The sequence below is a fragment of the Salarias fasciatus genome, chromosome 3, assembly GCF_902148845.1.
Source record: "Salarias fasciatus chromosome 3, fSalaFa1.1, whole genome shotgun sequence".
NCBI lineage: Eukaryota > Metazoa > Chordata > Actinopteri > Blenniiformes > Blenniidae > Salarias > Salarias fasciatus.
Genome location: NC_043747.1, coordinates 17,888,264 through 18,030,677, shown reverse-complemented (window position 1 = coordinate 18,030,677; position 142,414 = coordinate 17,888,264). Strand labels below are relative to the sequence as shown.

The following is a 142,414-nucleotide window of genomic DNA, read 5'->3' as shown; positions in this document are numbered from 1 at the left end:
TGGGATAATCCTTTCCAGATTATCTCTTGATCTCTTGTGGATGTGGCTTCTGCGTTCGGCCAAAGTAGTGAAATCTTTTTTTAGCTTCAAATTTGAATTTCTACAGTCAGAAACTGTGTTTTCTGGATTGTTTTTGAATTAGTTCTTTTCTGTGAACATCTTTGCTTGTCTGGTCTACAAGTCTGAAGCCTTTCTTGGCTAATTCATTTTTGCATTGACAGTTCAGATTTGGATCTGGATCTATGATCAAACAAGTGAAAAATAAATGAAATATTCCAGATTTCTCAAATATTAAAAAAGAAAGCAAGAAAAGTTTTGTTTTTATGAGTCTGTGGCTTTTTGTGAAAAAAAATCCACCTTGTATTTAGTGATTTTGTTGTTAAATTTGTCTCTTTTTTGTTGCATTATATACAAAATGACAGAGACACAAATAATATGACTTTCCTCTCAGTTGACTGACTTCAGTGGCGTCATGATCATGGCTTTACATGTGTGTCTTTCCAAACGATCACCATCCTTCTCCTGAGTTCAGCCGACTGATGCAGTTAAAATCAGGCTGCAGATATAAAGCCACTCTGCAGATGTGTCTCCAGTGGTTTGAGATCTCACATCTGACCCCCCCACCTCCCTCCCAGGAGAAGCTGGCTGTGAGCTCCCTTTTTGAATCGGTCCCTGGCGGCCGCTGCATCGTGTGCAGGTCATTGCTCACGTGGATCGCCGCGCTGCTGCCAGGACTGACTTTGCCGCGGCAGCAGTCATCAATATTGCATTTGATCAGGAGGGTTAATGCATTGGCGGTAAATCTCCTGTCAGGATCTCGGGACGTGAGGAAGCTTTCAGGAGTCGGTGCTATGAGGCAGACTCACTTTTGCCCATAAAAGAGTTTTTCTCACGCTGTGTTTGTGCAACTTAACCACAAACTACCCTGTGTTGCCGATGAAAGCTGCTTTAACCCTTTAATGTGCTGCTCAACCATTTGGTCTCAAGTATTTTGTGATATTTATGGAATTTTTAAGGAAGTAATTCATTTGAAAGCAATGTTGAGGTTCAGTTTTAAAATTTTCAGTCTAGATCCAGCAGTTTTGTCCTTCTGAAATAATTTTAAGTCTAGATTTAAGAGTCCAGGTGCAGCTTAAATATGAAATAAAACCTATTTTTAATGATCCAGGGCTTATTGAAGGAATATTTATTTGGCAAAACATTAAAGACAGCATGTTTCGATAAGTTTAGGTAAACTGTAAAAGTCTGAGGTGTTTTTGAAGTTTTAGTTTGTGGTTGAAGAGGATTGTTTGAAGGTCAGTGTTGAAGGAGTAGATAGTCTCAGTGTCTCAGTTCGCTGCAGTAGATTCCAATCAAAACGTAAAACTATTCAGCTGCAGTTTGAATCAGGTCTGTAAACATCCAGGAAATGCCAGGCAGGTTTTACCTCTTTGACTGCGTAGTTTCACGTTTCATTTTCAGGGAATAACTGCATAAAAACAAACCAAAAAACAAAAAAAAATCTGAGGGAATTTATGCAAATTATTATCCTGCCTGTTTCTTTTCAGCCCTTTGAAAAAGGAATTCTAGCTGAACAACAGATGAAAATCTCTAACAAAGCAGCATAAAACATTCATCAGACAAGAAAATGTAATAATAACAGCTTCATTAAGTATATATGAATAATTCTCATAAAAAGTTCCGTGCTGTTGCCGAGATGTTTTTTACCGACACGGCTCACATCGGCCTGACCTCTGACCCCTTCTGTCTGACAGGACCCGGTGACAGGCCTCCTCCCGGGCAGCCCGGACCAGCCGGACGCCTGGGTCAGAGACAATGTTTACAGCATCGTGTCGGTGTGGGCCCTCAGCCTGGCCTACAGGAAGAACGCCGACAGGGACGAAGACAAGGCCAAGGCCTACGAGCTGGAGCAGGTCGGCGCGCGCGCCTCTGCACCGTATTCCACACTTTTAGTCCCCGGAATAGCACCCCGCTTCTCTTTTAAACAGTGAAATGAATACACGGAGTGTGTGTGTGTGTTGGGGGGGGGTCTCGTGTTTCTTCCCGAGCAGCGGTGTTGACTTTTAACCTTTTCTCTGGCTTAGAGCGTGGTGAAGCTCATGAGGGGAGTCCTGCAGTGCATCATGAGACAGGTACCGGATTCCTGATTTATCCGTTTTCCATCAGAATGTATCACATCGTCCACATTCTTCATTCCTCCATAAACCCTCAAGTAATAATAGTGCAAAAAAATAAAAATCAGTCTTAATTTTGCTGTCATTCTGGTTTCCTGTGCAAAGAGTTGAACTGTAAATAGATGCTGGAGATCATCACCTCTTGTGATCTGGGTTGTTTTAACTTGCATCAGTGGATTAAGGATCGGTCTTAAAGCCGCGTTTGTACCCCAGCTGGACAAGGTGGAGAAGTTCAAGTACAGCCGCAGCACCTCGGACTCGCTGCACGCCAAGTACAACACCCGGACCTGCGCTCCCGTGGTGGGAGACGACCAGTGGGGTCACCTCCAGGTCGACGCCACCTCGCTCTTCCTCTTCTACCTCGCTCAGATGACCGCGTCAGGTACGGCTCAGCACTTCCTGCTGCCGCAGCCCCAGATCAGTTTTACAGCTGCGTCTGCAGAAAACACAGAGAACAAGGATTCATTGCAGAATAGTTGATTTTTGCTTTGTCGTTTCATATTGAACACCTGGATCATGTCACAGTTGCGTTACTCTTCTTTAAAATAACACAGATTTCCCTCTCTGTGCTCCAGGTCTACATATCATCTACACCCAGGATGAAGTGGATGTAGTTCAGAATCTCATGTTTTACATTGAGGCAGCTTACAAAGTGGCTGTAAGTGCTTGAAAAATTATCCTCAGACTGATGAATTTTAATCAGTAAAATCAATCAATGGGCCTCGATGCGCTGTAGAGAACCTCCCAAACCTTAATCTTACATTTCCGCTCTCCTCTCCTCCTCTCGCCCACAGGATTATGGGATGTGGGAGCGAGGGGACAAAACCAACCAGGGGATCACCGAGATTAATGCCAGCTCCATCGGCATGGCCAAGGTGAGCGCACAAACACACACAAACACACACACACACACCACGGCAGTGTGAGCGCAGCATTCAGAGTGTATCAGCAGAGGAAGAACAGGTGCTCCGGGAAAAATGTCTGGCACGGCGGGAGGTGCTCGTTCACCGCGGCGGCCTTTAAGGTGACCTTTAAATGACCCGGACCCTCTCAGCTGACTCCAGATCAGTGAGGAGGACTTTGTTTTGGTGTCCACAGCAGGTCCATGTGGGTCGATGCGATCAGATGAACTTCTTCACTCCAGGGTTTGGTTTTTTTTTCTTCTAAGATCAATATATCATGGTTGAGTTTTCAGTTAAATGGGTTTTTTTTAAGGATGCAGATTTTCCTTTGGTTGGAGTTTGATGTCAGTGTTTAGAAATATGAAGCAGAAGCTTCAGAATACATGATCAATACCAAATGTTTTCCCGTAGCTGGTTTCTCCCGTGCGTCTGTCCCAGCGCTGTCCTTGAGGGAACAGGGGGTATCGGGTTCTCCGGTCTTCCAAGAATGGCTTCTCACTCAGAAATAACACAGTACTCACAGTGCTCTAACACACACACACACACACACTCACACAGAGTTTAATTTAGGAACTTGGAAGCTGGCACCGCTGCCGGATATTCCTCACTCTAATTACTTGTAGTTATTAGTATTTTTACCACACATAAAGTAGCTGTTTATAAAACCCTGTTCTTCTAGTGAGATTATTTTCAGCACCACACGAAATCGATTCCGTGCGCTCGGTACATTTTATATGGCGAGGAGCAGCCGAGACGGCTCATTCTGAATCGATGATATGAAGCAGCTACTGTCCAATTGGAGGAAGTTTTTCTCTTTTTTTGTAGCTTCTCTATTTATTTAATACCAAATAAAAACACCACAAAGCAACTTCATTACTTTTCTTTTGTTGATTTTGTCAAAACATGCGTAATGCAACGGCTATAGTGGAAGTTTCTTGAACTTTTCTCTGTTTGGCATTATGAAAAAGTGCCTTTATGTTGAGATTGTCGTCATTTTCTGTTGTAATTGTTTGGTTGTATTCACTAGTAACTGAACATCTCTTGCAGCACTCTTCAGTCTTATGCTGTCAGTCCATGAAATCCACTCACTTACTGGAATAACACGACTCATTTCTGCTCCAGGAATCTGGAGAACAGCCACGAACCCAAAATTGACTCACTGCATGACTGAAAATCAAATCAGACTAGTGCAACATCGTAAAGCTATTGTTATTTTCTCCATTCATAAGTAGCAAGTCACATTTCTTCCTGCAGTTCAGTTACGTCAGTGTCCCGGAATGCCTTGCAATGGCGCCACCTGGAGTCAAAGCATTTATAGAAAATGAAAATAGTTCCAGTGTTTATAAATGTCAGGAAATCAGCAGCATTTTGTAGCAGGACGGTGGGGATTATCTACCAGCTAACAGCAGGCATTGCTGTACAGTAGCTGCTCTTTCTCCGTTATGCTCAAACTGTGTCAAACAGTGTTTTCACGGTTCGTGTCCTCCAGGCAGCTCTGGAGGCGCTGGATGAGCTCAACCTGTTCGGAGCCAAAGGAGGGCCGGGCTCCGTGGTCCACGCGCTGGCCGACGACATCCAGCACTGCCAGGTACTCGGTCACGCGACCGCAGACGACAGCCGAACACATCAGTGACCTCTGACCCCTGCGTCTCCCCTCTTTTTGTTTTCCTCTTCAGTCCATCCTGACGTCCATGCTTCCCAGAGCGTCCATCTCCAAGGAGGTGGACGCCGGCGTCCTGTCCATCATCTCGTACCCCGCCTTCGCCGTGGAGGACATGAGCATCGTCAACAGGACCAAGGAGGAGATCATCTCCAAACTGCAGGTGTGCGAGAGGGAAACGGGAAGCAAACAGTGAAACATGAAAATAATACCTGGAGAACAGTTGGATTTTGAAGGAAAGTCCTTGTTGTGATTGTTGAGAGACTGAGACATGCTGGTTTCCTCTCTGCTCAGGGTCGGTACGGATGCATCAGGTTTCTCAGAGATGGACACAAAACACCTAAAGAGGTGAAAGTCATGAGAAAAGAGCAGTTTTATTTTTCTGTTCCCCACATGAATGTTTGAAATCGGAATTTTCTCAGCGACATTTCTTTGTCTGTCTCTTCAAAAAAGGACCCGAACCGACTCTATTACGAGTCTGCAGAGCTGAAGCTGTTTGAGAACATCGAGTGCGAGTGGCCGCTGTTCTGGACCTACCTCATCCTGGACGGCATTTTCATCAACAGCCCCGAGCAGGTAACAAATCCCCCCTGCCTGCCCCTCACTGCCGTCACGTTGTCCTCCGTTGGTGTTCACACAGCGAATGTCTGACGCGTCGCAGGTGCAGGAGTATCAGGAGGCGTTGGAAAGCATCCTGATCAAACAGACGGACGGGATCCGACTGCTGCCGGAGCTCTACAGCGTTCCCCCGGAAAAGGTACGGCGTCGCTCAAACGGCCCGAAGCTGCTCTGAGAAGTGTTTTGAAGCTCTCCCGACACCGCTGTGTGTTCCTGCAGGTGGAGGAGGAGTACGTGAACCCTCACTCTGTGGAGAGGGTTGCTCTGGGCAAGCTGCCGCTGAAATGGGGACAGTCCCTGTACGTCCTGGGGAACCTTCTGGCCGAAGTGAGCCGCTAACTCGCCGTCAAGAACAGTAGAAATTGTTCAAAACACTTTTTACTGTACCTCTTTTGATAATTCTGTAACTTGCACACTGTATTCAGATATCACAAGATCACAATGAGCTTCACGAGAAACAGCAGACATATTCCTTCTACTCATTTTTATTCCTCTGAATCAGGGTGTCAAACACAGTTTAGTTTAGGGGTCACAAATATACACTTTGTGTCACAGAGTATGAATGAAATGAATCCTTTATTTCGTCTTCCTCAGGGGTTTCTGGCCCCCGGAGAGATCGACCCGCTCAACCGCCGTTTCTCCACCATCCCCAAACCGGATGTGGTGGTTCAGGGTGAGACGCTTCCCTCCGTTCAGCTCCTCATCATCCTGCGTCACTTTGCTGTAATGTTCCGTCTCCTCCTTCAGTCTCCATCCTGGCCGAGACGGAGGAGATCAAAGCGCTGCTGCTGAAGAACGGCATCGATGTGGAGACGGTGGCAGACATCCATCCCATCCACGTGCAGCCGTCCAGAGTCCTGAGCCACATCTACGCTCGACTCGGTACAGTCTCCATTTTGAGGATCAAACCAGATTGAGACTAAAAACTTTTGTTATTCTCAAAGCTATGAGCTGAATCCAGATTGACAAAACGCTGGATCCAGTAAGTCTTGTTTCTGCCGCAGGCCGAAACCCCAGACTGGGTCTGACCGGACGACCCTACAGGAGGATCGGCGTGCTGGGAACGGCCAAGTTCTACATCATCAGGAACACCATCTTCTCATTCACACCTCAGGTTGGAAGAAATTACAGCAACTATCTTGTATCATGAGTCAAGTGATCTTGAAGTGAAGTTACTCATGATGTTTTACAAGTACTTAAAAAAAAAAAAGAGTTGAAGTGATATGATATGCTTTAGAGGTAAAACTGAATTTATGAATCAAATGTTCTCACAGTCTGTTTTGCTTTATCTGCCGAAACCGTCCAGTTCATCGACCACCAGCAGTTCTACTTGGCGTTGGACAACAAGATGATCGTGGAGATGCTGAGGACGGAGATCGCCTACCTGGCCTCCAGGTGGAGGATGACCGGACGGCCCACCGTCACGTTCCCCATCTCTCAGACCATGCTGAGTGAGTATGGGTTCACACACACTGCATCTTCATCTTCTTCAGCTTTTACTGGGATTGGAGACGTGTGATCGATTCAGGATTTACTGTTTCATTTCTGTTAATTGTTTTTTTTTTTTTTTCGTGTGCTTTCTGTTTCCAGCTGAAGATCACTCAAACCTGGATCCTGCAGTCGTGGCCACACTGAAGAAGTTACAGGATGGATATTATGGGGGGGCAAGGTGACGTTCTTCCTGTGGCATCTGTCTGCAAAGTTCTGCTTAAAATTTGTAAATGAGTGGGAGTCGTAACTCCGTGTTTCTATTAAAAGATTTTATTTTATTCTTGTGAGCGGCCTTAAAATCCTGATCGCTTCCTCTCCAGGATCCAGACGGGGAAACTGTCAGAGTTCCTGACGACGTCCTGCTGCGCTCACCTCAGCTTCCTGGACGGTAAGGCTTCTGGCAGCATGGGCCGCCGCGACGACAAGTTTGGCTGTGATGATGAGGGTGACGGCGATGGATACGTGCATGAGTTACGGAATGACGATGGTAAGAAAAAAGAACAGACCAGACGGATGACGGAGGGGAATGGTGACACCAGCTGTGAAAACCAGGAGCCTTTTAAATGTTGATGCAGTCTCTGCCACAAGGTGGCGCTTTGGGTTTTCAGAGTTGGTCTGACCATTCCTTTATGTATGTGTTAACTAATACATACATACACAACCTGAAACTGTAGTAGTGCATAGAGGCACACACATTCCACTGTTTCTGCCTTTATGTACTGTTTATTTGTATATTCTATAATGAACATGATAAAATATACATGTTACTGTGTTTGAATTATTCTCTTTTCATGAACCCCTTTCCTACAGGTTTTTATTTTAATGCTAACTAATCAAATCAAAGCGCAAGCAGACTGGCATTATTAAAATCTGTGTGTGTGTGTGTGAGTGTGTGAAATCTGACCTCAGCAGCAGTAACGTATCCTCATTAACCATGTTAAATCTTACTTACACCACCGAGCTTTACAGCAAACGCAGGATCATTTAAAACAAAGTGTTGAATGTGAAGCGCTCGATGATCTGGAGCTCTATTTCAAAATAACAGATTTTAAAAATGTTGAATTTACTAGTTGCGTGCCATGACTGGCTGAATTCAGTGTGCCCGCATGCTTTAAAGCACTTTGTCTGGCAGCTGCCGTCTGTTCTTGAATGCATTTCGTGTTTTTGATCTGAACTCATAAAGCATTGTTATAATGTTGTTAAAATATAGGTGAGTTCTGCATTTCTCAGTATCTGCGCATGCAAACCAATTTGTTTTAGTGTTTACTTAAAATGCATGTCTAAACAAGCAAAAGGTGAGTTGCTTTTTGTGCTTTTTATCATTTTCTTTTCTAACACACTTCTGTTTTTAAGAAGAAAAACAACATAAAAACAGTCGCACTCTCTCCGCGATCCCTCCTCGTCATATTTTCCCGTCCCGTCTCCAGAGGCCGACGACCTCGCAACGTACCTGGACCACCTGTTGGCCCACTCGGCCCCGAAGAAGCCCAAGCCTGCGGTGGGCGGCCTGGGCAGGTTCAAGGCGGTGGCCGCCAAAACCCGGGACATGGTGTCTCTGAAGAACAAGGCCCAGGACCTCAACGTGCACAGTGAGCGCAGCGTTTCTCCTCCGGACTGCAGTGAAAGAGTCCGGAAATGCTGAGTTGCGTTTTTTTCCCTCATCTTTCTGTGCAGATGTCAACATGTACCTGCCGAACAAGCTGTTCCGTTCCCCTCAGCCGTCACTCAACCTCACCGATTCCACCGCGTCGCATGAAGCTCCCGTCAGTTTTGCTCTCTCCTGCATCGCGGAACACGCTTTTATTCCATCTTTTAATTCTCGATCTCGTCACGCTTTCCCCTCAGAGTGTGCCGGTCACCGTGACGACGGAGAGCGTCATCCCCAGAGACGCCAGCGGCGCCATTGACCACGCCGCTCTGGCCCTGCTCCTGAGGGACACGCAGAACCTGCAGGACCAGGCCGACATCCTCTACATCCTGTTCAAAGACAAGTGAGACTCGCGTTTCGTCAGAAACAACTGAACTGTCGTCTAGATTTCAAACAGGCCTGAAGAATGTGAAGTGATTTAGAATCAGTACCAGTAGAAGCTGGGCTAGAAAACGGTCCACAGCGTCCCGAAGCAGCTGTGAGGCGTCTGAAGCTGTGTGTGTGTGTGTGTGTGTGTGTGTGTTGAACAGAGGGATGGACTGGGACACCCGTCTGAACGGTAAAGGCACCACCGTGAGGTCCCTGCTCACCGACCTGTACGAGAAGGCGGGCGAGCTCAAACACTGGAGCCTCATCAGGATGATCTCCGGCATGCTGAAGAAGAAGGTGGAGGAGCTCGACTCGGTACGGCGCAAACTCAGTCTGATGAATAACTCTGTCTCTTCAGCTACGTGGTTTTAATCGTGGACGTAATTAAACATTCATAATGCTAAGAAAACGGCCAGGGAGTCACAGTTTCCAGTCATAAATGTAGTCTTTGAGGCATGGGAGAGCTGACCCCACTTCAGGGTTGAGTATTTGACTCTATTGTTCCAGATGAAACTTGATATGTATCTGTGTATCAGTGTCCCACACTGTAAACTGGGGGGGATCTCCACTGGCAGAGATAAAAATAAATACAACAATCTACTGTCCTCATTCTGCTCCCAAAGGCTCCACCTATTGATATTTTATATGTGTGTTTACTGATATAGTTATGATTGATATCATAGTGTTGTTAAGTCCTTTGGGATGTGTACGTCTTAAATATTTAATATAAGGGGAAGACCAAATAAAGTTGTATTTTGCTGTAATTTCTTGTTTAGATAAATAATAAGTCCTGTGTTTTGTTTGTATTTTTAACATAACCTGACTTTTCCCCTGATGTGTGAAGAGTATTAAACAGCAGTGGGACATTAGAACCAGGCTCCCTGACTGTGATCAGCACGTCGTCTGCGTATAATGATATTTCATATTCATTTTCACCGATTGAAATGCCCTCTCAGGCCGATTCTTGCCTGATTGCTGGTCAGTGGTTCTATAAACAGACGGAATAAGAGAGGATAAGAAAAAACCTGTCTGGTCCTCATCAATTGACTGATATCAGTAAAAAATCCTGTCTAAGTCCTTGTGATCTCCCTGCAGGCCTGCTCTGACCTGCTGGCCCACCAGAAGCACCTGACCGTGGGCCTCCCCTCGGAGCCCAGAGAGAAGACCATCACCGCCCCGATCCCGCCGGACCAGCTGGCCGCTCTGATCGACGAGGCCAGCGACGGCAACATCAGCGTGGCCATCCTCACCCAGGTTCCTCCTGTCCTCCGCCGCCGTCCGCCGAAGCGTCTGCGCCGACCTCCGTTCCATCCATCTCTGTTTTTCTGCCCCCCCCCCCCCCACCAGGAGATCATGGTTTACCTGGCCATGAGCATCCGGACGCAGCCCAGCCTGTTCAGCGAGATGTTCAGGCTGCGGATCGGGCTCATCATCCAGGTGATGGCCACCGAGCTGGCTCAGTCCCTCAACTGCTCAGGTGGGACGAGAGGAAGACGACGCTTCAACGCCAGGAGGAAACACACCAATCGAATTGGTTATTTCTGCGTGTGTGTGTGTGTGTGTGTGTGTGTAGGAGAGGAGGCCACGGAGAGCCTGATGAGTCTGGCTCCGTCTGAGCTGAAGAGTCTGCTCCACCACATCCTCAGTGGGAAGGAGTTCGGAGTGCAGCGCAGCGGTCAGTGGATGAATGTCAAACAGTGTTTTGAGTTCCAGTTCCTTTCTGGGATCGTCTCACTCTTCCTCTTTCTTCCGCAGTGCGAGAGCTGGATGCCGGTGTGAGTCCGGCCATCTCCATCCATCATCTGGGCCACACCGGCGCCACGAAGAGCGAGCGGGCCGGCATCAGCAAACTGAAGAGCGACATGAAGCTGGTAGGATGCGGCGCTGCTTACGTTCTGTACTGTGTTATATTTCTACTTTCAGCTCATCGATCCTCGTTGTTAATAGTATTATTATCGGATCTTGTGTTTCCCTTCTTGGAGAAGTAACTGTTGTCTTCTTACAGCTGGAGCACAGGTTGTCTTTGACGGATCCGAGTAAGGTGAACACGCCGATTTGCAATAGGTGCTAATTCACCAGGCGGGTGGAGTAATTTACGTAGAAATGACGGGATGCGTTGTTCCAAGGAGAGGATAGTGGATAAAGTTTCTGTTCTGGAGTCACAGATGGAGGGAATGAGGTTAATTCGAGCACCGTATTGATGACGTGATGGCACCGCATTCAATCTGTTTTGGTTTTTTTTTTCTTTTTTTTTTTTGCACTGTGAAGTGGACAGTTTTCAGGAATCTAGAAGATTATGAAGGTGTTAATTCACCCTCATCCTCCTTCAGAGTTCTCAGCTGTATCACACAGTCTTCACTGCTTCGGTCCAACCTTCTCTTTTGTGATAGTTTCCTCACCCACAGTGGAGAGTAGTATTGTCATCTCAAATTAAACTCAATTGAAAAATTTGAATGAAGACTGGACTCGTCTCATTTCCTTATTGAGCAAAGCTGAAGTCAACTTCTGTCTCGGCTTTAACAGTAGTGATAATTTTTCATGTGGCCCTTTGGGATCAGTGCTAAATGAATTTTGAAAATGAAGGAACTTTCTTCCTCATTTGATCGATGCTTGACTGAAGTCATGCATTAAACAGGAAGAACATGCAAACTGCGCATCACGCTGCAGTGAAAAGCAGGAAGACGTAAACGTCGTCTGAAGACTGTTGGACACATCTGAAAGCTCCAGAGCAGAGGCGTCAAACACGAGGTTTCTGTAGATTTACATTATTTTGCACCAGAAAGCGTCATTAAAATTGGCTTTATGTTGAGATTGCAGTCATTTCTGGTAATAATTGTTCATATTTGGAATAATATAGACATTTTCATCAGGTATAGTTTGTACCACAACAAAGAAAATGTTCAGTTTAAATGTGAATTATGACATTATTGTATTGATCCAGCTCACTCGGGATGAAATCAGGACGAATGAACAGAAACGTGTTTGACACCTCTGCCGCAGAAGGAGCCGGTCAGCCTCGTTCTGTTCCACTGATCTCTGAATAACGTCAAGCTGCTGCTGGTGTTGTCTGTTTCACTGCAGGAGCCCCGGCTGTCTCTGACAGAGCCAGCTTCACAGGTGACGAGGACGTTCAGATCTCAAGGATCTCTTTTGTCTCTTCTTTTAAAAACAAGTTGGCATTAAACGCGGGTTTTTTGTCAGCGCTGCTGTGTCTTGTGTTGCAGGCGGCCCACAGGGTGTCTTTGACTGACTCAGTTAAGGTGACATAGATTTCTAAAGGCTTTCCCTGAGGGGAGAGTTAGACGCTAATCCAGCTTTAATTGTACTCCTGAAGCAGATGCAGAAGAATCACAGGTTGTCTCTGCCGCAGCTGGTCAGAGTGATGATGGTGATGATGATGATGATGATGGTGGTGGTGACGGTGGGGGTTGTTTCGGTGGTGGTGGTGATCAGACCGTAGTTTTCATCTGCCCCGAATGGACACAGGGTTTTGATGTGAAGCAAACTCCTGTAACGCAGAGCGGATTTCTCTTTTCTTTGCAGCTCGACCAGTCCCTGAGCTTCTTTCGGAAGGTGACACAGAAAACGGCGCCAAACTCCCGCTGTGGATTAATTCAGTGATATAATACACGCGGACGCAGATTTGAATTATTAACCCCCGTGGCTGCCGCAAAGAGAAAATTTTAATAATATGTTACTGTCGTCCGAGCTGCAGCTCAGTGTTGCTTACACCGCTGCTCTGCCAAATAATTTATCCCATTAACCGATAAATTGTTTGGTTTATAATTCTGCTTTTTTTTTTTTATAACATTTTCTCCAATTATGTTCAGGATAATATATTTTCCCCATAAAAATCGGGTAAAAATGACCTATCATCAATCAAGATAAAAACTCTGGAAACGTTTTCTCAAACTTTAAAACAAATAGAAATCAATAGTGACGGGTAAGTATCGGCGTTCTCCTGTTTAACCTCATTTCAATCGGGCCATCTTTTATGAGTGATTTATTGATTTTCACACCTTACATTGCTTTCTAACGTCACTTCTCTCATCATGCATGCAGTTTTCTCTCAGAGTCTGGCTGGCTTTGGGGTTGTTTGAATCCATCATTTGCTCCGTTTTGGTTATGTTTGTGTGTTTTTTGTTCATTCTTTTGTTTCTTTGCTGTTTTTCTTTTTTCTTTGTTCTCCTCTCTGCCTCTCAGGGTGCACGATCACAGTCCCTGGACATTGAAAACATCGAATCTGGGGTAAATAGATGTTTGTTTGTGTTGATGTTTGTTCCATTTCATCCCGACTGGTTTTTTTTTTTAATTTTATTGGCTGCACTGTAGCTCACAGCCAGCAGGGGGAGCTGTTCTTCCAGAGTAAGCATAGGTGAAGTGACCTGTGTCTTTGTGTGTGTGTGCGCGTGTGTTCAGAGGTACAGACTTCCCTCCATAGAGTCCCTGGACATTCCGGACAGCATTCCGGCTGCCAAGGACACGAGACACGGCCAGTGGCTGCGCAGGAGGCGTCTGGACGGAGCGCTGAACCGAGTTCCCGTCGGATTCTACCAGAAAGTCTGGAAGATCCTGCAGAAGGTCAGAGGAAGAAATTCATCACTTTATCCACTCCTTTACTGTCTTAATGCACTTTTTTCCACATTTTGTCTTTTAAATACATTTTTAAGTCCAGTTTTACTTAATTTTAATGCATTTTTTTCTCTTTATCGTCCTAAAATGATTTTAATCCTGTTTTGTGTCTTCTTATCAGTGAAGTAATATAACTGATTTAACCATTCTGTATTTCCAGAAAAAAATATTCAATGAAATATGTGAAAAAAATCTATATATTTACAAGAGAAAAGTGAAGAAACCAGCACTTCTCCTGTTCCCACTTTGAAAAAGGTTTAGAATAGTTCAAACACTATACTGCAATGCAGCAGATAGTTGTATGTATATTTACATGCTGTGTGAATGTTTTGTCCTCCAGTGCCACGGTCTGTCCATCGAGGGCTTCGTTCTTCCCTCTTCCACCACTCAGGAGGTGAGATTCACACAGAAACCAGAGCAAACCGTCGTTTTGTGATTCACTCCTAACTTGTAAGCGTTTTTCTGGCAGCATCAGGAACATCTTCCTCTTCACCCCGTCTCTGGTTGTCCTCCTGTCCTCAGATGACTCCGGGTGAGATCAAATTCTCGGTGCACGTGGAGACGGTGTTGAACCGCGTCCCGCAGCCGGAGTACCGGCAGCTGCTGGTGGAGGCCATCCTGGTGCTCACCATGCTGGCCGACGTGGAGATCCACAGCATCGGCTCCATCATCCACGTGGAGAAGATCGTCCACCTGGCCAACGACATGTTCTACAAGGATCAGGTGGGACTCCGACCGCCGACCTCTGACCCCTCCGTCGTGAGCAGTCACAATACTCAGAATTGTGTGGTCGGTCCTGCAGAAGGACCTGGGAGCGGAGGAGCACATCCTGGAGAGGGACCCGTCCACCGGCGTGTGCAGGCTGCTGTACGACAGCGCCCCCAGCGGCCGCTTCGGCAGCATGACCTACCTCACCAAGGCCGTGGCGGCGTACGTGCAGGACTTCCTGCCCAGCGGCTCGTGCGCGGTGCAGTGAGACGACGCTACAAAAAAACTCCACCCACAGTTTTCTTTTGTTCTTTGACAGTTTTAGAGTGAGATCGACCTAACTCCCTGACACCGATCAACGATTAACTCGCCGTGTTTCAGGTTCACTGTGCAAACTCTCCTCCGGTCAAGAAACGTTGGTCTGGAAAATTTGGAAAAAAAATAGTTCATGTCAATCCACATACTGGGCTCTCCCACTCATCCCACAAATGCATGTGTCTTAAAAATTAAAGGCAAAATAATTTACTAAAATCAAAACATCAAAATAGTTTTTGTGCAAAGTTCCGATCTGGGACAGTCACGTTGTTACAAAGCACTTACAGAAGAGGATTATGGGTACTAATGTCTTGAAAGTAACTGACTGCAGGTCTTTAATTTAGGTTTACTAAGTGCATTTTTGCATGATTGTCTAGTTTTTCACCTTGAAATGTTTTTCATGCAGCAGGATTTACAGGATGGATGGAAGTGATTTAGCAATAAAATGATTGTATTTCCTCGAGCTGATGGAATGATTTCTGAGCTCAGCACCAGGTTACAAGACGGACACTTTAATCTTTAGCAGCTTCTTCTCGTCCTTTCTGGAGAAACTCAACTTGATGACCCACAAAAACAATAAATCTGAGGAAAAAAGGCACAAATACAGAACATTTTTACTAAACTGGACTCTGCAGCTAATGTGACTCAAACTGTGGTGCATTTTTTTTTCTTTTTAATGTCTCAGTTTTACCTGTGGATGGATTCACTACCCTGGAATAACGAAGCATTTTTATTTTGAGTATAAACAGACGGTTGTTGTTATGAGAAACGGTTGATCGATTAAACTCAGAGGGTTTATCAGAGAACTATAAACCACTATTGTGAGTTTATGACTGCAGTGAAACTTCAATCCTCGTGTGTTATGGGAGAAAAAGGAGGGAAAGATATTAAAGTTTGACCCGAATGGCCTCATAATTCAAGTTTACAGCCAAATAATCTCGTATTTCTGCCTCGGTCTCTACTTTTGTCACCTTTAATACGTCTAACTCGTCCTTTATTTATTACCGCCACGGTCCGGATGTCGCTCGCCCGTCCAGACGCCTGCAGTCCTGTCATGTATAAAGTACTGATAAATAGAAAACATCTATTTATTTTCTAGTTCTTAACAGAGAATTAAACACAGGTGAAATAGAGCTAAGCTGCCTTAACGTTGATGCACTTCTAAAAACTTCAGAGTGAAGCAGAACAGATATTTCTTTTTCCTTTTTTTTTCAACGTGAAGCATTTACTGCATGCTGTGTTTGTGCACAAGTTGCTCTTGAAGGTGATGCAGTGAAGTTTGGTTACTGTGTGCAATCCACGTCTCTGTTCTGTCAAAGTGCCTTCGTTTCATTTTTGTTCCTGTTAGTGCAGGTTGTAATTTTTTGTTGGTTTTTTTTGCACAGTTGCAGTAAAACTCATGTCTGTTTACTCTCACGTGTGTTTGGATGTTATTTATTTCACTTCACCCTTAAAAAGCTGTGTTGTAGGCCTGGTCTGCCTTCCCTGTGTGCTGGTGGAGCGTTCGAGCATTCTCCAGGCCCTGCTGTTGCTGGGTGGACGAAAACCAAACAAACAAAAACATTGTTTTCTCGCTATAAGAGGTTACATGGATGATCCTGCAGACCTGGAGATTTCATTATATTTCCATGAAAGGCTTCCGAGACTCGATAAAAAGACATTTTCATTTTCACCACTGGGTTTCTCAAAATGGCCGCCAGCGCAGCTGGTCTCCATAGCAACAGCCAAACAGTTCCTTGGAATCGAATCGTGAGGATTCGTGTCAACGAGTCTCGATTCCCATCCCTAATGGAGGAGTTTTACACACACGGATTACTTCCTCGTGTCTGTTTACCCTCATGTGTGTTTGGATGTTATTTATTTCACTTCTCCTCCATTAAAAAGCTCACGAAAACCTGTGAATAAAGCAAGGCAGACACACAGTGTCGTCCATCCTTAAAAACACGGTTCCTCAGGCCTTCAGCCTCGCTCTGGGCTCCTCACCAGCCTGCAGCCGGACCTCTCTGGCCCTGTCAGGCTTCGTCACCAGGATGGTTGTCACCAGATTCGCCCCTCACCTCAAGCCGGCCGACTTTCACCCTCACATCTGCCTCGCGCAAGTCGGCAAAGTGCTGCAGGAGCTTGTTGGGGAAGAAGAACATCGTTCCCCAACTCAAGGGCCATGCGTGAGGAAGAGGGAGGTCAGCCCACTGGTGACAAACCCGGGGTCCAGCTCTGGAGAAAAGAAGAAAAGAACTTCTCGCTTGGGTTCGTTCTTCCGCTCACTTCGCCGAGCGTTCTCCAAGCGCTGCTTTTAACATCGACAACGAACAAGCATCGGTTTCTCTCCACATGAGGTTTGTTTTCACTCATTTTCCACTTATGATGTGCACAACTGGATGGATGTTTAGCATTTTGTGCATTCAGTGTGAACATTTTTAGATGGGCTGTTCTGTTTCTTCCCACCTCAGAGCCAAAAGTTTCCACCGATTTCTGCGGCTGTTTCAATGCAGACTTCAGCCCCTGTTGAGCACATTTTCTCCTCCTCTCTCCTGTTTTGCAGGAGTTTGACATGAGCGTTGAAGAGCTCAGTGAGACTCTCCTGCAGATCAAGGTTTGCACTGGTTTTGGACGTCTTAGTTTCCTCAACATTTGTTAAATTTAGCTCCTTTTAACCAAACGTGGAAGCTTGAAAAGCCTTATGTCACGTTGTCCCTCCAACTCCAGGCCTTCAGGATCCAGCAGGAGAACAGACAGGCTCTGCAGTTCCTCCAGGCTGATGGGGCGCTGAGGTCAGGGGTCAAGGGTCAGAGTGGGGATGCACCAGGCTTGAGGGGGAGTCAGGTTTGTCACCACGGGAGTGGACAGACGTCTCTGATGGGGGCGATGGAGACAAGAGGAGAGGAGAGGAGAGCGCGTTGGTGGGCGTGTCAACATCAGCGGTGAGTCCTGCAAACATGAAAAAGTGAATAATCCTCATTATTGACCTTGTTTCTTCTGTTAGAATAAAAATGTTGTGTGTTTGGCTCCCAGGACATGAGGGTGAAACCGTTGGTGCTGTGGACTTCTGGGTGCGCCTCTTCCCCCCCGCCGAGCCCCTGGGCGGCCTGCTGGGGAGCGGAGCGCCGTGGAGGAGTCCTCTGCAGCACAGCTTTGGTGAGGTGAACCACAGAGAATGATTCATGTCATTAACATGATGGACTCCTCAGCCCCAATAACTTCCTCTCACCTCAATTATTAAATATTCACATTTTCTTACAGACTACTCAACTCCAAGCAACATGTTTTTTATAAGACATTTTAACTGTTCGGGGCAGAAAACCAAATCATTTCGTTTTCATTTCCAACATTCTAACAAACAGTCACAAGAAAATTAAAAGAAAATGTCCTATTTTATTTGTATAGTATACACACAAAGTGCAGCCCACAGTGCTTCACATGGAAGAAGAAAACAGAACAAAAGAATAGACTAAATGAGCAGGAAACAAAAGAAAACAATACAAGACAATAAAAATCTGTCATTTTTGTGACTTTTAATTTTGTTATCAACTTTGAATTTTCATAGTTTTCCTATTTATTTTGTGTGAATGCCTGTATTTGGTTGGGAAGTCGCTACATTCACTATTTAAAGAGCCAAATTGAGAAACAAACTTTCAACAATCGTCTCCACAAACCAACCTCTTCTAGTTTTCTCAATGTGTGCCATGTGTGCTGAGACCATCCTTTCCTGTGTGCGACAGGAGCTGCATGATGACGGTGGATTCAAGCAGCATCACAGGTGATTCAGTGTTTTCGGGACACAACAGTGTGATTTTTATGCCGTTCGCTCGCAGCCTCGGCCTCCACCGCTCAAACAGAAAAGCTCACAGAGCCTGCGGCCTGAACAAAGCGTCTCTGCTCCTCGTAAGTCCGCAGACTGGAAGAGATCAACCAAGAGCTCGTCTGGATCGTACCAGAAAACACCGAATCTCACACCGGAGCTGAGGCTGACCACACCCTCACATTTACCCAGCACCAGGCAGGTTTTCAGCCTCTGATATTTACTCTGTTTTCAAAAAATTTTATGAAGAAAATGAGAAAATAGGTCTTCATTGTTAAATTGAATTATTTTTTTCACATCAAAACATATATCATCTGATTGAAGATCCTCAGAAGGATCAGAAATGTCTAATTCTCATTTATTCATTTGTTCCTGTGTTTTGTTGTTGCTTTTAGAGATTTCTGTGTTGGCCAGAGGCAAAGAAGAGCAGCTGGAACGGGAGGTTTTCCAGTCCAGGCAGCAGATCTCTGCTCTTCAGGAGCGACTAGACCCTGTCACCAAGGTTGGTCATTCTGACGACAATAAGACGCTGCTGGGCCACTGTTTCAATGCAGACTTCAGCCCCTGTTCGTCACATTTTCTCCTCCTCTCTCCTCTTTTCTCTTTTGCAGGAGTTTGACATGAGCGTTGAAGAGCTCAGTGAGACTCTCACGCCATTAACATAGTGGACTCCTCAGCCCCAATAACTTCTCCTCACTCTCTACTGAGGGTGATCAAACTGAAATCAAACAACACGAGGTACACTGGACCACCTGTGAATGTGAACGTGAAAAGAATTTGCTCTTTTTTTTATATTGTCCCTATGATTTCAATATTCCTCTCACCTATTAAATATCAACATTTTCTTCCATACTAATCAAAGTCGGAACATGTTTTGCAGACTTTGCCTCCAGGCCGTTCAGGCAGTCCGTGTTGAGGAATCAGCTCACCACCAGGCAGCACTGCGCCCCGTACCCCCCCGGCAGACAAAACCGATACAACAACTGCTGAAGCCTTGATGCTCTGCAGTCAGACATCCTCAAATTCAGTTCACACACTTTTACATGCAGTCCTGATCCGTTTCACGACAGCGTTCTGCGTCTAACTCAACCAGTTATTTTAACTTCATGTCACTCTGATACAGATGAGTCATTTTGGGCCGTTTGGCTTTTGTTCAGTACATATATGGAACCTTTTAGACACAGTTTTAATACTGGGCTTTGTCTCAGTTGATGAAGATCATTGAAGTGTCATTTGTTTATCATTACGTCTTGTCATTTATAATGAAGCACCAGGAAGAGATCAACGATGGGCCGTCAGCAACTTTAGATTTATCTGGATAGATTCTGAAGTCCTTTTATAGGTTTATCATGACGTTACTCTCAAAACATCAGCATATTGGGTAATGTGTGAAAGAAGAGGATTTATTGGTTTTAGATCTTAATGTAGAAGTGATGCATCCTTTTATTGTCAGAATTATGACTAATACAAAAGGTACAAAGGAGGGGGAGGAGACTATTACAACAGAAATCATTTCCAGACAGAGGTGGTTCAAACTTATAGAACACATTACCTTCATAATGTGACAGTCGTGGACTTTTGGAAACAAAACAACCAACAGATGCTCTCTTCAATGCTATTCATGTGTCAACTGTTTCCTGAGGGACGTGCAGCGCAAAGATGGTTAAATAAAGAATGTTAGAGTTGAGACGGTGGACGCGGCTGCGTCTCACACCATGAGGAGGCGGTGCACTTGCTGCAGCTGCTGCTGGGACAGCACGAGGCGGTGGACTTGCTCCTGGCCGCGGGTGCACGGGATGGCGACGCGTCCCACGAACACTGTTCCTCCCTGCTTCTCCTCCTTCGCCTGGAAATCATATCGCCATGCGTGTGATCATCTACTCAACCAACAACCAACGCGGCATCACGCCCTTGCTGATGGAAGGAGATTTTCACTCACGATACATGGCCCCATTCATTCTTTCCTTTACACAGATCAGTCGTCCAGGTCTCTTTGCAGAAAAACAGCCCCAAAGCATGATGTTTCCACCCCCATGCTTCACAGTAGGTACGGTGTTCTTTGGATCCAATTCAGTCCTTTGACAGCTCTTTGGTCTGGGCCACAGTGGAGTTTGGAGTGTGACTGTCTGAGGTTGTGGACAGGTGTCTTTTATACTGATAGAGTTCAAACAGGCGCCATTAATACAGGTGGCGAGTGGAGGACAGAGGAGCCTCTTAAAGAAGAAGTTACAGCTCTGTGAGAGCCAGAAGTCTTGCTTGTTTGTAGGTGACCAAATACTCATTTTACTCCATTTTTTGCAAATAAATTCTTTAAAAATCAGACAATATGATTTTCTAGATTTTTTTTTTTCTCATTCTGTCTCTCATAGTTGAGGTATGCCGATGATGACCTTACAGGCCTCTCTCATCTTTTTAAGTGGGAGAACTTGCACAATTGGTGGCTGACGAAATACTTTTTTGCCCCACTGCTGTAATTTTACTCCAAAATGGATCGAATCCATTTTTTTCCTCAAAACCCACAAATACTGTAAAACCCAAAAATTACATCTATTTCTGGAAATATTGACTTTTCTAATCATGATTCATTTTGTGTTTGATAACTTTAAATTTTTGCATCTTTATGAAGAATGATCTTTATTGACAGCTTTTGCAAACAAGTATTTGTTAAATTATTCGTATTTGATTATACTCCTCCTTTCTTAAACAGATGATAAAACCCTGAATCTTCCATATTGGTCATCCTGTTGTTCAGATGATCACTTGCTGTGTTTCTTTCTCGTGTGTGTGTGTGTGTGTGTGTGTGTGTGTGTGTGTGGTGTGTGTGTGTGTGTGTGTGTGTGTGTGTGTGTGTGTGTGTGTGTGTGTGTGTTGTCGGCCTGGTCTGCATCCCCTGCTTTCTGGTGGAGCTGCACACCTGAGACTCATTTCCTCATCATCACCAGTAGAAAGACTCTTCCTCATCCACAGATCAGATTTAGCTTCTCGGAGATCGCAGCTTGGTCTCCCAATCCAAGCGTCACAGTTTCAATAAACCCACAGCATTTTGGGTAATCTAAATGTGGTAATGGTGGAGTCCTTCTGCACATGTTCCATAGATGTATAACAGCGTTTGCCGTCCAACTTCTTGGTCAGAAGTCATATGTCAAGTCAAATCGCTCTTCCAGACTGTCACCAGCACATGTTATAGACTTGGTCAGACGTGTATTTGCTTTAAAAATGATCCCAATGTGTTGACACAGTACAAATACTGTCTGATTTCTTGTCTGAACTGTTACACAACTTCTGAATTTAAGTGAAAATGTTTCGCTTGTTTCTTCCTTCCGCAGCATTTATGGACTGAGACAGTGTCTTTCACTCCGATTGACTCCTGACCGTCAATATTTCTGCCTGATGCAACACAAACCCAGATGAGAAAGATTTCAAACCTGCTGCAGATAGATGACAAATTGAAATACTGGACTTTCAAAAATGTTTCGACATGCCGCCTGATTTCTGATAACGGGGGATTGCATGGTTTCCAACAACTTAATGACAAACAGTACGAAGAAAACCTGGACTTTTTTCAGACACAGTTAGGTCTGAACATTCTTTATTAACTATTTAAAATGTTGGCTAATGTTTAAATGGAATTTATACTGCTGGAATTTATTCAACTGGTCAAGTGAGTGATTTTATGTAGGAAAATTCAATCAATTAATTAATTTAATTAATCCAAAATAGCTTTAAAACACAAAAACTTAAAATCCAGTGTTTCTAAAACCTTTTTCCTCAGAGCGTCACCAGACCTAAACAACAACGATAAATACACCAAACAAAGCTGTTTGTTCATGTGGTGGTCATCACCATGTTGGAGACCTCAGTCTTTTCATAGGGTCACGTTGCATCAGCGTCCCACCTGCTTTGTTGGGACCAAAATAGAGGACTCGGCAGTTTTTGGGGCCATTTCAAGATATTCGGTTATGCAAAGTAAACACGTGTTTCAGAACTTTGAAATGCGCTATCTGAAAGTTCAAGGTGAACCCTCATGGTAAACAGAGACCGAAATACCTGGGTTATGTCCATCCGGCTGTGCAAACAGACAGGAATAAACCCAGACGCTGTACAGACCTGAAAATATTGACGTGTGACACTGACCATCAGCGAACACGTGCACACAGACAACACAGTGCGAGTCTATTGTTTTATTGAAGTCAACCTGAGAAAGAGAGATTCCCCTTCGCACAGAGGGCCGGGACAGCTTGTCCGAGGAACGCTTTGTGCAGCCGAGCGGTGCCAGATCACTTTTCCCGGACAGAGTTCGGTGGACGGGATGCAAAACAAAAAGCGGGCAAGTTCAACACGAGGTCAAGCTTCACCCAGAAAGACATGAAGCAACCGTAAACAGAAACACAACAGGATGCTCTCATTACAGCAGCAGGGGTCAGACTCTGATGACATGTTTGCTGATGCGTGATGAGAGACTCTCCAAAACTTCGGGCTGCTTTTCTACCAGGAAAGTCTGGGACTCGGCTCCCCTGGGTAGTTGGTAGGGCAAGAATTTTCACACATTCATTTGGTTTGACTTGTTTCCACACTGCACTTCAGAGAGGAGACCAGTGACGGACCGACGTCCTGCAATTACAGCGGCTGCTCTACGGGGGGCGCTGTCAGCCAAAATGAACACTGAGCAGACAGGCAGAAGAAGAAATCTGCCTCATTTGATTGGCGCGGACTAAAACCAGCCACATGGCGTCTTCTCACTCCAGCAGTTGGACAGTCTGATACTCCACATCGATACTGGGCGATTCGAGGGCTCCAGAGTTGAAAGGTTCGGATCTGAGTTCAGGGAAGCGTTCTTACATAACTGATTTCGATTTTCCCGGAATGTCCTGATTTGGCATAAAATCCAGATTTTACAGAGCTGGTGTGAAAGGGCCTCTTAATGTCGCACTCTTTCACACACTCACACACCAACAGGAGTGGATGCTGTGAAACCAGCCTGTTTGGTCGTTGATTGAACACAGTGTCTTCTGTAATCTTTGGACTTCTTTGGGCATCTCTTGACGTGAAATTTAAAATGGAAACATGTCATTTTTTGCGATTTTGTTTCAGAAAAGTTTCAGGTTTACACAGCAACGTTGTGAAAACGATGTGTGTTTCAGCAGAAACACTACAAACAATGCAGTTAGCTCACAAGGCCACTGCTTGTTTTGTAAAGAAGCTACTCATACAGACAGACAACAATATCAATATTAACAGTGGGAGCAAACAGAGATTCGTGAGGACAGACCACCATGGAGTCACGACGCTCTGGAGGAAAACATTGTTCTTACTGCCCATCTACTGACTATGAACTGTTTCTACAGCTTTGGTGTAGCAGTGTTTCAGAAAAGTTGCACTTTCGCCCATTTACATGACACAGTTTGCAGGAAGTTTAAAGCTGTTTTAAAAGCTGCGTTTTCACTTGCTCCAAGCAACACTGTTGTGTAATTGTCCGCCAAAATGCAACAGAAACATGCCTCCAGTTCAGACCAAGCAACGTCAACTGTGGGTTCAGTACCCATGACAAAGAGGAAAAAAAATAACACAATGAAATGTCAGAGGAGAAAAGAAGTGGAAAGGTTCCTCACCCAAGCCATTGCTCTCTTTGGGAGTCTTTTCAAACTTACGGTGGTTATTGTAAATGCTCAACTGTAAGAAAGTAAATTCAGCATTCTGACCAGAGGATGGAATGATTCGGACAATATATCAACTCCAAATCCGAGGCTACAAAAAACTTCACATTAAAACCCTGTCAGTTTCAAACTCTAAACTTGAACTCTTAAGTTTTAATCATTTCAACTTTTAAAAGCTTTATTTCTGTTCAGATTTTGTGACTCTGCCATGTTGCCGCTCCTGTCTGTTCTCACGTTCGCCCCGTCTGCGTTGTTGTGAAACTGCGAACATGAGAACGCCGGCTTTTGTTTGACTTTGCTCCATCGATGCAGCAGGTCGAGCCCCCCCGAGGTCCAACGTCCAACCGCAAGCAAAAGGAGACACAGTCGTCCTGTTATCGTCCCGCGGCACATGCTGCAGACGAGCATTCCCACCTGGACAGCGGAGTGAGCCTCATGGCTACATGCCGCAACATTAACATGTGAATCTGTGGTGTGAGATGAGCCCTCCCAGTCTGGAGTCCGCTTTTTCTCATCGAGGCCGTAAGTTGAAAAAGTTGAAAAATGAATAATTTCAATTGCAAAAAAATGGGTGCAAGAGTTGTGACTAGTGCAGAATATCCAACTTTCATACGTTATATGAATCAGCGGTGTCAAACATAAGGCCCATGGGCCAAAACTGGCCCACAAGAGGCTCCAATCTGGCCGCCAAAACCACTAAATGGTGAAGCTTCTGAAGAAAACTTAGATTTTTTTTTTGTTTTTTGTTTTCCAACAAATTTCTTAAGAGTAGCAGCCACAACACAACACTGAGGCTGGAGCTGAAATATTAGTGATGCTGCCATGAAACCATTACCCTCACAGCCATGCTGTCAGGGTGAGTTTGTAAAAACACCCATAATGCAACAGCCACAGGAGAAGTTTTTTGTGAAGTTTTGTGAAAATATTGACACTTTCCTCACATATATTCTGCACAAACAGAAAACAAAGAAAAAAACGTTTTCCCTTCAGCATATAAAACTGAAATCACAGACACACAAAGGTCTTTTTTTTCCCCAAATGTGTTTATTCCACCTCTCGTCCAGCACTCCACATGTAAGTAACACAGTACAGTAAAGCGGTACACAGTACAAAGATAGTTAGTCTTTTTTTTTTCTAAAAAGTGCAGTCCTACTCAGTCGCGCCGAGCGCACAAAATACCAGCAGCCGCCTGCCTCGTGTGCACAAAGTAAACTCGCAGGCGCTCAAAGTCCGAAGTCGCGTTTCAATTTCGTGAGATGTGCAAAAAAAAAAAAAAAACAAACACACAAAAGCTTCCAGACTCAAGGTTGGAGATTTGTCCTCGACACTTGTATGCTCGGGTTGTCGGTTACAGATTTAAGATTTTCCAATAAAAAAAAAAAAAAGAAAAAGTTCCTGCTGGGGAAGTTGAAACAAACTAGTTAGAGTGATTGATTATTCTAAAACAAAACCAATAAAACACCAATAAATCCATGTAGGTTTTTATAACAAAAATAAATGGGAAACATTTAGAACATTAAAGAAAAAGATAAAAATAAATAATGGGTTTACTGCAGTTTCCATGTATTCTCATATTTGTAAATGGAAATTTTAACTTAACTTACATATAAACTATCCAAGAATGGATTTTAACTAAAGCAATGTCAATTTTAAATCCTTTCAAGGCAGTTGCATTCATGCTTTTTGTAACCTCTGCTCCTCTTTTCAGTTCACCTTCAGTTCTTCTTTTGGTGTTTTTACCATCTGCTATCACCTTTGCCCTGATTCTGCACTTCAGAAAAACTTTCCAGGCTCCTCTTTAAAAAAGATGTTCTCTGATAAAACGATTTGTGGAAACTTCTTGGTAAAAAGATTCACGGTCAAAGGCTAAAAGTCGACGCTACGTCACCGATGTAACGGCCGCTCTTGAAACTTTGAGACTTCCTGATGCAGGAGCGCAGGCAAAGCGATAGCTTATCGTTCACAACAGCAGACGGCGGTGACGAAACGTGGAGGAATGTAAAGGTCGGGGATCCCAGAGGGCCGCAGTCCTGTCTCTGCTGTCTCTTACAAAAAAATAACAGCACAGACTGAGCTGATATTTGAAACAGGGATTTTCAGCAACAGAAATGTGTTTATAATAGATTATATAAAACATGGCGTATAAAAGACTCCCTGATTATTATTAGTTTTTTGCACTTTGCCCATTTCTCTCATGTCAACTAGGAAGCGGAAACACCCCCCCCCCCCCCCAAAAAAAAAAAACATACTTTTTTTTTGGCTGTATTGTGACAAATTGCGACAAACAAAAACGGCGATGAGCGCATGTCTCCGTCGTCGGAACCCATCGGGATGCTGGGTTCACGTCTCAGGATTTGACGGGCGCTTGGCTGTTGGAGCACTGTCCGGCGCTGGAGGAGAGAAAACACACTTCAGTTCTGAAAGCGTGCAAAGTGTGCAAAACGAGCATAAAGCTGAAGGTGTGTGTTCCAGCGGGGGTTACCTGCAGAACCCGGTGGAGCACTCGTAGTTGTTTTGGCAGTAAGCGCCGAACGGCTTGCTGTTCATGATCCTCCACAGCGGGGTCATCCGGGCTATCCTCCTCAGAGTGTGGACTGCATGTTCTCCCCTCGTGTCCGCACCGCCGCGGTGGGAGAGGGGTTGAACCCGCGGGGCCGCCGGAGCTGCGCTCGCCTGAGGGTACGGATGAAAGACACAGTCGACAAAACGTTTCAACGTACTTCTCAATTATGGTCAAAAAAGTTCTTAAATCATATTTAATCTACTTTATTTGTAAATGCAAAACTATAAAGCCATCAGAAATTAACCGTTCAGACATGAATCCATCATTTTTTAAAGTTTATAGCTTAAATCAGGAGTCTCCTCACCTGCTGAATCAGCATCAAAACCAGAATGCACAGGGCTGCCGCCGCCGCCTTGTGAGTGAAGACGCTTCTCTCCTGCATCTTTCCTTCTTCTGGATTTATCTTTGTAGCTTCCTGGTTTGACTTTCCGTCCAAGTTGAAGTCAGTTTTTGCTTCTTCTTCTTCTTCTTTGAAATACTTGCAGGTTTTTTCTTGCTGGAAGTCTTCTCAAGTGGACCTGACTCAGCGAAGTGCTGCAGACCGGGCTCTCCTTTTTATAGTCAGGCTTGGGATCCCGGGAGAGGGAGGGCGAGGGAGTCACAGTCCACTCCTCTCTCTTTCTCTCTCCCTCTCTCTCTTTCTCTCTGTCAGACTTGACGGCTTCACTGATCATTGGGAATTTAACCGTCCACTCGCCGCCTCTGTCTATTATCTCTGCGGTTAGCATTAGCATTAGCGGATCGGACGCCACGCACGTGACGGTAACTCACAGCTGGGTCAAAAGGGCTTCGAGACACTCTGGAGGGATGAATCTGTGTGTGTGTGTGTGTGTGTGTGTGTGTGTGTGTGTGTGTGTGTGTTCAATGCCATGTGAATGAACTCCAGGCATTGATAAGGTTTTATCGAGCCGCAGCGTCTGCCTGCTGCCGAGTATCTTTGACCGCCGAGGCCGCTGACCCAGTGCAAATCCCGCAGTCCCACTTATACAACACAGGTAAGGACGTGCGCGGCGTGGAGGCCTCAGGTGCGGTTTACATAAGCCGATCCGCTTCACGCATGATCCCGGCACGTGACGTCCGTAATGTCTGCTCCATTTATCGAACCATCGGTAAACATTCAGACGGGCCCCAACGCATCTGTGTTTGCTTTGGCCCGAGCGCTCATTTGAAAGATTTTATTCATTCTATGTGCTTCTGAGTCCTAAATGTGAAATAGACAATAAGTATGGTGCACTGAATGAAAGTTTTGTCTTCCAAAATGGTAATATTGGAATTCTGGTTTGCCACGATGCTTCTTTAGCTAGCTCTATAGCTACCGCTGAAACAAGTCGCGTTAGCTTTCAGCTTCAGGTCTCGGTGTAAAAACTCACTCATGACATGAAAATAGGAGTTGAGGATCTGATTTTATGGTCGCTCATGACTCCTGAGTGCTGCTGCAGCAAGTGCATTGAAGGCTTTTCGAACTGTTTGACAGTGAGCGGGTGTCAACGCGATCACGATCGCCCCTCGTGCATGCTAACCCGCCCGTCCTCCAGGGTCACGCTGTGAACTGAACTGACTGTGCTAGTTCTCGTTTTAGCACAGAGACAATCCGTGAAGAAAGAAAAAAAAAACCCCCGTGCGACTATGCTGAGATATTTGAACTTCAGACTTTGATTAAATTGCACAAACGGGTGGAAGGATGATTCCAGACACGACCTCATCTGACCAGCTCTCCGTCCCCGTGTGGACTGACCAGGCCCAGGTTCACAGAAGCAGGCTACCCAGAAGGCCCGGACGGCGCAGAGGCCTTGAATCCGAGCCAGTTGTTATCAGATGGTGGATGTGGCCGCAGATCAGCTGATCGCTCACTTTAAAATAAATCACAAGTTAACGAATTAGAAAGCAAAACAATGTTTCAATGATTAATGGTTTGTTGTTGTTTTCTCCTGCATTTCTACCTTCATGTTATAGTAAAGTAAATAGAGCACCACAGTAAATAACCTTATTTATACATTTACTTCATGGCTTCTCATTAGCTTTATGTACTTAACCCAGTTTCAGATCGGACCAGAGAAACCTAAAAATAACCACAACTCCTGATGTTTCCCTTCAGAGTTTGAAACAATTTGTAAAATTCATGATAATTACATTAAAAATCTTGTCGGATCATTCAGTTAAATGTTGACTCAAGTCTCTGAAACGCAACACGTCTCTTCATTTTGCTTCACGCTCTTCATTTTTTAAACCTATTGATCCAGTATCATGACTTTTTGCTGACTGGCTGTCGCTCCTTGTCACATATGTAGACACACGCACGCTTTATTCATGCGGACAAGAACACGAGAAGGTGGAAAGTCACTGATTCCCTGGGGAAAACAAACACCGACGCCTTGTAAAACTGAAGACTTCCAGTCAGCATCTAATAAAATCTTCCAGTAACCGAACAACGCTGCTCGTCCTCGGGCAAGACGACAAACAAGTGAATCGAATTAGACTTCAGTGACACTCGAATCTTCCCAGAAAGTGACGTATAATCACAATATCACTCTCATCCTTCATTAGTGCTACTGTTTTTTTATTGAAAAAAGTGAATAAATGCAAACCCTGCCTCACTTATTTAAACAGTTCAGTCTTTTAATGTAACTTCCTGCCTGATGTAGGCTGTTTCCTGCTCAAGAAGTGAAATCAGAACGTGCGGTCTGGAGTTACATGAAGTCCTTCAGTCATCCTGCTGTCTCATCGCTGTGAAGGAATCAGCCAAAAGTCCAGAGGAGTGTTGACCTTTCCTCCAGTAACTGGAAAGACCGTTTCAAAGCTGGAAGTGTGCACAGTTAACAGGGTTTTCATAAAATATCAAAAGAAAACAGCTTCTTTGGTTCATATTTTCCCTTCATTATTGTTAAATGTGTTAAATGAAATCCACAATAATATGGATTTCTTCATAGTTGCTGGTGTTATTAATGCAACTTGTTCCGCACAACTTTTCTCACATATGGAGTACATTCATAGTAAATATATCTTTCACAAATACCACACAACCCCTTACAAAAAAAAAAAAAAAAAAAAAAAAAAAATACTGCATATTCACTTTTTGATGATTTCTTCTTTAATATATATATCTTCAAACACCATAAATACTTTCTTTTAAGATTGTTTGAGTTGTCTCTCTGTTTTTCATTCTGCCTCTTGGCCTGGTCTTCGTTACAAATGACAACAGGTTTTCAGCTGACCTGCTAAAATAAAGGTGAAATGAATGAAATAAATAGCTTTGCTTCTTCTTCTTAGCTTCTTCGGTTCACTTTTATTTCAATGGAACTGCACCTTTACCTGGACGAGTGGAGACTCATTTCTACCATATACCTGACACTGAGAGGGCCTCTGATGAAGAAAGTTTATACCAGGTGTACTCTGCATGCCGAGAAGGTAATCTACAGAATTAGTTGAACTTTAAACTTTTCTGAAATGAATAATTTGCAGTTTTCAGCCATCTGTCCTCATGTAAGTCAACGTAGTCGGAGCAGGGTTTTGATTGAGGTCAAAGGGCGGCCTCAGTCCCCAGTGAGACAGTTATGCTCCTGTGAGGCAGTGCAAACCACTACTCCACTGTGCCGTACGTGTTTTACCTTTTTGCATTAATATGGATTCATTTATGGGATTTCGTGACTGTATATTTGTTATAAATCAGCAGCGATCACCTGTCAATGTTTATTTTAGAACAGATTGGTGATCTGTCACAGTCAGATGTGTGTGTGTTGCAAACAAGTTAGAACTGGTCGTGCTGTTTACGTGGGGGTCAGTTTTGTGTGTGTGAGTGCGTGTGTGTGTTGGTCAGCCCACATAGATATCCATGTAAAAGTGGGTTTGTGATTGTAAACAATGATGAAGCAAAGAGTTTTCCTGCGACCCACTTTATGACACACACAAACACACATGTGCGTGCACACAGACACTCACACACACACCTCTGGCCTGATTGTGCCAGACTGTGAATTCTTATGCAACCTCTGTGACTGACATACTTTTTCCAAAACACTTCAATGATGCGCTGCAAATTTGTGAAATGCTTTATTGTTCCATCGACATGCAGAAGAAAGGCTCACCTGCTTGTTGGTTCAGTTGGCCTATACGTACCTTGAACATCTTCATATTCAGTCGGAGGATTGATCCCATGATGCTTTGTTCTGACGTTCGCCGTTTGTAAGCTGCACGCTTGATCCACCATCCACCCTCCATGTTCAGATCCTTTTGAGGCTTGAAGGAAAGCCACACATACACAGGAAGAACATGCAACAGCGGCCTTCTGGGTGGCCCAATCAGGCCATGGATAATTAAGAATTTATCAAACGAATCTTTCCTTAAGCTGTCCGTTCGGTTGAGGACGGAACACTGAGCTGCTCTAAGCAGCAAGGCTCCGATCACACGTCAGATCGCATCAGCATGGCAGGAAAAAATAAGTGTGGATTCAGAAAGAAGCTTCTTTCAGCATTAGGTAGCTGTGAAGGTATCAGGCTACATCTATTTCCATGGAGAAATTTATGAAGTATTTATTTTTTTGCCTGCTCTGATCACAATGACATCAACCTGGGCTTCATGACAAGATTTTATCTCAACAAAGCAGAGTCACAAATGGCCTAGTCTGTGAGCCTTGAACTAGAATAAAACAGGGACAAATTTCATCAGTAAGCGCACTCCCCCCTCCTTTTAGCGTCTAACCTTCACAGGCTGAATATTGACTGTTCAGGATCCGTTTGACCTCTTGCTCTGTATGCAAATCCAAAGTTGACAGGTCAAGGAAAAAGGCCGAAATCCCTGCATGCACAACAAATGAGTGTGCTGTCAAAAAAATGACAGCACTTTAAAGACTCCAGTCTGCTCCATGCAATGTTTTTGAGAAAGTGAAGAGCGCCTCCTGCTGGATTGGATGTCCTACTGCAGCCGTTTTCTGAGAACCCTTAAAGCAGTGATAAACGATTTAAAAGAAAAAGAAAAACTGAAGTGAATTTGGTTTTAGAAAATTTGCATTTTATTGTATTATTCATTTGCACTCGTAATAAAAATTGCAATCTTTCCCACCTCAACACTTCATCCAATGCCATCGCGCCTCTCCTGTACTCGTTCATCTGGAAGACGGGCTCGCAGCAGCAGCGTCTCTTCTTTTTTTGTTTTAAGGAGACCCCCTCCCCTCCTCTCATAAATATGTACAAATTTCAAAAAATTCAGATCGTAAACAGCAGAAATGCAACATTGCGTGGTTACATCCAACATGGCCGACCCTTTATCCGTTTAAAACTGGTTTCTCAGCAGTGTGTCAATTTCTTTCGGAAGGAATGTGGGTTTACATGAGTGCCAACACATGATGCAGAAATCATTTCTTCTCGCTCAAAATTAAAGGTTTTCTCTGAGAACTGCAGCCCTGATGCAAAGCAGATCAGGGATAAAACTAGAGAAATACAGGAAAACAAAGAAAAACAAACATACAAATAAACCAAGTATTAATTTGACAACTGAGGCTCAAAGGTGATTAAAGTTGGGGTTCAAATTCTGTTTAAATATTATGAATAAGCACGTGTTAAGTTGTAAGTTGGAAATTTATTTTGTCTATTTAATACTTAAGTTGAATCCATTTTGGTGGTTAAAGTACCACGTAAGTTTTTTTTCTTTTTTTAGGTTATCTTTAAAATGCTTTGGAATGAACCAGCCCCTCCCTCCGAGTCGGAAACATGTCAGACATTACGACTCTGAATATTCACCCTCGCAGAATGACGGGATAATTATTCTGCAGGTGACGAATCGGAAGAGCAAGGAAGCTCCGCCCGTCTGCAAGGCCTTCGGTTCACTTTCAGCCGCTTCCTCTTAAAGTGCTTACGTCAAACCGTCTCCCGCAAAAAAAAAAAAAAGGGGGGATCGGCTTCCGCCTCTAGCGGCACGTGCAGGACTCCGCCACCATGTCCTCCAGCTCCCGGTACTCCACCTTCTTCTTGTGCACCACCAGCACGCTCATGGGCATGTACTTGTAGGGCACGCAGGACGGCGGGGGGACGTCGCCCAGGCCCAGGTCGTTGATGGCCGTCTGGATGATGGCGTGGTTGGGGGAGTGGTAGCCGTAGTGGAGCACCCTGGGGCAGTCGCCCTGGCAGAAGCGGGGGTTGTACACCGGCGGGGCGATGAAGTAGTGGCCCCAGCCCAGCTCGTCGAAGGACAGGCGGAAGGAGTGCAGCTTGCAGCGGTTCTTGGGCGCGCCGGCCTTGTGCTTGAGGGCGGGGATGTCGGAGATGATGGAGGCGGAGTGGGAGGTGGAGAAGGACGAGGAGGAGGACGGCGCGTTCTTCAGAGCGTCCAATGAGGAATCTTTCGGCTCCGGAGACGTGGAGTCTTGGGAGCGGCGGCGGCGGGCCGACGGGTGCCACCGCCCGATCTGCATCATGATGCTTTCCCCCTCGGCCCCGAGCAGGTCCCCCATCCAGTCCTTCACCTCCCTGTCCTCCTCCAGGTACAGCAGAAGAGACGGGAGTTCCAGGTGGGGCTCGCCGCTCCACTGCTTTCTCCCAGCGAGGCGGGGCAGCCACCACGGCCGGCCGTCGTCGGCGGCGGCGGCGGCCGGGTGTTCGGCGTCTGCGCACCAGTACTGGGCGGTGAGCGTCAAGTGGCCCGCCTCGTCGCCGCCGCCTTTCCCCTGCAGGAAGTGGCCGCTGATGTGTGCCGTGATGTCTGTCTCCGTCCACTGCTCGTGGGGCTCCAGGGTGACCAGGGTCTTGGCGCCCAGCGAGGTGATCTGAGCCCTGCAGCGGGGTGGCTCGGCAGCCTGGGCGGCGCTGGGAAGGCCCGGGGAAGAGGAAGGGGAGGAGCGCAGGTGGATGAAGGACGCTCTGACCAGCTGCTCCGAGGGAAGAGTGTCAAGGTTATACTGCACAGTGAAGGTGTAGCAGTGATCTGAGGACGAGATGGAGGACACAGGAAAGTGAACACATGAAGAGTACCCACAATTCATCTCCTGGAAGTATCAGGACCGACTAAAGAGACCAGAATGACTCAATAGGTCCAATATCCCGAACGTCTGGAGTCCGACTGAGCAGATCTAAGATGTTGGACAGGTGCGTAAGAATTTCATCTTAGAACAGGGCACCTTTGTTTGGTTCTTCACATTAACCAAACACACACTCCTTGTATTGATGGGTACAATATTTGGGAATTATTCATTAGGACCAGATAATACTTTCCCAACAACCTTAATTCAATATGCCTGCTTTTATTGGTTTTGTCAATCAGAATACATCCAGAAACTCAATCAAAAATGGTGAAAGATGAGCCATTCAAAGGGGAAAAACACACCCAAAAGTCCATTTTCAACACCAGGAGGCTTTCACCTACATATTCAATGAGATTTTTCCACATTTCCTGGCACTTAATTGATATTTTTACTTGGCTGTCTCAAAAAGGCAGGCAAACATTTTGTTTCAATCTAAAACCGTTTGTATGGACTTAATTGTCTGATAAATCTGTATTTAAACTACAAACTTTGCGACTGACCAAGTTATTCAGCTTTTGAGTAAATATTTCCAAAAAAGCCACTTCCTACTCTCACTTGATCGCTAAACCACAACTGAAATGAAACCACGGTGGCTGCAGCTGACTGAGAGAGTTAATTGGCTCCATCACCTCCAGAAGCGGGCAGGTAGTGCACCGAGGACGCGCAGGGCTTGAGCAGGCGCACGGTGTTGGATCCGAACTTGCGGTGCTGTTTGGGCCGCCCGTCCGGCTCGGCGGCACTACGGTACAGGCTGAGCATGAACTGCAGGTTCTGGTCCGCTTTCTGCTCGTCCGTCAGCGGCCGGTGGTGCGCGCCTTTGTGCTTGGCGCTCTGGTAACTCCGACGGCTGCGCTTCAGCGTGGGCTGGTGGGAGGCCACCCGGCGGTCGGCCACGACTCCGGTGCACGCGGACCAGAGGAGGTAGATGAAACAGGACAAGGAGAGCACGCGCAGGAAGCCCGGTTTGGCGCGGGTCGTCCTCATGTTGGCTGCTAGCGAGCGCCACTGGCAACCATCCTCCACACGGCCGAGGGCGTCAACTACACGCTCACCTGTTCGCTGGCCATTGTGGAAACTACTATCGCTTCCTGAAATTGACGGTGACCTCCAATTAACCCCTCGGATCAGCGCGAGAGGCCAACGGGAACGCGGGGAGGCCACGTGGTCCGTGCGTAAAAGGTGCGTAAAAGTCACTCCAGACGGTATTTAAGCGTGGAGGGATGGACTCTGATAGAAACACAGGTGTATCTTTCAAAAAATAGAGTATAAAAGAGATGTGTCAATATAGTTACATTCATTTTACACTTAAAATTAAATATTTGAAGCTTGTTTTGTTTAGGCGTCCACTATCTGAGGATATACCGTCTACAATGTTGCATAATTTCATGAGATCAGATGATCAACCCATGTCAAAAATTCATGACACATTTCGATTTATATGCTCTTAGTGGATAAATATTAACTTTCAAATGATATGCTGAGTTTCAGATGCGCACCTGTTGATTGAAATTGCAGATAAGCGTTCCAGTTAATTTCAGCGAACTTTTGAAAACGTTTGGAATCACCACCATTGTACTGTTGTCATGTTTATTGAATAATTTCTTGAAAAGACCATTAACTTGACCAAAATTGCACTTTCTTTTAATGTAAATAATTTCTCACCATAGTTCTGTAATATGTTGGTACAAAGTACCTTCTGTTTGTTTGATTTTCTTGGCTCTTGTTGACAACTTAAAGTCTTGTTTAAAGTGTTAATAGCAAACTAACAAAAAGCTCGATTAACTTACACAAATCAACAGCCTGACGTTTTATGCCAAAATTGTAGGATTTCACAAACGTTTTGACCTTCATCACCTTGATTTTCACAAAGCTGAAATGAAAGGTTCAATATGCTTTATATTTTGTTACAAATTGTGGAAATGTCCTAAAAGTCCTGCCCAATGTCCTCTGTAGAAGTGCAAAGTTTCCATTAGACTGTGTAATCAAGTACAGAAAGTGCAGGAAAATTAGAAGCAGACAACAATTCTCTGTTGAAAATAACATGTAAAGCATCAGAAGGAACGAGTTTTCGGTGCTGATGCAGGACTGGAAATGTTTTGTTTTACTGCCATCAGGTGGTGGAGTCACATAATGCAACTGAAAAACTGCTTAGAAGTTCAAATATATAAACCTTAATATTATAATATAACGTTTACACTGTTTGAGTTTTAAACAGTGAGGTTTTTGGGGCATTAAACACGTGTTTATCTGTTTTTCATCCCACAAAAGCTAGTTTTTTGCTAGTTTTTTTCTTTGGTGAAGGTAACTAATCAAACTTCCTAACAATATCAGCAATTAATCTCACCAAAGGTGACATAATTGACTTAAATAGTGAGTTGTCTGTGTCATTCTCCTTTGTATTGTGGCTCAGTCCACAGCTTCAGCTGCATCCACAGACAGCGATGGCAGTTTTTTGTGATATACTGTTTGTTTGTTTGTGTCTAATTTGAAGCTTTGGGATCACCGAGCTTCTGGTAAGCAAATTGTTGACAGCAGGGAGAGGCTGTACGCACCACATCCTGCAAAACCCAACCAAATGGAAACAAAAGAAAGGAACACGTGGCAAAGTGTGGCAACCAAAGATTACCGTCTCCCTTATTCTGCCTTCTGAACCCGATCTGACATGAAGCTCACCACCATAACCAAATATTACAGCTCAGGCTTTCTGGGAGCGAAAAATAGATTGAGAGGAATCTGAAAAGTGAACCGTCAGGGCACGTTCACCTCTGTCGGCCTTTGATTCTTTATCTCCCCTCGTTTGTTTGGAAGATAGTGGCTCCTTCACACACGCTGCAGCGTGGTGGCATTCCTCAGCCGTCATTATCCCCCAGTCCCAATCATTTCAGTCTGCGGGGAGAGTGTGGGAAAACTGCTCCGCTTTGACTTCTCAGACAGGACAACTGAGCTTGAGTCATGAAACTCGCCACAAAAATGCTCAGTTTGAGCTCAAAATATAGAAATTCTACAAGAAAAAAAAGAGGAATGGTTTATAGCGAACCTAAAAGTACATTAAAGTGAATCCAAAGTAAAGAAATGTATGAAAAACCTTGCAGCTTATAGTTTTCTAACATGGAACAGATTCAAGCTCTTATGTAATGAGCCTTGTGCCAGTTTTCATTTGTCCCAGCTTGTTGGCCTTTTCGTGTGGAGTTCACATCTTCTTCCTGTGCATGGGTTTTCTCCAGATACTGTCTTAACAACATGGATTTAAAGTCTTTGGAGAAAGTGTGGAAGATGGATGATCTTCACTCAGATTTGCATTTTCAGTACATTTAGTTTATGTAACAGCCTCCTTGTGATTAAATGTGACTTCATATGAAGGTTAACGGCTCAGATTGGCTTTAGAAATATGTGGAACCTGATACGGAAAGCTTGAGGAATGGCAACATGGACAAACTCTGCAAAAACATGTGATGCAATGATGATAATTCTGAATACCAGGAGCTATAAACAACAATGAGTTGAAGAGAAGGTTAGGCAAATATGTTTTTGTTGTGATTCAAATACTCAACACAGCTGCTCATCTCATGTAGTTGTCTCCAAAGTTCAAATACACAAACTCAATAAATAGATACAGCATAAAACAAAGATATAGTTATATGTGTGGCTGCAACAACAAATGAATAAAAATGGATCATAAAAGTATCACTAACAAGCATCATTTCATTGTGTTGGTCAATTAATTTTTGTCATTTAGCCAGTCATTTAGCATCTGTTTGTTGCAGCTTAATGTACTTTTTATGTCATAGCATTATTTTTTTACATTAGGTTTTTACATCTTTTCATTGATTAACTCCTGTTTATGAAATGTTTTGTATTTCATCTTGTAGTGGCTTGATGTTTAATAGTAAAGCCAAGTCTCTTTGTTATTCACATGTATTTTTTGGAGCTCAGTGTCCTTCAGCATCATTTACCACCTGCTTGTAGTGGTTTTTCGAGCTTTTTATGATTTTAACATAATTTTGCAGTAGATTTTAACGCTTCTTAGTAAATTAGTGCCTGTTTGTAGCAGTTCTTGTAGCGTTATAGTAATTTTTATTTTATTGTAGAAGTGTGTGTGTGGGAGAAATTAATTTGGTTTCCAAGTGCTCCTATAACTGACATGTCGGTAGGCCTATATCTTTGTTGCATGGTAATGTCCATATCATATCATTACGCTGTAATAAGCAAACAGCTGGAGGCTTTGGAGGCAGTCTGGCTTTAATATCCATACTGCTTGCATTATAAATTAAGTGTAATGTGAAGTACTAATTTCGTGTTGGTGATCAGGCGCTGATAGTTTTAGCAGAAGGAGGAGAAGTAGCCGGTCTCAGGTTACAAATGAAGGTCCAGCAGCGGCTCTCTGCTCCCCCGCCTCAAGCGGTATCCGCACGTCTGGCCCCGCCCACTTCCTCTCCTCCTATTGGCCACCGCGCTCTAGAGCCTCTCTCCTATTGGCTCACTCATCTGTCAGTCACGCCTGTCGTTCGAAAAGTGGGCGGGACCGCATGGGAAAACTTTTCCCAAAGTTTGCGGATGCGTCACATTAACGAAAGCTACGCCGGAAGTACGTGACATAAATTTCAAAATAAAGGGGTAATCCCGCTTTTTTATTATTGTTTGAACATATTTTAAAACATGCAGTTGACGTGAACTAATCGACATGGAATTGTTGTAAAAAGTAGAGTGACACTATGCTGTTTTAACGGGCTCATAATATTTTAGCGGGCTAATATAAATTTTTTTTGCAACCGACAATCGACGCCGTCGCCGTAACTTCCGGTAACTTGACGCCTGGACAAACTTTCCGCCCTCCCCCCTCTCCTCCTCCTCCTTCTTCCCCTCCATCCATCCATTCCTTGTTGATGTTAGAGCGGTGATGGAGAAGGCGAGGGAGCCGAGCTAGCCGCCGCGAGAGAAGAGAAACGAGAGACCGAGAATGGAGACGGTGGAGCAGCTCGTGTCCTTCCACCACATCCAGGTCCAGCTGAGCGGGGGCGCGCCTTGGGGCTTCACGCTGAAAGGAGGGCTCGAGCACGGCGAGCCGCTCATCATCACTAAAGTAAGTTCACATCTGACACTCGCAGCTTTACAAGTGTGTAAAAAAAAAAAAAAAAAAAAAATCTCAGCCACATGCAGACAAACCGCCCAGAAGTTTCCAATCCGGCACAATCCTCCACTTTTTCCTCTCTTTTTTGTGTTTTTTGATGGCTGTAGGAGCAAACTCATCATAAATCCATGTCTTCAGGACACTGCAGCTCCATCAGTGTGTAGCTCTGCAACAAACTCACTCATGCATGCTTTTCATTCTGATTCCCAACCCATGCAAATAGTTTCCTCTTCTCCTCTTATTTGTCATCTGTAAAGTATAAAAAGTTATCTTCCATGTCCTTTTGTTGGTTGGAGTGTGTCAGCTGTCACCGTATGCATATAAAGCATTACACACCAGTGTACTGAAGTGGTAGAGTTGTTAAAACAGCAGGTCAGAGCCCCCCCTCCCCTCCAGGGGTGCCCAGTGGATCCCAGATGAACTGAGGCTCTGTTCATCTTCTGGTTGCTCCACTGACCGCGTGGCTAAAAACGCCCAGGCGCTGACAGACGGCTGCAAACCACTTCAGATGGCCGAGCTCGGGGCAGAAACCATCCAGTGGGGTGTCTGTGGGATGCGGGAATCCTTGAAATGAGAGATTGTGACTCTTCAACAAAAGCCATTCTCAGAGTCGCTCTGTGCCCGTTTTGTCTTGCTGTTTTTATCTGTTTCCTTCACAATCACCGACACTGACAGCACCAGCATGTCACACCGGCGGCGTGGACGGACGTGCAGAACGACTGTCCCTGTTTCCAGGTCGGTTCTGTTCAGATGCTGACGTGACGTTGACATTTCCTCACCGCGTCGCACTGCGGGCGGTGAGCTGCTGGAAATAAGGAGGGTGTCTCTGAATTACTGCAAGTAATTACTGGTGTGGGTTCTGCAGCTGGGGGTGGTCTCAGTGTGTGTGTAAGTGTGTGTGTGTGTGTGTGTGTGTGCGTGTTCAGTCCGGTGCCTAAGTAGGACATCCAGCCTCATCTTTCCTTCACTCTTTCATGCCCACTCTGTTGGGACGTCTGACCGTGCACGTTGGCCGGCGTGCATCTCCGTCCACCGCAGTAGGGAATGGAAACGCCTGGCTCGGTCATCTGGAAACACACACGGTAACACACACACACACACACACACACACACACACACACACACACACACACACACACACACTCAGACACACACACGGCCCCTGGGAAAATGTGACCGGCAGATAAAAATCAAAGTGCTGTCTGTGGCTGGTTTGTGTCCAGTGGCTGATCTAAACCCACACACGGCGATTCACACGGTGGAACAGCTGAGCAGCGCCGCCGCTGAACAGTGTTTCAGGTGTTTAATAATTAAGTGTCATGTCCTTGGAGGAGTGAGAGAGAGAGAGAGAGAGAGAGAGAGAAGGCCAAGTTAAGTTGTGTGTGAAAGTGTTCTCTTCGGTGTGATTTAGGATTTTGCGAGCGCCTGGAGGGGTTAGAATGCACACAGAGCTTTAAGTGTATCAGTATGGACAGCAGCTGAATGCTGTCTTAATCCTCCGCTTCCGTCAAGCAGCTGTGCATGATGGGCCGTCAGTGGAACCTCGGGAAACATGGCTGGAGGCGCTGGACTGAACAAGCTTTAAAACATACACATATCTGAAGAGAGCACTTCTCTTTTTAATCCAGTCGAATTTGAGAAGGCTTTTAAATTTCGTAGTTTCGGAAAGGATTCGTCATGAATTGTAATTTGACACCAGCATCTTCGTCTTATACAGACTGTTGCCATGCCGGTTGTTTTCATGGAGCAGTATTGTGGAATGTCATTCGAGTTGCAATTTCAGATAAATGGTTTTTATACAGAGATTTATATTCAGCTTGTAATTTGACACCAACATCTATCCAAGTGGTGTTTACAGTTGACACAATTTTCAGGATTGTAGATTTCTGCTTGAATAGCTTGTCAAATTCAAATTCATAGCAGTTAAAAATATACTTGTCACATAATGACTTGTAGTTTGACACCAGCATCAATATTTCACTTGCTGTGGCTAATATCTGTGGATATTTTTGGAATATAGCAGGATTCCGTTTGAATAACTTCAGCAGTCTGCATTTCCAAAAGTTGATTCACCATCAAATTACTTGTAATTTGACACCAGCCTCATTCTCTGGTCAGACCTATCTGAGGTTTGAACAGCTGAGCTTTCACACTTCGGCCATCATCATCATCATGTTTGGTTTTTATTTTATATGTGGCCAAAGTGTCTTTTTTTCCCAACAGAAATTAGCAATTTACATATCTTTCTATGAGAAACGAGTTCAGTGTGTGATTGAAGTTGTTGTTCCCTGTTCATGAGACCATCGTTCAATTTTTCTTCTCTATTATATTAATCGATATTTTCCTCTAAAATGCAACATTTTAACCGTCTTGTCTTTCATTCCCCTTTCTTATCCTGATTCATCCCCTCATGAGAAAAGTCCTTTTGGCTTGATTGGTGTCTGACTCAGAGAACTGGCCGCATTATCTGTCTCTCTTTTTTTTCTTCTAAAAGTTCCTCAATGACAGAACTTGGCGCTTTATAAATGAATAGTAAATTCAGATTTATGTGACTCGGATTTATTCCTCACCCGTCGTGTGTTTTTGTCGCGTTTCTGCTACAGAGTTGCTCTTTTACAAAGTCCATGTTCTAAAGGGTGTGTGTGTTTGCGTGTGTGTGTGTGTGTGCTGCAGGACAGGGGGGGAAGGGGCAGTTTCTCCAGACTGAGACAGCAGAGGGATATAAGCCATTTGGTCAACATTCCACCAGGAGCATAACTAATCACTCCTGCGGGCCGTGCGTCTTTTGTCTGGGCGTGTGGGGAGGGTTTTCGTACGAGCGGCTCGCCCCCGGACCGCCGCGGCGCTCGCTCTCTGCACGCGGGAGGCAGCCGGCTGCGTCACGACACGGTCAGTGGAAGTTTTTATTTGCCCAGCAAGCCGGTCGGTCATTCATTCATTCATTCAGCCTGTTAGCGGTGAGTTACCGTCCAGTCAGTTCAGGATCAAACACGCTCCAGTGGGCAGAGTCAAGATGATCCACAACGAGATCCTGATTGATCTCGTCGCGCAAACAAGGATGCGCCTAAATTTTGGCAGTGTCTTGACAAGGCCTCGTTTATGAATAATAATAACGCCGCAGTCACAGATGGTTACAGGTGGTGTAGAGAGGAAGGAAGGACCAACACTAGTCAGAGAGCCGGTTTCCTAACAGATCACAGCTAGAAGCCTTGAATAGGACGTGTGGTTAACACAGGCTCAGTGAGGTTTTTTTTTATAGTTCACACATAGACATTAAAAAACTTCAGTAAACACTCCGGTCATGATTTCTGAATTCTTCACGTCCTTAAATGAAGTTCACTCACGAGTTGTTAAGTGGAAAAAGTTCTCAACGATCCAGAAAAAGTTATAAATACACCCAACCAATAAGTCGATAAATGAGACCAGATCTCTGGAGGTTCCTGGGTGTGGCTGTTGTGCTTGTTTACTGGAAACGGCCTTCTGTTTGTTTTTGGGGTGACTCAACATTTGAAATGCCACCGGTTCTCAATTAAATATGTTTTGCGATATTTTCCCTCGTGTCCTTTGTGCGGTGAGTTTGTGTTCGACAGGGCAGCTGCTGCCGAGCCGTCAGATCACTTTCATATGTGGCTTCATGATCGACTGCGAGGCCTGTGCCGATTCCCGTCTCTGGACATGCTCCTGAGGCGGCATTTCCATGGAACCGTTGGGCACGCAGACATTTTCACAGGAGTGTTTGCTGTGAAGGTTTGGAGCTTTGAATTTCAGCGTCTGATTGACGGACCACATTCGGTTATTTTAGCCATCATCCAGCTGTTCTTAGACATATGAGTTTATTTACCACTCAGTTTCTCCAGTTTCTCAGGTGTGTTTTAGGTTCCAGACTTTGGTTCAGTAAAACAAATTAAGACGGTTTTCAATGTTACGTTTGACAGCAAGTTAACTAGTCTGTTAACGATAGGTACACTGCGAAAGTAACAATGTGATGATGGCAGATGTTTCAATGTCGTTTAGTAAAGGACTTTAAGCTTTCAAGCAATTGTCAAAGTCGTTATATGCTTGGAATGAAAACTGAGGCTCAATTGTCAAGTGAAAATGGAAAGTCGTTTTTAAGGGTTTGGTTTCATGACATGCCGCTCAAAACCACTGAAAACGCAACTGTTTTGGGCGGAACTTCTCAAAAATCTGAAACAAGGGTGAAAGTGCAACTTTTCTGAAACCCTGCTAGACTGTAGTAGAGTTCTTCTGCCCATTGTGTGAGTAGAGAAGCAGCCAGTAGCGCCATCTCATGGCCTGGCATTCTCACTACAGCGTTTTCAGTGTTTTTGTGTGAAACGGACATCGTTTTCAAAATGTTGTCACGTAAACGCAAAGCTTTTCTGAAACGAAAACGCAAAAACGACAGTTTCACTTCCAACACTGTCATGTAAATGGATCCTGAAGATACGAGTATCATTATTTTGTCGGAATATACATGAGCGCTTGAAGACTCTTCACCTTGAAGTTATGGTGGAAACATGGAAGCTGGATGATGGGGATGTTTTTGTTTCATGTCCTTCCTCGGTTGGAAACGCTGCTCCTGTGGACTGAATTCCTACACAGGTGTCTTGAAAACACCCAGATTCACCCGGATGATGATCTTCCACTCTTCTCCTGCCGTTGACAGTCGTAGAAACCCCGGGAATCGTACCGAAGAATGTTTTGACAATTGGTCGAAGGTATGCAGCCAACTGTCTTGGACTGGTAAACAGGCGTTTGTGTGTGTGTGTGTGTGCGCCTCCCCTCCTACATTCCTGTAAAAGGTAGCCTCCAGTAGCAATCTGCTCGGCGGGAGGCAGATGAGGATGCCATCAGATAGAGATGCTGGCGTGTGTGTGTGTGTGTGTGTGTGTGTGTTTTCGTGCTCGCTGCCCTGCTTTGTTCACTGTCCCTCCAAACTGAAAACATATGCTGTGCAGCAACACGCTCCACAATGGAGTGTATTGATGAGGCAGCATTCCTGTTCCCAACAACCTTTAAAGTACCGAGAGCCAGAGGGGAGGCAGACATCTTTTTAAATCTGATCGTCAATTAAGTTATTTACGAGGATAAAACCAAGTTTTCCTTGTGTCAAACAGAACAATCGAGCACTCTGTCCATTTATTCAGCGTTTGTCCGAGTCAAAGTGAGTTCAGTCTCTATGGAAGTCCTCTTTAAAGTATGAAAAAACAGTTTTTAAAGTCATATTGTCTATTTTGGGTACAACATAGATGTCTCAGAATTACTATTATTGTTATTGTCAATAATATTGAACAGTTCTGAGTTAAAAGTGAAGAAGAAAACAAAAATATTTCCTCAATTTAAAAAGAAATCATGAATTATTCCCATGACTGTCATTGCCCACATAAGATATAAACAACAAATCACGATTAAATTATTTCATCTTTAAATTTCACAATCTTGAAATTCTCAATAACTGGCCTTAACATTCACTGAGACAGCAAATCATTATATTTTATTTTTCTCATTATTATTTAACATTTACTACCGTTTCCAAGGAAGAATGCCGCTGGCACATTTTGATAAATGATACACTTTAAATTCAAGCTTCCTGCCTATAAAGTGTCTGGAAAATGTACAGCAAACATGTTCCCAGAGCTTCCAGTGACATCTTTAAGTGGAATCTATAAGACTGACCTCAAATACTGAACTTAGTGTCAAACTAAACCAAGAGAACTGTCAAAGGAGCTGGAACCATGCAGGAAGGAAGATCTCTTTAATGGGTTCTCTAGAATCCCGTCACAAGGAAACTGTGATAAATGGTGTTTTCTATGAATGAAGCAAATCTGTGAGACTTTCTCAGCAAATCAAGTCAGTCAGATTCCATCATTCATGGAAAACACTATAGAAATACTGTGATTGAACTACCAACTCCATTCAAAGTTCCGTCTTGTTAGCTGTTTTCAAAAAGTTGCGTAAACAGACCCTGAAAATGTGACGAAACTTTTCCGTTTTACCTTGAAAACCTTATGTAACCGGAGCCTTGGTCTCCGTGGGACTTCATGGCAAACATATAGATTTCACAACACATCAGTGACTTTGACTCTCATTCAGAAAGTGGATGTGACGTAGAGATGGAGGAGCAGAAGAACAAAGTAACCAAGCTGAATCAAAGAGAGAAGTTTTTGCATGGCGTTATCACATGAGGCACTTTTGGAGATAAACCGGCGGCTGCAGGAACATGCAGCTTGTGAGTCGGTGATGCTGCAGGCAGGGTCTGTGTGTGTGTGTGTGTGTTTTGTTCTGGGGTGGGGTTGGAATGCATCTATCTTTAATCTGCGGACCCTTCGGCTCTGTCCTTCCCGCTGCGTCTGCGGCTCACGGTGTATCTCTGCCAGGACGCTCGCTGACAGAAGAAAAACAACTTTTATCCAATCGTCCTCATCGCTGCTGATAAAACAGAACAATGCTGCGAACTCGGCCAGACGTCTGCAACATTTCTGACCGAAAGAGTCACTTTTCACATGAGTAAATTTCATATTGAGTCACAAGACACGTTCAAAATGAAATCTAGACAGTATTGGGATGTTTTCAGAGTGGTAGTTGTTGCGTAGAAATTATGAACAAAAAACAAAAGTTTGAATGGAATCATGAGGTAAAAACCAAAGTTTGAACCAAACCACGAGTTTGAACCAAACCACAAGTTTGAACCAAACTGTGACTAAACCCCAAAAGCCCAGACCAGCCAGACTGTTTCCCCCTCTGCAAAACAAAAAATGTCCCCACTCTTAAAAATAATAGGTCCTCACACTATCATAACAAGCCCTGTGTGTGTAGGTACATTAGCCGCGTTGCCCTTAAGCACACTGCTTTATTATTGCAGTGTGTGTGTGTGTGTGTGTGTGTTACGGAAAAACAGCAGAGTGTATTAAAGATGCGATGTGTGTGTGTGTGTGTGTATGTGTGTGTGAGGTGAAAAAGTCCTGACCCGAGGCTGCTGCTGTTGTTATTGTTGTTGTCAGCCCCCCCGCCTCCTCCCCTCCCCTCGTTTTACCCTCACACTGGGGGGGAATGCACACACTCACACACCTCAGCCGTGTTGTTTTAAACTCGGATTACACGTGAACTGCATGGATGTGATGGGGGGGGGGGGGGGGGGGGGGGGGTGGGGAGTGGGGGGGGGGGTGGGGTGGGGGGTGTACTGTAGCAGCTCTGTTGGCTTTTTCTGCTGAGCCGCAGTGAAAACGTGCTGCAGTCACTCTCCGCTCGGGGAAGGTGATTCGGTTCACCTCGTAAATCTGACGCGGTTCTGATTTCAACCCGAGACTCCCGGACTGGAGCGGGTGTCATGTCTTCCCAGCGTCATGATCTCCAAGCCTCCAGAAAACACTGTGGAGGAAGTTTTGGTTTTATTGCTGGATCTGTCCTCGTGCTCTCTCCCCATGTGATTTGGGTTTATAAATATTCAAGCTTATTACTGATTTCTTCAGAGCACCACGAGGTACTTTGATTTTACACCCTCAGCAGCCCTCACAGACTTGTGTTGGTATATGACATTTATAGTTAGGCTGATTTTCCCTTTTTGTATCAGATGGACTCACTTCTGGGGACTGTTCTAATTTTTTGTAACTCTCGGGTATCCTCCCACTCCTTTTCGTTTGGCGTCTCTTCACACTGCAGCTGCCGTGACGTAGGTTTTGCAAGTGAAGTGAAATTTTCCTAACAAGATGCAGTTGGAAGTTAAAAATAAAGCAGGCCAGTGAACGGTCATTAGTAGTGTTTATTCTCTCTTAAACAGCCCCTTTTTTTTTCAGAGAATGTGGGGGTTTTTGACGAGTTAAATCTGTGCGTCAATGACGAGGGAGAAATATTTATTGGTTAAGCTGCTTGAGTCATTTTCCAAGCAGAAATCCTCCAGGTGGAGGATATTTTTTTCTGACATTGTAAATCGAACATTTACTGGTTTTTTACCATTTGAATAGAATAAAAAAAAGAGGTGTTTGATGTGTTTTTACTGGATTTCACGGAATTTACTTGACCACGTGTTTCTATGGTGAAAGCTGGACACAGCTGAATTTCGGCGTCCTCCACTCCGGCGTTCCTTTATTCCCACCTCGTTCCTGGTTTTGCTTGTTATTTATAACATTTTCCACCGACTGCTCTGCAGCTATGTTGCTCTGCTTTGACATCAGAAACAGTTTCCGAGCTATTATCTTGGATTAAGAGGAGTTGTTACAGGCACAATTTCCAGATGCATTTCTCTGTTTATGTGTTTGCAGTTTATTGCAATGAAACCATGCCCCAAACCAAAGAATGTACCACACGTTCACACACACACCATGCAGTGCAGTCCACTCTTGTGGTTGCCCTGGCGAGGCCGCTCCACTTGGAGGCCTAAAGTGACACAAAACTCTCTTTGTGTGCCGGATCTTCTTTCACCGTCCCTCCTCTCCATCCTCTGTTCCCTGGCGGAAACGTCCCTTTATCCCTCGGCTCTTCCTCTCCTCTCTCCCCGCGATGTGCCGTGGGTTAATCGGTGGGATTTTGCGAGTCATCTCCTTTCCTCGCCCGGCTTCCCTCGTGGGAAATGGGACGAATGGAACCTCTGAGAGAGGAAACCAAAATTTGTGGTTTGTGAGGAGCGCAGCAGTGGGTGTGTTGCATTCCTGCTCAGTTAGGAATCATGAGGCGTTCGTCCAGATTGTTTCTTCATCTCTTGAGGTGATGCTGGTCCTGGTTTTATGTTGCTGATAATCAAGATCTCGATCATCAGTTTGTGGTGATGAGATTGATGTGCAGGTTGATAATACATCAACTATATCATCTCATTTAGTCAGTGGATCAGTCCCATCATGCATTGGACTGTGATATTGGCGGTTTGTGACCACATGATGCCATTAATTTGTTTAACCTTTTAGCAGGTGAATGCCATTGAGAATAAAGCAGCATCACCAAGGTACAATTACATTTAACAAACATTAAAGCTATGAGAGTTAGAGCTTTACAGAAAGAGACAAACCTCCAAGAGCCTCAAAGGGCCATAAAGGACCTCCGAGGGCCTCGGTACACAGTGTCCAGGGAATGCAAGCATTGAGCAGGGGCATGCATATACAGCAGCCTTGAACAGTTTTTTTCTGGCAACATAAATAAAACAGGACTTGTTTCTAAAATAAAAACCGGCTTGGGGTTAAGCTTCTTTAATAGGGTTTCAACATGTAGTCTAAACGTTAAATGTTCATCAATTAAAATACCAAAATACTTATATTGTGTCAGTGGTTCAGTCTGACTGCCCTGCAGGGTTTTAATGATCCGAAGAGAATCTACTCTTAAAAGCGTCAGAAAACTGCTTCATTTTGGGTTTTGAGGCATTCAACACAAAACCTTCAGCCCTCCAGATTGAGTTAATGTTGCGCCACTGCGGTAAATGATGGTATCGTCAGCGTAAAGACAAAGCTGTCATTGGAAAACCTGCTATTATTGTGAACTTTACTTCTAAGACTTTTGATATATTTGGGACCAGAGTTGATTCTGGTCATTGACCAGCGTTGCGTTGCCAGTTTTCTCAAAATAGCTTACGTAATCAGACGATTTAGTAGGATAACTGATGAGTCCGTATCAGTGCAGCTAATATTTACTGTCGCTCATCTTAGAAACGAGAAGCTGCCATCACAATGAAAGAAACTCTTTGTACAGACATTTGGAAGTATGCGACTCAACTGAATGTTTCAAGATCAAAACACTTTTCTCACACACTCACAGCAGCCATGTATCTGCTGGGATCACGCAGAATTAATCTATGAATGGCGATGCGAATAAGAAAGGCGGGGTAGTTTGTCTGGAGCAGAGAAAGATGGATGAACCGAGACAAACGGATGGATAGAAATTTAAGAAGAGAGGAAGCTGCTGGATTATGTCGGATAAACAGGTGAGCGCAGAGAAAAGGCTCCTGCAGGACGTGTCACGTTTGAAAACAATGTCGAAAATTCGGCAGCCAAGACGAGCCGATTTAAATAGACAACCCTTGGGCGGGGGTTGTCTTTGGTTACTGTGGCCGAGGACCGATGAATGGATAATAGATGGGTGGAGAGATAATAGATCAAAAGATGGAGGAGGTGGAGAAAAGCGGAGAGTCGGGGACGAGGTAAAGGTCTCAAATTTCTGGACACTCGGCTGCCAGATTGATGCTTTCCTGCCTTCTCATCCGCAGCTATGAGACCACAAACACGTCTCTGGCTGTTTTTCCTTCTAGGAAACTCATGCAGGGTTTACTTTCTGGAACTGACCTCCAACGGCAAGCTCCTGTTGGGATTTAAAAACCTCGTGACCTGAAGTTTTCCCGCCGTTTAGATCCATTTGTCTAAAGGTAATTGCTGTAAACTAGTTTCTTCCTTCTTGTCAAGGTCACGATGCAGAAAACCGCCATCCACAAACATTAAACTTGGAAAGAACTACTTCTAGATGCCCTTCAAGTTTTTCTTTATCGGTGATCAAAAGGAAGGTATTACCCCGAGGAACCTTTCCTTAGTTTTGAGCTGAAGTTTTCCAACATGGTGCGTTGTGATTCTCATAAAAATGCTTGAATCAAAGCCCAGAAAATAAAAAAAAAAAAAACAAAAAAAACAATGGAAGGATTGACAAAGCCGTTTTGATCTGAGACAAGTTAAGAAAAACACAATGGACTCACAAAGTAAACATGTGCAGTCGTGAAGCGTCTGAGGCCATCAAGCAGAGTTTAGTGTCGGAGCGCAGGTCATTCAGTGCAGGTTAGGAAGTTAATGTTTCACTCCTATTGAAGAGTGTGTGTGTGAGTGTGTATGTGTGTGCGCGCATAAGATAATGGGTCACACACAGAAACACTCACTCTCTTTTTTTTTTTTTATGACACTGATGGATCGGCGCGGTCAGTCTGCGGTTTTACCAGGCCGCCGGCCTTTTAACCTCCGCTATTGTCAGCGCCGGTCACCGGATCTAATGGCTTCCATACTCCAGCAGAAACACACAGCTTCGGGGTGTGTATGGGTGGGTATGTATGTGTGTGTGCATGTGGACGGTGTATGAATGAATGTTCAGGTGGGATCACAGTGTCTCTGGGTAAATGATCTCAAACCGGCCCCAGCCATCATTCTAAAAGTTGGTTATAGGAATATTTTCTCTCACTGTTGCTGTATTTCTCACTAAATTCCACTTCAACCACCAGAAATCTGGGCCAACATCGATCCGCCATCGCCTGTTTTGTTCTATATGGACATATGTTTCATGTTTTTGAGAGCACAATGCACCATTTATTTCAAATTTAGACTCAGGACTGGAGGAAAAAAAAGCCAACAATGGCTGCCTGCATGGAGATGAAGAACGGCCCCGGGTCGGCGCCCATGCCAGGATTCTTCAACGCTGTTTTCCCCAAACATCTCAAGAGGAGAGGAGTGCCCAGAAGAGAGCGGTCTGGGTTATCTAGCAGCATCCCTCACGTCCTCAGAAAACCTCCCAGTCCAGCTGCTTTCATTCCATTTCACTTCCGAGATCAAACCGACCGCAGACCTGATCCCTGATGCTGGTCTTGGCGTCCCTAAAGATAACCAAATCCATAAAGTGTGTGTCGGCTCCAGCGCCCTGCGATCCTGAGCTTTTAAACTTCAACAGAAGACTGATGGATGGATGGATGGATGGATGTTGTATTGTTTCTCTGTGAGGCGGCCATTTGTCAGATCCACAAAGCGCCGCAGGCCTCCCAGCGGTGAGGCCATCAGAGGAGGATTCTGGGAACTGGAGGCCGGGCGCCTGTTTTATGATGTATGGCCGGAGATGACGGCTGGGGGGGTCAAAGTTCGATGGCTCGGCGGTTCTCCCCGACGGGAGGTCCGTGTACCGCCGCTGCTGCTGCTGCTGTGCTGCTGCTCCGCTAGGGATTGTGGGTAGTGTGGCTTTGATGTGGAGTCGGTAACGAGAGGCTTGTTTTGGCAGATTAAGAGAGATTTTAATGGCTTTAGTGGTGCTTCAGGTGGTAACAGCATCTCTGGAGGAAAGCTGTGGAGTTTCTGCTCTGGATTTCCTGAAGAGCAGCTGTCAATCAGACGTCGTGGGCGGGAGAGCCGCGTCTGTTTTCTTTGACTTTCCAATTTATGTGACGTTCCTCTTTTAAAATGAGAATGTCGAGCGGCTGCAGCAGTCGGGATCCATCCAGACTTTCAGTTCTCTTCGTTGGAGCTACGCGGCGCCCGGTTTGGGGATTGTGTGTTTTCTGTCGCTACATTTCTTGGCACCTCTTCAGACACGGAAACGCGGAGTGTACAGGAGGGAGGGGACATTTTAATTTGAATTTAAAATATTTAGTCTCGTCCTGGGAGCGCAGCTAATAAAAATATACTATGAGGAGACCCTCCCGAGAGCGGCCGCGGCGCTTTTTAAATAATTACTGAAGATATTCTGCGCCAGAAACCAAACAAACGGGAGAAGCCGGCGAGTCGTGGAGGAACGCTTCGAGTGGTTTTAATAAAGTGGACACATCTCTTGGCAGCGCAGACACTCAGTTGTGTTTTGTTTTCCACAACCTGCTCTCGGAAAGCTTCTTCCTCTCCAGCTGCTGGACTCGATGGAGGCAACGGCTTCCCTCCATGTCGGACTGGAAGGAGGAAGAAAACCTGCAGAGCCAGTCTGAGAGGCGTTGAGTTAGGAGGATAGAAAGAAGAAAGGAAGAACGGAGAGGGAGCAACAATCAAATGAAGACCCTGTCATCAGGCAGCAGAGCTCACCCACTCACTGCAGGCACGGTGGAGGCATCATCATGAACTTTCAGCTGCATAGAGAATGTTATCATTACATGTTACCTGTCGGCTCCTCTGTTGCCTCTTTACCTCCAAAATATCATTTGTTTAGATCCACGAAACGTATTTAATCTTAAAAATTATAGATGTGGTTTTCCTACAGCTTAAAACGTCTCGTCTTAGGAACCTTATGTGTTTGCTGATCACATGAAGTTGCATTCTGGGAAACCAGAGTTGTCAATGGCGAATAGAGCAGCGGAAAAGCCGAATGTGAGTTTGTTTTTCAGGCCGGAGGCCTCACACAGAGACGCTCTGTCGACCTGAAGAAGCATCCATGTGACTCTGCCGCTTCGTGTTTTTGTGGTTTTCAATCGGAACACAGTGAATGAGTAATGAGTGCTGAAACTGTGATTTTTTTTTATTTTTTATTTTCCCCCGTCTCACTCCTTTCCAACTGTGTCAGGTCTGGCCTCTCCTGCAGGGGCCACCGCCAAGACGCTTCACCCAGAGAGAGCTTTTCCGTCTGGGGCATTGTCGTCCTGTTTGCTCCCTCCGGTTCCTCCCGAGTCGCAACACCGGGGATCAATGGCGAGCTAGACGACCGTATATATCCAAACACACACACTCACACACACACACACACGCACACACACAGACATTTAGCAGCCGGTGCTTTCTGCTGCGAGCGTGGGAGCTTTCTTCTTTTTCCGTCCCGGCGGCTCCCCTCCTCCCGCCCTGATAAAGAGGGCCTTGTGTGAGTGTGGGTGTGAGGAAGGGAGGAGAACCTCACAAGGCTCAGACTGGAGGGCAGAGGTTGATGAAGGGTGTGCGTTTCTGTGTGCACTCGCCTGAGAACGAGCGACAGAGGAGGAGGGAAAAAAGGAGCTTATTTGTCAGCTGTTGAGAACATAACAGTCTAGCTTCCTGTGAAATTATCGCATTTTCATTCAATAAATGCTCAATTTTTTTCACCTGTTTGTGCAAGTATACAAAGAAAATTGGAAAGTCAATTTGTGGGACAAAACAATCGATTAAAATACCTATTTAGAACAAATATGGAGACATAAGAACAAGTTGATCCTCAATTTATCATGTCAAAATGGAAAAAGAGTATGGCAGCTGCAACAAAAACCTCTCATTTTCCGCTAAAATGTCGAAGAATAGAGATAAAAACAGTTTGTGGAAGGGCTTTTTGTTTCTCACCAACTTCTCAAAATCATAACATCAAATCAGGGTTAAAAGAAAAAAAGAGAAGAAGAAGAAGAAGTAGAGTATGTGGCTGAAACCAAACCACTCCACACAAAACTTTCAACATTTACTTAAAAGATACAAACATTCAAACCATAAAGCAAAACTAAATTTAGGAAAGTTGAAGGAATTCTCCGGCTTTTGATTATTCAACGTCTGTCGCCACCAAAGTGTTTCTATTTCCATTGTGGACCAGTGGTACTGACGACCAAACGCCGTCTTGCTTCTTTTAAGGCTTTTTAATCAAACAACACTCAGATCGTTCAGATGAATTTATGAATTTGTCTCGTTCTTTTGATCAGCTACCTCTGTGATTGATTTCTTTTAATGAGTTTCGACCTTCAGAGCTACAGCGCGACAGCGTTTCTTCCCTCTTTTTTTAAGTTTCCTCCGTCGTCACCGCCGACTGCTCCACGGTGTCATTGCAGATCTCTGATTACACACTTTACACACCAAATCATATCTCTCAGTTTTGTAGTTTTGTCAGAGGACCTGAACACACGACCTTCAGCTGAGCTCTGTTGTGTGTTTTATTTCTGCTCAACTTCTTTTTATCTCCAGGAACATTTTCGACCCTCTGTGCTGCACAGGTCAAGATAGTTTAATTAATGCAGCGGCGAATCATGAATCTGTGTCAGGGCAGCAAATTGTTTATGAGATAAAGAAAGATGTTGAGTATCTCAGTTTTCGTTTGGTGGTTTGTCCTCGAGGTCGAACCCGGAATGACTCAGACTTTCTCTCTGACCACCAGTGGAGATTAAGGTGAATCCAAAAGTTATCAAAACAGGGAATGTGGGAGAAACTCTATCTCTGCCTTCAGAAAGAACTGGCAGCCGCTCTCCCGCTTTTTCCATATTTCCATGTTTGCAAAACGAGACGGCAGCATTATGTTTGGGAGGTGAACGGTGGCGATGCACACAATGAAGCTGCTGAGCAACGTGGGGTCTGGGGAAGGGGAGGGGAGGGGGAGACCCCCCCCCACCCCGCTGTCGGGCTCTTTGTCCTGGGGGACCGATCAGAAAGAGTCAGGGGGGTCGATTCTGCAGAGCGTGCGTTGGCATGTCAGGTTGACGGCTCCATTTAGGGCCCGACGCGCCGAGCTGACAGTCAGCACAAGCGGCGGCGTTCAGGGTGTTTATGTGAAAGAGAGCCATCGCACTGAGTGTTGGGAGCTGACTGCTAATGTTTGTTTTATGACACATTTTAATGTTGCTCGTTGATAAAATGCACTTTTAATCCAGCCTCTGACCCTTTCTGACTGGAATCTGCATGTTTTTCTCTGCATGATATTAAATAAACTTGCAAACCTTGGAATAATGATACATTTTGAAATAAGTACACGTTCATGGAAATATGATTTATTGCAATTGCAACACATCTGTTGGGCATGTCGATATTGCAAATCTATCATTATTGCAATACATTGTGCAACTTTAATCTTAACATAACTTTATTTAACAATAATTTCTATTGAAACAAAAAAATGTCCTACTGACTGTCCTTGTTTTGCACCTTTCTTCAAACTCCTGTTGCCATGTCAGGCAAGCAAGCACTCACACTTACATTTACAAGTACAGGCCATTTTAATTATTCAATTAGCCTCCAAGTGAAGGTTTTTGGAGATGAAATCTCCCCATATCAAGCCTCAACCTCAGATTCAAACCTGAGATATTCTCCCTATGAGGCGAGAGTCTGAACCGCTATAGGAAGAACATGCAAACTCCAAACAGAGCAGCTCCTGAACCATGAAGTGGTTAACTTTGTCCCTGCTTGGCCCCGTTCGGACCATCTCATTAATCAACCACAGGAATGTACAGAATGATTAGTCTGCATGATTCTAAGCTGGTATCTGTGAGGCGATAAGAACTCAGTTTTCTGAGACCGAGTTGGATAAATAGAGCACAGAAGATTAATGAATATCGTGACTTTAGGAGTTAATTTGCGTTCTCCACAGATTTATTGCAATTTTTCAATCGGAAGTTGTAAGTTTATCACTTTGTGTGGATCCTCTGTAAACTTTGACACCCAAAAGGAGACATGATGTCTCGCTGAATGAATCACGACAAACAGATCCTGGACGGGTTCACACACTGCTCCGGAGTTTGGGTTCTGACAGCTTTGCTTTGCTTCGTATTTGACTGACTCTGAGCTGAGCGCACGAGTCGGGATGCAGGCAGCGAGCGCAGTAGTCCTCCTCGTGTGTGTTCCCGCATGTGGGCGTCACGTGCGCGGCCCAGTTATCTCTGAAATCCTCCTTTAAGCTCGGCTCGTTCAAACACATGACACAGTGATTTCACTGCAGAGATCCCCCGGGGATCCTCTGGACCACTTCCCCTAAACAAACGGCCAACTGTCTGCCTCGCCTCGCTTCTCGCTAATGTGTGTGCATATGTGTGTGCGCATGTGTCCGGGCAGATATACCTGGGTAAATATGTACGTGTGTGTGTCACATTGGTGGTTCTTGGTTTACTCATGTTTTCTCCACTTAGAACTCCACCTCCAGGCAGTATTGTCATGTTTTACTCACAGAAACGAGTCTCTATTTGCAAGATATCAATGAATCGATCACTTTAAACTTTAATCCTGTGGGAAAGGCTGAAGCATGTGCCAGTTTTTGGACGGTTTCCTGCTTCATCTGCTGAAGAGGACACACACAGACCGTCCCAGAGCTGAGAACCTCTCATTTTCTCCGGCTCGACCTCTCTGTAATGCGAGGGTTTGAACGCACGTGTCAGGGCGCCGCCTCGCCGTGACAGACACACACACACACACACACACACACACACACACACACACAGTCCAGCCGGCTTCCATCGCTTCTTAGGACGCCACTGAGGAGGAACCGACTTGCTCCGTGTCGAATGAAGGATGCGGCGGCAAACGCGACGGCGGAAACAGACGTGAGCAACACAAGAACACACACAGATGTGAGCGGAGCGCCCGCTGTTTAACACTGAAGCGCAGATGTTTGCGATGTTAATCACGTCTGTCAGAGACGCACACTCACACACTGGATGGGTTTGTTTCCTGCTGTTAATGATCTTCAGGCTTAAGTCGATGGTTTGGGTTTTTTTTTCCTGATAAAGAAGCTGTTGTTCGCCGCGTGCGGCTGTGTGTCAGGTGATAACTGAGTGATGACAACCTGTGACCGGCTTGGGGATCCCCCCCCCCCCCCAGCGCACGGGGATGGGCACGGTGCTGACACACACACACACACACACACACACACACACACACACGGGGGCCCATGAAGTCACCCCTCGAATCTAAATATAAAAGGGTGTGTCTGGTGCGAGTGTGTGTGTGTTGCGGCACACAGAGAGGGCATTCTTCTCCCTCCGCCGCCCGGTGTGACCTCACCCTGTCTGGACATCCCACGGCAGCGCTGGCACCCGCACACACTCGTACACACTCGCTCACCGAACACACATGTAGGTCAGGCCGGACTGAAATTCGACACAGAAGCAGCTGAAAAGTTACTTATTAGGTACAAATAAGAACGAAAATCTGTGTCATCTGCGGTTAGAAATCACCCGACGGCCGGTTTGACCCAAATAATGAATACCTGGAAGTAAGAACACTGTTAGAAGGCTCTGAGTCACCTTTGTCATGTAAGTGGTCACCCAAAATGCAAAGTTTTCACTTGAGAATGTTGTCATGGCGACAGGGGATCATCCCAACAGAAGCATATCTGACATTTATTCTTATTATTGATGAGTTTGGCGGGATCCCGGCGCCTCTGGGTGTCAGCCATTTATTGTCCGGATGCTGCTGTCTGGTTGCTCTGTAGCTCCGACTAGTGGCAGGTGGCTGCATAACAGCTGAGCCATCTTTTACGTGATCAAACTTGAAATGCGCCTGACTGAATTTCTTTAAGACTGTGAATTTTTTCCCTTAGAATAATGTTTCTTCATGTCAAAGATAGTTAAGATGTTTTATTTTAATCAGTTGTTTTGGAGTATTGGGCTCCTGGACAGCAAACCAATAGAAAAACAAGGTTTTAAACCACATTTTATCAGATTTTTTTAAAGTTACCTCTCAGATACATTGGTGTTGTTTCATTTTGATGCATCATGTTTTGTCATTGCATAAAGAATTTGCACTATTGCGTTCATCTCAGTCAGTTTTCCCATCATTTCTGCCTTGTAAGAGCTGTCAACACTATTTTATTGTGACTGCTGTAATGTGACATATTCTGAACAAATCGTGCCGCCGTTGGCACCGAGCGTTGGAGGAAAGTTGGCCGCCGGTCCCCCCCGTCTGGACAGGCATGATGTCAAGCGACGGCGAACGGCTCGCAGCCAATCCCGTGTCGAGAAAAACGAGCTCCGAATGACCCCAATGAGTCACACAGAAAACATACATCTGCACGCTTTTCCATCATCATAAACTCTCATTACGGCTCTCTAATTACGCCTCAGCGTACCTGCCTGCTGCGGGGGAGTGTATAAAACCCACAGGTGTGTGTGTGTGTGTGTGCGTGTGTGTGTGTAAGTAAATTACAGCCTGTTTGACTGAGGTGGCCTCCTCCCTCGCGTCTTCTGTTCCCTGCTGCTTCCCGATGCTCATCCTCATTACCGTCCTACTTTCGCCGTCTCCTTCCCTCACTTTCCGTCTTCATTTCTACACGTCGACCTTTAAACCTCTTCTTCCTCCTTCATTTTCCCACCCTCCCTCCACTCTCATCCCTGGGAAAATGACCGACTGCTGCTCAAGCTGAACGGTCCAGTGATGGTTTTAGCAGTGTGCCGCATTAAGCACTCGTTCGTGTGTTTATTTCAGTGGATTCCTACAGCAGCATAATGAGAGGTCATTTTATTGCAGGGAACTCTGTGCTCAGAGTGTGTGTGTAAGTGTGTAAGCAGAGTAAAACGTTTTCACAGTCTCTGCCTCCGGTTTGTTTTGAAAATGAGAACCTCATTAGAAACAAGCGAACACAAACAGCGTGTCGGCCGCGCTCGGCTCGGCTTCCTGATCTTCCTGCTGCGAGTGTGTGCTTTGGTTTGAGAGTGTTTGTACATATTTACATCGCGCTTTATTGCCTCTTGTTCAGCGTCTCTTTGTTTTAAAGCGGTCAGTTTAGGAATCAAAGTCAGACTTGATGCTGAGGGAAACGTCTCCGGCTTTGACCTGCTTAACCCTTTGTTTCCTTCGAAGCTGCCCTCTCCAGGTTGACCGCTTCATGGCATAATTACAGCAGGATCCGATTTTTAAGAATATCATCCCTTGAAGCATTAGCCCCATGAGAACATGGAGCATGAAAGACCTGGATTTATGTCGGGGGCTGGCTCTCGGGGCGGCGTTCCCCCGCTGCTTCTCCTCTGTTAAGAAAAAAAAAAATCCCCAAACCGTAAAATCGGACCTGTGTTTCCATGACATGCATTCTTCCGATTCCTGCAGCAGCTGAAGCAGGAGGATGGATGGATGGATGAGCGACGGGCGGAGGGTGGGGCACGTCTGCTTTCCATTTCCACACTGTAATCTCCCTGGAATTCCTCCCTCTATACATGTATATACCCTTGAAGCATCTTTAAACCGCGTTTGCTGATTTTGAACCTCTCCTGAACTCTGAACTCTGGGTTTTTACTTACTACCACAAGCAAACTGTGCCAAAAAGGGCAGCGGTGTGGATTCAATAAACACCGCATGCAGTTTGTTCCAGCCGAAGCAGCGAAACATCTTTTTACATTTTAGGCTCTAATCAAATCCTGCTTTAATCCTCGTCCTCCCGCCGGTCTTCTGAGCAGCAGCCCGCCCGGCTATCTCCCGTCCTTTTCATCCTCTCTCCTCTGATTTACGGCCGGAGTCGAACCTCACACCAGACCGCGCCACACGGCGCGGCGCTCGCCAATATTTCACCTCCCGGCGGCCCGAAAACACGCCGAAGCATCCCAGCAATGCATTAACAGCGCAGGCTTCACCACTGTGTGACCCGCAGTCACCACTGTGCCAAACACACACACACACACACACACACTCTCACACAGAGTCTATTCCAGAGGAATGCGATGGCTTTCTGTGGGATGTTTGGTTCGGGCTGTTGTGGAGATGTTCTGCAGGGCGGCGTTGCCATGAGCTCGGAGACAGCTCCGCAAAAAAATGCCCCCAAAAATGGGTTTTAAAGGGTCTTGGCAGCCTGAACTCGTCTGGCCGCCTCCTCACAATGATTTTGTTGTCTCTCGATTAATCCGTTTCGTGTCGTTCCCCCCCCCACCCCGCAGATCGAGGACGGCGGGAAGGCGGCGCACTGCAAGAAGCTGAAAGTCGGGGACGAGCTCATCAACATCAACGGGTCGGCGCTGTACGGCAGCAGGCAGGAGGCGCTCATCCTCATCAAGGGGTCCTACAGGATCCTGAAGCTCACAGTCAGGAGGTAAACGCACAGCAGAGTCACCGAGGTGGAAACACAACAGAACATCTGGTGTTGTTTTATGAAAGGTGTGTTAAAAACTTCCACTCGCTGCGATCCGGTTTGGTTTGAGCAGCAAATCGCTTTGAGTCAGGAGGTTACAGGTTCGATTCCCCACTGCATACTACAGACAGGATGGCTAAAATATGGAAAAAGGCATTTAAAGTACGATTAGGTTAGTTTATTTTATCAGCCTCTTCAATGGGCTTCAAACACTGGAGGGTAATCTTGCAGATCAGACGTGTTGCTTCCCAGCAGTTACGTTTTCTCCGCTTTAAAAAGTGTTGAAGGGAAGGAAGGTGAGGGCGGAGACGAGCAGGAGGTGACGGCCGGCCCCGCTCTCTCCTCCAGGAATGTGTCGGCCGGAGACGCGAAGACACATTAAGGCGGCGCTCTCTCAGATAAGGAATGTTTCGCAGGAAATCAACTCCAACCTTCGCGGCAACAGACGGGAAGCCGATAGATCCCGAGGAGCTGGAACCTGTAGAGGTCTGCGTCTGGACGGGCGTTTGATCGCAGAGTTCGGTTTCCCTTTGCGGAGATCTCGTGATCGTTAGGAAAATTACAGATTCTCAAAATGACATATCAACAGATGTTTTTTAAATGAGTCTGAAGGGAAAAACCTAACATTTGCCTCAATAACCTGCTGGAAGATCACAGTCTGTAGGAAATCAGACCACTTGTTATTCTGGAAACATAAAGAAATGGATATTTTTTATTAAGGTGAATTGGGAAATGGTTTTCTGTATTAGATTTCATTGTGATGGGCAGAAATGTTGCACTATCACGTATTTCTAGTCACCCTCTCTGCCTTGTGCTGTTGCCACTTAGTGGATAAAAGCTGAAACGCAGCCCAGATCCAAAGCCATTCATTGAACAATGCAGATCAGGAGAGAAGAGCTTCACTTTTTCCATTCACTCGAGTTTTTTTTGTATCAGTTTACTGTCGCTCTGACAATGAAAACCTTTCATTACTCCCATCGTGATTAAGACCTACAAGCAGCGTGGAAGATTTCACGGGTGTTACAGCGATTAACTCCGTCTCCTCGGACGACTCCGGACAGATGTCTGGCCGCGCGGCGTCCCGTCCTGGCCTCGAGAACAGGAACGGCGTCCAGCCCGCCGAAACCTTTCCGGGTTGTTGTTTTTTTTCTCCTTCTTTTCCTCTCCTGCTCCTGCGGAGAGGTGGACCCCTGTCTAATGCTGTTAGACACGCACAACACAGCCTTCTCCACGCACCCAGTAAATCCACACCGACCAGGAGGGAGGACAGAAACCCTCCCAGGAATGCTCAGCCAGCATGTGTGTGTGTGTGTGTGTGTGTGTGTCAGTGTCTGGTATGTGTTGCATGCCTGGCTTACTGGGGCTTTCCCAGTGAACCAGTGTGTATCGGTGTGTCACACATCTAACAACAAGCCAGTCTTTCAGGAGCAGATTTACCTTTTTGCTGCCTGTATGAGTCGGATTTTCCAAGTGAGCAAGTGTCAGACTGTCGAAGAGCCTCAAATCTCCATCCATCCATCCATCCCTCCATCCATCCATCCATCCATCCCTCCCTCCCTCCATCCATCCATCCATCCCTCCATCCATCCATCCATCCATCCATCCATCCATCCTGTGTCACTCTTCCTGACTCTCTGCCAGTCGCCTCGCAGCGTTTGCCAGCCTGCTTTTAGTCATTACTGTCGGAACAAAGATCCCTCTGGAGGGTTATGCCAAAAACACACACAACACACACACACACACACACACACACACACACACACACACACACACACACACACACACAGCTCCAGCCCGCTTTGAGATGATGAAATGCTCACATTTGCACACTTGGCTCTTCTTGTATAGTTTTGCCAGTGGAAAAAGGCCCAGCTGTCCTTTACCACCTCCTTCAATAAGCGCCGGTACGACAGTGGCATGTGAGCGGACGGACATCCGTGTTTCTTATTCGGCTTTTATTAGGAATGTGTGAAGGCGTGCCACGGCGTGTCGCGTTCTCCAGCTTTACTGACGAGTGTGTGTGGGTAAAGAGCCGAACACCCAGGCAGTTAATTCTGTTCAGCGTTCTGAAGCGTCAGCCGGTTTGTTTGGGGAATTCTGGCATTAGATGCAGACTCTTACGTTTTTATACACATGGTTTCACAGTTCTGCTGGATGAGTGTGCCATACTGATGACGTTAGGCCTGGGCGATTATATGATCGTGATTGGTGATCACGATTAATTTCCCGTCGATCACGGTGATCAGCTGTGGGCACATTTACTCGATCAGACATGGCAGAAATGTGCGTGACCACAGCCAATCACAGTCGACTTTTTCCTGCTGAACATCCGCCTGTAAGTTGTCTGAGAAGTAAACAGAGATGGAGCTGAACGTGGAGCCGAGGGCAGCGAAGCAGATGAAGTCAGTAATGCGTCGGAGTTATCCTCTGAAGATGAGGCTGCTGGTGACAGGAAAGGCTGCTCCACCCGCACCGCTGCTAGCTCACCGCTGCTAGCACACCGCTGCTAACACAGCGATCCGCAAGGAATCTGGTCTTTTGAGTCCAGGAACTACTGGTGATACAGTTTAACTAACGATCGTTCAGTTCTTCTCTTTTACTGAAAAAACGATGCATCGCATCATTGAACAGATCACCACGTCTTGCCGCTAACACTCTTCTTCTAACAACATGCAGAGAGAGCCTGCAGCGCCTGCGTCGAACTTCTTCTTCTGTGGTGTCTGTGTAAAATAAGGTTGAACATGCAAACAGCACACCTAGTGGCAGGAAGTGCAAATGCAGTCATGGCGTCGTCTGTGGCCGTGGTCTGAATGAGGATCTCCCTGAGTTTATTCCAAATGTTTCAGAAACCAGAATATTTATCTTAACACGAATATTGACTGCACGTAAATGTAGCCAGTGTCGTCTTTTCAGACCACTGCACCATACGAGCAACATTGTAAGAGGAGAAAAACGATTAATTTGGTCTATTTTTTTTTTTATTATTGTAGTTTTGTACTGTTACATTTTAAATCTAATCTGTCAAGTCTAGATTATTTAAATGTTGTACATTTGACTCAAGCATTAATAATGGCAGCAGCATATTTAGCATCAGAACTTCAAAATAATGTTTACATTCTAAATCACCTTCGTTATCCCCAGAGGGTTTCTGTAGTTTTTTAATCTTTCATAGCAACAAAAATCCTCAGGGCTGTAAACTGTCACACTTTAACTAACGATCGTTCAGTTCTTCTCTTTTACTGAAAAAGCGGTGCATCGCAAGATTTTATTATCTTGGTCCTTGATTTTTTTTTTCCATTTACTGCACTGTTAAGTGAGATTGTTCTTATATTTTTCTATGTTTATATTATTTAATTTGCATTGCTATTTACTTGGTTTGTTAATAAAATGTTAAACTGTTCTATAGTTCTAGTTTTCAGTGCAGATGCTTTAAAACTGGTTTAAAAACAATATAACATATCGTGATTATAATCGAGATTGAATGATATGAAACAAAAAATCGTGATCATTTTTTTTGCCATATCGCCCAGCCCTAATATATATATATGTATATGTATATGTATATATATATATATATATATATATATATATATATATATATATATATATATATTTGTTTATCACATTTTTGTGAAACACAGCAATTTCTGAGGAACTAAAAGAAATCTATTACAACAAGTGGTGTCCAGTCCTCTGAACATTTATTCAGCTTTCAAAACAATGAAATATTTTGTCTTGGTAAACACACAATGTAACAAGCAGTCGTAAACATTCACACTCTTCTTAAAGTGTCAAAAAAGAAATTTAAACTTTAATATAATTTTAACAAAAGTAGTCAGAAACAAGGCTGTAAAAAAAGTCATACATACAAATAAAAACATAACTCCAGTCATGCATTATGTGGAGGAATTTGCGGGTGGCTAATACATGTTTGAGAAAAAGCCCCATGATTGATTATTTACTGCTTTACTCTCGCCATTTCCTCCTATTTACTTTGTTCTGTTGTTAACTACAGTAGTGATGTGTTTTCACCAACACGGTTGAACGCGCACAAGTAAAGTCAGCTTATACCACGCTAATCTCTTACTGATAAAACTTATCACAATGTAGCATTTGAAGTTAACAATATGCAGGGTTTCCGCCAGACCTTTTCAGTCTGGGCGCCCTGCCCGCGCTAAATGGTGCAGCACCAGAACAACGTAGAAGAAAAAAAACTCTCTGATGCTGGAACACGGCAGCATTAGCAGCGTTAGCAACGCGGCACCACGCGGCCAAACTTTTTTTCTGCAGTAAACACTGATATGCTGCAGACTGGAGAGCCATAGAGCCACAAAAACATTGAAATGTTCAACAAATCCATTATTCATTGCAGATGCAACAGGTGCAGGCTATTTCCACAGCCTGGATTACTCTGAGCACACCCCACTCTGACGGAAATGAATGCAGCAGCGTGCCACAGGGGTCCTTTCTTGAGCGGCAGCTTTAGCTGCCCGCACATGTGCCTGATCAAAAATTGCGTCATTTTATAGAACGGATCAAAAATCGGCTTTTTAAAAGAAAATACGGTCGATGGCCGATACATCCGGCCGATACATCGGTCGAACTCTCGAACAAGTGAATGAAAATATATCTCACAGAAACACACACACACGTACTGTCTTGTGGTTTATCATCTGGATTCCGTAGCTTTAGGTGAAATGGGACGGGCTGCTATGCTTCATGCAGGTTTTGCAGGTGATGCAGTTGAGGGATTTTACCAGTCACATGTGTATTTCCTCCAAAATGCCAATTTTTTTCACCAGATCTCATGAGTGTGCCATGTTTGGTAACATATCGAGTATGTTTGGGGCCTCAAAAACTTGTTTGCTGTGCTCAGATTCTAATAGAGAGGTTTGAAAGGCAGGTGGGGTCATTCTGATTTTAGAATTCCATCAATCGAAACACTAAACAGGCCTGAACGGAGGAAAGAAGTGATCCAAATGAAAACTGGCTATGTAAATTAACACTGGCATTAAAGATGAATACATTTTTTTGTAAACATGTAAAATTTATCCACACTGCTGTGGGATAAAAAAAAAAAACACAGTATTTTGAATTTACGAGTATTTTGTATTTCGTATTCATTGCAACACGCATAAAGTATCCCAGATTAGTTTGAAAAAACAAACATTCTTGGTGTTCATGCTGCAACAGAGGATCTATGAGGTGTTTGAGGCCTCATTCAGGCCTTTGAACCCGTGTCTCATTTAGAACAGGGTGAAACACATTCCCAAGTTTAACAGTACATTGAGTCAAAGGATGAGTCCAAATGTTAGTTAATGTAGAAGTAATAAGTAATATCTGACTAGAATAAAAAATAAGACATATGAGAATAGATCAGCAAAACGTGTGTGTCTCATACAGCAAAAGAGAGAAAGATAAAAAACAATGTGCAGACTTGGTGTGGTTTATTAATCTTTTAAAGTTCACAACTGTTTGAGGGGGAGTCCCATTACAGGTGAATTTAATCATTTCTCACACAAGCACACCTAAAAAACAATGGAAACTCTGAGGACGTTTGGAGCACTCGTGTCACTAATTCCTGAGTAACCACGATCACTGGACCAGTTCTCGGTTCGAATTGAGTGGGGAAAAGTTAATAGCACACCAGGAATCACTGATGACAAAAGCCGGCAACTTTACTTAAACTTTTCACAAAAAAAACAAATGAACAATCATACAATCATGAAATAAACACCCCTTTTTTTCTTTTAAGAATGAGCAAAGTTTTAACTCAGTATTATTTGAAAAGATTCTTGAATTCTAATTTGGTTTCTAATAGAAATTATGTTAATTCCTATTTTTTTTCTATTTGGACCGGTCAAAATAAATTATTCTATTTTGTCTCAAGTGAAATGAGTAACATCTCCTTAATTCAGCTTCCTTTGAGTTAACTCTTATTTTCGATCTTTGTATTGCAAGTAAATGGAATCTTATAAATCACCTCCTTTTCAAGTTAATTTAGTTGTCCCCTTTTTCACTTCTGCTTCCTTTACAGAACACAAAATATGTCACCAATTGACATCACAATACAAAAAGAAAAATCAAATTGATCAGTGTCAAATTCACAGTTCAAGTTTATCCTGAGTCCAAATGCTGTCTCAGATCCTACCGCAGAAGTGATGCAGAAGCTCAGCTCAACCGAGCTTGAAAGAAATGGCGCTGCAGCATCTCTGCTCAGCACGTATGCATGCATCCACAATCATGAGGACTTTAACACAACAGAAAACATCATGAACTCACCAAAACCGGTGTTTCCAAAAGCATATGAAACGATCCCCGTTTCACAAAGTGTGTTTTTATCCCTTTCAACGCTTTTTTCTCCTTTTCTCGCTGCACAATCCTGCAGCTCTCCTCGCTCGTTAAGCAGCATGGAGTTTCACCGTCTTTTTTTCAGAGGGAAGTTGCATCATAACCCCAAAAAATATATTAAATCATTTAAATTCTTCAAATTGCAAAAATAAAAAATGAATTGTTTTTTAAGGTTCAAGCCAAATGAATTAAATAAAATATTTATTCAAATTAATAGCTGTTTCTTTTTTTCTTCAATTTTAAAACTTTATTTAAACCGGGGGTTACACGTTGTCATGGCAACAGTGGCTGAGGACGTTGTCATGAGAAAAGAGGCAGATGACATCACCAGAATCCATCTCACATCAAAGCACCTCAGACCACTTGAAAGCAGCCTCATTCACACACAGCAGCAGTCAGATGAACAGCAGCTTCTTACAGAGCAGAGATCTTCTTGTATCACTGAACATTACGGAACACGGGCTTATTGGTAGAACACAGTCAGAAAACACAATGGTATCGCAGACTGAAATGAACCGTCGGAGGCTGGAGGACTTAGAGAGACTGTACGTTCAGACAGAACGTGACAGGGTGAAGAAAGAAATGGAGGTTGAGCTTTACAACAATATCATTGTGAGCAACAAAGTCACAATGACGGAAGAAAGTATGTCAGCCATAATAACTGACGTACAAGAGAGACTGAGAAAGCAGATGGAGTTAAAGTCTGCGTACGAGATGGCCGAGAGAGACGTGAACACACTGAAAAGGAAGGTGGCTGAAGAGAGCAAGAAGCTGGACATGAAACTGAAAGAGCAGGCGGAGCAGATGAAACGGATAATGACACTCCTGAGTCCAGACATATGGACCCCTGAAGTCGACTCTTCTGATGTGCAAAGTCCTGCAGACAGTGGAAACAGCGAAGTCAGTCACTGGGAAGTTAAATACTTTGCGGAAAAACTGCAGCACGAATGCACAAAAATCAGCTTGCTTCAGAAACAGATAGACATGTTTCACAGCATGCTGAAGGCTTTTCCCAAATATTCAGTGTGGGCCATGGTCAATGAAGGTCTGACCAAACTATTGGCCACATTTGGTGAGAATTACGACCAGCACCAACAAATCACAATGCTGCGGAACAAGGTGGAGGAGGACTTGCACAAAAATTATGAAAAAGCAGCAGAGGTGGAGGAGAACCAGGCCACCTTGAGAAGCTTCATATGTGTATTGAAGCCAAAGGTCAAGGCGATCAAACCTAAATATTTAACAGACACACCTGCTGACACACCTTTAACGGACACACAGAGACTGTACGTCAAGACAGAACGTGACAGGGAGAAGAAAGAAATGGAGGTTGAGCTTTACAACAATATCATTGTGAGCAACAAAGTCACAATGATGGAAGAAAGTATGTCAGCCATAATAACTGACGTACAAGAGAGACTGAGAAAGCAGATGGAGTTAAAGCCTGCGTACGAGATGGCCGAGAGAGACGCGAACACACTGAAAAGGAAGGTGGCTGAAGAGAGCAAGAAGCTGGACATGAAACTGAAAGAGCAGGCGGAGCAGATGAAACAGATGATGAGAAACCTGAGTCCAGACACATGGACACCTGGAGTAGACTCTTCTGAGGTGCAAACTCCTGCAGACAATGGAAACAGCGAAGTCAGTCACGGGGAAGTTAAATACTTTGCGGAAAAACTGCAGCACGAATGCACAAAAATCAGCTTGCTTCAGAAACAGATAGACATGTTTCACAGCATGCTGAAGGCTTTTCCCAAATATTCAGTGTGGGCCATGGTCAATGAAGGTCTGACCAAACTATTGGCCACATTTGGTGAGAATTACGACCAGCACCAACAAATCACAATGCTGCAGAACAAGGTGGAGGAGGACTTGCACGAAAATTATGAAAAAGCAGCAGAGGTGGAGGAGAACCAGGCCATCTTTAGAAACTTCATATGTGTATTGAAGCCAATGGTCAAGGCGATCAAACCTCAATACGTAACAGACACACCTGCTGACACACCTTTAACACAGGCACCTGCTGACAAACCTTTAATGGACACACCTTCAGACACACCTGTACTGACTGGGGTGGAGGGGGTTGCGCGTACGGTCGGAGGCTCGATAGGGGTGCGTGTGTCCGGTCGTGGGCCTGGGGAATGTGTGCGTGGGTGGTGCGTGGGTGCATGCGTGTGTGCGTTGCGATTCAGTCATGGGCCGGATTGGACGTTTTGGTGCGCCAAACCTGCTAACACACTTTTGACGGAAACACCTGCTGACACACCTTTAACACAGGCAACTGCTGACAAACCTTTAACGGACACACCTGCTGACACACCTTCAGACACACCTGTACTGACTGGGGGGGAGGGGGTTGCGCGTACGGTCGCAGGCTCGACAGGGGTGCAAGCGTCCGGTCGTGGTCCCGGGGAGTGCGTGCGTGGGTGGTGCGTGGGTGCATGCGTGTGTGCGTTGCGATCCAGTCACGGGCCGGATTGGACGTTTTGGTGGGCCGAACCTGCTAACACACCTTTAAAAGACGCACCTGTTGACACACCTTTAAGGGACACTCCTGCTAACACACCTTTAACAGACTCATCTGCTGACACACCTTTAAGGGACACACCTGCTGACACACCTGTACTGACTGGGGGGGAGGGGGTTGCGCATTCAGTCGCAGGCTCGACAGGGGTGCAAGCGTCCGGTCGTGGGCCTGGGGAGTGCGTGCGTGGGTGGTGCGTGGGTGCATGCGTGTGTGCGTTGCGATCCAGTCACGGGCCGGATTGGACGTTTTGGTGGGCCGAACCTGCTAACACAACTTTAAAAGACGCACCTGTTGACACACCTTTAAGGGACACTCCTGCTAACACACCTTTAACAGACTCATCTGCTGACACACCTTTAAGGGACACACCTGCTGACACACCTGTACTGACTGGGGGGGAGGGGGTTGCGCATTCAGTCGCAGGCTCGACAGGGGTGCAAGCGTCCGGTCGTGGGCCTGGGGAGTGCGTGCGCGGGTGGTGCGTGGGTGCATGCGTGTGTGCGTTGCGATCCAGTCACGGGCCGGATTGGACGTTTTGGTGGGCCAAACCTGCTAACACACCTTTAACGGACACACCTTCTGACACACCTTTAATGGACACACCTGCTGACACACCATTAACGGACACACCTTCTGACACACTTTTAACAGACGCACCTGCTGACACACCTTTAAGGGACACACCTGCTGACACACCTTCAGACACACCTGTACTGACTGGGGGGGAGGGGGTTGCGCATTCAGTCGCAGGCTCGACAGGGGTGCAAGCGTCCGGTCGTGGGCCTGGGGAGTGCGTGCGTGGGTGGTGCGTGGGTGCATGCGTGTGTGCGTTGCGATCCAGTCACGGGCCGGATTGGACGTTTTGGTGGGCCGAACCTGCTAACACACCGTTAAAAGACACACCTGCTGACACACCTTTAATGGACACACCTGCTGACACACCATTAACGGACACACCTTCTGACACACCTTTAACACAGGCACCTGCTGACAAACCTTTAATGGACACACCTTCAGACACACCTGTACTGACTGGGGGGGAGGGGGTTGCGCGTACGGTCGGAGGCTCGACAGGGGTGCAAGCGTCCGGTCGTGGGACTGGGGAGTGCGTGCGTGGGTGGTGCGTGGGTGCATGCGTGTGTGCGTTGCGATCCAGTCACGGGCCGGATTGGACGTTTTGGTGGGCCGAACCTGCTAACACACCTTTAACGGACACACCTTCTAACACACCTTTAACGGACACACCTTCTGACACACCTTTAACGGACACACCTGCTGACACACCTTTAAGGGACACACCTGCTGACACACTTTTAACAGACGCACCTGCTGACACACCTTTAAGGGACACACCTGCTGACACACCTTCAGACACACCTGTACTGACTGGGGGGGAGGGGGTTGCGCATTCAGTCGCAGGCTCGACAGGGGTGCAAGCGTCCGGTCGTGGGACTGGGGAGTGCGTGCGTGGGTGGTGCGTGGGTGCATGCGTGTGTGCGTTGCGATCCAGTCACGGGCCGGATTGGACGTTTTGGTGGGCCGAACCTGCTAACACACCTTTAACGGACACACCTTCTGACACACCTTTAACGGACACACCTGCTGACACACCTTTGATGGACACACCTGCTGAAACACCTTCAACGGACACACCTGCTGACACACCTTTAATGGACACACCTGCTGACACACCTTTGACGGCCACACCTGCTGAAACACCTTCAACGGACACACCTGCTGACTCACCTTTAACGGACACACCTGCTGACAGACCTTTAATGGACACACCTGCTGACACACCTTTAATGGACACACCTGCTGACACACCTTTGATGGACACACCTGCTGAAACACCTTCAACGGACACACCTGCTGACACACCTTTAATGGACACACCTGCTGACACACCTTTGACAGACACACCTGCTGACACACCTTTAATGGACACACCTGCTGAAACACCTTCAACGGACACACCTGCTGACACACCTTTAATGTACACACCTGCTGACACACCTTTGACAGACACACCTGCTGACACACCTAAATCTGACACACCTGCCACAAGTGATCCTGTAACATACACAGATGCTGCATACACAGTTATAACAGACACACTTAGTGGACTCTCATGGTGGTGGTACTGATGGCTGTGGTGGTGAGGGGTGGGCTAGATGGTGGGGAGGCTTCCAGGGAATCTCTATTGCTTGAGGGTCTGGCATAGACCTTCAAACGGGGTCAAAGACAAGGAGCAGGAGTCCCCTCTAGTTTTGGAAGTAATTTTAATTTCTTAATGTTTGCCTATTGTCTTCAGGGGCCACTTTCTCAGTGAGACATATTCACACGTTGCCTGAATGCTGAAGAACACTTTGAAAATAGCTTCTCTAAAAATGTTACTGGCCTGGCCAGTCCACCTAAAAGAAAGAGAGTTTGGCAGAAATTAAAAAAAAGTCAGTTCACCATGGAGTTTGGACCACATGTGGCTTTTCCACAGGAGACGTGCATGTCAAAGCATGACAGTGCTCAATTCAAGAACTTCGGGTATTCAAGCTCCTTTTACAGCTCCCATAGCAATAGTAGAAATAGGAAGGCAAAACGATTTTAAATAATATCATTAGTTCCAGATTGGACATAAGCAGAAGCAATAATATAACCAAAAAATAAAAAATATATATAAATAATAAAAATAAATAAATAACATATAAATAATATAACCAAAAAATAAAAAAAAGTTACAATAACAAAAGAAACACAGGGTCTTTGTTGTCAATCCTGTACAGTGAAATAATTATGTATGATGTTAATGTTGTGTTGGGTCAAGACGAGGTCGACCGATATGGGTTTTTTGGGGGCTGACACCGATGCCAATGTTTTCCAAATTTGGGCAGCTGATGCCAAAAATGCATAGCCCGATTTTTCCAATTTGATATTTTGGCCAATTTATTTATATATATATATATATATATATATATATATATATATATATATATATATATATATGTATATATATTAGGCCTGGGCGATTATATGATCGTGATTGGTGATCACGATTAATTTCCCGTCGATCACGGTGATCAGCTGTGGGCACATTTACTCGATCAGACATGGCAGAAATGTGCGTGACCACAGCCAATCACAGTCGACTTTTTCCTGCTGAACATCCGCCTGTAAGTTGTCTGAGAAGTAAACAGAGATGGAGCTGAACGTGGAGCCGAGGGCAGCGAAGCAGATGAAGTCAGTAATGCGTCGGAGTTATCCTCTGAAGATGAGGCTGCTGGTGACAGGAAAGGCTGCTCCACCCGCACCGCTGCTAGCTCACCGCTGCTAGCACACCGCTGCTAACACAGCGATCCGCAAGGAATCTGGTCTTTTGAGTCCAGGAACTACTGGTGATACAGTTTAACTAACGATCGTTCAGTTCTTCTCTTTTACTGAAAAAACGATGCATCGCATCATTGAACAGATCACCACGTCTTGCCGCTAACACTCTTCTTCTAACAACATGCAGAGAGAGCCTGCAGCGCCTGCATCGAACTTCTTCTTCTGTGGTGTCTGTGTAAAATAAGGTTGAACATGCAAACAGCACACCTAGTGGCAGGAAGTGCAAATGCAGTCATGGCGTCGTCTGTGGCCGTGGTCTGAATGAGGATCTCCCTGAGTTTATTCCAAATGTTTCAGAAACCAGAATATTTATCTTAACACGAATATTGACTGCACGTAAATGTAGCCAGTGTCGTCTTTTCAGACCACTGCACCATACGAGCAACATTGTAAGAGGAGAAAAACGATTAATTTGGTCTATTTTTTTTTTATTATTGTAGTTTTGTACTGTTACATTTTAAATCTAATCTGTCAAGTCTAGATTATTTAAATGTTGTACATTTGACTCAAGCATTAATAATGGCAGCAGCATATTTAGCATCAGAACTTCAAAATAATGTTTACATTCTAAATCACCTTCGTTATCCCCAGAGGGTTTCTGTAGTTTTTTCATCTTTCATAGCAACAAAAATCCTCAGGGCTGTAAACTGTCACACTTTAACTAACGATCGTTCAGTTCTTCTCTTTTACTGAAAAAGCGGTGCATCGCAAGATTTTATTATCTTGGTCCTTGATTTTTTTTTTCCATTTACTGCACTGTTAAGTGAGATTGTTCTTATATTTTTCTATGTTTATATTATTTAATTTGCATTGCTATTTACTTGGTTTGTTAATAAAATGTTAAACTGTTCTATAGTTCTAGTTTTCAATGCAGATGCTTTAAAACTGGTTTAAAAACAATATAACATATCGTGATTATAATCGAGATTGAATGATATGAAACAAAAAATCGTGATCATTTTTTTTGCCATATCGCCCAGCCCTAGATGACGTTATAGTTTATGATTGGCCTAAATTTGGGCTGCTTGTCTCATGAAGGTGTAAATTACAGCCGATGGCTGAATTCGTCCCGATCCCTATCTCTGCTTGTTGGAGTACAGTTCAGCCTGATTGTGTGTGAGTTGAAGAATGAGGCTGATAAGCCAGGAATGAGACTCCCGAGCTGAAGCAGCTTCTTTAAATAGAGTCCATTTGAGGTTCATTAGCGTCATTCACATCGGCAAAACAGGCAGAGTGATGTTCACATCTGGATAAAATCATGAAATGCTCCCGTCACTGTCGGACCTGTTCCACTCACGACTCCAACAGCTTCTTATTGTGTTGAATTTCCTGAATCAAGAACATGCAAACCCCCCCCCCCCCCCCCCCCCCCCCCCCCCCCCCTACACCACCACCACCCCGGACCGAACAAGTCACAGAGCTTCACGTTTAACATTCCTCTCAGTGCATTGTTTGCTCCTGGCTGCTCTTTTTCTTTTTCTTTTTATGAATCCCGTTTTTCCCGCCGCCACAGGCCACGTCACCTTCCATGATGCCATTCTTTCAAAGGCTTTCCACCATCTCTGCCAAATGTGAGCCTCACTCCCCCCCACCCCCCGTTTGCATACGTTCTACCGGCGAGAAACGATCCTCCTCTCTGGATTTTCATGCCCTTCACAGGTTTGTCTTGGAAACGTCAGGAAGCGGCCCGCCAGGGTTCCCCTGTGCAGTGTTGTACGAATAAATGGCCTTTTCAGCTGATGCAGGAAAATGTACATAGTGGATTTAATGATATGATGTAAGTGCAGAGGAAGGAAATGTGGCGACTTGGCGAGAGAGATGTTTTTTAAAAAATGCTGCTTTTGTGCAGCTTTCTCTGCCCAGCGTGGGACTCGGAGGCCCGGGTATGATTTATCAAAGCGCGCATTCTGTCCGACGGGCTTCCATCGCAATCATAACACGGAGCCGGCACGCGCGCTTGTTTGCTCAGAGAATTTCGAGCCGTAATTTATTCTTCTGCGTCTAATGAAATGTTCTTCTGGTCGACGCCGTCTTTTCACCGTTCCTTGGCCATTTCGGATGAGACTCGCCGCATTGTCCTCCCGCTGCTGGAGGAACAGTAAGGCCAAAGAAAGGCTAAATTTGGCCGGCCGCAGGAATTTACTGGCCGGCCCAGCAGTGCAGTGGAGGGCAAGACGACGGCGCGGTTCTGTCCTTGGGAGAGTTTATATCAGGGGTGATGCTTTATTGGCTCTTTAAGGAGCCACACTGCTGTTAACTAGGGTTGTGTTCATCCCCTAAAAAAAACCTCCAAAACAGACGAAATCCACATTTAATAGTTTTTTTTTTTTAACTAAATGTCAATGGAGGAAATGCACAGGTGTGCCTCATAACATTAACAAGGGTCGGATTCCACGCGGTGGAGCCAGGATCACTCGCTGGAAAGCTTATTGGAACGCAGCCTCTGTTTTTGCTCCACCTGTGCGTTTTCCTGCGATCACAAGCCAAGAGGTTTTCCTCTGAAATCCCCCGTAGGGCCGTATACTCCACAACGTTTAGGCAAACATGTAACCTGACGTCAGCAAACAGCCGTTCCCAGACCTCAGAGGCTGCGCTCATGTTATGTAAGTAATGTTTTTGTTTGTTGGTTGGCAGTCCAGCTCTCTAAATTTAATCGGTTCGCTGGTATTTTTGCCTCCATCTGCTTCTATTGATAGAGCGAAGGCTGCAGACCGTTATTACCTGGAGAGCATCGCAGGTTTGGATCATTAAGCATCCAAATGTCACGAAGATTTCTTCTCACTGACTGAATTTTCTGTCTGAACATCCTGTCATTGTGATGGATTGGATGGATGGTAGATCTGGCAGTATAAATCTGGTCAAAGAAAACCAAAGTTGACTCAACCATTGTCCTGGACCCTGAGACTTCGCCTGCTCTGAGGTTCTCTTGAGTCCAAAATGTTGCTGCTTTGGTTTATTCCGTCATCCCGGCGACTTATGCCGAGAGCAGTTATTCACAGACTGGAAGAATTGCTCATTGATGCATTTTTTCTCTCCCAACAATGGAACCAAAAAAGACATCTCTTCAGCTTTCATCGGCTCCGATCGTTTTTCCACTCAGAGTTTGCCCGCCGCCGGCCTCCAGCAGCGTTTCGCTCTTCCTCACTATACTGTATTTTGAACTCTGTGATGATTTTTTCCCATATATTTCTGGAAGGGAAAGAATGCCGTGGATGTTTTGCTGGCTCGACCTGGAAACGTTTCTTCTATAGTACTTCCTGTTTTCACCGACCTTTTGTTAGATCTGACTGTACTGCTTGTGTGTGTGTGTGTGTGTGTGTGTGTGTGTGTGTGTATCTGTGAGTATTTCTCAGCGGGCGGCCATGAAAGATCGGCGAGGACATTCCTCAACTTTGGCATCATTTCCTCCCTGTCCCAAAGCTTCCTCTTCCTACTTCCTGTCCGGCACGGATCCAGCGCGTCGGCGAATTCTGTGTGAAAACACACAGTTTTCGTCGGGGAAACGGTTTATTTGCAGCCGCTGATGGAAGAGGAAGCCGCTCTTTAGACACAGATGTTCGTGTTTATCTTGTAAGGTCATAATCAAAGGGATTTCGACCGTAAATCATGGTTTTGTTTGACGTTTGCTTAATTTGGCTCAATCTCATGTAGATTTCAGGTAGTTTGTAATCTGGACTGAAATGTTTGCTTTCCTGTTGTCACTTTGCCACCTGTTCTAAAAGACTGGAGATGGAGGAGGGATCGCAGGGCATCGAACACATGAACCATCCCGCGGAGTCGGTCGGAGTTTCAGTACGTGGCAGCACGAGGAAATTGAAATGATAATTACAGGCCAGGCCCGTATGATGTTTGATGTAAACAAGGACTTGATGACAAAGTCCTTTCATCCCGGCGCGCTCTCTCATCGCCGCTCCGCCGTACCTAAACAGTTTTTTTTTTTTTTTTTTTTTTTCGCCACGGGACGAACTGCGAGGAGGACGAGGAGATGAAAGAGCGGGAGCGAGGGAAAGTGGGTGTTAAAGGGAGGAGCGGGTCGTGTTTTGACTCAATCCCCCCGACTTTGATACGAACATGAGCTCTTGAGCGGGAAATAACAGCACCTGTCAGGAGGGCGCCGCCGGCACGCTTCAAACCCCGCAAGCATTAAATACAACAAAAATCAGGGCTGTTCATACATGGAGACCTTTTATTGGATTTATGTCGCTCATACTGAAATCACTGTGAAATACAACTGGAAACACAACAGAGGCAGAGGAATTATACGTTAAAATGGCAAATTTAAAAGGTAAAACACTAAAATGCTAATATTTAGGAATAATAAATGAATGAGCATAGGCCTTTTTACTGATAACCCAGAACAGGATCAGTTATTTGCTTGAATTTTAATGTCACAGTTAAAAAAATGTCTGATTTTCTGAAAGTGATGAAAGATTTCAAACATAGAAAAACACTAATAATTGAACAAAAACTTACAGTGCAACAAGTCAAAATTTTACCAAGTTTCTTCAACTTGTCATTGTTTTGTCAAGGTTTTTTTTTGTCTCTACTGCACTTTCATGTCTGATTTATCCAGGATGAATAATGGTTTTACCCTCCAGTTATTTCCTTTTCTCAGGACTTTATTTAAAAAATGTAAAAGAAAGAAGTGAGGCCAGAAAAAGGCATCTCCCTGACCCGCTGATTTTCCCCCCCCTGAAGCCCTCCAGTGCCCCCCCATGGCGATCCAGCGTCACTTAAATAAATACAAATCCTCTCCATGTATGAATCCATTCACAGCGATGTCCCGGATTAAGACTTAAAAGCAGAATCTGAAGTTTAAACATTCCCCGGCTGCCTCAACAGCACTTCTCCATTTCACAGTTTGTTTGTTCGTGTTCATTCGAAACATTTGTTTCCGTCTCTTCCTGGAAGAGAGTTTATCCTCCGACGGTCCAGATCTTCACCGCCTAAACGCCAACTTGTTGGGAGAGACTTATTTCTGACGTCCGGAGAGGAGCTTGACAGAACAGACGTACATGAACACACACACACACTGACTGGGTTGAGTTTTACCGCAGACAGATGGAAGGCGGGGGGGTCGGGGGTGGGGTGGGGGGGCTGTTTGGATTGTTTTGTACCACACGGCCCCTGGAGACTGGAGGCAAGACTGAGGTCTGCGGTGCCAAGAACCGTGAAACACAATAGTCTGCCCCCCATCACTCCTCTCCAAACTGGAACAATGGGCATTCCTGGCATTCCTCAAGACCTCTTCCTCACACACACACACACACACACACACACACACACACACACACACACTCACCACACACTCGTTCTGGGTCTAATTAGAGCCTGGCCTGCAGTCGCCTTTGGCCATGATGCTGTTTAGGGTGAAATATTGACACTGTGGGCTCGTTGGTGAGTGAGTGTTGTTGTGTTGTGGTGTGTGTGTTCCCCCTCTGCTGGAACATCACAACAGAAACAATGGGGGGGGGGTTCCTGGCAGCGGCGGCGGCGGCCCCAGTGGACAGAGACACGAGTTAACGAGGGCGGCATCCTATTTTTGTGGTTAATATAATCCTTTACTGGAAAAAACCAAGCAGCAGGTCTGCATGGTGCTGAGTGTATTCCAGTATGATGGAGCAAAGTCAGACAAGCTCCTGTTTACAATCTATCAGTGTTTATTAAAATACCTCGACCCGTCAGCAGAGCCGATACATCAAGTTGTATTGATTTAGAAGAAAATCTCATCTTTGAAGCTACAAAGTGATGATGGGCTGCTTGATTTTAGGCAAACATGCAAGATAATATTGTTGAAAGTTGAGCGAACGACAAGAATTGTGATAAATTCACTTCAGTAGACTGAATAACAAATACCAATGGATTTTTCTCTTGCCCCTGATTCACACAATCTGAGTTCAATAGTATCGATTTCATGGAATATTACAGTTTTTCCCTAAAAAAAAAAAAAAATCCTTTAGTCAAAGAAAGAAGCAGCTTTTCTGTTTCTCGTCAGCTTGTAAAGAGACATAAAACCAACTGTGAATCATTTAATCGGTATATTGTGTCGTGGGTTGACTCGGAGAGCAAGCCGAACACCGGTTTGCATCAACATGTGTTGGAGCGTCTGGGGCTGGGAGGCGGGGGGGCGCCTCGCTCCACGCGTGTGGTCTGCTACAGTTTATCTGTCTCCTCCGGCCTGGTTTTTATTAACCGGCCCATTAAACTGCGACTCGGCGATACGTGACACTGGTCTGACTCCACACACACACACACACATGGACGGCGTCTCGGCCGCGCCGCAGGTTCCTGGAGGTCACGGCGTACGACGACGGAGGGACGATTCCACAGAATAGAATGAAGAATAACAAAAAAAAACAACAACATTGGGTTTTAAAAACGGCTCCGTCTCGCAGCCGAGCGTACGCGATGTTCTGGGGCCGCCGTGGCCGGGGCGGCTGAGGTTTCCGCCCCGCCGCGGCGAGCGTCACCTCAGCAACGGCTCGGCTCCGAGTCCAATCGCACTTCACTATGAAAAACTAAACCACTTACGAGCTGTTGAAGCAGAAAATTACAACAGGAAATAATACACAGCCGACTTCTTCCCCAAAGCTTTACGGCCCTGCTGGTTCCACTCCGTGAAAAGACATATTATACCCAACTTTCCTCAGGAACTTTCCACCATACACGCCAGGATGTGTTTGCATAACTAATAGATCTTAATTTAAACACTAAAATGCTGTATTTCTGTTTGTGTAAAGACGTCTTTACCTTTTTAAGACGTGTATGTGTATGCAGAAATCACAGTGCAAAGAGGTTCGAGATCCACCTTTTGATTAACTTCCCATCTCTGTGGAAAAAGTGTGTGTTTTTCAGACACTTCCACCGATGTTTTTGCAGGAAGGAGCCTTTTCTTTTTACACGACCTTTAGCCTTTCCGCTGCAGGTAAATGACACATTTTATAGAAAAATTACTCAAAAACGTTCCTGACAGCCAAGCGCTGTAAATAGATGGCTGATTGTGGACACACACACACACACACACACACACACACACACACACACACACACACACACACACACACACACACACAATCGTGGGGATGGAGCAGTAACAAACAGCGCATTGTGCTGCTCGGGCTGAAATGGACTTCACCCTTCCTGCCATCGACCTCTGGTATGAGCCTAGTCTCACTGTACTGATTACCTGGTATGCAACGAGTGTGTGTTTATGTGTGTCTGTGTGTGTGTGTGTGTGAGACTCAGCAGAGGCCTACATGTTTTCATATATGCACCCAAACAGCAACTGCGTGTCTACAAGTGGCTTTGTCATTCAGAAATACATAATCAGGGAGATGAGAGCCCGACAGGGCAAACAAACAGGTCTGATTGCACACACACACTCACACACACGCACACACACACACTGAGGAGACCTATAAAGTAAACAAATAGATTCTAATCAGGCGAGTACAAAAGGTTGGAGGGGAGGAGGTGAGGTTGTTTAGGCTTTCCAGCATAGTTAACCCTTCACCCTTCAGGAGAAGACAGGGAATGTGAGGAATCCACTCGGGCACACACACACACACACACACACTCACACACACACACACATGCACACTTTCACAGAGTCTGCAGGAGATATAAGTCTCCAGGAAACCCTTTGAAGCCCAGCGAGGGCCTCATGTTATTAAGCGTCTGCCGTTGTGCGGCTGGTTAAACTTTAACACCGTTAATGCGGGACGCCAACACCTCCTCATGTCGGCCATGCCAGGGCGGAGCACCGACACAGGCCTCCGCCCGCTCAGGAGTCACATGCAGATCGTATCGGCCGTAGCTAACAAACATGAAATGCGTGACCAGGTCACGCCGCAGAACTGTTAGCTGGAAATGCTGGATTTCACTCAAGCTGCTGTTTTTTTTTTTTTTTTTTTTTTTTTTTTTTTTTTTTTTGTCACATATTAGATTTTGGTGAAGGCCTGAAGTTTCCCTCTTTCAGACAGTTTTATATGTCAACGTTATCGGGGGCCGAGGGTTCAGTGGTCAAAGCCATTAATTCTTTGATCGTGTTCCTGTTGCAGAAGAGCGCGCTAAAAGAAATACGCCTCGGTGATAAGAAGAGCGAAGAGGCCCGGTTCCTCCATCGCCTCCACGCATTGTGTTTTTGTCTAATCGTTGTGCAGGCTTGTGCATCCTCCTGCAGACCTCCCATCCTCTCCTACATTCCCCCTTCTTTCACCACGTTTTGTTTTTCTCATTTCTCCGCCAAGGTATAAAAAAAAGCCCCCTCGTCTGTCCAAGTCTCTGCTTTCTCCACTCTTTTTAATGCCCCGCAAACACACTTCCACGCACGCACACACACACACACACACACACACACATACGTACATGTACAGAAGAGGAAGCAGCGCTGCATTTTTTCCCTTCGTCAAACAATAACAGTGTGGAACTCTGGGTATTATTTTAGCAGCCATCCACCACTTTATCTGGTCTCCACAATACTTCCTCTCTCCCTGACTCACACATCCTGCCTCGGAGGGGGCGAGCGAGGCAGGGACAGAATGAGATGGGAGAGAAGGGAGAGAGAGGAGGAGTGCAGCAGGGAGGAATAGTTATGTTTTGTCTTGTAGCGAGAGGAGCGAGGGAGGAGGAAGAGAGGAAAAGGAGGGCGAGGGGATGTGAGGACCGCCGGCTGGTTTTCCCCTCCTGCTCAGAACCTGCCGCCGTCTCCACGCCGTCAGATGGACGTCGGCGCCCGGGACTCGGAGTCCCGCTTCTGCATCTCGCGGCGCTCCAAGCAGAACCTGCTGCTCCCAGCAGGCCTCAGCAGCTGACAAAAGAAAAGCCCTTTTTTATGACAAAGCGAAGAAGACTCCTCCCCCGGGGAATTTTTACTGAACTTGTGCTGCTTAAACTTTCCCAACTTCTTGAACTTGAACTCCTTCACTGGAGGATGCTTGAGATTGAGGTGCGATCGCTTTGACAGCGGGCGCTTCAGCCTCTCCAGTCCGGTAAGTTTCACACCTTCACTCTTCTTTTTTGACGATTTATTCCACCGGTGCAGCAGAAAGTACTGAGTTTGCATCCTCTGGCTGACTCATTCCCCCCCTTGGGAGCAGTTGTCAAGTACATTTTACACCTTTTCACCAGAACAACCCCATTGAAACGGCTTCTTTTTGGGTAGAACGAGCTGATATTGCTTCTTACCAGACTCCGGCTCTGTGTTTCTGCCCGCCGGTCGTCGCATTTGCACTGTAACTGTATTGAGGCTGTGTGTGTGTGACTCAGATTATGCGCGGCGACCTTTGTGGTATCAGTCAGCTGTTGCTGCTTCTGACCATTAGACGGGACATTCCAGCAGATCCTTACATAGAGGCTCATTCAGAGCCGAAGGCACCATTTCTTGACCTTGAGCTGCTGCTGCTGCAGTCCATCTTCTTTCTCCTGGATTTCTCTCATTCTCAACTGCATGCTTGAGTTTCTTCTTTTAGAGAACCTAAATAGAAAGTCTATATGGAGAGCCTTGCTGTGCTCTTGCTAACTTGATTGAATTTCCTGGTTGATTTCAGCCGCAGTGACACCGTGGCCGTGGTCGATTATCCCATTAGCTCTGTTTCCATGTCAAAGACACGCTGGTATTCACTGTTTGCCAGTCAGTTCTAGGAAGAAACGTAGCTCATGTGATTCCACTTTCCTCGTTTACTGGGCAGCTGGGACAGGTAGCCAAGTCGGTTACAGTGTCAGAAACCGAAAGCAGGCGTCTTTCGGATGATGTTATTATGAAGTTGTACTGATACGGCTGGTCGGAATGTGATGCTGAGGTCAAAGAGGTCGAAGAGGACAGTGACTGTTGTCTGGCATGTCTCTTGTGTCCGGTTAATCAACGAATCAGTCATTTTAAACATCTGCAAATACACTCCTGTGAAAATTCTCCACATGTGTTTTGAACTCATCGCTCTCCAGGATGACCTTTGAGAAGCATGTGTGCAGCAGGTTTTTATTTCTTTATTTTTTTGACTTTTGGGTGAATGTTTTCACTTAAGGCCAAACCATTGTTCACCAGCTTTCTGTTTCAACACCGCGCCTGGTTTTGAGCTCCTGGCTCCTAGTTTCTGCCGTTGAGTATTTAACTTTTGTCTGAATTTTATTCAGTAGCGGACTTAAAATTGTAATCTACTCCAAAATGAACAAAGGAACATCAAAACTGTCGATGCAGCTTGGTATACATCTGAGTTCAGAATTTCATCGAGTGGTTCAGACATGTAAATTAGTGCCATATTAACATTTAAATTTAAATTTTAGAGTTTTTCGTTGTTGTGGTGCAGTGCATACATGATGGTAATGCATATATTTTGAAAAAAAACAAACATTTACAACGGAAAATTGCTGTAATCTCAACATAAAGCCAATTTTAGTAAAACGTTGCAGTGTAAAATACAGTGAAATGTAAAGAAAGCCTCTCTTGTAACTGTTGCTTTGTGGATGTTTTTACGAACTCACCCTGGCAGCATGGCTTTGAGGCTAATGCTAGTTGGCTAGCTTTCACAGTATCATCACAGATATCTCAACTCGGATCTCAATGTTGTGTTTACGCTGTAGAAATTTGTAAAAAAAAAAAAAAATCAATATTTTAAATGTTATTTCCTTGGTGACTTGGCCAGCCAGATTGGAGTCTCGGGCAGCCGAGTTTTGGCCCACGGGCCTTATGTTTCCCAAACCTGACTTAGAGCAAACTGTACATATGTATTTTCAAGTGTGCACTCTTTTAGATTTTATAAAAGACAACATAGTTACTTGGAGATTTATTAAATAGTCCTGTTTCTTTTGGACGGACAGAAATGGAAACCAGTCCTTCATCTGCTTCACGACATGAATTTTTTTAATCGCATGTTATTTTTCCAAACTCAGTGACTTTTTGGACAAAATTTACTCTTTGAGTGAAATATTTTACCGAACTTACATGACCAACATCCATCCATCATTGCAGCGTGTTAGCATCCTACTAATGGTTTCCTCCTTTGAGTGTCGCGTTTCCTCCGCCGTCCATCACCTGTCTTTGTCCCTGCGGAGACGCCGTTCTGCTCCGTCCTGTGAATCGCTGAGCGTGTTGGATCCGTGATCCCGGACGCTCTTCTGAGGCGCTGCTCTCAGCGTTTTGGACGCACAGTTCTGTGGTTTTTGAAGGAGGATTCATTTCTCCCCTGCAGTGCCACGAAAAATAGTCCAGCAGATCTTGATATTAGATCCTGAACTTGCAAGTCAGCACATTTATCATCATTTTCTGAGGGTTTTTTTTTCTTCTCCCCCTTGGTCTTATCGTACATTTCGTCTCCATCTAACTTTGGCGTCACATTGTTTGTTTTCATTTTCGCAGTCATCAATCTCTGAAAGCTAAACTTGGAGGAAAAGAGGAGGTGGTAGCTCCGCTGATGTTTGTGGTATGTTTGATAATGGTATTTTGTCTGGTAGAGTTTGGATAGTTCCCACACACTTCGGTCCACACACACACATACGCAGCCATAGATGCACACACACATACACACACATGGGCTCTGCATAAACTTTCTCAGGGGATAATTTAAGGACATTGTCAGCAGAGTCGAACAATCAGCGAGCTGAGATAGAAATCCCTCTTAAGGAGTCCGAACCAGGAAACCGGAGTGTTTATTTTGGAAATGGGTCTCCTGCTCCTTGCTTTATCATAAACAATAATACTCAGAAACGGTCCTTTCCTTTCCCTCGTGGTGCCAGGATCCGCATTCTTCTCCCAAAATTGTACCTCCAAATGTTTTTCTCAAGTACCCGGAATAGTCTCATTTTACATTTCTGTACTTTGCTTTTTTTTTCTGAGGACCTTAACGCTCTTCAGTTTGAGGTGTTGTTGCACTTTGATTTTCTTCTAATGCTTTGCCATCCTGCCCACCACCTGTTATCCTCGTCGAGTTTCAAGTCTGTCTCGCAAACATCGTGCAAGAAGTGAGTTAAAAGAAGTTCAGGTCAAACTCGGGTAAAGCACAGTAACACAGATGGTTGGCAGTGATTAGCGATCGGGAAAGATCGCTTCAGAGTTGTTAGTCTCGATCAGTCTTGACCAAATCAAGACTGTAAATCAAGTTCATACTGAATAGATAAATCTTTCAGCTGTCATTTCTTGTTAAGTCATTGAGTGTAAGTATGGTCCAAATCAGGTCAGTGACTCAAGACATTCAATCAATCTGATTATTACGAAACCTCAAAAGAGTCAAGTTCTGTATGAAGCTTCAGGGACTTCAAATAAGGTTTAAGACAAAAAAATAGAAAGGTAGAAGAAAAAGATCTTGGCTGAACCAAGACGAATCCTCGTCAGATTTCATTCTTGACAGGAACATCCTCAATAAAGCAGAAGGAATTTGAATCAAGTCTCATGTCAAAACTATTGGTTCAGACAAGACAAGTTCAAGCTGGGCGAGTCCTGGAAGACCTGAACTCGGTTTCGCTTAATACCAACAAGTTTCTAATTAACCAAGACAAACCCCTCAACTGAGATGAATCCAGAGTCTTCAGGTGCAGAAATAAAGTCAAGATAACCATCGATGTGGGTCTCAGTTTCAACCAACTTAAGTCAAATGAAAATAAAGAAAAGATAAAGTCTTGTTGAAACCAGTGTCTGAGATCAGTGATCTTGTGTTTCCATCTAAAGTCGAGTTCAACTTCAGTGTCTCCACTGCGCTGCTCTGCCGGTCTCAATGCTCCATTCATGTGATTCTCGTCCAGCAGTAGCACTTCAAACCAAGTGTTGCTCCAAAATATACAATTACGCTCATAAAGGACTATTCATACTGTGAGAATGTTCGCTGTCTGGTCGTTGTTTCGAGTGTTTTTTTTTTCTTCTTCTTTTTTCACTCAGTCTTTGCGTTCCTCTCTCTGTGTCTGGCTTTCACACTCCGGCTGCAGGGGGTCGAGTTGAATCTGGCGAGCATATGGGATCGGAAGTCTGTATAAGGGAATTAGGGAATATCTGGGGATGCACTGGAATGTCTGGCTGCAGATCAGACTTGGGGGGGGGGGGGGGGGGGGGGACTATTGTACATGTTGGATTGCTTTTTAATGGCAGTGCAGTGGAACGCCAAACATCATGTAAGACAGCCGTTTCCACAGGATTTGAGTTGGCGACGTGCCGCCGCAGTAGATCTGCGCTTTATGTGATGCTCCAAGACACTCGTGACTGTGGTTTTCACAGCCATATTTCACGTTGCTGTCGTTTCTGGGCCACTAGTGGGCGCTGCCGTCCGCTGACCGTCCCCTGTGTGTTTTTTTTTCCTGTCTCTTCAGACGCACCGTCCCGCTCATCAGGCCTCACTCCTGGCACCTGGCGAAGCTGTCGGAGCTGCCCCTCCCTCCCCCTCCCCCGCCGCCGCCGCCGCCCTGCCTCCCCCCGGCCGACTCGCCTCCCCTCCCGCCTCCCCCGCCTCCGTCTGCCATGCAGATCCACCCCGGCGCCTTCACACTACCCTGGCACTCCACCGACAACAGGTGAGAGAAGCCCGCCGCCCGCCATCTTGAAAATCCTTTGTAATCATTTGTAAACTAACAAATGAGGTGTGTTACATTTATTCCAATTGTGTGTGTGTGAGTGTGTGTGTGTGTTGTGTGAGAGTCGCTGAAGCTCTGAGTCACACACTGCGATCTTATGACTCCGCTGGACATCATCTGTAAGTCACCGTCTGGGACTTTTCTGTCCCAAAAAAAGAGCAACAGTCGCCAGGAAGCGGGTGACATCAGTGTTTTAAAGTCAACACAGCACACGCAGGAAGCCCATTGGCCTATTTTTAACTCCTATTCAAACATTTCGAAAGCGATAACCAATCAGATTGTCCCGGCGACCCGCTCCCTGGCTGTCTGTCTGCGGGTGCCAGGTGGACTTTTTCAGCAAGTAAGCACTCCGAGTGAAGGAAAAGTACGTTCAAATACAGTCTTCTTCAAAAAAAATGTCTTTCAAGAGCTGATTCAGTAGCTTTGAGACGGTTCCTACCTGGATAAATGACAATATGCAGAAAATATAAAGGTTGTCGATGATTTGTGATAATTTCAAAGAATGTTCCAGCCCCAGAAATGTCGATAATATTGCATCCAAAGGAGCTAAAATAGCAATTATTTTTAAACACAATCATTTTTTGGTGACAGGATGAATTAATTGTATGATTGAAGTGAAGCCCTGAGAAACAAAAGGGATTTTCACACAGTTTATTGTAAATGGTTCTGTTATAAAGCAGTTGCTACTTCTCCATTTTTTTTAAACTTCTATGCTGAACATGCAGTCATGTGATTCTTCTCGTACAGTTCAAGAACGTGAAATTCCCATAAAATCCCAGCAGCATAATGCAACAGTGGCACGAGAGGAAACGTGTCATTAAGTCAGAAGGTCGTCAGCAAACATCAGCATAATGTAATGGTTTGGTTTCACGTCAGCCGGCCCCCTGATGGACTCTGATAATCATCTCAACGGTCTTTTCGCCTGAAGATTTTATCCTAAACACTGAGGCTGTGCTTTTATTGGCCATATTTGGCCAGCAAACGTCAAAAATTTTAACTTTATAAGCCAATGATTGGAAGAAAAAGAGAAAGTTTCCACAACTTGAGCGAACAAATGTGTCTTTTTGTAATAAAATAATCAACTGTACAGCTTTAAAGAGAGACCTTTTTTTACCTCCATTGCTGCAGTACAAGAGGAACAGATGACTGAATTGCCCAGGCAGGTTGAATCAAACAGTCATTCCCCGTAAATATCTTTGTATTAGGGAATGATCTCAGCGAGCTAAACTGTAATCCTTCAAAGGAAAAGAGGAAGTCCCCACCGTCTGTATGTTGACTCAATAAAAATAACCTTCGCGGCTTTGTTTGTCTGCAGCTCGGCACGTCACAGGACTGCACTGTTCTTCTTTTGATAAGAATCGGTGATATAATGCCCCACTATTAGATTTAATAGTCCCCCGTGGATTAGATAGCGGTGAGGGCGCACATGCAGGAGCATGTGTGGGTCCCATATTCCCACAGTTTGTCCTGCCTGATCTCATCGTAGAAAAACACACACACACACACACACACACACACACAGACACACACACACACACACACACCATCTGATGAAGAGGCAGCTCCGGGCATAACTCTGGACAATAGCATGTGACTTCTAGAACATGTGGACAAAGAGAGGAAGACATCCAGTAAACTGTGTTTGTGTGAAAGAGAAGGACATTTTGTACAGTGTAAGTGTGTGTTTGTGTGTGTGTGTGTATGTAACAATTTGGTAAAGTCTTTGCATAATCAAATATTTTGTATTTACTTGAACCGGCATGCAGTGTTATCACCGTGTGTGTGTGTGTGTGTCCGTGTGTGTGTGTGCTCACCCTTTCGCTCACACGCTCCATATTGCCGTCCGATTGTGCAGGAGTTGTCATTTCCTGCCCGGCTCCCGTCTCATTTCCTCTCTCCGTCCCTCCATCACCCCGGTCAGATGTACGCTGGAGCTTCTCCTGCCTCATTCATTGCTCACTTCCTTCAAAGTGCATTTTCTCATGCAGATAGCGAAGCCCTTTTCTTTCCTTTGACCAGTCACTCTACTATCTTCCACCGTTGGAACCTGTTCGCCGTGCAGCTCGGCGTTTATGATCGTCTAAGCTTAATCATGGATTTATCAAATATCTGGAATATCATCAGTTAATTTTTCGTTTGACCCAATATGAATTTTAAAAGTACAAGTAAGTAAATCAATTCACCAAACACCAGTTTCTGTAACATGACATGATTGAAAACGAGTGGAAACATGCTGAGTCATTGTCCGTTTCTTCATGTATTCAGAACACAATATTAAGCTCTTGGGCAGACGAAAGACCACAACAAGTCAACAAACCGCCTCATAATGGGAATACATGAGCATAAAATGTTTTTAGTAAGATTGAGTTGTGGTCAAACATTTTGCAGCTTTAAAAACCATCGTTTTTTTTTTTTTTCCTCCAGGTTTTTAAAGCCTAAACTGTAAACCGTGAATACCCCAGAAACAGCCTGGAGATATTCTTCTGGTGGTTTCCCTTTGCCGGTTTAAGATCAAAGTCGTTTCAGAAATTTCTCCCTCCAGTTACCCCTCCTCTGTCTCCTTGGAAACTTTCCCCATTGTTTGAGTAAGACACCAAAGAAATACAACGGGCGAATGACTCCTCTCCCCTTTTTTATAGGAAAAAAGAAATACCACAATAAAATGCCTGCAGATTTTCGTTGGGGGGGTTCATGGGTTGAATGTAAGCCAAGCACAAGAACACCGGGTTCCCCTGTCTGCTGGGTATTGACAGATAGTGATAGAATATGTGAGAAATGTATTTTTTAAATCCGTACTTCCAAAGCTCTCCTCTTGCTCCCTGTGTGATGTGGCTTTTCCTGAAAACTGTTTGGCGTTGTTTTCTTGGAAAAAGTAATGGAAGTGAAAGGATTATGAGGACAAGAAAGATACTGATGCAAAACAAGAGGTCACAAGTCAGGACATCCAGGATGTCGCGGTTGAGTGGCGTCGAGTTTGATCTTTTAGGCAAAACATGGTACATATCACAATTATTAAACATCTATCTACTCTGGAGGGAATCTGTTGTCTGTTTCTCATCTATTTCTCTATTTTATTGGTGAATCTTTATTTCATCAAGCTTGTTTGATACAAAAAGGTGTACAATGGAAAGACTGTACAACATACAGTTAAAAGAATATTCGTTTATACGTGTGTCTTGCTCTCAAAAACCTGTTTTCATTTTGGAATGAGTCTATTCTTGATCTAAAGAAGATGAGACCAGAAGAATCCAAAAGCGGAAGAAAGGGAAGAAAGGGGTCGTTTAAAAGAGGATGAGAGGAGTCAAAGGATGACTCTGAAATTGTGACTCCGGGCAGTGGGGAGTTGATGAGGAGGAAATCCCTCTCTGCCTAAAGAGGCTTCCTCTGAGGGGCTCTGAAAACACGTGAGGCCGCTGCGGATCTTCAGCTCTGATGGAAAACAGATTCACTGCCTGAACAGACCAAACGTCTCTGAGACGACACGTTGTGCATCAACATCTCACTGTTTGGAGAAAAAAAGAAAGCCAGCTCTAAAACTAACATCAGACTTCACGTTTGATAACATCAGTATAAAGTGTGGCTGCTGTTTCTGTAAAACATCTTGAAGCCAAAGGTTTGACCGTTTGTCCGTCTCTCCGCAGTGACTTGTCCATGCAGTGGGGGCAGCTGTCCAGACCGTACTCCTCCACCGACCAGAGCAGTTCCCTGGGCTCCATGGAGAGCCTGGACACCCCGACGCCCACCGCCCAGCCGTACTCCGACTCGCACAGCTCGCCCGTCGACCCCGCCCTCTTCAACAACAAGAGAGACTCGGCCTACAGCTCCTTCTCCGCCAGCTCCAACACGTCTGACTACGCAACGGTGCCGCTGCGGCCCGGAGAGGCGTGCTCCATGGATAACCTCCTGCAGAGCTTGGGGCCGGCGTATCAGGGATACCACGGCGGCGATACCTCGACCCTGGGGAGATCGTCCGGCGAGGTCCCAGATGAGGCTCAGCAGATCACGCACAAGTCCAGATCGCTGACCAGGCCGAGACAGAGGCCTGCTGAGGTCAAAGACAGACCCTCGTCGTGCTGCTACGAGCAGGAGCTGAGGGGAGGAGACTTTGAGATTGTGAGAAATGGCGAAAGCGATGCGGGGAGGAAGATAAATCCCCCTCAGCCTCCAACAAGGAAGGACAGTTTTCGGGCGACCCGGAGTCGCCCTAATGTTGTCAACAAGCGTTGTGCTTCCGCTCCGATTGAAAATTCCAGAGTGCCTTATTTTGAGGACAGCAAGTCTCCTCTGGTAGCTGAATCAGGGATTCAGAATGGCTTCTCTATACTTGAAGAACACGCACAAACTGGGAATTTCAAAAAAGATTCCTCAGACTCCCACTTTGTGCAGCGACAGAGTAAAGATAGACAAATCAGATGTGACACTAGTGATAAAGAATACAAACCAGAGACCACCTCAAATCACCTCTCTGACTCAGCCTCCCAAACTTCCTCCGGTCCGAGCTCCTTACCTGCAGACGCCTCCACTGAGACTCAAGGGAAGACGCAACTGAGACACTCGCATACCAAACACTCCTCGACAGGGCTGCACAGACACAGCGCCCCTGAGAAACTTCTCGCCACGCAACTTCAGTTATTACAGTTTGATAGTGATGGCACTTCTTCAGAGTCTTACAATCAGTCTAATCCCTCTGTGAGCAGTCAGTGGTCCGACTCGTCGGTTCAGACCGCGAAGGAAGACCTCAGTAGCACCTTATCCAACAAATGGGGAGGCAGCCGGTGCTCAACCCCAGGGTCTGTGTTTTTGGAAGAGGATGTTGACGCTGGTAATGCAAACGAGAGGCTGGAGGGGAGCGTCAATGGTGGGTCGGTCTCTCCTGTTCATCACCACATCCCTTGGGGTCGCTCTGCGAGCGTACCGGGGGAACCCGTGGGGTCGTCAACCCAGGAACGAGTAAGCTGCGACCAGATGCTGCAGAGTGACTTTGCGCCTCTTAGTGCCGCCGCCAGCATGGACACTTTATTAGACGAGCACAAAACAGTCGGTGGGGAAGGGAAAAAAGAGGAGGACGTCAAAGAAAACGCATCGCCGAAAAAGTCAAACTCATCCAGGAACTTTCGAAGGAACCGGCGTCGCAGCGATCGATTCGCTACCAACCTCCGCAACGAGATCCAGAGGAAAAAGGCCCAGCTTCAAAGTAGCCGTGGTCCGGGAGGATTGCTCTGCAGTGGAGAAACTGTCCAGGAGGAGGGCCCGGACCTCATCGAGGAAGGGGTAGATATAGAACTGCCTTCCAAGGAAAAACCCTCGAAAGTGTCATTTGCAGCACCCGCCATTCCTCAAGACTCACAAACCACATCAAACGCCTCCAGTGAAGCCAACCATGAAGGGTCTCCGTCCTCGGCCTACCCTCAGAACAGCAGCTCATCGCGGTCTGTTCAGATTCTGGATCCAGGTCTTCCCAGTTTCGGTGTCGGCATCCGAGTTGTAGAGGAGCCAGCGCCTGCCGGCAAGGCCCGCCGCTGGCGTTGGACCCCCGAGCATAAACTCCAACCGGAACCGGCTCAGCAGTGTGGCTTCCCGGGCGAGAGAGTACTAGGCGTGACGGGGTCGCGTCACGGGGTCTGCGCCTTCACCTCCTCTACCTCCTACGGACGGTCCTCCTCCTGCTCTCGGATCGAGGAGACGGATATTCTTCCATTTGCTGATCGAATGAAGTTTTTCGAGGCGACGAGCAAAGGCGTGCCCGTTCCAAATATGTCAAGTCTTCCAGGCTACAGGCAGAAGAAAACCTCCCGCTACCCAGAGCACCATGGAGGGGACCCGGTTCCACCTCCCACCCAGAGGAGATACTCGTACCAGGGGGGGCTTCAGCAGGAAGGTGCCCTGCTTCAGAACACCCTGGAGGCCAGGAGGCAGTCCGTGAGCATCATGAGGGAGAGGCAGAGAGAGAAGGAGAGGGAACAGGCGAGAGAAATGGAGGAGAGGGCAAGGGAACGAGAGCGGGAGGAACGGTTAAGGGAAAGAGAGAGGCAGCAGGAGAGAGAGAGGCAAGAGAAGGAGTTAGAAATGGAGAGGCTGAGGGAGATTCAACGGGAGGAGAGGGTGAGACAGTGGGAGATGGAAAGAGAGAGGGAGCTCGAGTTGGAAAGAGAAAAAGAGATGGAAAGAATCAGAGAGATGGAGCGTCTCAAAAAGGAACGGGAGAAAGAGCTTGAGAGGGAGAGAGAAAGGGAAGAAGATCCTCAGCTCAGCTCACGTCACGAGTTTTACAGCAGCTCCGGCTTCAGGGAAAGAAATCAAGACTTCCAGCACAAGGAGAGCCTCCACAGCTTCCAGCCAAAGCCTCAGGCTTACTCACACTGCCAGCTCCAGAACCAAGTGCAGCGATCTGCTTTTCATCCGGTCAGCAGCTCCTCTCAACAGCCTCACCAGCAGGGATACGCAGAGCGAAGCTACACGCCCGCAGAGGTAAGGCTGGCTTCATCATTGATGGTGATGCTTATTCTGTATTAAATAGCTTGGTTTTCAAGGGAATACGTGAAACATTTTCTTTTTAGGAGATGAAACCCAAGATTTGTCAAAACAAATGAGTAAAGAATACCTGGACAGTTAAGTTATATGTTTCATATTAAATTAATTTATATGCTCAGGCTGCATTAAATTAAAGTTCCTCATTCAACATTTTTTCATGTTGGCTCTTCACTCACTGCCAGACCAATGCTTACTCAGTGGAAAAAAAAAAGCAGTCAAATCTGAGCATCACTGACACCAAGTCACTTCGTCTCAGAGTGAAGATAAACTTTGCAGATCACCGATATCAGATTGTGGTTTTGGGACGGATCTGTCGAGACCACTGGAGACTAAAAAACTGTCTCCTCACCAGAGCAGGATCAAGTGGCCTCCCTTGGATGTCAGAGTCGATTATTCCCGAGTGCGCCAGGGTCAAATGGTCAGTTTGAGGTCCAAATCTGAAATCCTCACTGAAAATTCACAGGATCATTGAATTAAGTCATGGAACTGTGGGGAGATTGAGCAACAGCGGCGGACATTTGTGTCCACGGTAATAACAGCGTTGATTTCCAGCTTTTCCCACAAATTCACCCGAGACTCTTGGCAGGGGGCGCGAGCCCCACGGCTGAACTTTCAGAAATCCCCTGGATGTAAATCGATTAGTGCCTTTATCCTCCGACTGACATTTATTTTGGACTCAGTATATCTCCAGTAAAGCAAGTATTTAGCTAACACGTTGTAGTTTCTGTGTGGTTTTCCTCCAGATGACGACCCTTTCATATCAGGCATTGTTGTAATAAAATCCGATACAGTCCAACACTTCAGCAGTAAGAGATGTGAGTGTGGGATTTCTCAGATTGGGGATCATTCATTGCGTTGTGTGTTTATGGACAATTTTAAACAAGCATGTTAAAAATACAGAAATTTAATTGATTGCTGTTATTTTACTCATGGAAATTGCTCAATGAAAAATCCAACTGTGTTTTCACATAGTTCACTCTAATTTTTTTTGGCAAAGTCACATGTAATTATGTTTTAAATCCCACCTCATTACAATAATGCACAAATCTGCCCTAAAGAAGGCATTTTTTTCACTTTTCCCAATGGACTTCGGATTTCAGTGATGAAAACTTTGCGTGCGATCTTTTTTCTTTACGCTCTAAATGAAACACGTCGACCACTGTCGTTCAGATATCAAGCTCCATATACTCGGTATACTCAACGTTTGGTTTAATGTGTTGACTTGACAGAAGAGCGCTGGAATAAAATGGAAAACTTCAAGACAAATCCACGCCAAGACACAGAAGCAGCGTCATAACTGAGAGTGTGTTATTGTTCACCATGATGGATGCTTTTTTTTTTTTTTTAAATATATCCTCAGCTAATAGCTTTTTTCCATTTCGGAACAATCTCCCATTTAACTGATTGGGTGTTTGGTCTATAAACTGTCAGAATATCAGAACATTTAAAAAAAGACAGACTCGTGGAGTTCATGGCGATGTCCTCAGATTACTTGTTGTGCCAGTTCAACAGTGCAGAAACTCACATTTTTCACATTTTTGTTTGACAGAAGGTCAAAAATGTTTTGGATTAGCGTGGAGTATTCCTGAAGTCTCTGCAAAATGTCTTTCAGGCTCTTGGTCATAACAAGACTTTTAGGCAAAGAGGTGATTGGCTAGTATTTGTAAAAGTAAACATTTTAATTCCAACTCCTAATATACCCGAATTCTACGTCAGAGAAATGAATCACAACTGCTTTGAGCAACCAAAAGGTGAATGATTGAAATGTCTTACCTCTTCTAAACCGTTGTAAAATCTAATTTATTATAACTAATGTAGTTGTTTGATAGGTTTTAGGCTGTTTTCACACTGAGAAATCATCAAATCTGTAAAAGTATGTCAGCTGAGCTAAAGAAAAGACCCTCTGAAAGTCGACATTTGCATCACAGACAGTCAGAAAATATCTTTGTGGAGGAATGTGTGTGTGTATATGTGTGTGTGTGTGTGGACCCCAGCAGTGCATTTAAGCACAGAAACAGACCCCCACTCCCTTTTCTTTCTTTTTTCTTTCTTTTTTTACTACATAACCTTGAGCAATAAAGCGAGTGCACTGAGTTCGCACAGTGTCTTCTGGAGGAGTCATAACCAGGTCCAAGGGGCTGTGCAGGTATCCTGTTATTAATGACCGCTGCTAATTATTATGAAGTATCATTATTCAACATTATTAAGTATTATTCTCCCAACATTTGAACAGTTTCTGTTAGCAAGTCTCCAGAATCAGCAGAAATTCCCCGTGGCCCAGTTAGCTGTGTGGAAGTCCACTGCAGGGTGGAGCAACACACCCACTTCCCTCCAGCCGGGCCCGGCGCTCACTGACCAACGCTTAGCTCCAGTTTGAATCCCTCCTCCGGTTCCTCCGCTGTTATTAACCGGCTCTAAATCTCTCCGCGCAGACGTATCCCGCCCGGCAGCAGGAAACCACCAAGATCAACAGGAAGTACAGCCTGACCGAGAGGTGAGTCGCTTCCTTCGGCCAGAAAACCTGAATTAAAACAACACGACACGGTGACCTGGTTATCCCCTGAACTGGAGACACGGCCCTTCTGACCCCCGCGCGCCCCCCCCCCCATCTCTGTTTGATTGACTATAAGCGAATCCCCGGAGACGTTAGGTGGGGTCGGAGCATTGTACGGTGACGGGCGGAAATCCCTCCGCGGTCATGCCCGGCTGTGATTTGACTGTAATGAGCTCTAAGTGTGCGGCGCAATCATCCATGCTCAGAATGTGGCCATAATGACAGCAGGTCGGAACGATGATTCCTGTGTGGGGATGTGAGGCGAGTCTGGCGGGGGGCGGGGGTCATTCAGGACACGCATGGCTGGTGAAAGTGCCTCCACTCATATCTGAGCTGAGACGGACACAGTTCACTGCGGCTGGAATGCAAAAAGGAAACGTTTACTGTAATTCGAGCACTTTCGCTGTCTGTATCCCATGTGCATTACAGGCATCACCGAGGCCTCTATGAAAATATCCATCTGTGTTCATTCATGAACTATTAGTCTGACAAACTGCTTCTCTTTCATTTCATTTTTTTCAAAAAAAGACATGTCAAGAGAAAGAACACTGTTATTTACAGGAACGAATACTTTAACATCATCTGCATAACATTTTATCGGAAATCATATTTTTTTTTTAATCACAAGACTTAAGATAAAATGTTTGATGAAGTATTTAAAAATGAACACATTTCTAATTTCTCCACATCAGAGACTACTCCAGTTGGAGACGTGAGTCCAGACCAGCGGAGAGCGCCGGCCATCAGGGCCGCTGGGGCTCCAGACAGCAACACTTCAGCAGCGATGACCACAACGGCTACTCCTCCGCCCCTCCGCCCGCCCCGCTCGCCCTGCGAGGCCGAGCCATGTCTGAGAACGACCTCCGCTTCGACGGCAGCCACCGCTGGTCGCCGTCCGTCTCCATGTCCGCCAGCCAGACCCTGAGCGAGGTGGAGGAAGGGGGCGGAGACGCGGCGGGCAGGCAGGGCCGGAAGAAGACGCCGCCGCCGCCCAGACCGCCGCCGCCGAAGTGGGAGCAGTTCCACCGCAGGCGCGCGTCGCACCACGCCCTCTTCGCCGCTCCCGCCCCGCCCCCCAACTACTCCGCCCACTCCGCCTCCTACGTCCCTCCGCCCGAGGAGTCCCGGCAGAGGTCCTACAGCCTGCCGCCGGAGAGGCAGGAGGCGTCCGAGGGCGGCTGCCCGCGCTGCAGCTGCGTTCAGACGCAGGACGCCCCGGCCAATCAGCACCCGGCGCCGTTCCAGGACCGGGCCTTCGCCGTGGCCCCGCCCAGCCCCATGTTCTCCAGGAGGGCCTTCAGGCCAGTGGCTCCACCCCAGAGGGAGACGGACGTGAGAGAGGAGGCGGGACCGTCTTTACCTCCTCCTCCTCCTCCTCCTCTTCTTCCACCTCCAGCAGAGTCCAGAGAGAACAGGTGAGGCCAGTGAAATTAAAATTTGGAGATAAATTTCACTTATTTCACACATTTTCCTGAACCTGCAACCTTTAAATCTTCCAAAAGTTGCAACTGTTTCTCAAAATAATCATTGTTGTAAAGGTAACCCGGATGGGTTACCTTTAAAACAGTGATAATTCTGAGAAACAGTTGATTAAAACCTTTATTTTTGTACAGATTATTTAAAATTCCGACTGTAAATTGAACTTTCTCAAACCCATGTACATAAAAGGAATCATTTGTTTTGTCTCTGCAGTTCACCTCAGACCAGTCCAGAGCAGAACCGACCAACAGTGAACCCTCACCAGCAGCAGTCAGTCATGAGGCCTGCAGCCCAGTGGGAGAGAGCCCCGTCTCCCAGAATCCATAGCGACACCGCGCTCCCTCCCGCGGTCGAAAATGGCGGGATTTCACCACCACTGTCATCTTACTTAAATGAGATGGGGTTGGGAGAGCAGCAAAGGGTCCCCGAAGCGGGAACCGAGTCGGAGGCGACCCTCAGCCCGAGCCCCGCCCACAGCCTGGAGGCCGACCTGGACGTCCCGCTGGAGACCGACATCGACGACTTCCAGGAGGAGGAGCTCCCCGCCGGGGCCCCGCCCCTCACCAGCGAGCTGCCCTGTTTCGCGCTGCCCGTCACCGTCCTGGAGACGGACATCGACACGCTGGGCGACCCCGGGGCCTCGCCGCCGGGCCGCGGCTCGCCGGAGGAGGAGGAGGAGCTGGAGGCCGGGGAGAGCCTGGAGGAGCTCTTCCCCCACGGCGGCGAGGGAGACTCGGGCATGGAGAGCTGGAGGGGAGCCTACCAAACCACGGAGCACAGCACCGACAGCCTGGATAGGTAACCGCTGGAGTGTGTGTGTCGCACATGAATTTCACACACCATTTGACTCGTACAAGACCTCACTGTTCCTGTCACTAAGCTCAATTCTCCGCTTTTCCCACAACCCGGCCCGAGCGCCCGGCTGCTGCCGGCTCTCTTTTCCTCCTCCGAGTTTCAGCTGGCTGATGGCGTGTTAGAGCAGGAGCAGGTGCCAGACGGGTCGCTGGTGTCACACCAGGCGCAGACCCAACAGAGACGGCTTCATTTTCTGTAGCTCAGCATAAAATTCACAGAATTTTTTTTTAGATTTTGCAAGAAAAAATGAAATTTGAGAATAACAGTGGACTCTGGTCTGGGTTTGGGGTTTGCATGTTCTCCCTGTGTTCTGATTGCACCTGACGCTGTTTGGTTAAGAGGCGTAATTAGGAAAGGAATCAGTTTTAGTTGGACAAACACATTTTCAGGCTGTTTCATGAACGAGAACTTCCATTGGTGTCGTCTTCCTCCTCTTCTTCTGTGTTTAGAGTTAAAATCTTTCCCATATGCTGCTTGTTTCCCTTTTGTCTCACTTCGCCTGTGTAATTGATTGCACTTCTTATTTATGTGTGTTTGTGATCGCTGTATTTCATGGCCGTGAGTCTGTTTTAGATCTCAGCTCTTTCTTTTTTCTCTCTTTTCTTTTTTTTTTTTGTTTGTTTTAACTACGCTTAACTAAAATAAACTCTCCTCCCTTTGCTTCCCCTTCCTCAGGCGGTCCGGTGCGAGCTCCAGCTGTTCCTCCTATTACAGCACGTCGGCCGCCAAGGCTCAGCTCCTGTCGCAGATGAAGGACTTCGCCGAGCAGCGGGAGCGCAGCGAGGACGACGAGCTGACCTACAAGGTAACGCCTTGACGGCAGCGGCCTCGTCCTCCTCGCCTCGAGGCGCGCTGACGGTTTTCTCCTCCGCCCGTGCAGAGGCAGCTGATGGAGAGCCTCCGCAAGAAGCTGGGAGTGCTGAGGGAGGCGCAGAGGGGCCTGCAGGAGGACATCCGGGCCAACGCGCAGCTGGGAGAGGAGGTGGAGACGCCGTTCACACCCAGCGAACTCAGAGTGGGACCGAGCGCCGCAGCGACTCGCCTGAAGTCCTCTTCTTTCCGTCCGCAGGTGGAGAACATGGTGGTGTCGGTGTGCAAGCCCAACGAGGTGGACAAGTTCCGCATGTTCATCGGAGACCTGGACAAGGTGGTGAGTCTGCTGCTGTCGCTGTCCGGGAGGCTGCTGAGGGTGGAGACCACGCTGGACACGCTGGACCCGGAGACCGAGCACCACGAGAGGGTGAGGAGGAGGAGGAGGAGGAAGGATGGAAGACTCAGACGGAAATTCTAAATGATCTTCAATCATCTTTTCGTCTGGCCTGCAGCTCCCCCTGCAGGAGAAGAAGCGTCAGCTCATGAGGCAGCTGTCAGAGGCTCAGGACCTGAAGGAGCACGTGGACCGCAGAGAGCAGGCCGTCAGCCGGGTGCTGGGCCGCTGCCTCTCGCCCGAGCAGCACCGAGACTACAGGTACCGCGTCGCCCGGCATCCCACCGACTTGCCAATCCCAGAGCTCTTTATCAACCGGTTTTTCGTTTCCGTCCCGCAGCCACTTTGTGAAGATGAAGGCCGCCCTGCTGGTGGAGCAGCGGCAGCTGGAGGACAAGATCCGGCTGGGCGAGGAGCAGCTGAGGGGGCTGAGGGAGAGCCTGGGGCTGGGCCTGGGCCTGGGCCTCGGCATGGGCATGTCCATGGGATACGGACATTTTTAAGTGGACCCCGATTTTCACAAAGTGATTTGCACAATTTAACAGAGAAGCGGTGGAATATTTGGAGGAGCCTGAGCAGAGGAACCAGGAAGGAGTCCGACATGATGGACAGGGTCTGAAAAATACCCACAATCTACGATCGAAGAGGTTTTTTTTTCTCACCGAAGAAGCGAAAGTTCACATTAACACATCCTTTTAGTCTGATTCCACAAACCGTACTCACCACACTACTCTGTCCTCGTTTAACCAGCCTGACACTACGCTACCAAAGACCTGTGTGCTCACTGAATGTGCCTCTTTCTATTTAAATCTCCACAGTTCAGAGAACCGGAGGAGGAGCTTGAGTTTCCCTTCATTCAGCACCACGTTATACTGAATATATCGCTTTATACTCCCGTTACTGTAACACGCGTTCCCGTGTGGAGTTTGACACTCAGCACGCCTGTACAGAAGACACTTGTGTTTATATTGTATGCAGTGTGTGTATATAAATATATATATAGTGAGGTTTTGATATTTGACTGGAATTGGATGTAAAAGTTGAACTAAAGATGGGAAAAGTCGGAGTTAAATGTATATTTGATTGTTGAGCGAGTCCAGATGTCATTTGTTTGTGTTGAAGTTCTTTTTTTTAAAAAAAAATCAATAAGCTTGTTTAAGAGTCAGGTGAAGTCTGGAAAAGAAGTTTTTCTATCTTCAGCCATTTTTCTCCCACAAGTTAAATTCTGAGACGCTTCATTTTATCTTGTTCACTCTAAGAAGGTGAATAGGCGTTTTTAAAATCCGAGAAAGTAAAAATATTTCTTTAAACTGAAGGCACGTTTACAGCTGTCTGCTGTTTCACTTAGCTTAGCGTAAAGACTGGAGATGAAACGAAACTCGGTAATTAACGTTTGATAGATAACGAGTTCTTCTCCCTTTTGTTGATTCTTTTGAGTTAGCAACACAAAATTCTGTGTTACAAATTTAAGATGTTCATTGGCGATTTAAACCTGAGTGCATTTAATCCGGAAAGTTCAACTGTGAAACACACGATAGTGTAGTGGCCACGCCCACCAACGTTCTGGCCACGCCCACTCCGGAGCCCCCAGTTTCCCTCTGTTTCCAGTCCTTGTGCAAAGCTAAGCTAACAGTCTGCAGGCAGTACCTTCATCAGAAACTGTGCCAATATTTCTTTTTAAAATTTGAAAATAAGATTTAAAATAATTTTTAAATAATTTGCTGCTTTAATTGGCATGAAAAGGTTGAGTCACTTGATCTTAAAGGCATATGTTCTTTTATGTGAAGGCTTGTTCCTCCACAGAGCTTCTGTCTGCTTTTACTCTGCAGCTCAATGAAAGATTGACGAGATTCAGAGGGAGGAATGTTCATAATCTGGCTGTTGGACAAGAAAAAACAACTTCGTCTTGCTGTGTTTCACCGGTTTCCCCACTTAAACTGTTGGCAAAGTGAAGGTTTTCTGTTTAGAAGCAGCTTGAAGTTGAATAAAATTCCAGTTCCTTTTTATCTCGGCTGTTTTAATACCAAACTCACTATTACTTTGTATGTATGAAGTGTAATCTTGTACAATAAAACCACCTTTTTCTAAACTGATTGAGAACTTATTGACCGGAAAAAGAAGTGTTTCTTCTATTCTGGTGTTATTTCCATCACAGACTTTCATTGGAATTTGGCAGAATAACAGAAGATCTGGATCCAGAAGAAAAAGTTGTGAGTATTACGAATTATATTTAATCAAATTTTATTTTGTATTTGAATTTGCAAAGTAAAGTATTTAATCGTTATGCTTGATTCATTTATCTTTATTTTCATTTCTTTTGGTGCCATAGTATTTCACTTCTGCAATTAATTTACATATATTTTAAAAAATTTATTTCACTGTCTAGTTTTATTACTTTCTCATTACGTCTGTTGGGAGTCTGCTGTCCAAATGTCCAGGTCATTTCCACAAATGGCCACCAGATGTCGTCCTTTCACTTTTAAATACTGATGGAATGTTTCATTTGGACTCTTTAATTATCTTTTTCCCCCAACGAAAGTAAATGAATTCATATGACCTTATTCTGTAAGAACTAAAAAAGAAAACACCTGATCTTCTGCATGAATATGTGTATGCTCCACGGAAACCTGTGGAAGTTGCTGACTGATTGTTATTACAAACTTATGAGTAGTTCACACACACACACACACACACACACACACACACACACACACACACACACACACACACACACACACACACACACACACACACACGCACACAGATTTAGAGGACCTGAAGGAAATGAACAGAATGCACAAAAGATTCAAGAAGGTGTAAAATGCTGACCACAATTTTGACCACGATTGGCCCAAAAACAAAGACAGGCCATAGTAAAGCAAAAATGTTTTACAACTGTGATAAAATTACTTTTATTTGACATTATTAACACTGATATAATGAAATATCAATTAAAAAAACCTAATGAGGAACAGAATGATATTACTAAAACTCCCCAAAATATGATAATATAAGTGTCATGCTGAATGTAAAATGATTAAAGTGAGAAGTAAATAGACCAAAATAATTGCTACAAAGATATAAAATTAGCATAATACAACAACAGCGACAAAAGCGAAAAGTCATCATTGAATTATAGATATATAGGGTTTTGGGGGATTTCCCAAACGCATTCCCGATATCTCTCATTGGCCTCCTTTTAACAATAATCAAACATCGATGAGTCGAACTGCTCCACTGACCCAGTTGGATGAGCCATAACTCGTCACTCGATGCTCCCCCCTGTTTCGTGGACACGCAGCATCAAGCTAGCGGAAGTAAACAACACAAGTTCCGGTTTCCAAAACAAAACTGCAAAGTGCGTGTTCACGTTCAAGAAGAATAAATTTAAATAAACTCACCAATAGCAGTTTAATAAAGTGTTCAAAGTTGTTGTAATTATTCTTAAGATAGCTTTCAATGCATTCATCTTGACCGACAAGGTGATTTTAAAACGTTTTAGACATTATAAAAATAATAACTGTAATGAAATGTATATATCAGCCCAATTCAGGACACTCGGGGTCAATTTATACAGTTAAAATGTTAAAATATTGATTAAAACAAATATAAAAAACTGTTAAAACGTAAAAATAACATTGAGATACTTCCAGCAAACCAACATTGATGATTGAGCATGATCATTTTGTTTTATTATTAACCGGAAGTGGTGACTTGCATTATTTGGCTAGCTTGAGGATCGAAGTGGCGAAAATAAAAACTGAGGAGAAATGTGCGGCTTCTCGTCGAGTCTGTCGACTAAATGCGTATATTTCGTGTTTTCTATGTAGTTAGAGTCCATATTTGAGGCCAAATGCGTGTTTGTGGAGCTGCAGGGCGGCTGTTAAGTTTCCAGTGACTACTGTTGACATAAGAAGACGGCGCAAATCCGAGTCACAAGACTCCTCTCGCTGAGCTCCGCGGCTTATGTCCTCTCACACAGGTAAAGTACGGCTTTAAGTCCCATTTTTTTCCCTCCTGAAAGCAGGTTGAAAAGAAATTTCAGGTTTGAGACGTGTGTGTTTGATTGGCGGCTCGGTCAGGGTAGTAGGCAGCTCTTATGAATAACAATCGGCGTCAGCAGGAGGCGGTTTACTGACGTGCAGCTGGATTAGAAAAAAAACGACTAGAAGTGCGGAAATGGTTACGAAAACTTCCCTGTAACTAGAGATGTGTTGTCGTTACCGGTTTTGATGAGGCGTCTGATAGCAGAAGCCGTCCCCCCGGAGTGAGAGCCCTCACCTCGGGGTGTCTATCTGTCTGTCTACCTGTCTGCCCGCTGGATCTACACCATGTTTCAGTTTTTGACGAGTTTATACCGAAAGTATACCTCGGATTGGGACATAGGTACTTTCCTAAAATCAGAGGCTTTGGATGTGTGTGTTTATTGGTCTTGCTGGTGGTGTGAAGTATATACCCGCTCTGTGGTGTCGTGATACAGGGTCCGAAGGGATGGACAACCCGGGGTACCGCACCGGGAGCTTCGACGGTCTCCACAACGCCTGCGACGACGACGATGACGACGAGATGGTGGACATCGCAGGAGCCACCCTGGACTTCTCCACCGCGGATGATGACCCCCCTCTCAGCTCAGGTACCCCAAGACAAGACCCCCTCAAGCTGCATGTGTGACATTATCCACTTGTGCTGACACTCCATCATATTCTTTCCTAAACTATTTAGGTTCCTTCTTTTGAGGCAAGAAGGGTTTTTTTTTTTTAAAGATACCTTTTGACATGGCTGTGTTGTTCTGTCTTCATCAGAAATGTGATGAAGATGTTCTTCCATCTTCATCACAAAAGCAAAAAATATATATATATACTCTCTAAAGTCACAATGAACTTACTTCAATCAAAGCCTTTCAACATCTTAATTTAGTTTGAAGCAGATGAATCAGAATCAAGTGCGGAAGCAGCGGTCACCTCTGTGGGTTTCAGGTATATTCTTGATATCTGGTTGACCTGATTCAAGCACTCGGTGGAAACAAACCCACGTAATGAGCTAGTCACACTGACATTTTAAGAGTGGCTTTTGTTTTTTAAATCAATTCTGTTAACCACATAGAGCTGTACGGACAGTTACAACCCAGCAATCTTGTTGTTTGCTGTCCCTTTTGAAGTTACCCCTGATTTTCATGTTGTGGTTTGAGAAACCAAAGACAACACAGAGTTTAGGCGCTCTGATTGTTTTCTTTCTCTAACCGGTGCTTTGCATTCCTCGTACACAGACGTCGCTTGGCCTACTTCTGAACTGGAAGTAGGTGACATGTTTATGGTGACCTTATCCTCTGGGGCAGATGTGGGCTGCCTTTATTGCATTTTGATAGAAATACAGTCAATTGCTTACAATTGCTTAAAATTAACCCCAGTATAATAATCACAGAGTAAAATTTTGACAAAAAATGTGAAGATATTAACTTTTACAACACAACACCCACAACAATGCTGCATTTTCTGCTAAGTACCATATCATACAGGCTGGATTATTGTGGTATTACCGGCTTGGAACAGCTTTCAGAATGAGTGCATGATTCAGAACGTTAACAGGAATTCCTCCACTTTTCACATCAGTGACTATCAGCGGTGTTGTTGTGACGCCTCAGAAGCCCGGCACAGCCTGCGTTTGCTCCCCTTACAGCTCGCTGGTTCGTGCTGCTTTCAGATTTCAAAGTTCGTTTAAAGGTCAGACGAACTTTTACAGCCGACTCTGAACCCTGTTGTGCAAACCTGCATTCTTGACCCAAACAAACACACGCACACACACCCCAAACATAGAAGAGATCGTAGTTTTCCCTTCAGTTTTGCGTTTCGAACCTTGAGCACACAGCTGTTATGAGTCCCCCCCTGTTTTATCTTTCACTGTAGCAGTATGGATCCTTTCGAAATGACCACATGGTCTGTGGTTTTTAACTGACAGCAGCTTCCCGCCACAAAGCAAAGCCACAGCAGATAACTGCTCTGTGTGTGTGTGTGTGTGTACACCCATATGTTCACACAGACTCTGCTCCACAAAGGTGCAGCTAACTTCTCTGCTATTTTGGCTCCTTATCATTCATACAGAAGTCATGCATTTGGATGAAATTCATGTACATGTGTAAGCTCATCAGCGCTTTCATGATTTTTAGTAAATGCTGCTTTAGGGTTATAAAACACGGTTTATGTTTGAGTCGTAAAATGAACATTGCACCTGAGTTCAGCTGAGGCACTTTGATGAAACAACCGCATGCATGTCTGTGCAAGTGGGAGAAAATGTCGAAACAGTTTGAATGCACGTGTGTATAAGTGTACTTTTAATGTTTTTTGGCTTGTCGTGTTTGAACTATGTGCTGCTTTAGGTTCAGGTTTGGTGTAAACACAATTCTAAGGCATAAATCTATTATATTTCTTGTTTTATTTGCAACCATCTCAGTTGAAGCTGTTTGGATGTGTGTTTGGACATCATCAGCGCTTTTAAAATTCTTGGATTCTTGGATTTTTTTTTTTTAGTATATGCTGCTGTAGGTTTAAGTAACACAGTTGGATCTTTTGCTCATTTAAATTTTTCTTGTACAATTTAGCATGCATGTTTTATTGATGCATGCAGATGAAGGGGTCAGTGGACGTATGCAGGGGTCATTAGCACTCAGTTTTGATTGGACGGCACAGCCGCACTGCATCCCATCCACCTCTCTATACTTCATAAGGCAGAATAATATTGAGTTGTTTGATACTTTTTCATTGCTGATGCTCAGTTCCCATGCGTCGCCACCCTGTCTTAATTTGAGCTCGAATTTGATGTTTGTCACTGTTGTGTAACGTCGTTTATTGCTACGTTTACGTTTATAAAGCACAGGTCGACCTTATGTGGCTTCAATCCTCACGTGATTGCACATTACGTCGTGTTAATCCTTTGACAACTTGTTCATAAGTTCAGTATTTCGTAGCTTTTTGTGGTATCTTTTCTGACTATATATGTTGCTTTAACTTTGGAAAGAACACTGTTTTTGTGGCTTCAGTCTTCATCTGATTACACTGTTAGATCATTACTCAACTGAACTCTGTACCTTTCTGACTCTCTGCTGTGTCAGATAAAATAATCTCCAGGCTGCTACTTTATCTTGTGTGGCTCCTTGAGAATTCAAGTCTGTTACAACCTTGTTTGAATGACTGGTCAGATTGTGTAACGTTAAACACAGGCGTCTGGGAGTCCACAATGAAAAATAAGGGTGAAGTCGAGCTATTTTTTTTTATGCAGTAGTGGAAGTTTGCAGTAAATCTGTCCCGCCCGAGTGCACCGTGAGCGTCTCACATGCTCTCAGTGAGTCAGAGTCATGCACGGGGATAATTAGTTACAGCAGACACACGTGGAAACGCGCTGCTTGACGCTCATCCACTGTATTCCGATAAGGTCTCGTATCACAACGTGGAAGAAGACGGATTGTTCCTGCAGAGTTCCTGTGAAATGCAGCCCTCTGTGTCATCGGTACACGCAGCTTCCTGTTCTGAAGCAACTCAGACATTCTAATAGCTGATTGCTTTTGGTGTGTCGTCATAACAGCACTGTAAGCTAATTCAGCTGGAGATTATTCACATGTAATCTTGCAGGGAGGATCAAGTGTTGGTTTTGTAAACTTCAGTGGTAAAAAGAAGAAAAGATGTTTTGGGTTTTTTTTTTTTTTTTTTTAGGAGCTGGCAGCTTGTCGCAAAGGCACTGCTGAGTCATTGGTATTGATTAGTAATCCTGCGACCGTCTTGCTGATGTAACACAGGGAGTTTATATCGAGTGTAAAATGAAGACCAAAGTGTCGGCTGGCTCGCTTGTTTCCTTGTTTCCTAAGGATTATTAGAAATGCCATGTTCATGTGGAAACAGGGAAAATAGCTCAGACTTCAAACTGGAATCGTCTGTTCCTCCTGCAGCTCTGATACATTTGCACTGCGGTGGTTTTTACAATGTAAATTTCTTCCAGGTGTAATAACTCAGCATCGTTTGAAATCATGCCCCATCTGTCAGATCTGAAACTTTTTAAACAAGTCACCAATTCTTTGTTTTTTTTATTTCCCTTCCATGTATTTGAAATAGATCAGCTCCTTCAGCTTTAACTCACACGTGTCCATGTATTAACTCCCGTCGGTTTTAGTCACATTCATAGTTCAAACCTTTGATTAAAGTTGGTCTAACACGTTGATGTTGCTGTGACTTCACCGTCATATCCAGCAGGTCGTACTGTATGTAGGCGTTTCTTTCACAGTGGATGTACTGTAGCTGCTGCTGCGCTGAGCCTTGCGTTTCCACTCCGTCAGCTCCCTACAAACGAAGAAACGCCGCCTTGTTTTCCAGCCGACAACTGTGTGTTTTTAAAATTACACAGTGGTTTGTGAAAGAAAATCATGACCTGGAGGGAGCGAAGCTCTGCCTCAGTTCCACTTTCAGCATGGACGCTGCAGGATAGTTTGTCATTGCACGTTTCTCTCATGTTTGTGCACTTTAATAAGAATTAAAATAACAATAATAATAATACTTAATGTTATTCAAAGCTCTCCGTGCCTGCGGCTACATGTTTGCCGTTGAAGAAATAACAAAGACTTGATCTGAAAATCCTTTGTTGATCTAATACGTGCAATTTATTGGCCGCTAAGACCGAGTGTCCCAAGACCAACACCACCAAGACACTGCAGGGCAAGACCGATTCAAAACCAAGACCAGAGCGACCCAAGACCGACCAGACCCAGACTTTACGAGCCCATGAACGTAGACCAGTACCGGTCCTGGGTACTTCAACATTCGATGCATAAGCGCCTGTTTAGAGCCTGTATTTTTTTTCTGCCATTGTAGTATTTTAGCTCACACTTCCTCCTTTTACTCCCCCATCCAGCAGAAAGTGTTTTTAGCTGGTGTAACCACTCACCATCAAGCTTTCAGGACTTGTCGCTAAGAGAGTCCTCTCAGCACGCCGTTCCCGGTTAACCTGGTTGGTCGAGCCCTGCGTAACCTGTTGCTCAGGGATTCATTAGCCCGGGGTGTTTAGAGAGAAGACTCCGGGCCTGGGAGGGGCCCGCCAGAGCAAACACCGTCTCTGGAGCAATATCAAAGCACCATCCCCGGGTCTCTGCTGTCAACCACCGGTGTGAGAGGAAGGCGTTCACGGCCGTCCACTAAACGCCCCAGCAGCACAAGACGGATTGTTGTATCTCCTCGCCTCATGATGCTTCTGGATGAGTGAAATTTTGAGTTCATCGAGAACAAGACCCCCTTCCCCATGAGGTCCTTTCATTCCTGAAGCAAGCGAGCAGGTTGCGGCTTGCCCAGAACGTCTGGAACGTCTACCTGCATTTTTCATTGTTTTTCAGGAACAAAATGAGCCGGTGTCTTTCCCCCTCCCCAAAGAGAAGAAGCATTCCGATGTGATAGAGACAACACCGACTTATTTATCATTTACAGATGCTAATCTAGAGAACAGTGTTGATTTATGAATGTTGGATCTTTTACCTTTCATATCATCCCGATTGCTTTAAAACAACATTCTGTCCTAAGCTGTCAAATTGACACTTCTTGTTGTGGTAATGATATTTTTACCAGTCAGGGCAGAGGGTTCGCCTCTGTGCAGTGTTGAAGACCAGTGAATAATGAGCCAGCTGATGATACGTTTTGGCATCTTGAGTAGAGAAGTGAAAGTTGGAACAGAACTGGGAGTGAAATTTGAATGTCAGTTTTGACGTTTTGACTTTACTTTAATACACAACTCGGACTGAGGAGTGAAGATTGAACCCCAGTCTTGTATCTCTGTCACTGACATCAGTAAATGTCAACGTCCTGTTAAAAAAAAAAATCAACATGCTGCATCAGTGTTTATATTTTAATATTTTTTGACCCTTTCATTGAGGAATGCTCACTAATTTTATAACCCAGTGCAGAGAACATTAGTGACCTTTCACTTTAGTAAACAGTGTTGTCTAAACCATTCAGTGTGTACACAAGGAAATGCAGTCCAGCCCGACGAAATCTGCTCATAAAAGCATTCAAGCTCTGTTTTCCACCCAACGGTAATTGTGTTGTGAGATAAAACTTCCTCAGCTTCAGTCAGAATTTCCTCTAAAGCGGAGGGAAACCATCCTGCTGGGAAACGTCGCCCTCTGGCCCTCTCATCTGCTGATTTCTCTACCTGCCGAAGCTCTCTGGAGCGTAGAACAGTTGAATTGATTTTGTTAGTGAGAGGCGATGTTTGATCTGCAGTTTTACGGCTTGTTTGCTTTTTCTTGGTTTGCCCAGTTTACGAGAAACTTGTGATCTTTGTGTTCTATTATTTTCTGAGATGACTTCTTTACTGCTCGGCTTTAAATCTGCTCCTCGTCCTTATCAAAAGATCGGGACGATCACTGCTGCCAGTGTAACTTTTCTCCCTTCCTCCAGTGACTTTTCATCCCCTCAGTGCTGATGTTAGCACGTGTAATGATTGACAGGAAGTGGAGAATTTTTAGACACACCGGTAATGTTTACCTAGCAGAGAATCAGATAAACGAGAGATGGTCAAAAGAAAATCCAGCTGGATGTGAAGCTTCTCAAGGAAGTGGGTCAAACAGAGTTCATCCAGGGACATTTTACAGTCCTGAATTTCACAGCAGCTGCAAATCTGTCACGGCTTTGCCTCCATAGTAGTAAAAATTCCTCTTTCCTCCGTCCGCGGCGCGCGTGATTTACCGAACCTCCATATTCTTCCCCTCACTGCACCGCAGTCCTGCACACTGCGCCGGTTTTTCTCCATTTGCCGTCTTCTGCTGACACAGAGTGAGGCTCAAACACTGTAACCGCCCCGAGGGGCGAGCGCTTAAAAACTTAAATTAGGCTCATGTGGTTTCACGCCGAGCTCCGAGCATGAGCCTCCTGTTATGAAGACCGCTCACGACGCTGTAAAAACATCCTGCAGAGGAATGCGGCCGACGTGTTCCCTGCTCGTCTTCCCTTTCTTATTTCGTTCTTTTCCCACACTGGATTGATTTCATGGCTTTAAAAAAAGGATTGAAGCCTGGCTTTGTCAGGTCTTTATTGGAAGTTTTTAATTGTATTTTTTGAGGATAATCACCAGATTAATACTGAATTCATTGTCATTTAAAACTAGAATGGCTAAACACTGTGTGCCTGTAATACGGTGTAGTACAGTGTAACAGTATCTTTGTCTAATAATGATATTAACAAGTCATTTGTTATTGATTTACTGCCTAAATAGTTTGATTGCAGCAATTCACAACACTGGCGATGACTCATCTCAGTCTGACTTCCTTAAAGTTGTTCCAAATGTTGAAATAATTTATATATAAGGATGTGATACGACTGTTTCTCTGAAAGCTGGAGAAAACGACTTGAGAAATCCAGCTCAACATAACAGGAAAGAAGACCACTTCTGTCTCGTGGACATTAGAACTAATAGAATCTGTTGCGGAAACACGCAAATGTGTCTTTTATTCGGTTTTCCCCCCCGACCTTGTGAATATGATTTAAAGTCCAACCATGTTCCAAAGATTGGTGGTTGCTGCCAGCGAGCGTCACGGGGGTCACGAGACTCGCATTCCCATGGCAATCAGACCTCCGGAGTTCAAGGTTCAACCTCGCTGGAGACCATGTCCTTTTTTTTTTTTTTTTAATGTTTGCGTTTTTGCACGTCATCTGGAAAACAGGCTGCATTCTGGGAAGTTTCTTGGCAAGCAGCGGCCCGGCCATCTGACCGCGTCAGATGTTCCCGGAGAGAGTTAAAGTTCGGTGTAAATGTGAGGTTCCCGTCTGCGGCGTCCCCTCAGGACTCCCACCCCGGCCGAGCGCTGAGCTCAGCATGACGGCGGCGGCTGGGAACGAGCGGCGCCGCCGCCAGAGCTCGCCCCGCTCCTCTCTGGCTGACCTATTTTCTGAGAAGTACTGCATCACTTCAAACTTCAGGCCTTCCTCTGCACTCGTCATGGTTTCAGTACTTAGTGTCAAGCTGCTGACGATCGGCTTTTGACCCGCTCTCTGAGTAGAGAAGAAACCACTTTTCTTGCTGGCTCGGATCTGTTCCTGTTAGCACGAGAAAACAAACAAGTTTCTCTGTTTTTCCAAAAAATCTCTTCTAGAGACTAAAGTTGAGAACCCTTGGGAGCGTTTCTGCTTTGACACAAAAGCCACAGGAGAAAAATCCCCGATCATGCCGGGAACAGACTGCAGGAGCTCACAAAAGCATGTTTTCTCACTTCCCCGGGAGAAAGAACAAATTTCTCTGTTGTAACAGAATTCGTGTTCATCTTTAGACTGGAGCAATTGAACAGCGTTACATGAATTCACCTGAGCTGAGACTTTACTGGTTTAAACTTCAGTCCTGTATCTGGATTGATCGATTACTTTCAAGCAAAAACACCTCACTTTTCCGAAAAGTTGCATTTTGAACATTTTCCACAAATATGGAGTTGGAGTGTTTTCAAAAACGGGTTTGCATGTGAGAAAGTTCCTTGGAGTTCCTGACATACCGATGGAACCGACGGCCCAGATGCTTCACTGTTGAGTTGCGTCAGACCAAACACTCCGCGGTAAACCGAGAAGGAGGCTCATAAGTGAGCGCTATGAGGGGGAAAACGTTTCACTTTAGACGTGTTTTGTTGTGTTTCTGAACTTTTCTCTCAAGTAGCTGGAAACTTTTGGTTTCATCAGTTTTTCATGCATCCTCTCATCAGAAACCGTAAACCAGTCATTAGTTTTGTTGCCTCTCAGGTTTAACACAGTGGTCTTGGGATCGCTCTGTTTTTGTCTAAATACTGGACACAACACTAAAGACGAGGTTTACACTACCCGTCAAAACGCACTGAAGTCATTCAATCTCAAATCTTAGTTGTGTTTTTGTCAGTGGAATGATTGTTTAGTTTCTTATGATGATCTAAAATCACTACTTTGTTACGTTACGTAAGCTTAAGAATTGAAAACTTTCAAAAACGTGATTCCAATCCCATGAAAAAAATCAAGGCAGAATAGTCTCCAGCATCCAGAATCTGCCTCTGAGTGTGAACACCCAGCATTGTTGGAGGAATTTGAATGGAGTTCGGCCATATCGGCTTTAAACACACAGCGCTGACTGTCGGGCCGGTGTTGGTCTCCTTCTGTGCGTCGGTTTGATAGCAGTTCTCCCGAGGTCACAGCAGGGTAAACTCTCTCTTAACTTCTGCTTTTCACTCTTGGGCCACTCATAAAGCTGTCATAGCTTCGACCTAAGCCGTGCTCACGTTCACTCACTCATTCATTCCTCCCAGGATGCCATATTCAACACAGCCGCGTTCCCACAATGAGCCCAGCACAGAGTGAAACAACGAGACGACGTTTTGTTTTTTTGCTTTGTTTTCCCTCGTTGATTATCAGGGTCTCACATCATTGAGGGGGTGTAAATCCTCATCTGTACGCAGCGAACCGCTTCAGCCTATAAAAAACAAAAAAAGCATCCGAGCAAATCATCGCTCACTTCCCAGGCACAGCCAGCCAATCATCGCCCGGTTCCAGGCCCGTCGGAGCAGCGAGAGGGAGATTTGCTCAAGTCTGCTCGCTTGAGGAATTCAGAGGAGGAGAGAGATTTGCTGTTCCAGTGGTCTGACTGTGGAAACTGGAACTGGAGAGTTTATTTTTTCGGGGGTGGTGTGGGGGGGGGGTGAGAGATGGTTTGGGAGTCCCGGAGTCCACAGCTGGATGAGGAGGAGCTGGTTACAAGCGGTGAGTTTGTGATTTCTCGTCTCTTTTTATGGTCTGATAAAGAGTGAACTTTGCTCTCATGCCGTCATCGGTTGAGGTCACACCTGAACGGCGGTATCAGTTATTTATTTATTCCGTTTTACAGCAGCCATCGATGCTATAGTGCTCTGTTGTGTTTTTTCTCCTGTTACTTGTATTTGTGGGTCTAATTTATAAAATCTGTGTTGTGTTTTTGGTGACTTATCCACGGCGGGGTTTAACCATTAAGCTCATCGACAGAGTGAGGCAGACATCTCTTTCTGGCGCTCTGTGTGTTTGTATATACAGCTGTGTAGGTTATATCTCACACAGAGGTCAACAGTCACACACTCTTGATGAAAACCAAACACTGTTATCTGTGTGTGTGTGTGTCGTTTACTTCCTATTTCATAAATTCAAAAAGTTCAGGGGGTTTGTTTTTATTTAACCGGTTCCAGTCTTTAGTAAATGGACCAATACGTGGAGGTTTTTATGTCCTGGTGTCAAGCTCGTCCCTTTAAGATGTGAAAGTTGCGCTCTCCTGTGTTTGGGTTAGCGTTTTCTCAGGCCGTCGCCGTGTTGTGGCTGCCACGAGGACGAGTCTAGGAGAGGTTGAAGTTGTTTTTCATGGGTCTGATTTGCTTTATGTGGGTCAAGGACGTGTTGCTGCTCAATAAGCACTGGTTGCCAGGTTTTTAGTCCATCTTGAACAAGGATCTACGACTCATGAAGGCCTCATTTGTGGCTCTCTAAAGCCATCAAAACAGCTGAAATGGTTAGAAAGAAGAAGAAGGTGAATGGGCTGAAACCCACTCGGATGTGTAAAGTCAGAATGGTTGAAAAGGGGGAATAAGCACATTCATAAGTGGCTAAAACATTTAAATCCTTTTGAAATGGTTTTTAAAAAGTAAAACAACCAAAACCAATACAGCTAAAAAATTCTACAGGAAAAGCTCCAAGCTGTAATAAAAGTGCACAGCTTTGAATTTGAATTCTGAAGTGAATTGAGTTTAGAAGTTATTAAGCACAGTTCGGTACCGTTTTTGTGTGTGTAGCAGCAAAGCCATCCTGATTTTGACTCGTGGCTCCAGGTGAATTTTATCTGATGATGAATTGGCAGAATTGACTCTTTTGGTCTTTTAGTCGTCGACATCTGGTCTAGAACTTAATGTGATGTTCAAAGAGTTGGTTAAAAACAAAAAGGCTACATTATGATTACTTTTTGATTAAAAACCTGCTGAATCCTTTGGTTTAGGGACTCTAATGGTTCAGTCAGAGCTACTACATCTCTTGAAGGCTTAAAACCATCAAATTTCAGCATTAATTCCATTTATCAGCCATTTTCGTGACGATGCTGGCCGCCTTTCGACTGCTGGGTCTGGCGCAAGCCTCACGCCCTTCCTGACCTCAGTGGGGTCTTTCCCCCGACCTGCCAGCCACGATGCTGACTAATTCTCAGTTTCTGGAAGTTCGAATCCGCCTCTTCAGCTTCTACACTTTGCCTAGGTTTTCTGCGTCCCTGCGACGTTCCCAGGGCTCCGGGCCGCAGACTTTGATGTAGGGTGTGCACAGGATGTGGCCGACAACAGCCCCCAAAAACACCAAACAACTCTTCCTCCTCCTTGTTCCAGGAAAAGGCCGTGAACAGGCACGCTGTGTCCCCCACAGGCTGATAAAGTACAGTGAAGACGACTTTAATGCCCATAAAACCGTCTTGTTGATATTTGTGCCAGACACATCACTGCAAAGAAAGAGGAAACAATTCAGAGACAAATATATCTATAGGTACTGTTTCATTTCTACATTCTTCAAACCGGCTTGTTCCGCGTTTTATCTTCAGAGCACGTTTCTGAAATGATAATCCGGGGTGTCAGTTGTCAGCCCTGTGGTGTATTTTGATTTCAAAAGTGAAAAAACAAAAACTCGTTCAGTTTTATACTTAAAATTATGTGATTATACGGAAGAACGTTTTTATTTTTAACAATCTCTCGCCCACTGTGCTGCTGCTCGGTTCAGCTGGTCATTACGGCTGAAGTTCCGCCTGACTTGTTGGCCTCCTCCACATGTCTGTCAGCTGTCGTGACTCAGCGTCTTTTCGTCCCTCCACCTTTGCAGTGGTTTTATATGAAGTCTGTTTTTTTCCATTCGGTTTCACACGTTTAACAGTGATTACTGATTATTGATGAAGCTGCTGACATCAAGGTGAACATTACTATCCCTGTGGGGCAGTATGTGTTGCAGCCAGTAGTAAATCAAGGATAATCAAGCCAACATTTATATAAAACGCAGAACTAAATTGAAAAAAAAAGCCCTGAGTGAATTTCACAACCTGTATTTTTAGTTGTTGTTTCACTTCAGTAAAGACTTTCATCACATCCAGCCTCCGTAGCTCGACTTGATTAAAGAACGCGAGTCGTTTTACCATCAGCTGACTCCTGCTCTCATACCTTTTGTTTCCTTCTGCGTTGCGTAAGTTGCGGCAGACTTTGTAACAGAAAGGTTGTAACCTGGCAAAGAATAAAAAAAGATCGTGTTTTCACCTGAAGTTACCTCCGTCAGACACACAGCACTGTTTTGCTATTCGTAACTCGACGTTCTTTCTTTTTGTCTCATTTCTGTGTGGATCCCTACATAAATAAAATGCCACGCTCGCTTTTCCCAAGACTCACTGAAACCAGTCGAACTCGTCGGTTCAGATGTGTAAATGCTCCTCTTGTTTTAAAGTTTCTTTGTGGTGCGTGCTTTAAATGCAGAAGGAATCAAGAGATGATACAAAGTGTCAATGCATTCAGGACAGAGACGGAGTTTTTCCTGATAATTAGCAGAATTTGTAACTTCTGCACTTCTACAGTCTGAAAGAAACACAGTCTCTGAATGAGATAAAAAAAAATGTAAAGTAATCTCTGAAATATGACACCTATTGCCCGAAAATTACTCTGAAGAAGTCAGGAATGTCGCATAAATCGTTGCAGCGTTTAAAAGCTGCTCCGAGTCGCCGACAGATTCACGTCTGAGAAGCTGAGATGTTGTGTTTTAAAAACAAAACCAGGCGCCACTTCCTCTGTCACCCACATCCTCCGCTAATACCGAAATGAAAACACCTTTTCATCCCGGCTGAGACTATTGTTTCAGTCCCATAATGACACATCTGCACCCAGCTGGAATCAAACCGGGCCGGACTTCCTGCGCCGTTTCCCGTTACCGACCGCCGGCTGGACCCAGGCGAAGTGGATCCCATCGGCGCGGCTTTGTCCAGAACGGCGTTATCAGTATTACCGTTACAATGCGCATTCTCCACGGCCGCTTTGTGCAGAGGTTTCCCCACTTTCTCTGGAACAATAGTCAGCATTAATAACGGGTGTTGCCTCTGTTAGCACTTTCTCAAGGCCTCAGCGCGCGTGTGTGTGTGTGTGTGTGTGTGTGTGGGTGTGTGTGTGTGTAGTCCATTTCCAGGGAATTTCAGAGGACATGGCGCTCACACTCCTCCTGCTGACGTGTTAGTTTTTGGAGGACAGCACCTGCTTTTTTGCAAATGAGTTCATCCTGCTATGAATAACTTCTTAGTCGTTCTCCAGATCAGACAAAAAACAGTTGAGTTTAGAGACGACATGAATTTATGAACTACAAGTTTACTAACTCTTTCATTTTGGGTGAAAAGGCATCTTTAACACTTTGGTTTCTCTGCAGAGATCCGCTGGTTCAAATCACACATTTTAAGCTGCAGATTAAAGGAATTCATGCACCCAACTCTCCCCTGCTGAATTGAATTCATTGAACTCTGCTACCAGCTAGTGGTGACTGGACGTTGCTGCCGATTGTGAAATCGAGCCTGAGTTTGGGCTCCAGCCGACACTTTTTAATACTATTTCTGGGGAAAACGTGTTGAAATATTTGGAAAGATTACAAGAGCTGCTGCAGCAGATGTGAGAAGACGTGAGACCACATGACAGAAACTACGCCGTTTCAGAGTCACTCTGATTTCTCTCTCCCTCTCCTTCTCTCTCTCTCTCTCTCCCAGGAGGTTATGAGAAGTACAGCGGCAGCAGCCGAGCAGCCGGGATGAACGGGAGCGCTCCCACCAGGCTGGTGGACCCGCTGGAGGACCCCCTGCCGGGAGTGGGCACCTACGAGGACTTCAACACCATCGACTGGGTCCGGGAGAAGAGCAAGGACCGGGACCGGCACAGGGAGGTCGGCTGTTCGGCACACGCTGCGCTCCGCGTCGACGCTTCCTGCCCGACTCTCTCTTCCTCTGAGACGCTCTGAACTCCGTCAAACTGCTGTTTTCTCCTCCATCCAGATCGCCAACAAGAGCAGACAGTCGACCTGGGCTCTGCTGCGGAGCATCAGCGACGCCTTCTCCGGGTGGCTGCTCATGCTGCTGGTGGGGCTCAAAACAGGTAACACACACACACACACACACACACACACTCAATCTCACAACTGGATCTGAAATTAAAGCGCTATGCTCGAAAACGGCCATTATAACGTGTCAGCCAGGATTTGAGTGAACTAATGAGTGCTTTCCGTGGCTCGGTAAACACTCAGACGACGTGTCTGGACCTGCCGGTGCTTCCCTCGTGTCGCCGCTGCCACCAGCTGATTCCCATGTGGGGACAGCCGCAAGCGGAGCGCCTTGTATTTCCACATGAAATGAATACACATTTAGTCTGCGGGATCATTTTGTTTTGGTTATCATTACTCAGAATTTGCAAATACACAAGGAATTGATTACATCAGAAAAAAGTTATTTTATCATTAACTGCAAAACATTAAATGTGCTTTTTTGGGGGGGTTTTCATAGGAGTCGGATTGAATATGTTTGATAGTTTACACATTATCTTCCACAGAAAGGCAAGTGTCATTTTCTTTATTTATTTGTTTGTTAAAGAGAGGGGGGAAAAAAAGGTTAAAATGACAGCCATCAGGACCAGGGCAGAACAAAAACATTACAACCATTCCGTGGCCAAAATATACAGAATATTCTGAATCACAGTCCGGCAAGATCAGACAAAACCGACTGTGACTGGAGGCAGTTTCACTGACAGCAGGAGCTCATCTCAAAGTAAGAAGAGAAAAATGCATGAAGATTTGTCGATTATAAAAGTATAAAACTGGTCAGAATTAAATAGATGTTTCAGTTTGTGACTTCAAGAATCACTAAATGCAGCGTATCCAGTCGGAGGCTCTACATTCCTCTTAACTCATATTTTTAAGGCAGGTTTATTCCTCTAGTTTTCATTTAAAATCATTAATCCAATCAAAAGTTTTGAGAACAAATTAAGTGACTGATTTGTTTGTAGTGCCATCAATGCATCACAGATCTGTTGAATCTCTCAGATTCTCCGTTTTCTGGTTGAAGAGGCAGAAATTAAAAGTGTGGGGTGTTAATTTAAATACAATTTATTGATTTAATTAATCAAAAGAAACACAGCATCTTTAGTTTGGATCGTTATTGGATGATTCCAGTCGGCGCTCGTTCAGCTCAACCCTAAACTCATCATCTCTCCCCCCCAGGCGCCATCGCCGGCGGCATCGACATCGCGGCCCACTGGCTGACGGACATGAAGGAGGGCGTGTGTCTGATCGGCTTCTGGTTCAACCACGAGCACTGCTGCTGGACGTCCAACGAGACCACGTTCCAGGAGCGGGACCGCTGCCCGCAGTGGCAGAGCTGGGCCGAGCTCATCACGGGAACCTCCGAGGTCAGAGAGCGGCAAGACGCGTCGCCGCAAAACCCACCTGCATCTTCATCCGACTGACAGTCACACATGCAGAAAGACAGTGAAGGATTTTAGAGACTCTTAGTCTGAATTCACATTCAATAATATCACTGTGTTCTGCACATCATGCGTTGCATTTCTTGTGTTTTGGTTCCATCTGCTGGTCGGAAGACGTCATTCTTCCGAACCGTTCATCTGACTGCAACACGTCTCCACTGTGTTTCTTGCAGGGGGCGTTCGCTTACATCGTCAACTACCTGATGTACTTGTTCTGGGCGCTGCTCTTTGCTTTCCTGGCGGTCTCGCTGGTCCGGGCCTTCGCCCCGTACGCATGCGGCTCAGGAATACCAGAAGTAAGAAAAAATACATTTATATTTCATACATTTCTGTCGTTTCACCTGCATAAACACCAGCTCTCTGTGGATTATAAATGTGAAATATGCTTCTCATGCTGCTTTTAAATATTCATAAAATCTCTTGGTGGGTTTCGTATCAGAAGATCCAGAACAAACGGCACGTTTATTCCTTTGTTGGTAACAGATGTTTCAAATGGAAGGTTTTATTTCAAATATAAGCATTTTATATCCATTTCTGGTACTAAAAATTTAATCTTCCCTGTTTGTTTTGTTTCCATTTTTCTGTTGATTCCTTTATCATTTTGATTAAAAGTTGGATGATCTTAAAAGCAACTTGTTCACTTTTATATATCAATATTTACTATGTAGACAATATAAGTGAAAAATCCTTGCTTACTTTTTTATAGTTTTCTCATAAATTCACTTGGTGATTCTTATTTTCACATCGTTTTTTTTGCAAAGTTGTAAAAATGTGATGAGAAGTGTTGTTTTCATCTCCCCATGTGGAATGTTTGAACAGTAACACTCCTCCATCCACTGTCTATTTATTCTTCCCCTCTTTATTGACTTTTAATAAGCGGTGTGTGGTTTGCTCCTGCTTCTCCTGTCTTTATTTCCTTCCAACATGGATCCGCTGATTTATTTACACCTCGCTCTCTGCTCCCGCCGCTGTTCCTCCGTCGGTTCGCTTCTTGTACGTTTGCGTTGCTTCTTTCCTCGCCTTTGTTTCGAGGGAAGCGAAAAGCTGCCGCAACATCAAGTCTCCTACGCACACAAACGCCCGGCCCTCCCGTCTTATTCCCGCCGCCCCTCGTTTCATGGAGCTTAATCGTTTTCTTCCTCCCGGGGGTCAGGCGCCGGTCAGCGGGCCTCACGCACCGCAGATTAACGGCTTATTTGAAAGAGAAGCGCCCAAAACAAACTTCATTTCTCCAACATCAATGTTTAGGCCGAAACCTTCTCGCAGCCGCGCTCGTCTAAACAGACCCCTCTCCAGCGTAAACAGACATAACACACCGCCGCTCGCCTCCATAAACTGATCCGCCGCTCGCCTCGTCTCCCCCTCCAGATCAAAACCATCCTCAGCGGGTTCATCATCCGCGGCTACCTGGGGAAGTGGACGCTGATCATCAAGACCATCACGCTGGTGCTGGCCGTCTCCTCCGGCCTCAGCCTGGGGAAGGAGGGCCCCCTGGTGCACGTGGCGTGCTGCTGCGCCAACATCCTCTGCCACCGGTTCGCAAAGTACCGCAAGAACGAGGCCAAGCGGCGAGAGGTGGGCGGCTCGGGGAACAGACTCGCCCGCTCCAGACTCACTGCAGATCTGTTCTAATCGGAGGTATTCGTCCCGATTGCAGGTTTTATCAGCAGCGGCGGCCGTGGGGGTGTCGGTGGCGTTCGGCGCTCCCATCGGAGGAGTCCTGTTCAGTCTGGAGGAGGTGGGTAAACGCAGGAACGCGTCTATATGTGGCTTTAAAGGACGCCGTGTCTCACACTCTGCGTCCGTCCCTCCACCAGGTGAGCTACTACTTCCCCCTGAAGACCCTCTGGCGCTCCTTCTTCGCCGCGCTGGTGGCGGCCTTCACCCTGCGCTCCATCAACCCGTTCGGGAACAGCCGCCTGGTGCTGTTCTACGTGGAGTTCCACGCCCCCTGGCACCTGGTGGAGCTGGGCCCCTTCATCCTGCTGGGGATATTCGGAGGCCTCTGGGGGGCGATGTTCATCAAGGCCAACATCTACTGGTGCAAGATCCGTGAGTGAAGCAGCTGACCTCACACTGTGTGTGTGTGTTTGTGTGTGTGTGTCACTCAGAGAGCTCTCTCTCTCTCTCTGTGTCCTCCAGGTAAATCCACGTGTCTGGGCCGCTACCCGGTCACGGAGGTGCTGGTGGTCACCGCGCTGACCGGCCTGCTGGCCTACCCCAACAGCTACACCAGGATGAGCGGGCCCGAGCTCATCTCCGAGCTCTTCAACGACTGCTCGCTGCTGGACTCGTCGCAGCTGTGCGGCTACAGCCCGGTCAGCGGACATCTTTCTTTACAGGATATAACATATTGATATTGAATGATTTCACAATATGTTGTGTGTTTCTGCGTCGCGGCCTCCAGGTGACCAACACGACCGAAGCAGGCGTGGGGAACACGCTGGGCGACCGGCCGGCCGGGCCGGGCCTGTACACGGCCCTGTGGCAGCTGGCGCTCGCTTTGGTCTTCAAGATGCTCATCACCGTCATCACCTTCGGCATGAAGGTCGGCCATTTTCTGTCGTCTCAGTCAAGACGTACTTCTGATTGTAAAACACCGTAAACACTCGTCTCCTCCACCGTCCAGGTTCCCTCCGGCCTCTTCATCCCCAGCATGGCGGTGGGCGCCATCGCCGGCAGGCTGCTGGGCGTGGGCATGGAGCAGCTGGCCTACTACCACCACGACTGGGTGATCTTCAAGGGCTGGTGCTCGCCGGGTGCCGACTGCATCACGCCGGGGCTGTACGCCATGGTCGGAGCGGCCGCCTGCCTAGGTGAGGCCGGAACAGCGAACGGCTCGACCCCGACGTCCGCGGACAGGTGGTGGGCGCGAGCCAGAGGCTTCTGGGAAACCAGGCAGGGGGATTTTTTTGTGCGCGTCTCCCCAGCGGCGGTATTTCGAGCGCGTACAGTCCGGAACATGCCGGAGGGATTACTCTTACATGTTACATGTCTGCGTGACGGCCGGGACTGACTCCACGGCGAGGTTTGAAATACGTCCAACAAGAGATCATCACACCAGGCCTCCGCCTCCCGCTTTTAATCATAACCGTCTTGAAGGAACGTTTCAGTGGCTTATTGGAGCTTTACGGGTCACGTCAGGCGGCACACGACATGCGATGGAAGAGTTCAAGGAGTGCATCGATGGATACTTTAATCGTACTTTCTGTTGCGAAATTCTGTCAGATTTCTCTCCCCTTGAAAATCCACTGAAATCTTCTTTGGACTCGTCGACATTCAGAACGGACCGAGCAGAATCCGAGTCTCGCCTCGTTTCTCGCTTCAAACCGGTTTCGTCTGGAGCTCTGCCACCGGCCCGCGCGGCCTCTCATCCTCGGCCCCGCTCAGTTTGGATTCGTCACGCTCCCTCGGACATCACTCGGCTGGGGGGGGAGAAAATCAGCGTTATTAGGACAAGCTGTGGATAAATCGCGTCATAAAATGAAACGACCCAGACAGAGTCTCGCCTGTTTTCACTTTGCGCACCCCAGATAGCGGGGGAGCCATGAAGAGATGGCACATCATGTCATCCCCTCGCTTTTCCGACGGGGATTGATCGACTCGTATCTTTTTATCTTGTCGATCTGAGACAAAGTTTAGAGGTTATAAAGAGATCTGGTTCGGAAAAAGCACGGTTGATGTGTGTGTGTTGTGCTTTCTGTTTCTGAACATCATGTGCTTCACCATAACACAAAACGGACAAGAGTGACTTCTCATCTGTTTTTCCATCTAATCACTCGCAATTTCCTCCGAAGTAACTTTCAGAAAAGTCACAGAGGTCGTGCGGTTCTTTCGCTCTGATATGAGCTCCAACCCTGACAGTTACTCTCTGATATGAAGCATCGGGAGCATTTTGGATCAAACCACCTGCTTTGCACCTCATAATGTCTCAGTTTTGTCCAGTGCTCATGTGTTTAAAGCTGCTAAAGCAAACGTTTATGAAAAAAATGACTTTATTTGGAGCTTAAGAAGCTAGGTTGCTGGATGTTTTTGGCTTGAGAGCTAAAAGCGAGATTCTGCTTGCGATTTAGCTAAAACTTGTCAAATTTGATGTAGTCTCAGTTCTTCTGCTGATATCATGTAAAAATAAGGTGTGTGTGTGTGTGTGTGTGTGTGTGTGTGTGTGTGTGTGTGTGTGTGTGTGTGTGTGTGTGTGTGTAGGTGTGTGAGAGATCCTCACAGCTCATAACAGCGGCTTGTTTTTATCCAGCGTAAGCGCGGACACAAAACACTCTCTGACATCCAGCCAGTGGTTAGAACTCCCCGGCACCAATCGAAGAGAATAAAGCCCTGGGTTTCTGGCCACAGCCCACCAGGGGAAGATGATTGTAATTGGATTCAGGCTGGGAGCGCTGATGTTAACTGGCGAATTTCCGCACACGAACTGAAAAGAGGGTTTCAGATAAAGCCGTGTCGAAATAAAATGCGTTGACGTGACTTTAGCCGCTTCTGGAACGAGCCTCGATCTTTTCACAAATCCAGCCGCATTCGTTGTCATTTCTGTTTTTTGTTTACGTGTCGTTGTTGTTGTCGTAACGCAAACCTGCGTTTTGGGTTTCTGATCTTTTGGCGCCCGTCCTCCCTGCAGGTGGAGTGACTCGCATGACGGTGTCGCTGGTCGTCATCATGTTCGAGCTGACCGGCGGTCTGGAGTACATCGTCCCCCTCATGGCCGCAACCATGACCAGCAAATGGGTGGCAGATGCCTTCGGACGAGAGGGGATTTACGAGGTGAGGCGCCTGCGAGCGTTCACGGCAGGTTGAACACCCCCCCCCCCGGTTCCTGCGCCATCAAAAGATCAGAGCTGCGGCATGAAAGCCCGCTTTTATCGACTTGACGTATCTTTACGCTCCTTCTCACGGTAAGACTCTCGCCCTGGTATCCTTCAGGCTCACATCCGGCTGAACGGGTACCCCTTCCTGGAGCCGAAGGAGGAGTTCGAGCACAACAGCCTGGCGGTGGACGTGATGCGGCCGCGCAGGGCCGACCCCAGCCTGGCCGTGCTCACACAGGACGGCATGACTGTCGGGGAGGTGGAGGTAAGCAATGCCAAAGATCCTCTCTGAAGAAGAACTGAAGCTGTGCAGCACGCTGACTCACCATGTGTTTGCTTGCAGGCGCTGGTGGAGAGCACTGACTACAGCGGCTTCCCCGTGGTCGTCTCTGCCGAGTCCCAGAGGCTCGTGGGCTTCGTGCTCAGGAGGGATCTGCTCATATCTATAGGTCAGTATCCTCCTGCGCACATGAACGCCGTATAGTGCCTCAGTATTTTAAATCCCCGACTCCTCTCCTTCCAGATAACGCCCGGAAGCGGCAGGAGGGCGTGGTGAGCGCGTCCCAGGTGGTGTTCACCGACCACGCCCCGTCCCTGCCCGCCGACGCCCCGCCCCCGCTGCGCCTGCGGGGCATCGTGGACCTCAGCCCCTTCACGGTCACCGACCACACGCCCATGGACATCACCGTGGACATCTTCAGGAAGCTGGGCCTCCGCCAGTGTCTGGTCACGCACAACGGGTAAGAGGAAGCGGCGGGGCAGGTGGAAACCAGAGAGGACGGGATGGGAAAGCAATCCGCCGCCGGGCGGCTCTCCCACCCCTTCAGAGGAGTGACAGATGAATGCGAAGGGGAGGCTCGGGGTCATTCCTCTGTGAGGTCATGCATTAAAGGGAAAGAAAGGAGTAATCAGGGAGGCAGACACGCTTAATAGAGCCTCGACAGAAACGTCTCCAGGTGCTTTTCTCCCAGAAGTGTCCTAAATTCCCTTCCCCGCCGTTCCCACGACCTCTTCCCGGGGACGGCTCGGCCCGTGTAACGACGGCTGGAGGTTTCTCAGGGCAGAGAAGGAACGGTCAGGGACGCAGCTTCGGGAAAAAAAACACGCTTTCACAACGGAAAGCAGGATGAAGAAGAGCAGCACCCTTCGTCTTGGCTCCGGACCAACTTCCTGCTATGTGTGCGAGTTGCTCAACTCCAGAAATGCCTCGTATCGTATCTGCCTCTTCAAAGTGTTCCCTGTGATCGTTCACGCTTCCTGGTATGTTTGGGAAAATGAGCCGAGGATTGCTGCGTGTCAGTGTGTGCGCTCTTTGTTTTCATACCCAGCAGCCTTCACTCCGTCAACATCAGACTTTTGCTCAAAGTTGTCAGACTTGGGAGGATTCCCGTCACGTGGCTGCTGATAGCGTAGCATTTCAAGTCTTCATACGGATTTGCCAAATGAAGCACAAAGTCAAGTCATTTTAGAAGCGAAACAACAAAATGGGTTTTCTCCAGGGGAGGGTTGGACTGTGGACGTTTCACTGGAGGCGTTGAAAATGTTCAAATTGTTTTCCTTTAAAACAAAAAAGATAGTTGATACTTTTTGGACACACAGAACTTTGCACTAAAACCAAAGCCAGCACATGGGTCTGTGGTCGTCTAAAGGTTGTTATTGGATTAGTTGAGGGGTCCGGCCCAGAGATTAAATTGGACTGCATTTGAGTTCGAAGTCGCCCGTCGTCACGCTCTTGTCTGGCAGAATATCGCCGCTCAGAACTCCTGAGATGCTGAAAATCCCCAAAAAAATGTGTGATGAAGAGGAAAGAACTTCATGGGTTCTGCGTCCAGATGTTACTGCAGCGAGGTTTCATCCGACTGTCGACCAAATGAAGGAAACTTCCTCATTTATCGATCGGTTATCAGTGAAAACCTGAATCTTCCTGCAGTCCGGCGGCGTTAATGTGTCCGGCTGTAGGAACAAGACTCGAGCTTCTGTGTTCAGTCAGATATTTGGAGGGTAACCATTCAAAGATGTCGACCAAAGCCGCCGCCGCCGCCGCCTTCTTCTTCTTCGTCTTCTTTTTTTTTTTTAAACACTTTGTTTGATATCGTTGCCATCAACAAAACCACCTCCAGCTCCGCTCAGACCTACTTAGCCCAACATTTCACACACACCACATTCGCCTGTCAGCCTTTGTCTTTTGTCTTCGCCATGGCAAAGTACATCACGGCTCTCCGCAGAAATCCAGCCAAGGAGACCAGAAGTGAGGATAAAACTCCCGCCGAGGAGAAACCCAATCAGCCTTTCAGTCACTTCTCGGCTCTGTCTCTCTCACACACACACACACACACGCAGGCGTCAGTTGTTTGGACGGAGATCTGACATGTTCAAACACACAGATTTTAGGAGTTTTGGGGGGAAGAGTAATTGGGCACATTCCTTTAAAGTTTACAGAAATAGTGGATCTTACCATCTTGCGCGCCCGCATGCAGCGTGTGGAGAGCTGTCGGAGCGAAACGCCGCCGCCAGATTACCTGGGCAGGTGTGTGAGCCGCAGAATTCGCCGTCCCGCGTCTGTTTTGCAAACTTGCGAGAATCATGAGAGAAAAGTCAAATCGGGAACGACCAACCGACGCTGCAGAGAACGATCCTGGCCGTTCGACAGAAGCGATAGCTCGAGTTGCCTTATTGCTCAAGGCTGCGTATCCCATAATGCAACCTGATGGAGCCCTTTTTTCACCCTCCACGTCCCGCTAAGTGCTTCCTGCTCTCGGGCTCCAGCTGCTGCACAGTAACGCGTGTTTTGCTCAGATTTAAATCGCTTTCATCGGGATTCAAGCTTCGCAACGTCTTTATTTTGACTCGGAGCGTTTACCTGTCGGCTCCGATTAATTAAGGCGGCGTCTCAGAACAACAGCTGGACCGTCACCATGGAGACGGATCCTCGACCCCGTGGAAGTGTCGGCGGATGAAAGCTTGTTTATTTTTGTTAGTTGTGGACCGTTTTTGGCCCACGGGCCTCATGTTTGACAACCCTGGAAGACGCCAACCCCACAGGTCACCCTGCAGCCCTTCAGCTGTTGCACCTTGGCTTCATTTTTTTCCCAAACAATTTTTGTAAATTCCTCCACAGCTGATCCTCCAGCGGCTGTGAAGCTGTCGAGAAATCGATGCCAAGTGAAAATCAGTCCCACCCTCCCTCTGCTCTGCTGCCTTGCCCGTCGGCACTGCCGACTGCGGCACTCGGCCGTCGACAGGCTGTTGACAGACGCAACAACTCCTGCAGGACTCACACAAACACACACACACACATTCGCTGCAACAATTGAAGGCTGAGGTTACATCAGAGTGGATCCACATGTGGACAGAAACACACATCGATTCTGTCGGAGTGTGTGTGTGTGTGTGTGTGTGTGTGTGTGTGTGTGTGTGTCTGTAGATCCCTGTGAACGCATCGATTCAAGTTTAGGTGAGCGTTTTTGCGCGGAGTTCCCCTCGAACAGCTCGGCGTCTGGGAACGAAGCCAGCTCGACCGGCGCAGAAAACAAACCCCGAGGCGGCGTGAGGAGGCTCGGCCTGTCATCGCCGCCGCCGCCGCTGCCGCCGCCTCCCGAGATGGATACTGTTAATTTTGTCGCCCTGACTAATGGCGCTGGTATTTTTCCCAGACTATTCTTAGTTCAAGGTCGCCTCGTCAGCAGGAATCACGTCTGCTCTGACACATCTGAGAACATAAAAACCTCTGGTTTCGTTCCTGATGTTTCACTTTACAGTTTAGGTTAAAAAAAACAAAAAACCCCCCCAAAAAAGCGAGTTTTTAGAGGGTTGCGTGATCAATTTCTGCTGCCCAGGTGGAAATATTTCATTGGTTTTCATTACCGATGGCTTCCTAACTTGTTTTGTTCACTGATTTTAGGGCTTGTCTTCATGTCTGCAGACATATTTTTACATTTATAAAGCTTGTTGCATTGTGTGGAATTACTCTTCATGTTTATTCAACGTCACGGGACAAATGTAATAAATGCCACTTTATTTTTCAGATGCGTTATTGAGCCCCACACTGAAGCAGAGTTTCTGTTTTAACATCTGCTTCGAGTTGAGGAAGTCTGCCCCCCCCCCCCTCAAAAATTATGCGTTTATCGTCTAATTTTAGCGCGGAGCAACACTCAGATGCTTGAAAGTCAAAGGAGCAATTTGTGTCTGGCTGCTTTTCTTTGACTATAATTAGGTCTGGAGGTTTTTCTGTTTTTGGGTTCGAGTCAAATGGTGTGTGAAGAACGACTTTGTTCGGGGGGGGAAAAAAATGAAGCAGTCAGGAAAAATTATAAAAATGTGCATCCAGCTGGATGAATCCTCACGAGGGGAAAACCCTGCGGTCCGCCTGCCTGTCGCTCTTGTTTGAAACCCGGAGTGTGAACACGGCGGCGATCAGCCCCGAGGTGACGGCTGGAACGGGATCAAGCCCTCTTCCCCTCTGGGACCGCCGGGTGTCTCCGTCACTCTCGCCCCCTGCTGTGAGCCCACGGCCCTCTGGGACCTGTTTGCTCGCTCTTTATGCTTTCTTCTAATCCGACAATGGGTAAATTAAAGGAAATATAAAAATAGGTTTTGTTGTAAGAGCAGAAACACAACAGTTTGGCGTCTTTGTTGGACATGCTTGGTTCTGGTTTTGGCCCTCGGGCCTTATGCTTAAAGAGTTTTTCCTGATTGAAGTTCTGATTATAACAGAGGAAGATAAACCCTGTTTATAAACAGCTCATCAAATCCTGATCAGAGTTTCTGTTTTCCGTCACTCCTCCCCTCCTCCTCCTTCGTCTTTGTTCTTTCCGTGAGCGTGCGATCAAAGCATGATGTGAGGCGGTCTGACTGGCTTCGTTCTCCCTCTCCCCGTCTCCAGGAGGCTGCTGGGAATCATCACCAAGAAGGACATCCTCAAGCACATGGCGCAGATCGCCAACAGAGACCCCGACTCCATCCTCTTCAACTGAGGCGCTCTCTCTCTCTCCCGCCTGGCCGCCCTCCGCCTCCCGCCTCCGCCTCCGCCTCCGCCCGTGACCACGGCGAGACGCACCGCCGCCTCTTCAGCTTCAGTGAAAGCCAAGAACGCCGGGCACTGTTCGCACGAGCGAATCGAGAACAATGGAGGGTTGTTTTTTTTTGTTTGTTTGTTTGTTTGTTTGTTTTTTCACTCCTCGACTGGAGGAGGAGGGGATAAAGACACCGGGGGAGACGAAGAGGGGTTTGGAGAGCTGGTTGCCCTCCGGCCGGCACAGCCAGTCCAGACAGAGCCGGGCTGAGGCTGATGGATGCTCCGACACCTCCTCCCCCCTCCCTCCCTCCTGTAGCTCCGGGCATGAAGGATACCAGAGTGTGAGAAGAGGATCTCGAACACACACACACACTCCTTCACACTCCATGAAGACTCCCGGTGACAGCCTGGGAGCTCTCCACAAACGACTCTGAGAGCTCCGCCGCGCCGCCGTACAGACTGGCAACACGGCGCCGGCGCTCCCTCCAGAAGCCACGCCTCGCCTTACGGAGGAGTGAACGTCGAAGGGCTTCCAGACGCAGAAACATACGAATCATTACATGCGATTTATGTACATGTGAAATTTGTTTGTCCCACTAAATTATTTCACTGAATCCAGTGTTTGTTTCTCTTTTTTTTTTTTTTTTTTTTTTTAATTCTCCTTTAAAAGTTAATGATTTTCATGGACTGAAGGTCGAAAATATGTGAATATTAAGTTCCCAACTTTATTTTTGTAGCATTTTAAAAACAGCCGCAGCTGAAACAAATATATAAACAGACTTATAACTCTGAACACATGAAGTGCAGATAGTCATAAAAAACAATGAAACGGCAATAAACAAAAACAGCAGCACGGTCTCAAGCCGGGGTAAAAGCCAAGGAATAAAAATAGGGTTGGGTGTTTTTTTGCTTAAAATTTTACTGTTTTGAGCCATTATTTTTCATTACATTGATTATTTCTTTGTTGTTTCTTTTTAACTCATTTCTCTGAGGGATTCGGACCGTTTCAGACTTTTATCGGCGTCTGCAGAAACTCCAGCGTGCGCGCTTGCGTTTCCCTTCCCCCTGTTCACATGATAAGTTCTGGGAAAAAAAAAAAAAAGAACAACAGATCCAGGCTGGAAGCAGGCAGAAAGCCCCTGACCGTGTGTGTGTGTGTGTGTGTGCGCGTGTGTGTGTGTGTCTAACTGACAGGTCGCCGGCGTTGCGTCAGGCGTTCTATCAGCGTCCCCGCTCCCTGCTGATTGTCCGTAAGGACCGGGATAATATTATTCCGAGCTATTCTCGGTGCCAGGTCAGCGCTGGCCGGACTTGGCGAGCTAACCTCGGCGCTCATAAAGCTCGGCCTCTGAATGCTTTATTTGTCCAGAGTTTTAATATTCTCTCTCTCTCTCTGTCGCTCTGCTCCGAGGAGTCTGTGAAAGCAAAACGGCGTGAAGTGATTGATTTGAGATGAACTTTGACCTCTTCGGAGCTCGTTAAGCGCTTTTAGGAGTGACTGGGTTGGAAATTTCTCTCAGCATTACTTTCTTTGATTCGTTCTGTTTTCACCAGTTTCTTCAGCTTTCTTTTTTTTTTTTTGTAAGAAACTTACCCCCCTCAGAGGTCGGTGACCATTTTGAGCCAACTTTCAATAGTTTGAATCTTCTGACTGGATCCTCTGAATGCCTTGTCTGTCGCCTTTCTGTCTCTTCCAGTGTGTTTTTCATCTTTCTTCCTGTTTTTTGACATTTCTGTGATTCTGTTGCTTCCTGTTTCTTTGCATCTATCTCTTCTTCTTTCAGTCACAGGTGACTTCTTTGCATAAATCTTAATTCAGTTACCTGTTCTTTTCTCTTTTTAAATGTTGCCTCATTTGTGAGAAACGTGAGTTTGTAAGATGAACGCTGCTGAAAGATTTTGTGTCGTTTGGTGAATCTTACCTCCGCTGCTGCTCCGAGTTTCGGAGATTCAGTCTGTTCAAGACTGAAAAACAAAATGCCAACAAACAAACAAAGTCCCATACCGAATACAAGCATCCTTAGTTTGCCTCTTTTTGATGTGAGCAGATCCGACATGATTAGATTTCGCCTGTTTCTTTTTGCAGACTGTCATTTTGTTTTCGGCCCGTTTCGGGGAAACCCTCTCAGCTGCCTGACAAACAGGATTTCACTGCGTCTAATCGAATGCACAGACCGACTTCTTCCTGCGCGAAGCCGAGCCTTGACCCTGGCTTCTGTCATGTCCTGGTCAATACATCTGGTCCGGATCGCTCCGGGAAGACAGGCGAATGAGGGAGGGCTGATGCAGCTGATGGTTGGACTCCAAGCCGGTGTCGGCCGAAACGAGCAATGACTCGACGCGGACTCCCTCGGCTCGTCGGCGCTGGTGCGGCCTGCGGCAGATGACCTCTTGTGAGGCGTTCGCATGTTTGGAACCGCCGGCTCAGGTTCGAACCCCCCCCCCCGCCTCCCTCCCTCCCCGGGCGCTCCAGTCGCCGTGCGGTCACTGTTGACTCACCGTCTCCGCTGGCGAGTCGGAGCCGGTTCGTAGCCACATAATCTCTGTGAGAAGGAATCACAGCGAGTATGTGCCTGTACGAACACACACATACATGTATGTGTGTGCGCGTTTGCATATGGGTTTAGTTTTTACATGTGGGTGGCTGACATGGCTGCGTGTATGTGTGTGTGTGTGTGTGTGTGTGTGTGTGTGTGTGTGTGTGTGTGTGTGTCACTGAAATAACTCTGTGGGAATGTGAGTGTATTGTGGCCGGCTTGTAATGACTCAGTGTATTCTTCAGCTCGGTTCCTGAGGCTGAGACTTCACATGGGGCTCCGGTTACAAACCTGCTCCTGCATTCTCACACCTCACACACACTCACACACACACACACACACACACACACACACACACACACACACACACACACACACACACACACACACACACACACACACACACACAGTCCTTCCTCCTCCACAGAGCCTGTTTGATTCGCTCTTCTTGTCGTCGTTCCCTCTCTGAGATAAGCCTCCTCCACCTTGTTTCCTGCGTCTCTCTCGCTCTCTCTGGTGTCGGTCGTCTATGTTCCCAGGCTGCCATTGTCTCGCAGCGCATTACAACGCCGCTGAAACATTTGGATGCGGTAACGCGGCCGATTCAAGGTGTCATCCTACACCTGAAAGTGTCAGATCTCGTTACCTGCCTTGTCTTCCTGTGTGTGTGTGTGTGTGTGTGTGTGTGTGTGTGTGTGTGTGTGAGAGAGAGACCAGAAAACATGCAAGCATGATGACATGTGGGCTTTCCTCAGGGCTGGACAAATATTTTGGAGTGTGTGTGTGTGTGTGTGTGTGTAATCCAATCTGTTCCACAGCTCAGCGTACCTGAGGTTATGAAGGTGGAGGTTCCCACAGCTCGCTGCCGCTCAGGTAATAATAATCACACTGGAGCCTTCACCACTTTCTGACAGAATTTCAGTTGTTTTCTTGTTGTTTTTGATGATTTGATTCTGTCATATTTAACTTTAGCTTTTTGGTGTCTTGGTTGGTTGTGGAGGATGTAACAATTAACATGAAACACGGTGCTTTATGTTTTAAGTGTTTTTGTTTGCTGAAAACAAACTGAAATTACTGAAAAGTTTCTATTTTAAAGAAAAAAAAATGAGCAAATGTGAGACTAAATGTGCGCCAACGTCTCCTAATCTAATCTAATTTACCTTACTGTCAGCTGCCATTTTAATACATCCAAAAGGCTTACAAAACTACCTAAAAAATTAAAATAAAATAACAATAATGACAAAAAAACTACCGTAAACAAAAATAACTACAGAAAAATAGCGAAAAATCCCAAAGGCACTTAGGCAAGCATAAAAAACAAACTAAAACTAAATTACCGCTAATGTAACACAGATTAGCATTAGCAAAGGTTAAAGTGAAACTAAACATCCCAATCTTTGCTTGACATTTTTGTAAATAAAGAAACACAAGAATATAAACACGTAATACAAAATGAGCAGAGTGACGCTAACCATAAACTAGACTTTGTTTGCATGACTTGTAGTTTAGTTTTAGCATAGTATGCTAACCATGACGAGCCAAACTTTACTATAATCTTAAAGCTGACAAGAAAGTTTTGTTTTCATGACCGCAGCTTCCAACAGTCCCAGGCCCAGTGTAAAACATCCCAGGAAAAGCTGTGAACGTCATAATTCATCCTCTGTAGTGTCACTTTGCTAACCGTTGCCATGCTAGACATGCTAAAAGGGGCTTTAAGGACACACTGATGAATAAAGTCTGTGTTGAAGATGGATCTATATCTATTGAAAAGGCCTTAAACTTTGCTCTGAGGGAACCTCGAGTGTGAAAAAAATGCTGACTTCTCTTGAATTTTCCAACTAATCCTCAATGGTCTGACTTTGTAATTAAAGTTTAAGACAAACAGTCATTTATTATCACATTTCTGAGCACAATGCTTTGGTTTAGGCTCTGATTTAATGTCATCTCACTCCTGAGGGGGATGTTTCACTGTTGCTACGGAATAATCAGAACATCTTCTGGCTGATGACGATACGATCAAAGTACTGAAAGACACGTCAAAACCCTCAAAAACTTCAGAGGGAGTGTTAATTCAATGTCACATGTTTTGAGGACATGTTGGAGAAGAACGGACCTGGACCAGAGGGACGAACGTCAGCCAACAACGCAGAAACAGTCTGAACTCCTCCTGAACTTGAACGTCGGCCACGGTGGGCGAACCCTCGCCTGGCGGAGTGTGTTCAGACATCGAGTACCCCATAATCACCAGCCAGTCCGATCGTATTTTACACAAGTGGCTCCAGCTACACCTTCAACCCCAAACCGCGCCGCAGCGCACGCAAAGCGCTACCATAAAACCCTGCTCCGTCTCTGATTCCTGCATTAAATTAGCCCGGTGCGCCGGGACGCTCCGAGGGCTTTTCCAGGCCTTTTGGCTTCTGCCAGCAGTTAATCAAATGAAACAAGTGGCTGGAGGCGGCGCGAGCTGGCGCTGTTCTGTTTTAGGAGCTCGCCGGGCCCCGACGGCGGCGAACCCCTGATCAAAATTACAGTTTAAAGAGGTGAAAAAAAAAGGAAAAAGCCTGATTGAATCCAGAGGAGAGGGAAATGGAAAGAATACCAGCACGGGGGCCAACGCTCGCTCTGGAAGTAATCGAACGTCGTGGTTTTAACTCTCCAGTGCGATCCGTTCGGGGGTCTCCAGAGCTCCATCGTCCGCTCTGCTGTGACGACGATCACCGAGCTCCTCCACAACGCCAGAAGGTCCGTCCAGCTCGACGCCGCGCTCTAACTTCCCTCCACAGACACCGGAAACTCCGCCGAGGTCGCCGAGTGCAGGTGGACCGGTTCATGTCCCCAAGCTGCAACATAATCCACTTTCCACACGAACACAACGCTTTTTGTAGCGTCCATGAACACGTCGCAGGCTTCCAACGCACTCCAGAGCGGAATCGTGCCGCTTTTTACCATGTGATGAAGTAACTGTGCACATAAAGCTCTAACTTAAAAGAGAAACTGTCTCAAATAAAAAAGGCTAACAAAGCTAAAACAATTAAAAAGGAGAAATTAGCAAAAATTGACTGGATTGCTAAAGAAGTGAGCTACGGCTAAAACAGTTAGAAAGCAGTTAATATGCAAGAATGGATTCGTTTTTTCAAGTTATAAAATTTTCAAACTAAGAAAATTGATGAGTGACTATTAAAATACCTAAATAACAAAAGAAACGCAAGTAAAACAACCATGAATCGACTGATAGTGTCATTCAGGCTCTTCGTGTCTGATCACCGCTCCTCACCGGGACGTCTTCCTCCTGCGTCTGTCTGGGATCGTCGTCACCCGGTGGGTTCATAAAGAGCTCCGACGTTCGCTCCGTCTGTGTTTCCAGTGCCCTGCGGACGTCTCTCTCCACAGGATTTTAGATCTTTTTTGGACTAATGGATGACAAATTAATTTATTTTTCAACAGTGGGCAGTGTCTGGTAAACAGATACAACAGAAACAGACAAATTAACTCAAAATATCAAGAGAAAATAACCAAAAAGACAAGTGATTTCACCACATGAGACAGAAAATGATCACAAACTCCCCGCCAGTCAGCACCACATGTTTCAAACCCCGTGGTTCAAGCCCCACTTCTCCACCACACTCAAACAATAACCATCCATCAAACACCAGAGTTTCCTGATTTTCTCTGAGGTCCAAACTGTTCCCTTTTTTGTTTCTTTAGGTTTCATATTTTTCATGTTTTATTATTGTTTTTTTTTTTTTTTGAGAGGAATTTCCTCAAACTTTCCATAACGTGGGCCAGATTTCTATGGCGGGACCGTCCAGCCTCCAGCCAGGTTTATTTTCATACCTAACGCCCTGCTACAGGAACTTTACATGCTCCCCACACACACACACACACACACACACTGAACCCATTCCCAATGCAAGGCGTTATTTCGCAGCAGATGTGTGTTTGAGAGAATCCAGTTCATATTTAATGGAGGATTATTATGCCTGATTTATGGAGCCTTTGTGGCTTTTTACCTGCAGGCCTGCTGCACTTATTTCTTCACCTTTTACAACGTCAATAACAGATTTTCCTCCTTTACCCAGACGAGAAGTGACTGTAACTCTCTGCAGCGTTGAAACAAAGCAAACATGTGAAAAAAAAAAAAAAATGTCATTTTGTTTGTGGACTGCTGCATCACAAAGAACTTTTGGAAAACGGGACGTTTGAATGTTAAATAGCAATAAAACCACATGTTTTATGTAGCTGCACTTCCTCCATCCGTCCTGATGTTGGTCCTCCGCGCCTATATTTCCCCTCGCGCAACATTCTAGCGATGTGTCCCTTGCGTTGGCTCGGTTCTCATAACTCGGAGGCCTGTAAACGCGGCGTTGGCCGCCGCCGTCCCTCCTCATCAGACCTGTGTGTGTGTGTGTGTGTGTGTGAAAGCGCGGCCGCTCGGAGCCTCACGCCTTTTCATTTTTCTGCCTCTCCGCGGGCCGTTTCCTCCTCGCTTCCTGCCCCGGAGCCCCCCCTGTGTGCCAAGGACGGCCGCTTTAAAGGCCTTATCAAAGGCCCCGGGTGCTGCTTGTTTGCCGCGCCGCAGAAATAACGGCATTGTTTCGGTGCCCGGCGAGGTATTCCGATAGCGCCACTCCCACCGACGCTGAAATTCCCACTTCCAATGGCCGGTAGTCGGGGCAGCGGGGTTGAAACAGTAGTATTGTTCTGCTAAAAAGAGTGCGTGTGTGTCAGGTTGAGCACTTGTCTGGCCCCACTTAGTCTCTTCAGGATGTTTTGGGGTTTCTGAGTGTGTGTCTGCGTGCATAAATGTGTGTGTGTGTGTGTGTGTGTGTGTGTGTGTGTTTTCCAGCCTTATAAAACTCATTTCCTGGCTGGTTCTTAAGAAAACAGAGGGTATGCTGGGTAATAACACGAGGAAAGAGAGAGAGAGAGAGAGAGGGAGCGCTGTTGATACGAAGGGTGTGTGACAGCGCCGTGATGGATGTGTGTGTGTGTGTGTGTGTGTGTGTATGAGAAAGGGAAAGCGGGTGCAGTATGAGGAGAATGCTGATACACAGATAACGGCGGCGTGGAGGTGATGTAGGGCGGCGTGTGTATCAGGAAGGGCGATCCTGGATGGAGGGGTGGTGGTGGGGGGGCGTGGGGGCAGGTTAAAAAAACCCAAAGGTCTTTTGTTAACAGTCCAGTGAAAACACGGCGGGTCAGAGAGACGGAGATAAGTGCTGAATATAACCAGGGCTCTTCGATAATCACGCCCCGAGTCATGAAGGACCTCATCAGCTCCGCCTCGATGGATCCGGTTTAAATCAATCACCAGACGGTTAACAAGCGACCCCTAAAACCTTTCTGATCCCGCTCATTGTGGACACTCAAAAAAATAGAAGCGAAAAATCCGTTTATTCCACGTTTTGGCAAGTTTTGCGTCTTTCTGCATTTCACGCTTCGTTCCTCTTTCATCGGCCGTGAAATTCCTCCCGTCTCTTGTTTTCTGGTTGTCGGCGTTGGCCGATGAGTCAGCTGTCTCAAACGCTTCCAGATCTGTTCTGATTCTAATTAGAAAGCACAACTGCCAAACAAACAAACAAACAAACAAACAAACAAACAAACAAAAGGTCGCCAGGTGTTGGGTCAGTTTAGGAGCAGAGAGTCTGGTGAAGTGAGCGTCTGGAGGTCGATCAGCCTCCGGCTCCAGAACCTCCTGGAAGACACACCCAGAGCGGCGCCGTGCGGCGCGGTTCAAAGAACACGTGGGGATGAACGCTGATCGAATCTGACCGTAATGTGGACGAGGTTGAAAACCGCCAAACGCGCTGCGAGAAATGTGAAGTGGAGACAACCGGAGCTCGCCAGCCGTCTGGAACTAATGCACATTGCTCTGTGTGTCAGTGAAAGTAATTATGTTTTCCGCTAAATTTAAAGTTCATTTCTAACGTGTTCATATGTTTTCCAGAAGAATGAAATATTTAAAGGTGGTTTCTCTCTATCTTGTAAGTAAAAATCTACATTTGCACCAACAAATCTAATTGCATATAAATATCAACATAAACACACACACACACATACAGCAATGAATGAAATGCAGCTTATCAGCCAAAACTCGTTCATGCATAGGTAGAACATGGAGATTCAACACACGCACTCACACACACACTTTTCTTTCTGAGGCAAAGTTTGCAAATCGCTGTCCCACAGTGACGCCCGAAAAACAAGAGGCAGCGTTTCCTCCCCCAGTCATCAGACCCTGCCGTATGAAACGCCGCTCTGTCTCGGATCCGATCTGCCGTCTTCTCGTCACCTGAATGTTTCCCTTGTTTCGCATTAACCTTAATTAGTTTTGGAGTCTCTCGCTATCTGCGGCGCATCGACACGCCGTCCGACCGGGCAGCGGGCGGGAACACGGCGTCCTTGGATCACGCCGCGTTCTGATCCCCCTCTGCTGGGGAATGGAACCAAGCATTCCTTTGATTTTGGAAGACACACACACACACACACACACACACTGCGCCTTTGTGTGCCAAGTCACGAGGGAACTTCCATGACTCCTCATGAAAGAGCCATCGTCTGCCTTCATGCCACCAGTTGTGTTTTCTGACACGAAGCAGTCGTTCTCGCGTTGGGAACTCTTCATGTGGTTCTCGTTTCGCTCAATTCAAACGTCACCGAATGAATCTCAATCGAACGCCAACCCCGCCGCGCTCTCTGCACTCCGTCTTGAGCGCGCGGCGTCCTCGCCTCGCCCCGACGGCGAGCGTGAATCCGCAGAGGATGTACTTCATCCGCGAGTCCAGCGGCTCCGGCGTCGGCCTTCTTTAAACTCTCATTAGTCTTTGAAATGTTATCGTCTGACACCGCGACTGCGCGGATCAGCCCGGGCTGATGTGCAGATGTGTTTCGCTCCTGTGCTCAGCGCCACCTCCAGGCGCGAGTGAGGAAATAAAGCAAGGCGTGCTGCTCCTGCTCGGCCAGTTGTGTTTTTTTTTTTTTTTTTTTTCTTCTTTTGCAGGACGTTTCGGTAAATCTATGTTTTCTGCAAACGGATTGAAAAGTTTTGCAATCAATTGGCAATAGGAGGGAAAACTAATGGTCTGAAACACGGGGGAATGAGAACAATTATCCCATTATGTATTAAAAAAAAAAAGAAAGTGAATAACATGTAACAGGCCTCTTTGTTGTGTTGTTATGGTGAAAATGTTATTTGAGTCATTTTTGCAGCCAAATCTTTTCACTCCAGAGAATTGATCAGTAACACTAAACGCAAGCTTAATTTCTAACATCAGTATTATGATGGATTATATTTCTGTTATTTTTCAAATAAACACTCTTTAGTTACTTCATGGGGTTCACTCTAAACTCGGCGTGTCAAACTCATTTTAATTCAGTGGCCACACGGCAGAACTGGAGAGCCGTGGTAACCTTTATAATTCAACTAAAGGTTTTTCTTTGTAGTGGTGCAGAGCGTACACCATGGAAATTGTATATATTTTCTAAAAACCAAAGAATTGCCTCTAAAATTGAAAGAATTTCAACATAAAGTTCAAATTTAATTTTGCAAAATACAATGAAATTACTAAAAAAATAAAAAAAATAATAGATGAATTAGTGTGATTTAAAGGGGCTGTATCATGCAAAATTCACTTTTTGTATGTTTTAACCTTGTTATATAGTTATGTACTCACCGAAAACACCCCCAAAGCGTTTTTTTCCTTTGTGCCCGCGTGTTTAAGCTTTCCTCGTTGTTGTGCTGCTCAGAGAGGCAGCCCCTCCCGCACCCGTGAAAACGCTCTGTTTTCCCACGTTGACGTCACAATGTGAAGACGGCTCCCCTGAGCCCCCCTCCCGCAGGCCCTCGGCAATCAGCGTAGCTGCTTTTTGTAACTCCGATTACGAGGATAAACTTTGACCATCGTCTGAAAGCAACAGTCAAGCAAGAGCAAGAGTCTGAAGGGTCTGGAGGGTCTGAAGGGTCTGCGCTTGGTGAGTTTCTCACAGGAAAAGACGTTTTTGCGTGTAGAGAAGCTAGAGCTAAAGAGCTAAAGCTAGCTAGTGTATTTGTTTTGAAGCGCCGATTGGTTGAAGTACGCTGTCAGTGAAAGTCCACAGGGGGAGAGGCGGGATTTTCAGTGAAACGGAGCGTTTTCTCTTCCGGGTTTCAGAATTAGCCCCAGAAAATCTTTTATTTCACACAAAATGACTTTAACTTAGCGCCAAAAATAAACTATTACCATGTTAATGCCATTTCTAGGGTTTGGACTAGCTAAAAAAGCACGATACAGCTCCTTTAAAATACTTTAAAGTCTCCTTGGTGTTTGCAGCAGATCAGATGTTTGAAACCCCTGCTTCAGTCTACACACGTACAAGTCACCAATAGATTACAGATAAAATTTACTTCTGAATGATACCTTTCATTGTAATTTGATTTAGTCATTAAATCTTTTTGACAATTGAGTCATAAATAACTGAAATGCAAAGAAAATAAAGAACTTCACCTTGAGCATGTTAAAACTTCTTTATGGGACTTTTTAAAGTCAGTTCATGCTTGATACATTTTTGTTTTTTAAACATTTGAAATCTAAAAATTCCTCTTACATCGTCAGATGTCCCGCATCGACTTTGCCCCACATGCTAATGGTGCCATTTGTTTGGTATTGTGAAGCCCTTCTCCTGGGAACATTTAATATTTATTTATTCTATTTGATTCTCTGTACTTTATCCTGGATGCTGTGTCTTGATGCAAGCAAGATGCCAGTAAGAATTCACCCCTGGGATTAACCCACTGAAGCCCAAATTTTTCCCAGAATTGAGAACATCCAAACAGTGTGTCTTGACTTGCAGTGCCAATATTTTCTTTTAAAAATTGTGGAAAAATATATGAAAAACTGTTTTTTGACTAGTCACAATTGTGACCGGTGCGATAATGTTATTGATATTTTCAGTTTAAGGTGCCAAAAGTGCTTCCTTGATAAAATAAGGGAGACATTACTTTGCATTTTGACCTCAGTCAGTGAAGTTGGAATGTCCAAGTTGGAAACCTTGAACACTGTTATGAATCAAAGTTAGTTCAATAATTAATTAAATCTGTTAACATTGGTTTGATGAAAAAAAATGTTTTTCACACATTTATAGAAACATTCTCATTCACTGAAATTCTCACATTTATGTAATTGTAAAACATAAAATTTACAAAGTGGAAAAATTCCTTCACGTCTCCCATATAACATATGTACTGATTCTGTACACTCTCCAAAGTAATTGTTAATTTCAAATGTATATATCATTAATAGACATATCAAAGATAATGTGCGCTGGAAACTATTGAATTATCTTAAAGGTGCTGTAGGCAGGATTTTGCTAGTCAATGCTAATTTTTCTGTGTTTTGTTTGGATTAAATGTTAGAGTATCCATTGATATTCCTTTAGGAGTGTAGCATAATTGCACTACCGTGAGGGCGCAGCATTTCTGTCTGTCTCTGGTCTGAGCTGAAAAAGAATCTCGACAGCTCCAGGTATCTTTGACCAATCAGAAGAGCCCACGAGGCTCTAACCGTGATTGGTCGAGGGGCATTTGTTGCACGTTCTTGTGGGAGGGGCTTAACTTGCGTAAGGGCGTGATGTCAGAGAAAACAGGACAGGATTGGCTGTGCTGGGTTTCAAATCGTCATCTTAGATGGGTCAAATCGCCATCTTGCTTAGGTAACCCTAAGCAAGATGGCAGAGATGCGGAATCCTGCCTACAGCACCTTTAACATTGACATACTTTGTAGCAGTCGTCCTCTTCTCAAGGTGCAACCAGGAAGTAAACGACTGGAGTCATGTGACTATCTACTGTAAACATGTGACACTACTTTTCATCCAGACACTGTAATTGTAGGAATTCCAGAAAATGCATTGAAAAAGCATTTTTGTAGCATTTTTAGAGCCTTAAAACTAAAGATATTTTTTACGGCCACTATTGTGACCGATGGGTTGAATAGACTCCTTCTAGTCTGTGTACATGAATTTCTAAAGTGTGGAAATGAGCTTCACCAGTCAGGGTTCATATTTCTCCCCTGTGTTTATTTATTTTTTTTTTTTTTTTGGATTCTGTTTTCAGGCCTCTCGGTTTCCCCTCCTCGTGTCTGATTGCTGCGCTCTGCCCTGATGTGTTTCACCTGTGCCTGATTGTCGTCTCTTGTCGGCTGCACTATAAGTTGAGCTTCGGTTGAACTCTCCGGTTGGCATTTCGTCCGTGTTTTCCCCGCGTCGGCTGTGTCTCTCTGTGTTGCCTGTTCCTCGGTAAAACCCAGCTCCTGTCAGGGTCTTTTCCATCAATAGTTTAAAGGTCAAAGAAATAAAAACAGAAGCTACCAGATATGTTTAAACGTCTGTGTTTCCAGCTCTGTCAGACTGCTGTTCCATTAGTAATGAAACACCACGAAGATGCAAATCCGCCCCATAAATTAGAGACTTGAGAGAATTTAAACAAACAGTCCCGTTTTCCTCCTGGTTTCATTCGTCTCCACATCGTGTTGCATAAATCCAGCCGTTCCTTCTCCGATTTCTCCTCCAGACTGACATGGAAGCGAGCCGACTGTGACCTTTTCTGTCCAACTTTAAATCGTTTTGTTGTTTGTTTGTTTTTTTTTATTGGTTAGATTAAGTTCTTTCATGGTATTTTGGGGCATTGATTGATTTTAATGTTTTGGTCATCAAAGAAGAGTTTTTCAGACCAGTGTGACAGAAGCTCCTCTGTTTTCTTTTTTTTTTTTTCTTTTCTTCTGCATCTGCTGCTAAAACTACCAAAGCATTCATGAGGAATGACGCATCTGTGGTGAAACTGAACTAAACGTCTGAACGCTGGGATCCGACGTGAAGGAAGTTAATTTTAGACACAGTGGAGCATTATTTTAAAATCGGCTCCCAAATGGCCTCAAATATAAGTTCAAAGGGGAACATTATGTTGTGAGGCTTTAAAATTTCCAAAAACTCAACAAAAAAGCAGAAGTTGACAAATCAAAGAGTAAATTAACGGAGAGGAAACACACTAGACGCATTTGTTTGCTGGAAATTGCTCAGTGGTGGTCGGGAATTTAATATCTTCCGAAAGAAAAGAAAAAAACAACCTTGAAGCATAACAGATTTTATTCCGATCTTTGAAGATATTTTCGATCTAATAAGTCTTTCAGTAAATGAAAGGAGTCTAAATCACATTTATTGCTTTTGCTTCTTTCTTGTGGAAACGATAAATGCTGAATAAACCTTGATGAGTCCAGCAAAATGTGATTAAGGACGTCTGTGTTTGAAACTTGATTTCTTTTGAATGTAAAATTATTTTCCTGTTTGAACGAGGCCACAGACACTGTGCATTTGTGGGATGCGCAAACAGAGCCCATCCTCTCGAGGAGACGAGACGTGTCAGCAGTTTTATTCAATAACTCACCGAGGAAGAACCATAAAGCACCACAAGAAGAAAGAAAAACTTCTCGACACGCTCAGAGGAGATTTGACAGCTTTTTCATACCCACATAATCAAGCAAACACACAGTTCTTTGCTGTTAATAGTTTGGATTAAGAGTGAAAGCAGGGAGTTTGTTCCTCAGAAGCAGCTGGTGGTGAAATTTATCCAAGAACCTTAAAGAATCCCTGCTTTTGCTTTGATGCGAGGCAGAAAATTATTTGATCCGAAGCTTTGAGACAGAAAAACAACAGACAGTAACGACCCTCTGCTTCTACTTATTCTGCGATTTATGTATTTGTGCTGGAGTGAGACATCCTCTCCTCTTCTAGTGTTTTATGAGTTAGATTTTTTAGCTTCAGCAAACACAATAATATATTAAATGAGACTTCTGGATGTCTGGATTGTGTTCTTGAGTCACATTGCCGTCAGCGGGATGATGTGGGGATCTGGTGTCGATATCCGTCTCTGCTGAGACTCGGAGCACCTGCTGCAGTTTGGAGATGGGTTTCCAGACATTAGCATAATGTTTATAGTGTGGAGAGTAAAAATAAAAGTATTTATGAGCTGCGCGAAGAAACAGAACAGTTCGTTTCTACTTTTCAAGTCCAGATTCAGACCCATGAAACTAAACCCAGACTGAGTGAAGAAAGAGAAATGGAAAAATTAATCTTTTTCACATTAAAGTCTCAATGTTATTTATATTTTAATTAAAAAACATCTATTCTAAATTATAAAACTAATCATGTTTGACAACTTCAAGTTTAAGACAATTCAGAAATTGAGAATGAATGTCTTAAAAAAAAAATCTTCCACAATCCTTCCATCCATAAATGGCGCAAATGTTCTGGGAAGCATGTGTTTTCAAGAGAAATGTGCTTCTTCTGTAACTGGTAATAACTTTTAATAGATCTGTGAGAACACAGGACTCTAGTGTTAAACTGGTGAACATTACTCTTTTTGATTGAGCAATCTTTTATGTATAAACATTATTTTTTATTAGCAGCTTTTTAGTGAAAATAGTGCACACAAATATTCATTTTTTAAATTTTTTCTATTTCATAACTTATAAATTACTCAAATTGTCTCAACTGTTCAGGAATCTTCATGTGCACACGATTAGAATCTCTATCTTTTGCACTTTTTGACGTATTGATTGAAGTATGTAGAATAAAATCCGTCTCTGCCTGGCAGGGAAACTTATGGCCATGATGGAAAACCTTTAAAATTCTTTTAAACTTAACTGAACAAGACCATAAAATAATGTCAAATATTAAAATACCTGTAATTTTAAGTAAAATGACCATCAGGAGTTCACAGTTTTTGATGGTGTGTGTCTGAAAACAGGCCTGTGAATGAAAGTTACTAAACATGGGTTTGGTTAAGCTGGAGATTCACTGAACTCCTGCGTTTTGACGTTTGCTGGACTCACATGTTTTCAAACTGGACAAATCTCCTGCCAGCACCCCGACTGCTGCTATCTGCCGGCGGCTTCCCCCCGCCGGGCGGGAGAAAGTGCTGCTCTTGGCCGGGCGGCCCGCCGGCCCGACGCGGGGGCTCGTGATGCACTGCCCTCCAAAATATATAACTGTGTTCAGCAAG

General features: G+C 45.6%; 4 protein-coding genes across 13 annotated transcripts in view; 3 read left to right on the top strand and 1 right to left on the bottom strand.

The window, feature by feature from the left end:
• The window catches only part of phka1a (phosphorylase kinase, alpha 1a (muscle)), a 17,041-nt gene extending 1,114 nt beyond the window's left edge, over positions 1-15,927 (top strand). The window contains exons 2-35 of one of the 7 annotated variants that reach the window (XM_030087147.1): positions 1,755-1,913; positions 2,085-2,132; positions 2,388-2,556; positions 2,750-2,832; positions 2,969-3,049; positions 4,566-4,664; positions 4,753-4,899; positions 5,031-5,084; positions 5,190-5,312; positions 5,398-5,493; positions 5,574-5,681; positions 5,949-6,027; positions 6,102-6,236; positions 6,359-6,468; positions 6,661-6,805; positions 6,945-7,023; positions 7,166-7,332; positions 8,273-8,434; positions 8,520-8,608; positions 8,691-8,836; positions 9,024-9,177; positions 9,958-10,116; positions 10,210-10,339; positions 10,436-10,537; positions 10,618-10,733; positions 11,944-11,979; positions 12,087-12,122; positions 12,200-12,250; positions 12,406-12,435; positions 13,066-13,110; positions 13,282-13,443; positions 13,835-13,888; positions 14,017-14,217; positions 14,297-15,927. In XM_030087147.1, coding sequence (XP_029943007.1) covers positions 1,755-1,913; positions 2,085-2,132; positions 2,388-2,556; positions 2,750-2,832; positions 2,969-3,049; positions 4,566-4,664; positions 4,753-4,899; positions 5,031-5,084; positions 5,190-5,312; positions 5,398-5,493; positions 5,574-5,681; positions 5,949-6,027; positions 6,102-6,236; positions 6,359-6,468; positions 6,661-6,805; positions 6,945-7,023; positions 7,166-7,332; positions 8,273-8,434; positions 8,520-8,608; positions 8,691-8,836; positions 9,024-9,177; positions 9,958-10,116; positions 10,210-10,339; positions 10,436-10,537; positions 10,618-10,733; positions 11,944-11,979; positions 12,087-12,122; positions 12,200-12,250; positions 12,406-12,435; positions 13,066-13,110; positions 13,282-13,443; positions 13,835-13,888; positions 14,017-14,217; positions 14,297-14,470 — 3,729 coding nt within the window. In that variant the 3' untranslated portion in view covers positions 14,471-15,927. Of the gene's footprint in view, positions 1-1,754; positions 1,914-2,084; positions 2,133-2,387; positions 2,557-2,749; positions 2,833-2,968; positions 3,050-4,565; positions 4,665-4,752; positions 4,900-5,030; positions 5,085-5,189; positions 5,313-5,397; positions 5,494-5,573; positions 5,682-5,948; positions 6,028-6,101; positions 6,237-6,358; positions 6,469-6,660; positions 6,806-6,944; positions 7,024-7,165; positions 7,333-8,272; positions 8,435-8,519; positions 8,609-8,690; positions 8,837-9,023; positions 9,178-9,957; positions 10,117-10,209; positions 10,340-10,435; positions 10,538-10,617; positions 10,734-11,943; positions 11,980-12,086; positions 12,123-12,196; positions 12,251-12,405; positions 12,436-13,065; positions 13,111-13,281; positions 13,444-13,834; positions 13,889-14,016; positions 14,218-14,296 lie in introns of all 7 variants that reach the window. The other 6 variants (XM_030087138.1, XM_030087161.1, XM_030087154.1 and 3 more) reach the window with 6 other exon arrangements.
• Positions 15,928-32,432: 16,505 nt separating this feature from the next.
• bmp15 (bone morphogenetic protein 15) lies at positions 32,433-34,526 on the bottom strand. Its single transcript, XM_030088318.1, has 2 exons — positions 34,172-34,526; positions 32,433-33,445 (listed from the first exon to the last, which is right to left on the bottom strand). Exons 1-2 carry the CDS (start codon positions 34,524-34,526, stop codon positions 32,433-32,435), a joined length of 1,368 nt encoding a protein of 455 aa, XP_029944178.1.
• A 3,918-nt stretch (positions 34,527-38,444) lies between these two features.
• On the top strand, positions 38,445-99,589 carry shroom4 (shroom family member 4). 2 transcript variants are annotated; one of them, XM_030088283.1, is made up of 12 exons: positions 38,445-38,622; positions 58,880-59,031; positions 84,620-84,820; positions 88,522-91,348; positions 93,844-93,905; positions 94,658-95,380; positions 95,658-96,242; positions 96,975-97,104; positions 97,180-97,281; positions 97,369-97,539; positions 97,625-97,767; positions 97,847-99,589. In XM_030088283.1, exons 1-12 carry the CDS (start codon positions 38,500-38,502, stop codon positions 98,007-98,009), a joined length of 5,382 nt encoding a protein of 1,793 aa, XP_029944143.1. In that variant the 5' UTR covers positions 38,445-38,499; the 3' UTR covers positions 98,010-99,589. The 2 variants fall into 2 exon arrangements, with proteins under 2 accessions (XP_029944143.1, XP_029944144.1); XM_030088284.1 differs by lacking the exons at positions 38,445-38,622; positions 58,880-59,031 and adding an exon at positions 79,876-80,319.
• Positions 99,590-101,250: 1,661 nt separating this feature from the next.
• Positions 101,251-127,495, top strand: clcn5b (chloride channel, voltage-sensitive 5b). 3 transcript variants are annotated; one of them, XM_030088303.1, is made up of 17 exons: positions 101,251-101,488; positions 101,987-102,139; positions 115,255-115,427; positions 115,537-115,636; positions 116,754-116,941; positions 117,190-117,312; positions 118,385-118,591; positions 118,674-118,754; positions 118,834-119,068; positions 119,159-119,334; positions 119,424-119,564; positions 119,646-119,832; positions 121,647-121,789; positions 121,949-122,098; positions 122,177-122,282; positions 122,357-122,573; positions 126,716-127,494. In XM_030088303.1, the coding sequence occupies exons 1-17, from the start codon at positions 101,473-101,475 to the stop codon at positions 126,804-126,806; spliced, it is 2,487 nt and encodes an 828-aa protein (XP_029944163.1). In that variant the 5' UTR covers positions 101,251-101,472; the 3' UTR covers positions 126,807-127,494. The 3 variants fall into 3 exon arrangements, with proteins under 3 accessions (XP_029944163.1, XP_029944162.1, XP_029944164.1); XM_030088302.1 differs by lacking the exon at positions 101,251-101,488 and adding an exon at positions 101,689-101,892; XM_030088304.1 differs by lacking the exons at positions 101,251-101,488; positions 101,987-102,139 and adding an exon at positions 111,162-111,239 and having other exon boundaries at positions 126,716-127,495.
• Positions 127,496-142,414: the final 14,919 nt, after the last annotated feature.

Excerpts from the sequence above, each read along its gene's own strand:
- bmp15 (XM_030088318.1), bottom strand. The coding sequence starts at position 34,526 with ATGAGGACGACCCGCGCCAAACCGGGCTTCCTGCGCGTGCTCTCCTTG. Across the intron at positions 33,446-34,171 it reads CTACCTGCCCGCTTCTGGAG|ATCACTGCTACACCTTCACT; the intron begins GTGATGGAGCCA and ends TCTCGTCCTCAG.
- clcn5b (XM_030088302.1), top strand. The coding sequence starts at position 101,838 with ATGTTTCAGTTTTTGACGAGTTTATACCGAAAGTATACCTCGGATTGG. Across the intron at positions 115,428-115,536 it reads ACCGGGACCGGCACAGGGAG|ATCGCCAACAAGAGCAGACA; the intron begins GTCGGCTGTTCG and ends TCCTCCATCCAG. Across the intron at positions 119,565-119,645 it reads TCATCACCTTCGGCATGAAG|GTTCCCTCCGGCCTCTTCAT; the intron begins GTCGGCCATTTT and ends TCCACCGTCCAG.
- shroom4 (XM_030088283.1), top strand. The coding sequence starts at position 38,500 with ATGGAGACGGTGGAGCAGCTCGTGTCCTTCCACCACATCCAGGTCCAG. Across the intron at positions 93,906-94,657 it reads AAGTACAGCCTGACCGAGAG|AGACTACTCCAGTTGGAGAC; the intron begins GTGAGTCGCTTC and ends TCTCCACATCAG. Across the intron at positions 97,282-97,368 it reads ACGCGCAGCTGGGAGAGGAG|GTGGAGAACATGGTGGTGTC; the intron begins GTGGAGACGCCG and ends TTCCGTCCGCAG.